This window comes from Staurois parvus, unplaced genomic scaffold (genome assembly GCF_062004578.1).
Source record: "Staurois parvus isolate SC_StPar_1 unplaced genomic scaffold, SC_StPar_1.0 ptg000604l, whole genome shotgun sequence".
Taxonomy (NCBI): Eukaryota; Metazoa; Chordata; class Amphibia; order Anura; family Ranidae; genus Staurois; species Staurois parvus.
In genome coordinates, this window is record NW_028318400.1 from 4,223,771 (window position 1) to 4,356,009 (window position 132,239).

At 42.2% G+C, this 132,239-nt stretch overlaps 2 protein-coding genes across 2 annotated transcripts in view; both read right to left on the minus strand.

The window, feature by feature from the left end:
- The window catches only part of LOC149449801 (lysosomal acid lipase/cholesteryl ester hydrolase-like), a 50,945-nt gene extending 8,705 nt beyond the window's left edge, over positions 1–42,240 (minus strand). Inside the window, exons 1-8 of the mRNA XM_089692786.1 lie at positions 42,206–42,240; positions 38,125–38,251; positions 33,920–34,037; positions 21,722–21,920; positions 20,962–21,071; positions 17,995–18,131; positions 17,078–17,224; positions 1,650–1,721 (exon numbers count right to left, since the gene is read on the minus strand). Of these exons, the coding sequence (XP_089548912.1) occupies positions 1,650–1,721; positions 17,078–17,224; positions 17,995–18,131; positions 20,962–21,071; positions 21,722–21,920; positions 33,920–34,037; positions 38,125–38,244 (903 nt within the window). The 5' untranslated portion in view covers positions 38,245–38,251; positions 42,206–42,240. The remainder of the gene's footprint in view (positions 1–1,649; positions 1,722–17,077; positions 17,225–17,994; positions 18,132–20,961; positions 21,072–21,721; positions 21,921–33,919; positions 34,038–38,124; positions 38,252–42,205) is intronic.
- Positions 42,241–49,050: 6,810 nt separating this feature from the next.
- On the minus strand, positions 49,051–121,482 carry LOC149449802 (lysosomal acid lipase/cholesteryl ester hydrolase-like). The gene is made up of 10 exons (XM_089692787.1): positions 121,342–121,482; positions 115,135–115,267; positions 85,276–85,390; positions 72,039–72,237; positions 68,924–69,033; positions 66,414–66,550; positions 63,909–64,055; positions 60,206–60,277; positions 58,655–58,723; positions 49,051–54,461 (listed from the first exon to the last, which is right to left on the minus strand). Exons 2-10 carry the CDS (start codon positions 115,258–115,260, stop codon positions 54,228–54,230), a joined length of 1,209 nt encoding a protein of 402 aa, XP_089548913.1. The 5' UTR covers positions 115,261–115,267; positions 121,342–121,482; the 3' UTR covers positions 49,051–54,227.
- Positions 121,483–132,239: the final 10,757 nt, after the last annotated feature.

The window sequence follows — 132,239 nt, forward strand, 5'->3', positions numbered from 1 at the left end:
TTTAACATTCTCTCCAGATCTAAGATCAAGTATTACATACACTGATCAGCCATAACAATAGGACCACCACCATAACCAGACCACCCAACTACTACTGAGTAGATCCCTCTTGTGTTGCCAAAGCAGCCATGACCCTTTGAGGTAAGGATGCACCTAAAACGCTGAAGGTATGCTGTGGAATCTGGCACCAAGTCATCAGTAGCAGATCAATGCCTGCACGGCTTGACTTCTCCCCATATTGCATCCTTGTGCCATCTCTTCCCCAGGTAAGCAATCCACATACACCCAGGCATCCACATGATGTAAAATAAAACATGGTACATCAGACCAGGCCAGGGGCGGACTGACCATTTGGAAACTTGGGCACAGCCCGAGGGCCCGGGGTCAGTAGGGGGCCCCATGAGATGCTCCTGGTACCTTTTTCATAGGCTTTTTTGAGTTTGGGCAAGGACACAGGGGCCCCATGATCCCCTATTGCCCGGGGGCCCCATGAGTTGTCAGTCTGCCCCTGGACCAGGCCACCTTCTTCCATTGCCCTGTGCTCCAGTTTTGATGCCTATGTGGCCATTGTAGGCACTTCTGGCTGTGGTCACGGGTCAGCATGGGCACCTTGACCAGTCTGCGGCTACGCAGCCTCATACAGAACAAACTGATGTACTGTGTGTACTGACACCTTTCTATCAGAACCAGCATTAATGTTTTTCAGCAATGTGAGCTTCAGTAGCTCCTCTACTGGATAGGACTACACAAGCCAGCCTTCGCTCCCCACATGCATCGAGTTTTGACCACCCATGACCTTGTCCCCAGTGTGCCAGTTTTCCTTCCTTGGACCACTTTTGGTTGGTCCTGACCAATGCAGACTGGGAACATCCCACAAGAGCTGCAGGTTTGGAGTCAAAATCGCTAAAATCCTTACGCTTACCCATTTTCTTTTTTTTTTTCTGCTTTCAACACATCAACTTCAGGAACAACATGCTCACTTGCTGTCTAATATATCCCATCCACTATCAGGTGCCATTGTAACAAGATAATCAATGCTGTTCACTTTACCTGTCAAAAGTCATAATATTATGGCTGATCGGTGTATATTACTAGATAGCTGCGTGAGTGCCCTGAAAGCCCAGAGGTAACGTACACTTTTTATGCAAGTTCCGACTTGAGAAGATAAGTCAAGCTATGGCCTGCCTCCTCTTGCCTCTTTTACCTCAGTTTTCATCAGTAGGACCCTTGTTTGCTCTGATGTTTTGGCCCCATTTTTGAATCAACTTCATTTTCTAATTCAAATTCATTTTTTAATTCAGATAATTTGTTTTGTTATTTATTTTGGATTCGTTGAAATTTGTTACTATTGTGATTCAGAAATCCAGATACATCCGAATCTCCGAATAACAAAAAGTTTGTCTGAATTTCAATTTGTGACTAATCGAATCACACATGTCTAATTCTGATTGGATATCATGAGATACAGCACAATACTGATTAAACTTGTAACAGGCCAGAAAGGATTGCAGCATCTACTGTAAATGAAATGCATCCAATATACCACACAGTGAAAGAGTTTAGCATATGCATTGTTGGAATTTTACAGTGATATCAGATTTAGCATTGTTTAGATTCTTTCTGATTATATAAAATAGGTCCCATGATACCTGTGACCAGTGGATCATATTTTGCACAGACGTTCCAGCAGGACAGTGAGAAACATACACAGGCACCCGACTCTGTAAATCACAGACAAGTAATACATAAAGAATGCCATTTCAAAAGAAGAAACTCAGTATAATTAAACATTTTCAAAATGAACAATTTTCAAATGAAGAACTAAAATCACTAAATATACACACTTAGCATGTTTCTTGCCGCTGATCTATTAATTTGAAGGCCATCATCTCACACCTTCTCTTGAGTTGCCCAGGACAAAATGCCCTGTAAGAAATTTGGAATAGAGTAAGGGAAGATTATAATCCATCAGGTTTTTTTTTCTCCATCCATGTCCCATAGGGTGATTTCCCTTCACTTTCTCTCCCATAGTCAAAACGTAAGAGGAAATCCCTCCAAAGAGAGGGAATCCTTGGTTGGCACCAGGGTCATCAGATTTAGTGTCTCCATTGCAAGGTTTACCCTCTAATACGGTTATGGTGACAACTAGAGATGAGCGAATTATTCAAAAATTCGATTCGGCTGATTCGCCGAATTTGAGGAAGAAATTTGATTCGATGCGAATTTATTCGCTACGAATTTAACTTATAAAAAGGGTTTCTAGGCTTCAGAGAGCCTTTAAATTAGTGCAGAACACTGTACCTTTAATTTAAATGCCCTTGGAGATGAGGAAGGAGAAGGAGAAGGATGAGAAGAAGGAGAAGGAGAAGGATGAGAAGAAGGAGAAGGAGAAGGATGAGAAGAAGGAGAAGGAGAAGGATGAGAAGAAGGAGAAGGATGAGAAGAAGGAGAAGGATGAGAAGAAGGAGAAGGAGAAGGATGAGAAGAAGGAGAAGGATGAGAAGAAGGAGAAGGAGAAGGATGAGAAGAAGGAGAAGGATGAGAAGAAGGAGAAGGAGAAAGATGAGAAGAAGGAGAAGGATGAGAAGAAGGAGAAGGATGAGAAGAAGGAGAAGGATGAGAAGAAGGATGAGAAGAAGGAGAAGGATGAGAAGAAGGATGAGAAGAAGGAGAAGGATGAGAAGAAGAAGGATGAGAAGAAGAAGAAGGATGAGAAGAAGAAGGATGAGAAGAAGAAGAAGGATGAGAAGAAGGAGAAGGATGAGAAGGAGAAGAAGGATGAGAAGAAGAAGAAGGATGAGAAGAAGAAGAAGGATGAGAAGAAGGAGAAGGATGAGAAGAAGAAGAAGGATGAGAAGAAGGAGAAGGATGAGAAGAAGAAGAAGGATGAGAAGAAGAAGAAGGATGAGAAGAAGGAGAAGGATGAGAAGAAGAAGAAGGATGAGAAGCAGAAGAAGGATGAGAAGAAGGAGAATTCCAAGCCGGCAAAAAGTGTATCTTCAGAGCTCCGCTATTTCTTAGCGGAGCTCTGCAGATACACTTAGTGGAGCTCTGCAGATACACTTTTTGCTGGCTTGGAATTCTTCTTATTTTCATCCTACTTCTTCTTCTTCTTCTTCTTCATCCTCATCCTCTTCTTCTTCTTCTGAGGATGAGGATGAGGATGAAGAAGAAGAAGAAGAAGAAGAAGTAGGATGAAAATAAGAAGAATTCCAAACCGGCAAAAAGTGTATCTGCAGAGCTCCGCTAAGTGTATCTGCAGAGCTCCTCTATTTCTGACAGTTCTCTGACATTCACATTTACAGCGGTTGAAACATTGTATCTATTTGTTTCCATAAATGGAAACAAATAGATACAATGTTTCAACCGCTGAGCTCTGCAGATACACTTAGCGGAGCTCTGCAGATACACTTAGAGGAGCTCTGCAGATACACTTTTTGCCGGCTTGGAATTCTTCTTATTTTCATCCTACTTCTTCTTCTTCTTCATCCTCATCCTCAGAAGAAGAAGAAGAGGATGAGGATGAAGAGGAAGAAGAAGAAGAAGTAGGATGAAAATAAGAAGAATTCCAAGCCGGCAAAAAGTGTATCTGCAGAGCTCCTCTATTCTGCAGATACACTTAGAGGAGCTCTGCAGATACACTTTTTGCCGGCTTGGAATTCTTCTTATTTTCATCCTACTACTTCTTCTTCTTCTTCTTCTTCATCCTCATCCTCATCCTCAGAAGAAGAGGATGAGGATGAGGATGAAGAAGAAGAAGAAGAAGTAGGATGAAAATAAGAAGAATTCCAAGCCGGCAAAAAGTGTATCTGCAGAGCTCCTCTATTCTGCAGATACACTTAGAGGAGCTCTGCAGATACACTTTTTGCCGGCTTGGAATTATTCTTATTTTCATCCTACTTCTTCTTCTTCTTCATCCTCATCCTCATCCTCAGAAGAAGAAGAAGAGGATGAGGATGAGGATGAAGAGGAAGAAGAAGAAGAAGTAGGATGAAAATAAGAAGAATTCCAAGCCGGCAAAAAGTGTATCTGCAGAGCTCCTCTATTCTGCAGATACACTTAGAGGAGCTCTGCAGATACACTTTTTGCCGGCTTGGAATTCTTCTTATTTTCATCCTACTTCTTCTTCTTCTTCTTCTTCATCCTCATCCTCAGAAGAAGAAGAAGAGGATGAGGATGAGGATGAAGAGGAAGAAGAAGAAGAAGTAGGATGAAAATAAGAAGAATTCCAAGCCGGAAAAAAGTGTATCTGCAGAGCTCCTCTATTCTGCAGATACACTTAGAGGAGCTCTGCAGATACTTCTTCTTCTTTTCATTCTTCTTCTTCTTCTTTTCATTCTTCTTTTCATTCTTCTCATTCTTATTTTCATTCTTCTTTTCATTCTTCTTCTCATTCTTCTTTTCATTCTTCTTCTTCTTTTCATTCTTCTTTTCATTCTTCTTCTCATTCTTCTTTTCATGAAGAAGAAAAGAAGAATGAGAAGAATGAAAAGAAGAATGAAAAGAAGAAGAAGAATGAAAAGAAGAATGAGAAGAAGAATGAAATGAAGAATGAAAAGAAGAATGAGAAGAATGAAAAGAAGAAGAAGAAGAATGAAAAGAAGAAGAAGAATGAAAAGAAGAATGAAAAGAAGAAGAAGAATGAAAAGAAGAAGAAGAAGAATGAAAAGAAGAATGAAAAGAAGAAGAAGAATGAAAAGAAGAATGAAAAGAAGAATGAGAAGAATGAATAGATTCTTCTTCTTCTTCTTCTTTTCATTCTTCGTTTCATTCTTCTTCTTCTTTTCATTCTTCTTCTTCTTCTTTTCATTCTTCTTTTCATTCTTCTCATTCTTCTTTTCATTCTTCTCATTCTTCTTCTCATTCTTCTTTTCATTCTTCTTCTCATTCTTCTTTTCATTCTTTTCATTCTTCTTTTCATTCTTCTTCTCATTCTTCTTTTCATTCTTCTTCTTCTTTTCATTCTTCTTTTCATTCTTCTTCTCATTCTTCTTTTCATGAAGAAGAAAAGAAGAATGAGAAGAATGAAAAGAAGAATGAAAAGAAGAAGAATGAAAAGAAGAATGAAAAGAAGAATGAGAAGAAGAATGAAAAGAAGAATGAAAATAAGAATGAGAAGAATGAAAAGAAGAATGAAAAGAAGAATGAGAAGAATGAAAAGAAGAAGAAGAAGAATGAAAAGAAGAAGAATGAAAAGAAGAATGAAAAAAAGAAGAAGAAGAATGAAAAGAAGAAGAAGAAGAATGAAAAGAAGAATGGAAAGAAGAAGAAGAATGAAAAGAAGAAGAAGAAGAATGAAAAGAAGAATGAGAAGAATGAAAAGAAGAAGAAGAAGAATGAAAAGAAGAAGAAGAATGAAAAGAAGAAGAAGAAGAATGAAAAGAAGAAGAAGAATGAAAAGAAGAAGAAGAAGAATGAAAAGAAGAATGAGAAGAATAAAAAGATTCTTCTTCTTCTTCTTTTCATTCTTCTTTTCATTCTTCTTCTTCTTTTCATTCTTCTTCTTCTTCTTTTCATTCTTCTTTTCATTCTTCTCATTCTTCTTTTCATTCTTCTCATTCTTCTTCTCATTCTGCTTTTCATTCTTCTTCTCATTCTTCTTTTCATTCTTCTTCTTCTTTTCATTCTTCTTTTCATTCTTCTCATTCTTCTTTTCATTCTTCTTTTCATTCTTCTTCTCATTCTTCTTTTCATGAAGAAGAAAAGAAGAATGAGAAGAATGAAAAGAAGAATGAAAAGAAGAAGAAGAATGAAAAGAAGAATGAGAAGAAGAATGAAAAGAAGAATGAAAAGAAGAATGAGAAGAATGAAAAGAAGAATGAAAAGAAGTATTCCAGTACAGCAAAAAGTGTATCTGCAGAGAGCTCCGCTATTTCTGACAGTTCTCTTACAGTTCCTTCACATTTACAGCGGTTGAAACATTGTATCTATTTGTTTCCGAATAAAAACATCTGTATCCTAAATGGAAACAAATAGATACAATGTTTCAACCGCTGTACATGTGAAGGAACTGTCAGAACTGTCAGAAATAGCGGAGCTCTCTGCAGGGACACTTTTGCCGGCTGATCGGGAAAAATCCGATTCGCGCACCCGAAGTATGCAAATATTCGGATTCGACGCGGATCAAATTTTTCCTGAAATTCGAAACGAATTCCACTTCGCCTGGTTCGATTCGCTCATCTCTAGTGACAACCCATCATTTTGGATTTCTTTACCCTTCACTCTTGTTGATAACAATCAGAACATATTTCCCTAATGGAAACACAGCAATAAAAATCTGATAGGTGTTCTAATCCATCTCTACTCTATCCAAAACTAAGAAATTTCTTTAATTGTGATGTAATACATGTTTACTGCGCACACTCATTCTGCTAGGTCAAGCTGCCTGACAACCCAGATCATAGTGTACTTTACCAAGCTTGTATTGCCTTAAAGGAGTATTAAACCTAAAAGCAAGCATTTATTAGTTTGCAATAAATAATACCTTTTTATGCTATTAATAAGCATAAATTAAAATAAAAATATAACCAAACAGAAAATTAATATAATGAAAGTCCTCAGTGAGTAAAACATTTAAATAAACAACATAAATGATATACAGTGGAAAAAAAGGATAGTCCCCAGTGAAAAGAGTGTCAGTCCTCTTTAAAGAGGAATACACCACCATTTTCTCCTTTTCTTCTATGACACCCGTTTTATCTAACACCACAGTGAAGACAAGATGGAGTGGAGGCTCCTCTGGGACGTCATCACGTACAAGAAGTAAACTGGACGTTGATGCCATTAAAGCCGATTTGGTGACTATTGATGTGCACATAATATTTTATACATATAAAGTGCAGCGCTGAATATTAAATAATTGAAGGTAAAATATAACATCAGTGCAAATTGGATAATGTAAATTTCTCAATCAAACATATATGCAAAAATAGTCAATATATAACTAAGTGGTGTGATGAACAAATATAAATCATCCAAAAAAATATCAAAGTGACAAAAAAAGTAACTGTGGGTAAACAAGCAATGTGTCCGTGGCACTACAAGACACAGCAGTATTGTGTTCCATTTCAAGCAGGTGCTGTGAAATCCAGTGAAACAGTCCACCACCGCTATGCACTCACCAGAAAGCTACTGGTATAGTAGCAATGATATTGGACTTCTCCTAAGGAAGAAAGCTCACCACAGGAGCCCAGAAATCGATATATATTTAAAATAGATAAAAAACAATCCACGTGGAAAACTGGACAAACGTGTAAACGCACATACCAAGATGGCCGCCTCTCCGCCATATTTTATGTGTACATTTTAAGGGTAAGCTGGAGATTAGAATACAATAACAAACTGAAGCCAATCTGCTAATACATTTAACGCTTCCAATCCCTCCCCTTCAGACTGACAATGCTGTGTCCTGTGCTCATTCCTCATGCTGGTATCTCACTAATACCGGAGGTGTGTTACTGGCCAGATCACCAGGTGAAAGCACAGGGAAAAAGGCCAAAAAAAAAAAAAGAACACAAATGCAGCCACCACATCTAATGATTGGCAAGCTGCAATAGAACGCAATTTTGGTTTGGGATGTAATACTGCTTTTGAGATTCATTTTATGTATGTTAAACCTGTCAAGCGATCGCATTCTGGGGGGAGGAGCAGACAAAAAACAGAAATCCATCAGTTCTGATATGTGGGGAATTTAAAAAATGTCCCTGCAACAGAAAGGATTAGGATTCTTCTAAAATCCTTATGCCAGTATGTTACAGTATGAGCTTAGCAGAGTTCTTCTTTAACCATCGTGCCATAAATATATACACATTACTAGTAGTTGTATCTTTTATATCATTTATTTGCTTCCTAGGAAACTTGTAGTTACATAGTGGATGAAGTTGAATAAAGACAGGTCCATCAAGTTCCCAACCTCTGTGTTAGAATGTCAGTTTTACATGTTCAAAAAAACAACCCCTACAAGCATAAGCCAATTTGATTTAAGCCAGAAAAAAAAAATATTTTTTTCCCTCTCCCCCCCAACTTCATATTGGTGATCAGATTAATCCCTGATCAACCTCCTATCAAATTTAACATCTGAGGTGATCAAAGGGTTAACTGTGTGCTTTACAGTGTGCGCTTTACTGTGTAAGCATGCTGCTTTTTATTGCTCTGCTATGCAGCCATACAAAGCAGTATGCAGGAGCTGACAGGGGAGAGATCTGTATTGTTTACATACAGACCTCTCCCCTGTCAGGGATACTTGGCGATCGCCAGGTAGCGGCAGGTAATCAGCGGTCGGGACCCGGTGATCGACAGCTGAAGCCACCAATGGTGGCGCGGGTAGGGCACATGCGTCCCCTACCCAGACATACAAAATCGCACACACACACACACATATATATATACATATACACGTGATTTTGCGCAGCCCTGCCGCCCCGGTAGCAGTAGTTCTGCTATAGGGCGGTCGGGAAGCAGCTAAGAAATCCCATAGCCTTCTATATTATGCGGACTTTGAATTAATCCACACCAATTCTTGGGCAACAAGTTACACATTTTCACTGCTGTAACAGTAAAAAACCCTTTCACAGTTTAAGGCCTCATGCTCACTGACAATTATTTTAACTCCCCTAGACGCCAGCAGCATTTTGGTTAAAAAAGCACATGCTGTTTGTAAAAGTGTGTACCGTGTTTACATGCATTTACCCGCATCAAGCGTTGGGTGTTATTTCATTGGACAAAATAAATCATTTATTCTGGCCAATGAAATAAATTTACATTTACACACCCTGGCAGTGGGTTTTTTTTTCTGCCACTATACTCTCCTGCCACAACACGGTGCTAAAATCCTATGTATGCATGAACACATACGATAACATGCTGGGGTGTTTAGAGGCAGGAAAAAAATACACCTAACTTCCCTAGGAGTAGGCTGAACCTGCTGCTGGTCAAGCATCTGGGTGGATCCTGACATTATTGTAGGGATACATCCAGAGACTAGAGTGGCTGTGTGACATCAGCCGGGTTTAGCCGGTTGTCAGCTGTATCTGGGTCCTAGGAGTACAGAAATAAGTGCACTCCTGTGACCCACAAGAGAAGTATGGCCAAATCTTTTAATATATTTGTACAACGTAATCTTATCCCCTCTTGCAGTGGAACTGCACTGCATCTGGGTACCACAAACCAAACATGCTACATAATTAGTTTTTAATATTCAAAATAAACTCCTCCATCCATCCATATCTCCATGCTTTATGTTGCTGAGATTAGCTGAGACAGAACAGACCAGTTCAAGCACCTATAAAACATCTATTAAACATTTCAATTTCAATAGGTGTTCTTTAGATATATTGTGTGGTGTCCTAACTGTCCTGTTAAAAATCATTTCCTTTTATAAGCATTTTTTTAATTTAAACCCAACCTAGGCTATCCAATTGGTTGTCTTCTACAGTACATGTTCATAAAACACCCATAAAGCGTTTTCAGGCTCCCTCTCCATAATGAGATTCCTTAAGGCTAGGTTCACACCTATACAGGTTGCATTTGAGTCATTTCTGCATAGTGTTTTTGACGCATTCTTTTTTTTTTTTTTATCTTGTTGCTAGGCAGATTTAAAATGCGAAATGCATAAAAATGTGTCAAAAACGCAATATATGTTTCTGCAGCGTTTCCATTGAAGTCTATAGAACTAAAAATGAAACTTTTGCGTTCAAAAAAGTCCCTGACCCTTTTCAGAAATGCACTGGGTGAAAATGCACAGCTGTGAACATGTCCCATAGGAAATCATGTTAAATGGACTGTACTGCAATTCTGCAAAACGTAAAACGCTGCAGAAAACGCTTGAGTGTGAACCTAGGGTAAGTGGTTGTAAAAGTTGAAGGGTTTTTGACTTCATGCATTCAATTATGTGTGCTGCTCCCCCCACAGCACCCTCCTAATACTACCGGAGCCCGATCTAGCGATGCGCACAAGAGCCTCAGCTGTCCGGGGAATCCTCATTGGGTAAACTTAAAAACAAAGTATCTGATGAACACCTTGAGAATTCATTGAGAATTGCTACTACATCCATCAAACCAGATTTTGATGCATTAGTTTATCAAAACCATGTCAAATATTGCACTCATTTTATGTTGCCCTCTTTTACTTTTATAATAAAAATATTCTAAAAATATGAAGTTTTATTACTCAGATAGGTACATTGTACACTATATTGCCAAAAGTATCTGGACACCCCTCCAAATCATTGGATTCAGGTGTTCCAATCACCTCCATGGCCACAGATGTATAAAATCATCACCTAGGCATGCAGACTGCTTCTACTAACATTTGTGAAAGAATGGGTCGCTCTCAGGAGCTCAATAAATTCAAGTGTGGTACCATGAGTTCATCTGTGAAATTTCTTGCTATTAAATATTCCACGGTCAACTGTTAGTGGTATTATAACAAAGTGGAAGCAACTGGGAACAACAGCAACTCAGCCATAAAGTGGTATGCCACGTAAAATGAGACAGCGGGGTCAGCGCATGCTGAAGTGCACAGTGTGCAGAAGTTGCCAACTGTCTGCAGAGTCAATAGCTAAAGACCTCCACACTTCGTGTGGCCTTCAGATTAGCACAACAACAGTGTATAGAGAGGTTCATGGAATGGGTTTCCATGGCCAAGCAGCTGCATCCAAGCCTTACTTCACCAAGTGCAATGCAAAGCATTGGATGCAGTGGGGTAAAGCACGCCACCACTGAACTCTAGAGCAGTGGAGACATGTTCTCTGGAGTAACCAATCACGCTTCTCTATCTGGCAATCCAATGGACATGTTTGGATTTGATGGTTGCCAGGAGAACAGTGCTTGCCTGACTGCATTGTGCCAAGTGTAAAGTTTGGAGGAGGGGGATTATGGAGTGGGTTCTTTCAGGAGTTGGGCTTGGCCCCTTAGTTCCAGTGAAGGGAACTCTTAAGGCGTCAGTATACCAAGATATTTTGGACAATTTCATCCTCCCAACTTTGTGGGAACAGTTTGGGGATGGCCCCTTCCTGTTCCAACATGACTGCACACCAGTGCACAAAGCAAGGTCCATAAAGATGGATGAGCAGGTTTGGGGTGGAGGAACTTGACTGGCCTGCCCTCAACCTGACAGAACACATTTGGGATGAATTAGAGTGGAGACTGCGAGCCAGGCCTTCTCATCTGGCATCAGTGCCTGACCTCACAAATGCGCTTCTGGAAGAATGATCAAACATTCTCATAGGAACACTACTAAACCTTGTGGACGGCCTTCCCAGAAGAGTGGAAGCTGTTATAGCTGCAAAGGGTGGGCCAACTCAATATTGAACCCTATGGACTAAGACTGGGATGCCATTAAAGTTCATGTGAGTGTAAAGGCAGGCGTCCCAATACTTTTGACAATATAGTGTATATATCGGTGATTGTTAAAGGATAAGTTCACCTTTACCGTGTTACACCCAAGTTTAGGGTGAAACATGTATCATGTAACTAACTGAGCAGCCCCCGCACCTCCCCGAGTTCATTCACAGAGTTCTGGGCACGGGAGAACTACAAATATCAGCCATTGCAGCTGACGGTTTGTAGTTCTCAATAAATTACCAGTGCTCTAGGTCAGTGGTCTGCAAGCCGCGGCTCGCGAGCCACATGCGGCTCTTTACACACTTTAATGCGGCTCTTCTGTGTGCCGGGCGCCCGCTCCCCTCCCTCCTCTCGGGCGGCCGCCCCAAAAGTCAGGACTCTGCAGCTAGCCCAGCAATGGGCAAACTACGGCCCGGCGGACCTTTTAATCCGGCCCGCGGAGCGTGCTCCAAAAAAAAAACAGCCAGGGCAGCGCGCTCAAATGCAATGATTGGCCAGTCTCGCTGCCACTCACATCCTGATAGCCAGTGATTGGCTGTCAGGATGTGTGTAGGCGGGGCAGCGTGACGAACGTGAGAGGAGCTAGGCTCCTCTCACAGTCCGCCCTGAAGACCGGAACGGCGCGGGAACACGGCGAGAAGAACGCGCGGAGCAAAGGTAAGTGAATTGACACAGGGGGGACTTGGCTTACTACTTGCTACTTACTTACTACTACTATATGAGGGATGAATTAATATGGGGGATGAATTACTATATGGGGGATGAATTACTATAGGGGGGATGAATTACTATGGGGGATGAATTACTATATGGGGGATGAATTACTATGGGGGATTAATTACTATATGGGGGATTAATTACTATGGAGGATGAATTACTATGGGGGATGAATTACTATATGGGGGATGAATTACTATGGGGGATGAATTACTATGGGGGATGAATTACTCTATGGGGGATGAATTACTATGGGGGATGAATTACTATATGGGGGATGAATTACTATATGGGGGATTAATTACTATATGGGGGATTAATTACTATGGGGGATGAATTACTATATGGGGGATGAATTACTATGGGGGATGAATTACTATGGGGGATGAATTACTATATGGGGGATGAATTACTATGGGGGATGAATTACTATGGGGGATGAATTACTATAAAAACTTATTGAAACTAAAAACAGTGTACCATCCTATGTATTTTCCGTTTTAAAAATGTGGCTCTCAAAATAAATTTCAATCGTGGTTTTGGTGAGATTTGGATCAGTTGAAAAAAAAGGTTGCCCACCACTGCTCTAGGTATTTCATTGATCCTTCCTGTCACTCAGTGGGGTTCATTTACTAAAGTCAATTAGATTGTTCACTCTGCAAGTGCAGTTGCTCTAGAGCTTAGTAAATGAGCAGAAGCTCTGCTGACTCCCATCATCCAATCATGTGCAAACAAAAATTCAGTTTTTTTTAATTTTCCTTGCATGTGTCCCCCACTAACCATTAAGGATTGGCACCTTTGGGGAGCAGGTACCGAATTTGACAGGTACCCGCTCCCACTTCCGCTACGATTGCCTAGGTGATCGGAAGCAGAAGTTGTCCTCCTCCCCTCCCTCCCCGTAGTCTTCTGGGACACGTGACAGGTCCCAGAAGACTACAGGGCCATTCACAAAGTACAGCGCTTCTCACGCATGCACAGTGGGCACCTGACTGTGAAGCCACAAGCTCTCACAGCTGGGTGCCCACACTAAAGATGCTGGCGCCAGGGAGAGAAGACGGCCGGTGAAACCAGCGTTGGTGAGGACACCGCTGGACCAATGGACAGATAAGTGACTGTATTTTAAAAGTCAGCAGCTACAGTTTTTGTAGCTGCTGACTTTTATTTATTTTCTTTTCAGGTGGAACTCCGCTTTAACACTCCATATTCGTACTCCATATTTGTGTTGCTTTTTTATCCTTGGCAAGTCTTTTGTCGTTATCAATACAATTCTTTTATATCGGTCAACTTTTAAGATATACTGTATTTAGAATCCTTTAAGTAGATTTGCAAAGTGCACAGTTTATATGCCTTTAGTAGATCAACACCAGTAACTACCTGACTGTATGAGGTATGGGCAGACAGCTACACTGACAGTCTGCAGGAACCTTACATGATCTGCTGATCGAGGGTTCAATGCTTTGCAGGCTCCTAATTAAAATAAATGCAAATTTTTTTTAACTGAAAAAAAGATGTGCATTTATTTATTCATTTATTTAAAGGTGAACCTAGCCTTTAACTTGTAGTCTGCCTTACTTTTTCTGCTCATCAGCTGCAGTCATTTATTCAGCCAGCAAGTGGAGCTCTAGGCTTCTTTTTATTGCTCTCTCTCCCTTCCAGGTGTTCAGATTACATACCGGTAGATCAAAATGAGTGAAACTTCACAAAGAACTGAATGAGTCAGAGCAATGACTCTCAAGATACACTATATTGTCATAATATTTAGGGACACCCCTCTAAATCATTGGATTTAGGTGTTCCAATAACCTCCATGGCCACAGGTGTATACAATTAAGCACCTATAAACATTTGTGAAAGAGTAGGTCACTCTCAGGAGCGCAGTGAATTCAAGTGTGGTACCGTGATAGACAGGGGCGGGCTGACAACTCATGGGGCCCCCGGGCAATAGGGGATCATGGGGCCCCTGTGTCCTTGCCCAAACTCAAAAAATCCATAAAAAAAGGTACCAGGGGCATCTCATGGGGCCCCCTACTGACCTCGTGCCCTCGGGCAGTGCCCAAGTTTCCAAATGGTCAGTCCGCCCCTGGTGATAGGTTGCCACCTGTGCAATAAGCCCATCCGTGAAATTTCCTTCCTACTAAATATTCCACGATCAACTGTCAGTGGTATTATAACAAAGTGGAAGCAACTGGGAACAACAGCAACTCAGCCACAAAGTGGTAGGCCACGTAAAATGACAGAGCAGGGACATGCTGAAGCACACAGTGTGCAGAAGTCACCAACTTTCTGTAGAGTCAATAACTAAAGACCTCCAAACTCCATGTGGCCTTCAGATTAGCACAACAACAGAGTTCCAGTGAGGGGAACTCTTAAGGTGTCAGCATACCAAGACATTTTGGACAATTTCATGCTCCCAACTTTGAGGGAACAGTTTGGGGATGGCCCCTTCCTGTTCCAACATGACTGCACACCAGTGCACAAAGCAAGGTTCACAAAAGACATGGATGAGAGAGTTTGGGGTGGAGGAACTTGACTGGCCTGCACAGAGTCCTGACCTCAACCTGATAGAACACCTTGGGGATGAATTAGAGTGAAGACTGGGGGCCAGGCTTTCTCATCCGATCCGACATCAGTGCCTGACCTTACAAATGCGCTTCTGGAAGAATGGTCAAACATTCCTAATCACACTCCTAAACCTTGTGGACAGCCTTCCCAGAAGAGTTGACGCTGTTATAGCTGTAAAGGGTGGGTCAACTCAATATTGAACCCTACGGACGAAGACTGGGATGCCAGTAAATTTCATGTGCGTGTAAAGGCAGGCGTCCCAAAACCTTTGGCAATATAGTGTATATACACGACTATGCAAATGTTTTAGGCAGGTGTCAAAAAATGCTGTAAATTAAAGTGGTACTAAACTCCAGACTTTTATTTTTACCGACAGGTAAGCTTATGATAAAGCTTGCCTGTAGGTAAAATGAATATTTCCTAAATGTGCACTGTTTAGGAGATATTCGCTTCTTTTGACAGCCGGCCTATGTGCTCTGAAGGAATGGCATAGACATGCCATTCCTTCAGAGCACTGTGCCGTGGTCCGGGACGCTGGAGAGCTTAATTTTAAGGTAAGTCCTTCATAATTTGCTAGTATGCTATGACATTTTTTTTTTAAGTGTGGTTTACTACCTTGTTATGAATGCTTTCAGAAGTATTAATAGTTTATCAATTAACAAAATGGAAAGTAAATGAACAGAAGAGAAGTCCAAATCAAATCAATATTTGGTGTGACCACCCTTTGCCTTCAAAGTAGCATCAATTCTTCTATGTACAGTTTTTGAAGGAACTTGGCAGGTAGGTTGTTCCAAACATCTAGGAGATGTTATGTGGAGGTAGGCTGCCTCAGATGCTTCTGCCTGTTCATGTAATCCCAGATAGACTCCATGATGTTGAAATCAGTATTTGCCTGTAATCCTCAGCATTGAGGACACTATTCACCCTGACCAAATCTCCAACTCCATTTGCAGAAATGCAGCCCCAACCTTGCAAGGAACCCCCACCATGCTTCAATGTTGTCTGCAGACACTCATTATGGTACCGCACTCCAGCCCTTTGACGAACAAACTGCCTCCTGATACAGCTAAATATTTCACATTTTGACTCATCAGTCCAAAGCACCTGCTGCCATTTTTCTGCACCCCAGTTATTATGTTTGCACATAGTTGAAACACTTAGCCTTGTTTCCATGCCAGAGGTATGACTTTATGGCCACAATTCTTCCATGAAGACCACTTCTGGTGTGACTTCCCTGGACGGTAGATAGGTGTACCTAGGCCCACTGGTTTTTGCCATTCTGTGCTGATGTCATTGCTGGACATCTTTTGAACTGAAGTAAGCATGATGTGTCTTTCATCTGCTTCATTAGCTATCCTTGGCGACTACTGCATCTACTGTCCTCAACGTTGTCTGTTTCTTTATACTTCTTCAAAAGACTTTGAACAGCACATCTTGAAACCCTAATCTGCTTTGAAATCTTTGCCTGGGAGAGACATTTCTGATGCAGTATAACTACAGTACATTGTGTCTTGCTGCTGTGCACAGTCTTGCCATGTCTTCCACAACCTCACCTTAGCAGCAGAGTTTGGCTGTTCTTCACCTAGTTTTAGGCCTCCTACACAGCTATTTCTGTTTCAGGTAATGACTGTATTTCAACCTACATATGAAATTGAGGATCATTAGCACCTGCTTGGTATAAGTGGTTAATCATACATCCAACTCTAATCCCTGAACTTGTGCAAGTGTACAACGTGGCTTCAAACCAGTATCAGTTCTTACACTTGCACAAAGGGTTGTCACACCAAATATTGATTTGATTTTGTTTGCTCTCTTTGCATTTTGTAAATTGATAAACAATTAAAATATCTATTTTTTAAAGCATTCTTACTTACAGCATTTCTTCACATCTACCTGAATATTTTGCACAGTACAGAATATAGAATGATCTATATACAGTATAAATGTATTTTAAAACACTTGCTGGCAGAAATATAGACAGTGTGGTGATGTCATCTAGGTATTTAAATATACATGGTTAGGGGCTCCAGGGTTTATGGCTGCTGTGGAGAAAACAATTTGCTTTCTCAGTATCTTAATAAATTAGAATGTAGCTCCTGGAGCACAGAGGCTTTGTAGAGCCTTTGGTGGTACAAAACCTCAATTCCTAGGTCTATTATTAATTTTAGCTGTCCATAGGCCTTTTTATATACAAACAGACTGATGATCAGGTGCTACGATACCCTGTAGCCTTATATATAAGTGTTCATTCACTTGTAAACCCATGACAATTCCGTTTAAGAAGACCATACAAGGTAATGGTGCTATTAAAAAAAAAACATTATCAGAACATGGGGAATGTCGTCATGATAGTGAGATCCCAAACATGTATCTTGGTCCTACTCTCCTATGGTTAGCCAGTGCCTAAGTTGATGTCAGTATCCTAACATTTGAATAATTTTAAATACTACGCATACCATATTCAGGTTCCACTGATTAAATCCACACAGGAGGAAGTAAATATTCCCACATAGTTCTTCCAGTACAACATGGCTACAGAATTTATCAGCCAGCAATTTCATAATATTTGTTGATGGCAGAAATTCTTTGTGACCAAAAATGCTCTAAAATAAAAAAAAAATGAAAATTAATTTTCACAACTGATATATATTGCAGAGGAAAATATATTTGTAAAAGGGGGGGGAAAGCAGGAACGCAGTCAACAGTAAGCCTGCATTAAAGAGGTTTCTTGCAATAATTTAGGTTTTAGTTTTGCAACAAAATTGTCTCCAGAATCTCCAGTATGAAGATTGCACACCTTACCTAGGCTGGAGGCTTTAAAGACAGTGGTGGGTGCATTCTGAAAGTAATTCTGTGCTAAGAGTTATGTCAATTTCCACTGTAGACCTGAAATTAATTGTGGTTTGGTTATCTCTAGCTTCAATTCTTTGTCTTTAATAATGAATCATTACCATCAGAAACACATGGAGCAGATAAAGGCATAACTCCAGATTTGAACACTTGTTCTGGCTTAGCAACTCAAGTGTTAAAGCCATCGGAACGGTTTGTAGGGTGTCTCCAATGTGGGCCAACCACCAATTGTCAACAGCATGCTCTTTTCTCTTAATGACCTAGGAGGTATCTATGACCATGTCTTGAACTGTGGCCCCCATGCCCCCAGGCATGCACAGAGAATTACCATAGTGTTGCTTGACAAAATGTCAATTATGGGTCTTCAAGTATAGCAACCAATAGTGATTAAAACATGATTTGGTAGAAAAAAACAAAGAATTAAAGATTTATTCTGACTGGTATCAGGGAAACAACATAGACTGTATTGTTACTTAGGCTCTTCAAAACATAAGTCCTATCATCCCTAAACTATATGTCATACCTCAAAAAGAAAGTCTGGCACAAATTTGGCAGCTTCAATTGGACCAATGGGATGTTGAAGATTAACCACCGGAGCAAGGGCAAAAAATATTTTGATTTTCTTGGCTAGCTGGGGCATAGTAGAGAATGCTATAAATGCTAGACAGAGAAAAATAACAAAAAACAAATGTTAAGCACAAAATATTCAAAATACCACAAGTAATTATTTGACCTACATCCTGTAAAGCGTACTACATTTTTATGCACCAGTCAAGATGGGTTAAAACCTTGCATATTAATCATGTTTTGCCCTCCCACTAATACTATTTGACACCTCTATTGTAAGAGACCTGTATATTTTTATTACATATTTTTTAGTCATTGGAAAAAGAAAACAGGCAGCCTTATCTATTAAATAAAAATGGTTTAACTTCTCAAACTCATGAGCATACAGTAACATATTCAAATACAAGGTTATGCCAATAGCTTACGCTACCCAAATGGGTCAAGATTTTTATGTGCAAACTTAAAAAAACAAAGTGTGAACACTGGTGAAAATAAGCTTTGTAGTCCTATACATGTTCTATAAGGTCAGCTACCTGACAATGTATAAATATAAGGTAACCTCTAGTGGTAGAATCAGTATACCCAGAGATATAGTCAGCTCTCGACTCCCACCCCTCTCTGCTTCTGAGCATCATTATGGGTTAATGAGATCTGCCATCATACAGTATTGTGTAAATTAGTTGGAACAAGCATGCCAGCACTGTTTCATGACTCTATATTGGATCTATGCAAGTTTAAACTTGCTGCTGATTGATTTCTGCATGTCTAAACTTGTTTGAGAAGGTGCTCTCCTATTTTCCACTCTTTTACTTTAGTCTGAATTGATATTTCTCGGTGAGAATGTGACTGAAGTTGGTTAACTATATTCAATATTATTTTGTTATTTTTATACAGATGTACTGTAGATGTAGATGGATATCACTCCCCAACAGTGATCCAAAACAATTGTTTTGAGAGAAAATACTGAATTAATTGTTCAGGAGATAGCAAATACATCAAGTATTTCAAGGATTGTGAACCTCTATCAAGAGACAGGGTTTGCGGACACTTCTCAGAAAGGACATTGTGGAAGAAAAAGAGACTACGCTGAGGCATGATAGTCTGATCAAAATAATTAGCATCATAAACCCAGGGAGCTTGCATCTAATGGAGTTAATGTGGATGCTTCTACTGTGCACCAGCTACTCCTCGAATGTGGTTGCAGAGCCAGATTCCCAGTCATGAAGCGGCTCTTGACACCCACTATGAAGAATAAATGGTTGTTATGGGCAAAGCAGCATAGAGACTGGACTTTTGAGCAGTGGAAGAAAGTAATATTTTCAGATGAAACCCAATTTCATGTTCATGGATACAGGTCAAACGTCATTTGGCGGTCACCTGGAGAACCTCTTCAAACTGACCAGATCCAGCAAGCCCCCAAACACCCACCTAAAGTTATTTTGGGGGGTGCTTTACTGCTTATGAACCAGAAATACTTCGCCCCATTGAAAAAATGATTGAGAGTAATACGTATGTAGGTGTTTTGACAGCAAAACTGACCACAATACTAAAGAGGCAGTTTCCTGATGGAGATGAAATGTTTTAGCAATGTCTAGCTTCCTGACACAATTCCAAGTTAACGAAGGACTTTTTTTCCCAAACAAAAATGTAAAGTATTGGAATGGCCAGGAAATTCACCAGACTTAAACTTGATAGAAAACCTGTGGGCCATTGTGAAGGCTCGCATGGGAAAGATAGATTGTACAACAAAAATAAAATGATAGAACGTGTTCTCCAAATGTGGTTAAGGGACTCAAAAGTAAAAGATTTGTGTGAAAAATTAGTGACATCAATCCCTAAGAGGGTAAGGGAGGCAATTAAAGCTAAGGGGGGCCATATCAATGACTGACAGATAGTAAATACCGATAAATTAGTTTTGTAAATCTGAAATTGTCTCACTGTAATTTCCTGTTTGTCCTAAATAATTTGCACAAAACTGTATTAAAGAAACAACAGGGAGGCTACAGAAGTGGGATGAGGGCCGGCTCAGCTTTAAGAGGAAAGATATGCACCAGCTCCCTATAACTCTAGATTATTATTATTATTATACAGTATTTATAAAGCGCCAATAGTTTGCCCAGCGCTGTACATTACAAAGGGGGACAGAACATGTGACAGAACAATAACAGTACAATGCAAAACATGACGGGATCGAGGGCCCTGCTCTTTCGAGCTTACAATCTAGGAGGGAGGGGATGGTGGCACAGGAGGAGAAAGCTGTGGGGGACGGAGTGGTAGGAAGAGTGGAGGAGGTCGGCAAGTTAGCAGGGAGTGGGGTAGGCTTCCCTGAAGAGGTGGGTTTTCAAGGTGCGCCTAAAGGAGAGGAGAGTAGGTGATAATCTGATGGGTTGGGGCAGGGAGTTCCAGAGGATGGGTGACACCCTGGAGAAGTCCTGGAGGTGGGCATGGGAGGAGGAGACCAGGGAACTAGAGAGAGGGAGGTCTTGAGAGGAGCGAAGTGTGCGTGCTGGGTGGTACTTGGATATTAGGTCGGTGATGTAGTTTGGGGCAGTGTGGTGGACAGCTTTGTACGTCAGTGTTAGGATTTTGAATTTGATCCGTTGCGCAATCGGACGCCAGTGGAGGGATTGGCAGAGGGGGGTGGCAGAAACGGAGCGGCTGGAAAGGGATTAGCATTTTTTCTGACATAATGGTAAAAATTATTTTCCCATATGCTTAATTCTAAAAAACCTACTAAACTGAATTCTGTCTGGTGAAAATGAGGTACTACAGTGTGTGCATTAACACTGGTTTCTACTTATTAAATAAACCTATGATAGGAGGGAGTACTGGAAAGAAAGATGATATCATTATTCATAAATGAAACCTAAACATGAAAAGTCATAGATCTACAAGTAACTTGCACTCTTGAATCAAAACTCACCAATAGTTGTTCCTTGAGAATGGCCAATGTAATATATTTGTTTCTGACCTGTTGTCTCCAAAATGAAATCTATAACAGCAGGAATATCTTTCTTTGCCATTTCATCATAGCTGGGGAAAAAAAGAAAAGTGAATAGATCTTACATAACTCTAATTTATTTTAGATTTGAATTATGGTCATGATAACATACCTAACCCCTCTGTGGACTATATTCTAATTGACTTAATCAATAAAACGGTGCCAGGAGCCAAGTGTAGTATCCAGAGCAACCAATCAGATTTCATCTTGCATTAGCGTAGTTTCAGTGAATTATGATAAATTGCTCTGGTTTATTGTAGTCTGCTCTTAGCACTTTGCTCCATACACTATTTGTAGAATAAGTTTCTATATTTATCGGTCATGGGCTGAAAAACTGACTGTGCATAAGCGAAAGACATTGTGAAAGTAGCCATGGTTTAAGTAGTTATTCTGAAAACATACTAATAAAATGGCAACATCAAGCCTATGCATAAAAAAATGCAAAGAACAAAATCTCTAGGTTCAAAGTGCAGTTGCTCTAGTGGCCAATAAGACTTCATCTTTTACTAGTGTGGATTTAGCAAACTGAATTCCTATTGGTTCCCATGTGAATTCAAGTTAATGTCTGCAGTTTGCACTTTTGCTTTTGCTCCTTACAAATTAATATAAACCTATTATAAATATAAACCTCACAAATAATTATAAATAATAGAGTGAAATAAAGTATAGCATGCTTACACACCTAAAGGCCCAGAATTCTCTATCTTTAGGTGACAGGCTTTTGTGTTTCCGGGACCAGGTGTTGCCCCGGCTATTTCCCATCCAGACATCATAGCCGGCATCAGCCAAGATAAACCCCAGACTATTGTGCTTAAAGTTAGCGACCCAGGTACTGGCATCCGCAAGCAGGCCATGTTGTAAGAAGACTACAGGTTTACCACCTAGAAGATCAAAATATGTTATTGTGGTGAATTGTTAATATGAAAATGTTGGTTGTGACAGCTCAAGTTAAATATAGATTTTAAATTAGCATACTAACAACTTGCTATAAGAAGACTCACAACGCTGACAAAATTACTAATAAACATACTGTACTCATCTCTTTCCCCTTTGCTAAGACGTAATCACCCCACCCACAAGTTATACTTTTAACATTTTCTTATCAAATAATTCAATTCCAATACATAAACATCACATAGGTATGGATTTTGGTGATTTTATTGAAATAATTGTTACACACCTCCATTTGTACTGAACTTTCTTTAATTGGATCATTATTAAATGATGTCTAAAGGCAAAACTTTTTTTAGTTTTGGATAGAGTGGAGAGGGATTAGAACAGCTGCCAAGGTTATATTGCTTTCTGTGCTCCATGTGGTGTGGTATACAGATATCTGTGGAAAGTTTTTTATGTAAAGACCATTAAAAAGATCTGTAAATTCCTTTCTTGACAAAGCAAATCCAGTATTGTTTGGCTCATTTGCCGTGTTCATATTTTGAACGTCTGCTGAGAGCCTCTTAGCTATTAAGAGAACATGCTCCACATCAAATTTATTTAAAGAGTAAACATATTAACAAGAACACATTAGTATGTTACCTAGGTCTGTTGGCAGGGAAACAAAGAAGGAGCAGATAGCATTAAAGCTGAACTCTGGGCTCAATTCATAAAGCAATAAGGTATGTGATATTTGGATCACGTGACTCGTTTTATTCAAATAATGCATGCAATAATAAAAATGTGAATTTCTTATCTTTTATATGGTTGTAGCACCCTCCTAGTTAGCTAGGGGGAGCTCTAGTTCTATTCTTAGTGAGGAGGGCTGAGTAGAAGCCTGGGTGTGATAGCTAGGTGGGTCAAATTGCGGTCAGAGCTGAGGCTCTGCAGACCAGCTCTCTGGGATTTCCCACTGTTATAGAACTTTGGAGAAGTATCTAGAAGCAGTGGGTGGAGGTGAGGAGTGGCTGGTCTGTACTCTTAGAGGATCCTGGTCAATCCCCAACAGGAGACTTGTAAAGGGGCCAGTACAGCCTTTAAAAGTAACTGAGTCTGCTCAGCAGCAGGAGAGTTGGGAGGGGAGTTTGGGTGGAAGATGGAGAGGAAGTGAGGCTGGAGAGCAGGAGCCGGGGAGGGGGCCCAGATGGAGACGTGCTCACCTCCAGTCAGGAAGCTCGGAAGGAAGAAAGCTTGGGACTTCACCAGCCCCCAGAGAGCCCACATGGAAGAAAAATATATTTGAAAAGTATTCTTTACAAAATATATGAAAAATACTTTTAAGAAATAAATTTCAAATATACTGTATGTCTGACTTTTTTATATGTTAAACATTTTTCAATACATTTTAAAAAAATAGATTTTTAAAAATAGATTTTTTAAATATATTCTTCAGATTTTTTTTAACATATATATTATTTTAATATATATTTTAACATATATTTTTACATATATTTGTAAATACATTCCAAAAATGTAGAGTTGTATTTTTAAAGACATGTAGTATATTTGAAATGTATTCTTAAAAATATCTTTCATATATTTTGTAAAAAAAACGCATTTCAACATACAGTATAAGTGTATATATATATACAGTATATATATATATATATATATATATCTAAAAAATATGGCCAAAATTGTAGCATTTCAAATATATGTCAATATATTTGGGAAGAATATTTTTCAAATATGTTTCAAATCTATTTTTCTTTCATATGGGGAGGACAGGGAAGAAGCAGTCCAGCTAGAAGACTTGGTAGCAGCCACCGACCCACCATTATTTGCCTGTCAGCCAGGAATCCCCTGCTGATAGCTGAATGAGTAGGACAAGGTCACTAGTTGTTAGGACACAGGAGGGTGCCATTTGCTTGACAACCAACATCTTTGAGCTGGAAGTATAATATTTAGCAGTAGAAGGGATACCACTGCAAAAAGTTTTATAAAAGGTGAAAAAAATTAATTAAATACCGCAAAATAAAGTTAAAACGCATGCGTTATTTTGAAGCATTTTTTTGTTGCTAACATTAATGAACATATTTAAATGAAAACCTTTGTACCCGGAGTTTAGCTATAATTGATATCATGCTTTTTTGGTATAATTCTGAATGCTGTTTTAAATGTGTCACCATTCTATATTCCGATGAAAAATGGTAAAGCAGCCAACACTGATATTTAAGTTATGGGTGGAGGATGGTGGGTGGAATGTTCCATTGGTTTCTTATACACATCAGAAGCTCCGGTAATATAAATATATTGTTATAAATGGCCTCTCTAATTCCTGTGACTCACTGCTTCTGCTCTTTGAAGGATACCTGTCATAGGTGGTTATTAATTGCAGCCCCTGTACTTCTCTCATGACAGGTTGACGTTAATTAAATACAACCCATACATTCTTTTGTGTAAATAGGGGCAAAATCAAATGTTCTCAGGCAATTTTCTCTGCAGGTCGAACGTTATTCATTGTATTTTATAAGTATGCTCCTCAGCACCATCCGGTGGGCACAATGTTGTATTTTCCTCTTTCACGCAGTTTTGTGTTTCACTGAATACCTTGATCTGCAGAGAATATAGTTTGAAAACATTTGCTTTTCCCTCCTCTCACAGAATGAACTTACATGCAGTGCCAATGGGCAAACAGTTTTGTTTTCTTTTCTTATAAATACACCCTTTAATCTCTTTATTTTCCTTTCCTATTCCTGTCTAGCTATCATTCCCTGCTTAGTATTCCAGCTGCATCTCTTTCTTTCTATCCACCAGAACTGGAGTCTCCAATTTGTTACTTTACTAATACAAACATGGCTCCTTGTCAGTAGATTGTGAAGAGCACAGGAAGCAGCTGCCTCCAAATTGTTCATTTTGTAATAGAAACATCACAGATGTTCAAAATAAAAAAATTCAGCCTGTATGTGGAAATTTACTAAAAAAAACATGAAAATACCTGAAAACTAGGAGCTTCTAAATAAACTCTCAAAAGATAGACAGTTTTCCTTTAATTGATTTCATTTGGACCTGAATTATGTACATCAGTAGATGTTTGAATTTGCATAATAAACCTTCAGGCCAAGTATGTCCCTTTGCAATGACAATACAAAGTGAGCAAATATTATATAATTATCACAATCAATGAAAACTCAAAACATTTATTTAACATTTTTTTGAGCTGATGTTCCTTTGCCTTTTAATAATTAAATTGATAAATGCAAAGTAGGACATCTCTTTACATTTTTATTCTCTATGGCTGTGATAAAGTCAGGAGAAAAAAACAGCAATCATTGTACCTAGCTTATTTGTATAGAAAACATACAAATCTCAGGGTGAAATGCCTACCAACACAAAGGTATATCGCACTACCCCCTTAGGAGTCGCTGCGTTTTGGGTTCCCTTTCCCTCTTGACCCTACTCGGAAAGCCCAACCCCTGCTGATACCACCATACACTCCTGGCCAGAGTACACCCTCTGAATATTACTAGAAAATAGGCACAGTTTAGAATGAATTGCTGTCTTGTTTATATTGGAATTGAATGTGAGCACAGTAAAATAATATGGAGTATTAGGTGTGCAAATAATAACAGTGACCACTCTTAGTATTTTTTTTAAGCAAAAGTCAATACAGACAGAAAAAAATCTCAGTTTTAGATGTCCTGCAATTCAGAGTTTGACCCAAAAGATCTCAGCTCTGAGATGTCTCCTTCCCCAGTGAGCAGAAAAAAAAATAACAAAAAGAGTAAGGCTAGCTTATTTTGGGCCCTCAGAAGCTGGTGACTAAGTTCAATACTGACAGAAAGAATGAGCTCTTTAAAACAGGAAATTAATGTCTCTTTCACTGCAGTGTAGGGTCTTCTGTGCGCTCATTGGGGCCCAAGTTGGTGCACTACTAGAATTCAGGTCGTCTTGCATACAATAGGTGGAAGTTCCTTAAAGGATTAATGCAAGAAAAGGCACTACCCCTTTAACCAATATTCAACTTGGGCAGTACCCCTTTAATATCCCAACTGTGTAGAAGATTTAAATGGGTGGTTTGAGGAGCGGGCAGAAGCACTTGTTGGCAAAAGTTGAGCCCTCTCTAGGCCACCGTAGCAAATGGCAACAATAGATAGTGTCTCTGGATGAATGTGGGCCAAATGCAAGAGAAGCAGTGGTGGGGCTCGGTCCACACTGCAGTGGGTTCGGATGACTGGATTATGCTGAAGATGTGTTTGCTACTAGTCCGCGTGAACTAGGCCTCAACATGTGTAACTTGTCAGTAACTAGATAGAGAATAGCTGATTTAAGAGAATGTCAGTGACAACTTAATTGGCAAGAGCATGAGACTCTTTCACTCGATCTGTGGCATATTTCGGGTCACTGGCGGTCTCTCTGTAGGTGGGGGCCCCTAGTAGTCTTGCGGTTCCTCATGCAGAGTTCATTCATGACAGCAGCACTCTGGGTCACCAGCTGATAAGGTAGTTCTCCAAACTCTTTGGCGATGTCAGTGATCGCTCACTCTGCAGCCTGGATTGGTCCTCTGGCGTTCCACACAGCCTTCTCTCCGCACCTTCCTACCAGCTCTCTCCCAGCTCTCTTCCTTTCCCCAGGTTCCCGGGCATCTACCTATATTTGCCTCCACCCGCACACCAGCTCCCCTGGGAAATGTAGTCTTTTAATTAACTGCCTTCTAGCAAAGTCCTGCGGTTCAGCCTACAAAGTCCATAGAGTTTTTCACCAGAGTGTGTGCCACTAAGTTGCAGGACACTGCCTCCTTGTATCTTTTAACATCCTGCAGTCTGAATATTATCAGGGTGTTACAGGTATAAAAAGACCTTTGGTCATAAAGGAGTCCATAAGGTAAGAATCACAAGTTACAGTTGCAAACAGTTTGGTGTATGGCTGTCACTAGAACAGGAATGAAGGGGAAGAGGGCACTTGCTCCAGGGACAACTGTCTTAAAGCCAATTTCCTTCATGTTGAGGAGAATTCCAAGAAATAATCACTCCCTGCTCCACCAAAAACTAAACAAGTTAAAAAAAAAAAAATACACACGACAAAGGTTTGGTTTTAGACATACTTTAAACACTTGCCCTCCAGATGATTTAACCCCTTCCTGAACAGGCCATTTTTTGCGATACGGCGCTGCGTTAATTTAACTGACAATTGCGCGGTCATGCAATGATATACATGAATGAAATCTATGTCCTTATTTTCACACAAATAGAGCTTTCTTTTGGTGGTATTTGATCACCTCTGCGATTTTTATTTTTTGTGCTATAAACAAAAAAAATTAAATAATATTAACTTTTTGCTAATAAACATGTCCAATTAAAAAAAAAAATCAAACTTAGTCATACATTTTGGCCAAAATGTATTATGCTACATGTCTTCGCTAAAAAAAATCCTGATACGTGTAAATTAATTGGTTTGCATGAAAGTTATAGCAATTACAAATGGTGGTATATATACTGGGATTTTTTTACTAGTAATGGTGGTGATCAGCAACTTATAGTGGGACTGCGGCAGGCATTCTGACACTGGGGTGGGAACTGACTAACTGCTACTGACATCCCAATGACACTAATACAGTGATCAGTGCTAATAAAAAGCACTGACGCGGTTTTACCTTGGAGACATGCTGTTTTGTATTTCTCTGCTGTGCAGAGAAATACAAAACAGCACGTCCTTGCTGGCAGGAAAGAGCCCTTTGTTGTTTACACAAAGGTCTCCCCCCCCGTCAGCTTTGCATGGCAATCGCCGGGTGTCGGCGGTTAATCTCTGGCGGGACCCAGTGATTGACATGCCTAGCTGCCAATGGCAGCACGGGTAGGGCGGTGTGCACATGCGCTCCCTACCTGGAAATGCAAATCATGTATATATATATATACACCTGATTTTGCACGGCCCTGCCACCCTGTAGCAGTAGTTCTACTATAGGGCGGCAGGAAAGCAGTTAAGATTAAAGCAGCTCATACAGGTTACAACTGAAATGGACTTTAGGAATTGTGATCTTGGGGAATTCAGCTCAGTGGTAGAAGCGTTTTTAGTGAGTTCATGCCAGCTCCACTTTTATTAAAAAACGTAAAGTCCACCAAAACAGATGCCCACAAAGGGGATTTTCATCAACAAAACAGATAACAAAAATACCAAGTCTCTTGGTTCTCTCCTCTGCAGCACCACTGCACTTTCACTGGTCCCTCAAAGCATCTCACCCAGCTCTCCTGGCTCACTTAGCTTGTAGTTAATACTCCATGCTGTATGGAGCCATTTCTGGCCTCTCCTGTCAACCCAGGCTTCCTCACTCCTCCAAGACTTCCAGATTCCCTCAGTCCACTGGACTTGCCTAGGCGAATCAGCTTTCCCAGTCTTCCAGACTCGCTTAGCTGTCTCGACTCCCTCAGTCCTGTGTTTAACGAATCTCTCCTCCAACATGGAGTGCATTAGAGCGCCTCTCCTAATGGGAGTACATATGTCTCCTGGATGGAACACACACTTGTCTACTGATGGTATGTCTACTACACTATAGCGAGATTCTTGCTTTTAAAGGAGAGTACATACCTTCACACTCCCACAGCCTACAAGTCTCCAATAAAACCTGGAAACAGGATTGAAGGCTTCATCCCACCTAGGACTCCAAAGCCTTCAGACTCTGGATCCTGATCGAGGATTACCAAACCCAGAGAAAACCGAAAGCCCAGTCTCTCCACTCATTACAGAAACTCTGAAGCCCCTCACTCTGCAATTGTGAGAACTTTGTGTCCATTTTGTCTACTTTCACACAGTAGCAGTGTCTGGCATTGTCACAGAATATATAGGTTAGGATTAAGATTTGGGTCAAGATTAAATTTTAGGCTAAGGTTTAGGTGCTGGGCTCATACAAGTGAGTGGCTGTGTAGAATCACAAATGTTTTTGCCTTATAGACTTGTAGCAGATGTGCCTGAAAAACGTGGATAAACACATATACACTTGAGAGCTCCCATTAAAGATTTTGGTGCAAAAAAGTGTGTTTTTGCTCAAAGGAAACTTAGGTACTTTTTTTAGCTTAAGATGAAGAATGGGATTTTTCATCTTAAGTGTTATCGTGAGACAATAACACTCAGGGGTGATTGGGGGCAGGCTCCTGTACTACAAGTCACATGAAAAGCGTGCATACAATAAAAATCTCTAATTGCCTGGTTATGTTCAAGCGTGAATAGGGGCTAAAGACTTCCCTAACCCACTGACTCCATTTGTGAGCGATCTACCATCGCTCCTTATGCTGGCTCAGAGAAAAGGATACAGTAGAGCAGGGGTGTCAAACTGGAGGCCCGCCAGCTATTGCGAAACTACAAGTCCAATCATGCCTCTGCCTTTGGGAGTCATGCTTGTAACTGTCAATCTTGCAATGCCTCATGGCAACAGCTGGAGGGCCGCCAGTTTGACACCCGTGCAGTAGAGCATAAGACCCCCTCCCATGTGACAGTATTGGGGTCTAGCAACCATTTGCAACAATTTCTGGGCCTGGGTACTGTGACATGAAGGTACTGTGATATCACTGCTCCCCCTAGTGTCTGACACCAGCCAAAGTTGAGGAATATTATTGGCTTAGGGGGAACTTTTACTCACACCATCTGGCAGTGTCCCTTTAAGCTGATATTACAAACTTTTTTTATTTGGATCTTTGTTGTTTATTGTTAGGCTCAGGGTATACTAATTTTATAGTTCTGTGTTTTTAAAAAATGAAAAATAGGATCGGTCTTCCAAAGATTCCATGCATTTTGTCAGGTTGACTTTTAATATATCTATTTTGAGGGTTTTTATTTTTCAGTGGTCTGCCTGGAATAAAGAGAACAATGATTAAGAGCCCTTGAAGTAAAAGGTATGCGTGTAAGTGTCTTTAATATGAGTGGTGTTTCTCCAGAGAGTCTTTCACAACAGATGAAGTGGGTGTTCAGAAGGAGGAAGGATGTAGGGACACTCGAATAATGACTCATGGGACTGCAGCACAATACTCGCGGCCCTTCAGCCTTACAAATTAGTCACAGCTCCAGTTCGCCATTCCACATAGGATAATCTCTCCTAATCATTTTAGATGTTCCGAATACCACCTACGTTATTTCTCAGTACACATCCCGATCTATTAATCTACTTAAAAGATTCTAAATATATCTTAAAAGTTAACCGATGTAAAGATTATACAAAAAACAAAAAGTTGACCGATATAAAAGCATTCTATTGATGACGAAAGACATAGGATAAAATTGCAACACAAATATGGGGTAAATGCAAATAAACTGAACTTTGCAAATCTACTTAAAAGATTCTAAATATATCTTAAAAGTTGACTGATATAAAATAATTCTATTGATAATGACGAAAGACATAGGATAAAATAGCAACACAAACATGGAGTACGAGGCCCAGCAAATCTAACCAAATGTTAAGTATTAGTTTGGGTACAGATAAGTGTACTGTTATATAAATGTGAAAGCTACTAGCATGGTTTGTAACATAAATTGCATTAAAGCATATCTAAACCCAATGGCAAAATACATACGAATGGATTTACTAAAGGCAAATAGACTCTGCACTTTGCAAGTGCAGTTGCTCCAGAGCTTAGTAAATGATGTAAAGCGCCACTTTGCAAAGAATACCCAATCACATGCATGAGGATGGATGAGAAGCCCAGATTTTTAGGCAAAATCTGGGCTTCTCATCCAGACAGACAAAGCGGTGTACAAACCAGGACAAATAGTTCACTTTAGAATTCTGGCCATCAATGAAGATTACCAACCAGAAAACAGAATAATTGCGCTGGTAGAATTACAGGATCCAGGAAAAAACCGAATTCGTCAGTGGCTGAACGTGAATACCAATCAAAGAATTGCTGAGTTTTCTCTTCCTCTCTCCTCTGAGCCTCCACTGGGAGAATATACAATCAGGGCGGGTGATAAAGTCCACTCCTTCACTGTGGAAGAATATGGAACAGAAGAGGTTGGGGATGTGATAAAATCATAAAATATGATTTTTTTTTTTATTTTCACCGTGAAAGCCTTTTTTGCCATTTATATTGAACATCATAGACCATTCATCCAAAGGACTGAAGTTGCATAGCAAAATATTCTTGACTAGTGAAACTCCAAAACTCTCCTGTTGGAGAGTGCAGATATACATCTTCCATTCTTGGGGTGTCTGGAACCAAAAAAAGGGGGATCTTTGTCTTTCTACCTTTGGATCTGGAGATATTGCTACACCCAAGGCGGACGAGAGTGTTGGAGAGGGAGGATCCGTGTGGTCTCTGGAGCTGTATACCTGGCTGGTCTTTTGGAATATATCATACACAGGCGCATTTTAAATGTGCGGTCGGTGAGTGCGCAATCTTGTTATTTTCCAGTCACCTAATGAGGAGAAGACCTGCACATATTCGACTATATTATCATGAGAAAGACTTTTATATATATATTTTATACATTTCAATTTATCACTTTTTCAGCGCTGCACTATATGTTTATATTGTATTTTATTAGGAGTACAAATTGATTTTTGGCCCAAAATTTTGATTTTTTTTGGAGATTCAGATGTATACGAATCTCCAAATGGACATAGTAATGAACGTAAACGAATCCGAAAAAAAGTTAGAACGAAATTAATGAATTCATTTGTTTCATTCGGATGATGCCACATGATGTGATAGTAGTTAGGGGCCATGGGGAATTAATTACATTTTTTAATTTGTTTGACAATTGAGATTGGAGAAAATTTGTGATTTAAATTGAATTTGTAATATCCCAATCTGTCAGTTCAGTTCCACAGTCTAATGCAATTCTTAGGTTTGAAAAATTCAGGGCCGTTGAATTTTATATTTTTTTATTCAGTTGCATCTGAAAATATCTAATCCTTACAAATAGTTCTGATATATAAATATCAAATCCACCTGAAATATATAGCAATCTTCGGAAAAAAATGCTAAATTTTTTAAAACACCTGGACCAACAAATATATGAAATGAATGCCTAAGATATTAGACGAATCCCGAAAACAAAATTGGTTCAACATAAAGAATATGACAAAATGAAATTCTTCAATGAACGAATTCATCCGAAAGTAGACAAAACAAAAATTTACAGCATGCACATGTCTAAGAAAGAGCAACCTTGTCACCCTAGGAAGGGTGTTAGCACTATATAATGCATCCCCCTCTCCAGACTGTAAGTGGAGGTGTTTTGTAGTCAAGGCAGAGAGCCTGGGTACAACACTAACAGTTAACAGAGAAGGAGAGCATAGGAGGCTATTGTCTCACAAGATTTCTTGAGCTCATCAAACAGATATAACAAAATGTTTTAGTGGACCTAGGGTTGCCACCACATCCATTTAAACTGGAACACATATTGAGTCCTCATGTACACTGGACGTTTTTACAGCTGCTGTTTTTGATGTTTTTTTCTACACCTAGTAAACCCCCCAGCGTGTTACCCTATGTGTCCATGCACACATAGACTGGAATCAACTTTTTTTGACAAGGACGTTTTTTGGCTGGAAAAAAAACCCAGGACTACTGCTCTAAAGCTGAAAAACGCAGTAAAACGCCGCAAACTGGCGTTTTTAAATGTTTTTTTTTTTACTAAAAAAAAAATTCTGTAAAAAGCGCTAAAAAAACTCACGTTTTTAACGTGACTTTACACAGCTAACGTTACCAGCGATATCAAAACATCCAGTATGCATGAGGACTAATTACACAGGTTCTGAGTCTAATTTAATGCAGATAAGGCACTAAGTGAGTTTAATTACCACCTTAATCAGCCACAGAACCTGTGTAATTAACATGTGTTTGGTTTTAAAAGGGGTGAGGTGGCAACCCTAAATGGACCATAAGGGAACAAATAGGAGAAATATATTGTTAGAGTTTACAGGCACTTTAAGGCTGATGTCAGACAGGCCACTGAAGCTAGTGATCCTGTTGCTGACAATTTATTGAAATTGCCAGCAGCAGGATTGCTAAAAAGGCTGCCTGTTTGCCCATAAGTAATCACTGCTGTAATTGAGGCAGCGGGATGTTGCTCCCATAGCTAGCAACCAAGATTCAGTAGTTGCTTCTGTCTACAGAGGGAGTGATTCCATTGAGACAGACAGACAGACAGCCTCTTCAGCGATCCTGCCACTGACTCTCCAGGGACAGAATCACCCATCTGACATCAGCCTTATTCCAGTGTGTAGCTGAATGCAAATGTTATTCTCCAACAGTGAATTGATCCAGCATGGCACAGCAACACAATGGATTTCGGTTTACTAAAGGTAAATGGACAATACACTGTGAAAGGGAATTTTCTCCAGACCTTAGTAAAGGTGGTGAAATTTCTATTTGCAAAGAATACCCAATCACAAGGAAAGGGACATAAAAAACAGCACATTGGGTGATGGAAGTCAGCAGAGCTTCACTTTGCTAGGGAAACTGAACAGTCTATTTGGGGGAGATTTACTAAAACTGGTGCAGTCAGAATCTGGTGCAGCTGTGTATGGTAGCCAATCAGCTTCTAAGTTCAGCTTGTTCAATTACGTTTTGACAATAAAACCTGGAACCATGTAGCAAGCATATGGCGCCGCTCAAGGCTGGACAGGACACGATCACCCCACCGGCAAGGAGGAAGGGAGCAGCATCCCAAGTTATCTCAGAAACTAGGCAGTGTGCAGAGAAGGAGGATGGATGCCGCTCATACCCGTTCCAAGGAGTCCTGTGAAGACACTGTGATGCAAAGGGCCTCAGCTGTCACTCCGGCCACGCCTTCAGATGTGTTTCGCCCCACCCATAGGGGCTTGATCACAGAGGAATAAAACCTGGAACCTATGCAGAGCTGCATCAGATTTTGCATGCTCCAGTTTTAGTAAATCAATCCCTTTGTGTTTATTAAACCAACCCCACTGTATCATCATTTCCAGTCGGTAATACTAAACTTCTTCAGAGCTTTTCATTTTTGGTAAAACACACAGAAAATGTGACCTCACCCCTCAGAGAATTGAACTTGATTCCATGTGGAATTCTGTTTACGGTCAGGATATAACCATCATCAGTGACCACGTTGTACTCCTCGCTGGGGTATCCTCGGTATGTGATCAGCTCACTCTATAATGGGATACATGAATCATTACATGTCATTATTATTACCAATATGCAGGTTTTTCTATTAATGGTTTAAGGGTTGCCATGGACCTAATGGACCTATGCCCAAAAAATGCAAGCAGCTTAAAAAAACCCACATGATGGTAATGTGCAAAATAAAAGAGCAATGTGAAATTAGTAGCATATACGACATTCTTGGCAGTTGTGTACCAGACCATAGTTACTTTAGCCCTTTCACACATAGAATAAGGTAGACTTCCACATTTACACCTCAGTTTATGGCATCTAAACATACCATACTTACCTGCTCTGTGCACAGAGCAGCCCTGATCCTCCTCTTCTCAGGTCCCTCGCTAGAGCTCCTGGCTTCTCCTCTTCATCCGGAGCCCCCAAAGGAAACCGCTTCCTATGGGGGTACTCATGTGGGCTTGCTCCTGAGCCCCGCTGCTGAAGTCTGTAGATGCAGACAACAGGGCACGACCTCGCCCCCCCTTGCTCCCTTGTCACAGAGTTTGATTGATAGCAATGAGAGACAATGGCTCTGCCATAGGAGGATGGACAGAGCCAGAAGAGCTGCTGCTGTCATGCACAGCACTGGATTGTGATGGACAAATATAATGGGGAGCTGGGAGGGATCTCAGGTACAGAAGGTTTTTTACCCTAATGCATAAAGGAGAAAAAACCTTAAGGCTTTAGAAGCACTTTAGCCCTGGTTCACACTGATGCGGTGCAGTATTTGCAGCGATTTCTGAGCAAATTCTGCACTGCATTAGAATCGCACCCCGTTCATGCGAACCGCTGCGGGTGTAAATGTTAACACCCGAAAGCGGTCTGCAAAACGTGGTGCGATGTGCAGAATTGGATCACATAGTTGTGAATACCCATGCGATCCGATTCTAGTGCGGACCAAAAAAAGGAGCCTGCAAAATGTATGGCTCCAATCGCACCCCACACAAAATCGCATGTGATTTGCAAAGGAATGCCACACTGCATATATGTGAATCCAGGCTCAATGTTGGGATCCACCCAGATGCCTGACCAGCTGCTGGCTCATTCTCTCAATGAGCTGCTGAAAGCTGAACCAGTCACTCCCTCCCCCTCCACAGCTCAGCGCCTCAGAAGCACTGGAGGGGCAGAGTAGAGAGCAGTGATTGACAGTTACCGGCTCTCTGATCACTGAAGACAGAGAATCGAGCAATCAGCAGTGTTTGATTGTTCAGTTCTTGGTTTTAGAAGAGGCAGGGGGACAAATGCAGCATTGGACAAATGCTGCAACCACAAAGATGAAATAGGATAGATGGGTTTTTTTCTGATTCCCAAACTTCTCTTTTAAAGGATATCTAAACCCCAAAAACAAAAAAATGTAATATATTGCAGGTTGCCAGTCCTTGTATGTCGTAGCTACATAAGTTTTTTTTTCAAGCTAAGAACATTTTCATAAGTAAAGAAAATACCGCTTGATTCTGCCAGAAATGTTGTGCCCTTGTCATGTCCTTGAACTCAAAACACAAAATCACATGTTCCTTCTGTAAACTAATAATCCCCCCACCCTATGTGATCTAATGTAACCTTGGGACCGGAAGTGTGTTATTTGCAGGTCCACCAGTTGAAAAATAAAGGAACAAAAACCATAAAAAAGAGAACTAACTCAACCACTACATCTAAGGCTCAGTTCACACTTGTGCAGGCTGTGGGCTGTATTTTTTGCGTAGGGCAGCTCATTCATTTCAATGGGCTGCCCTACCCACAGTAACACAGGGAAAGAATTCCTGAACCCTTTTGGCAAAACACACCACATGGAATTGCATGGTGGTGTGGCATTGTGGTTTCCCACAAGTGAAATTGCTGGCATTTTGCCAGTGCATGGGGATGCCATTATGAATCAATGGCTCCCCTACATGTCAGTCTGGCTAAGAACTGGTGAGCAGCAATGTGTTACATTTTTGTGTTGGGGTTTAGGTACTCTTTAAAGTTTTGTTACGGGCAGAAATATTCATTCCCTCTTCGGCTGTGCTCATTGTTGGGTATGGTGTGTGCCATATTCATTGTGCAGGATAAAGTGTACAATGTAGGAACAAGCATGCAAATAAAGATACATGTGATAACTTTATCCTCTGCACAAAGCCAAATCCTCCCGCACTAGCTCAGATGGCGGGCGCAGGCAGTATACGGTGTCATCTGCACTCAAAACACACAGGAAGAAAAACAGGCCTCCGCACTCCAATAACCAAACAGATCCCAGTTTATTATAACTAACAACCACAACAACAGTGCCCGCACATGGGATCTCCCTATTTCACCCCACAGGGCTTGCTTATACACTCACCGGCCACTTTATTAGGTACACCTGTTCAATTGCTTGGTAACACAAATTGCTAATCAGCCATGGCAGCAACTCAATACATCAATGCATTTAGGCATCTAGACGTGTTAAAGACAACTTGCTGAAATTCAAACCAAGAATCAGAATAGGGAGGAAAAGGGATTTAAGAGACTTTGAACGTGGCATGGTTGTTGGTGCCAGATGGGCTGGTCTGAGTATTTCAAAAGCTGATGATCTACTGGAATTTTCACGCACAACCATCTCTTGGGTGTTCAGAGAATGGTCTGAAAAAGAGAAAATATCCAGTGTGCGGCAGTTGAGTGGATGAAAATGCCTTGTTGATGTCAGAGGAGAATGGGTAGACTGGTTCAAGATGATAAGGTGCAAATACTAAGTGCAATGAGTTTCCAGGGGATATGTAGATAACCACATTTTGGGCAGCGCCAACAACTCATCTGACCAGCAATGAGACATGAGCATAAAACAATAAATAAAGGAGTTCCCCAAAGCCTGTGGAAGTCAATAGAGTCACAAGCCCAGGAAAAGGTGAAAACGAAATGCACTTTAATGTTGGGTAAAAATCATGACATGTAGAGTTGCCCAGATTGATATATCACCAAGTCAGTAGAGAGGAGAAACATATGATCCTGGACCCAACAGTAGGTTGATCAGCCCAGGAGCCTCAGGACAGTGGGAAGGGTGTATGGATGGTGCATCCGCCGGAAGTCTCGTGTCCCAGATCCAATTGTTATGTCTTACACCTGGCAAAAGACCGCTCAAACAAGGGCTGGTGAGAGCAAATTGGAAGCCTAGGGGATCATGTCTGAGGGAGGGGCAAGTCCCTGAAGCATGTTATCATGATGACTGGCTTCTCTCTTTTAGTTTGACATGGTTTCAGTGCTCCCCTAGGATTCTAGTTTGCCTCACCTGCCCTTGTTCAGGTGGTCTCTTGCTAGGTGTATGACATAACCGGCTCTGGGACACGTGACTTCCGGCGCACGTGCCATCTTAGTGATCCCAGCAGCTGCCATCCATACACCCTTCCCACTATCCTGAGGCTCCCGGTCTGAGCAACCTACTGTTGAGTCCAGGATCATATGCCATCCTCCAGCTAATGGGAATATGTGTTTCTCCTCTCCACTGGCTTGGTTATGTATCAATCTGGGCAACTCTACATGTCATGCTTTTTAACCCAACATTAAAGTGAATTTCAATTTAAACTGTTCCTGGGCTTGTGACATTGACTTCCACAGGGTTGGGAGCGCTCCTTTATTTGTTGTTTGGTTCGAGATGATAGAAAGGCAACAGTAACTCATGTCAATATAGACCAAGAGCTCTGAGAAATGTTTCTAACACCTTGTTGAATCTATGCCATGAAAAATTAAGGCAGTTCTGAAGACAGTTCTTGCTAGTACCAACCAGGTACTAGCATGGTGCCAGTGTATGATGTCATTGGATTATAGAGACCTTTTTTTTTATTTCTTTGCAAATAAAGATGTCTTCCTTCACAGATATGCATACTTGTTCCCAGTCAGTGTCTCAAACCTTGTACCAGACAGCCAACTCGAACCTTCAGAATAGAAATGGCATTAGCTGCCCCCATGTGTCACTCAGGAAAGGTTTTAGTTTAGTTTAGGTTAAGTAATAATAGATGGTGACGACCAATGTAATGACATAGTGAAGAAATCTGTGATCATTTTCTCTGGTTATTAATATTTTATACTTTAGCATTTGCAAATTCTATCCCATTGACTAAAAAGAACATACAATATTCATGTATACTTCAGGGTCCACGTTACGATTCATTCGATTTTCTTCACTTGAAACATTTGCCGTTTCTATAATGGATCCGGAAAGCAAAGTGGTCACCACCATCAATACCCACATCTCGAAACTGGTAAGAGAAAACAGCAACACAACATGGAGATAGCACAACACAATACATTTTGTATTGCTTATTCTAGTTTTAATGTCTCACAATAGCATTAATTTACAAAGTTTAGCATAAGAATCTGTATGTGACTAATTTTCAAATCTCATTAGACTTTGCTCAAAATGACTGTCACTTTTTTTGGAAACAAGATGCCCATTCTGACTTTCTAGCCGAATATAAATTCAATAGCAGTTAAAAAACACTGCCATTGACTATCATCGAGGGGGTTAAACTTCACTACAACTAACAACCAATGGGGGGAAGGGGGCATTAAGATAAACACTACAACTAACCATCGAGTGGGGGGTTAAAAAACAACACTACTAACCATCAATGGGGGGAGGGGGTTAAAAAAAAACACTCCATGCCACTAACCACCAAAGGGTGGGATTAAATCAGCAATGTGGGGTCTATTATTGCAGCCTCGGGGTCTCTGACAGCAGTGCTAGGGGGTTACTATTGCATTCACTGACCCCAATATTGGGGTTATTATTGTGTCCACTGACATCAATTATAGGAGTTATTATTGCATCCACTGACATCAGTGATGGGTGTTATTATTTTGGCTACTACACTAGTGCTTGGAGTTATAGAGAATCCTGACACCAATGATGGCAGTTATTGTTGCAGCCTTTGAAGCCAATGTTGGGGATTATTATTGGATGCACTGACACCAACGTTGGGGATTGTTATTGTGTTCACTGACACCAATACTGGAAGTTATTATTGCATTCACTGACACCTGTGATGGGGGTTATTATTGCATCCACTGACACCGGTACTGGGTATTATTGTGGCTGCTAACACCAATGCTGGGAGATAGGCCCCATGTAAACGGGACACTTCTGAATGATGGAAACTGACTGCTGGTAAATGTAGGTTAAAAAAACGTCTCTTTAGGCGCGTTTGCATACCAAGTTTATGAGCGTTTGCATTTAGAAGCAGTTTTTTAAGATAACCTCAGGAAACCTTCCAAAATCCCCAGAAAGCACTGAAAAAACAGTAAAAAATTAACTATTTCAGACATTTTGAGAGAAGCAGAGAGAGCAGTATTTGTTGAGATTAGGGTTTTTTTTTTGTGGTGTTTGGATGTGTTCCAGCTTATTTTGTGCAAAAATTATTTCAGCAGTGTCTAACATTTTTTTTTCATGCAAAACCTCAAAGTATGGTGTACCAAGTCCATTTGAGTACCAGGAAAACGCTTTGCATGCATTTTTCATGATGAAAAAAGGCTCTGGCCAGCATCTGGAAATGGAAGAGTTAAAAAAAAAATTCAACCGCAAATGCCTATAAACGCGGTTAGCCACGTTTACAAGCGTTTTGCATTTGAAAAGCTGATAAAATCGACTGCTGAACGCAAGTTTTCTGCATTCAAAAAACTGTAAACTCAACTGCCTGTAAATGACATAATGTACATGGACACATAGGAAAACAGGGTGAGTTCAGGGGCTGCTGAGAAAAATGCAGAAAAGCTCCTAAACATGAGTTTATCAGCTGCAGTGTAAATGAGCCCTTATTGTTATGGACATTGACATCAATGATAAGGGTTATTATTGCATCCACGGACAACAAATCTGGGGGCTTTTGCTAGCAGAAGTTGTTAGACTTTAATAAATGTACAAAAGCAAAATGGAAGTGATTTGTATGCACTATGAATATAGATTTATTTGGGTATTGTATGTTCTCCAGGGGCGGACTGACCATTTGGAAACTCGGGCACTGCCCGAGGGCCCGGGGTCAGTAGGGGGCCCCATGAGATGCCCCTGGTACCTTTTTCATAGGCTTTTTTGAGTTTGGGCAAAGACACAGGGGCCCCATGATCCCCTATTGCCCGGGGGCCCCATGAGTTGTCAGTCTGCCCCGATGTTCTCATTTTCTTGTAAGGATGCAAAGCATGTCTAAAAAAGTTTCTGTGTATAGAGCTAACTATTAAGAAACTTCCTGAAATCTGAATATAAACGTCCTACTTTAGTTGTGAAATATACTCATAATATTGCATAAGATTACTTCTATTCTTAATGCTACCAGAAGCAAATTAAATAACACATACAATAATTTGTATTATGCAATATTAGATAGTATTTTGCATTATGATAAATACAATGGATTGTAACAAACATACCATAACTATAGCACTCTTGACAACTGTCTGTGATTATCTGTTCTTTTTCTCATCTGTCCTATAATATCTATTTTATGTATTATACATATATTTTTAGCACCTATTAGCAATTATTTAGACTGTTATATGTTTGGCAAGCAGATCTTTTAATGCATGTTTGCTTGTGTGTGTGCATATATATTTAATAACAAATAAAAATAAAAAATACCAAATCCAGTGAGATTAGTGGCAAACAGTGTTTATTAGTGCTATTTCCAAAACTATATACAAAGTGCTGTACAGTGTTTAACCAAAATAAACAGGGCAGGAAAATATCAAACAAAAACCTAGCCATGTCCCGGCTCTCACTACACAGTACTGCAGGTCCTAACTATCAGACTGATCAAGCCTACCGTTTGTCAGCCACAACATACACAGCTTGCTAGGCTGACCATACATTATACAATTTTCTGTCCAATTTCCTTTAGATTTACCTTCAACTATGTAGTGCAAGGGCCTGCTAATTGGATAAAATTGAAAGTGTTCTTTAGGTATGACCTCATATTATATGGTTTTTGGTAAATCTAAAGCACAATTCTCAAGAAAATTGTATACTGTATGGCCAGCCTTAGTTTCCACCAAGCTTTCAGCTCTCTAGACAGGACCTGTCTGATCCCCAGGCCGAGAGCTCTGGCTACATGTCCCAGGTGGATTTAATTGCCCACAGAGAGAAGTAAGCCCTGCACTGGACCTCATATCAGAGATCCATAAACGTATAGGAAAGGAACCTGGGAGATCTATAAACCCAGAACAGGACTTTCCTAGGGTTCATTTGGGATGCTCTGCCACAATATATATATTATATATATATATATATATATACACACACACACATACACACAGGTGTACCTCAGTTTATGAATTTAATACATTCTCCGGGACATGTCGTATTGCAAAAAATGTGTAAGGAATGCATAGGAATACATTGAAAACCAATTAATCCATTCCGGAGGTCAGAAAAAAGTAAAAAAACAGTTGCTGTCACTATAGGTCAGTGCTGTTTTTTAAATTTAATTACCGGCTTTTTTTTTTCACTATAACTCAATCAGCTGTCGCTTTCCCCCCAGCTAAAAGAAAGAAAGTTTCCTTTTAGTTTGTTTCCCGAGATAAAAGAAACACAGTATCCTTTAGCTCAGGAGAAAGTGACAGCTAATTCTGTGAGCTATAGTGAAGAAAAAAAAAAACGGAAATTGCATTTAAAAATTGGCACCAACATACACTTCGTATTGTGAAATTTTTTTAAAAAAAATTTGTAACCTGAGGCATTATTTTTCAATGGATTTTCATTCGTAAACCGAAAATTACATTAACCGAGGCGTTCGTAAACCAAGGTACAATGTATGTATATATATATATATATATATATAATTTTTTTTGTGTGTGTGTGTGTGTGTGTGATGAAACCCCCATAAACAGAGGAAAAGTGTCCCTGAAAAGTGTAAGCATTCAGCAATTTTGCTTTAAAGGTATTTAATGTAACACAAAACACAGAAAGCATGTCACTGAATTGTATTACCACTAAAGTGTGTCGAGAAAAAATATTTGTATTTTTCAGTGTGTGTAAGTCATTGCCCCTCCTTGTAACTCTGTGCAAATATGTATATTTCAGAACCATTTTCCAAAATCTTTAAAGCCTGATGAAGGTATCTGAGTTGTCCCAAAGTTTGCATCTTTATCAACTCAAGTTAGCCAATAAAGGCCAATATCACTTAAACTCTAAATTCTCTTGTATAGAAAGAAATCTGCTTACTCACCCGAGGTACCAGAAATAACGTACTTTCAGTATTACTAAGAACTAGACAGTTTTTATCACAAGACACCCCACCCCACTCCACTGACACGCCTTGCCTTATCTGAAAAAAATATTTAAAAAATATATTTTTTTTTTTAGGGAAGCATGTAAAAAATCTCAGCTTGATGTGAATCGTCTGGATGTGTATAATTCTTTGAACACTTTTTTTCTATGTAAAGTTTGTAATTGTAGATGGGGGCAGTAATACATGCTTATTACCCACTCAAGGTGTGCATTATTCTCCTTCTAAGGAGACAGCAGTAATAGTTATCTAACATGTCGTCTTTCACTGAAACAAAGGGTACAAAGGGTGGGAGAGTCCTGCTCTGACATATTCACTTGCCTGTGTAAATGTCAGCTTCAGCTAATGAGCACTGTAAACAACACGCTTTTTTACAGTAATGTAAACACTAGAAAACGTTTTAAAGTGGAAGAGCTACTATATGTACAAGAGAAAGAGTGTCTCCAAACCCAGATCCACAAAGCTGTTTGGAGGCAAGGGTTAAATATCCTCTGAACTCATGGTAGGAATGCATACATACTAGGGGGGCGTACAACTAGGGGAATCAATGGTGGAGAAAGATCTGAGGGTTCTGGTAGATCACAAGCTTAATAATGGCATGCAATGCCGAGCTGCGGTTTCTAAGGCGAGCAAAATCCTCTCTTTTATTAAAAGAGGTATAGACTCCAGAGAGAGAGATATCATTTCCCCCGGTACAAATCATTAGTAACACCTCATCTGGGATATGCAGTTCAGTTTTGGGCATCAATTCACTAAAAGAACATTGGGGAACTGGAGAAAGTACAGAGAAGGGCAACCAAACTGATAAGAGGCATCAGTGGTTCATATAGTGAACTCGGTGTAGAGTTATTCACCCTGAGGTCATCACAGAGGACAAGGGGGCACTCTTTACGTTTGGAGGAAAAGAGTTGGTTCTGGCCAGCTCAGTGGATTGCTTTAAAAAAGGTCTGGATTCTTTCTTGGATGCATGGAATATAACTGGATATAACATTTATAGGTAAAGGGAATATCCGATTGCCTCTCGGGGATCAGGAAGGGATCTTTTTCCTGCAGGAGCAAACTGGATCATGCTTTACTGTTTTTTTTGCCTTCCTCTGGATCAACTGTGGGTATAGGATTATAACTTTTTTTTTTTTTTATGATTGAACTGGATGAACTTTTGTCTTTTTTCAGCCAGACTAACTATGTAACTAAATTAGGTAAATGTATTGAATCCAAATAATGTGGTCCAAAGTTGGCCATAGATGTAGCAATTTATTTATCTGCAAACATAGGTTGGAGGAAAGAAAGAAAATTGCTTGATTCCCTTCTGCAGAGTCATTGTATTCTCTCAGCATGGGGGCAGAGGAATCCGCCCCCGCCGGGAGAACTCAGTGATTACTGCTAGCGGCTATAATAGCTGCAAGCAATAATCACTTGTAAAATCCGACAAGCTGGTTGTACCCCAGTTGATCAATCTAGCCTGTCTGATGTGGGGGGTGCAGTAAAAAATGTCAGGGGGGCAGAGGATGGGAGGTGAGCGGGGTGGTGTACAGGGGGTAGGCAGGGCAGAGGACAGGGTTAGACGTTTGTAGGGCAGTATACAGGGGTCAGCAGGGTGGAGGACAGGAGACAGTAGTAAGCGAGGCCCAGTTAAGGGGTCAATAGTAATTAACGCAGAGTGGGAGGGGCTTAAAGGGGGATGATTAAACAGAATCTCTGCCTACTCCCTCAGCCCTTATACCCACAAAATACTTTTTACGTCAGTGACAATCTCACAGATACACATAAACCAAAAAAAGAACAAATTTAAACATTTTTAAATATTTAAAATTTTCTGTCACATATGCTTTTCTGCACATAGAAAATGATCACTTTGTCTGTCTGAGCCTACCTTAACCACTTTCTGTCCGGCCCATGTGCATAAATGGCCGGAAGGGAGCAGTGCAGGAGCGGGTGGCCATTTATAAATGGCCTCCGCATTCACTACCTGTGTGCACTCCCTGATAACATGCGGCACCGCGATCCAGAGGACACAGCGGAACACCGATCGCTGTACGGGACCTCTGCTTGAGGTTCCGATTCATGTGATCACTGATTGGCCAATCAGTGATCACAGGAACAATAGTAAACAAGATGTCACTTCCTGACATCATTGCTTACTACTAGTGAAATCTGTGAATGATCACAGAAATCACATGGTACAAGGCTATTCACAACAGCCTTGTACCATGTGACAAGCTGTGACCAATCACAGCGTTCACAGTATTTCTCAATGGCTGCAAGCATGCAGCCAGAGAGAAGGAGAAATTATTGCTTTTACAGCCTTTATGGGTGTAAAAGCAATCAGTGTAAAAAAAGAAAAAAACTCTTCATCACCCCCCACAAGTAGTACAGTGTCACTATGGTGACACTGTACTGCTAGGGTGACGGTATGTTAAAAAAAAAACCAAAAACATAAATAATATAAAAAAATAAAGTAAAAATGCAAAAAGTTTTGGTTATAAACTAATTTGGGTTATTTTTTTTTTTCTAAAAAGTTAGATGAATACATTTTGGCCAAGATTTATGAAGAAAGATTATTTATTTGCAAAATTTTATAAGAAAAACACTTTTTTTCAAAATGTTTAGACTTTTTCATTTATATAACAAAAAAATAAAAATTCCAGTGGTGAATAAATATCACCAAAATAAAGTTTTATTTGTCTCAAAAAAAGCTAAAAAAATCATATGGGTACAGTGTTGCATGACCGCACAATTGTCATTCAAAGTGTGATAGTGCTGAAAACTGAAACTTGGCCTGGACAGGAAGGGGGTAAAAGTGTCCGGACTGGAAGTGGTAAAGAAGAACTTCATTAAAACCAGCAACTGCTGGGACAATGAACATTTTGGTCAGGACTATGTAATGTACAAAACAATGTATAGAGTGCAGGGGTCAAGAGTAACATACAAAACAGGATATAGAGTACAGCAATCAGGATGGGTCCACCTGTTCATATCAGATTTCCACTTAAATCCCCATCAGAGTTCCCCCTCAGAAAGAGTCCTTTAACTTAAGACTTCACTTCTATGCATTTGTTCGCTTGGCTACTCTTACAAGAAAGAGAAGAAAACTGTTTGAGCTTCAAGTATGTCTGTTTGTACATGGAGAGGCTGCACCTAGGGCATATGTACAGTAAATTTTGTCTCCTCTTTGTCCCTAACCCCCTTTCTGACCAGGCCATTTTTTTTTCGATACGGCACTGCGTTTCCTTAACTGACAATTGCATGGTCATGCAACGCTGCACCCAAATGAAATTTACGCTCTTTTTTACCTACAAATTGAGCTTTCTTTTGGTGGTATTTGATCGACCTGTGTGGTTTTTATTTTTTGTAGTAAAAAAATTAAAAAAAATGAAATTTCCTCATAAATTCAGACCAAAATGTGTTCTGCTGAATGTCTTTGCTAAAAAAAAAATCCCAATTTGTGTAAATTAATTGGTTTATGTGAAAGTTATGGTGGTATAGATACTGTAATTTTTTTTTTGTAATTTTTACTTGTAATGGCGACGATCAGCGACAGAACTGTGGGACTGCGGCGGACATTCTGACACTGGGGGGAACTGACTTGGTGTCACTGACACCAATACAGTGATCAGTGCTAATAAAAAGCACTGACACTGTACTAATGGCACTGAGAGGAAGGGGTTAACATCTGGGGCAATCAAAGGGTTAACCGTGTGCTGTTTTACATAGTGCTGTGTCTGTGTGCTTCACTGTAAGCACATTGCTTTGAATGGCTGTGCTGTACATGAGCTGACAGGGAGGAGAACTGTTTTGTTTATGAACAGTTCTCCCCCCCCCCCCCCATTGGAGATCCTCAGAAATCACTTGATAGCCGCCACTGCAGCGAATGGCAGCATGGGTAGGGTTCGCGCACCCTACCCAGAAATGCAAAATCACATATATATATGATTTTGTGCACCGTGCTGCCCTGTAGCAGTATATCCGCTATAGGGCGGACAGGAAGTAAATGGCACACACAGTCTGCAGCTGGGATCGGTGAGGCACATTGAGGTATGAAGACTCACTACTAGAGTCATTCTGTTACAGAGAACAGCAAGTGGTAACCAAAGGAACAGCAAGCAGCCTGCTGTGGAGCGTGTACCTGTGACAGGTGGGACATCCTCTTGCAGAATGGAGTTGTTGTTGTCTCCCTTGACAGTCCGTCTCCCATAGCTATAGGAGCAGATCAGCACTACAGAGCTCCTCAGTCTGGGCACGAGGTATGGAGGAGGAAGAGTTAATGTAGAGAACACATGGAGTCAGCATTAGGTGCTTGGCGGGGCCCTATTCTGTTACTGGGAGGGAGATCATTAGGTGCTCGGAGTGACCCTATTCTGTTATGGGAAGGAGATCAGTAGGTGTTCGGTGGGACCCTATTCTGTTACTGGGAGGGAGATCATTAGGTGATCGGCGGGACCCTATTCTGTTATGGGAAGGAGATCATTAGGTGTTCGGTGGGACCCTATTCTGTTACTGGGAGGGACATCATTAGGTGCTCGGCGGGACCCTATTCTGTTACTGGGAGGGAGATCATTAGGTGCTTGGCGGGACCCTATTCTGTTACTGGGAGGGAGATCATTAGGTGCTCGGCGGGACCCTATTCTGTTACTGGGAGGGACATCATTAGGTTTTCGGCGGGACCCTATTCGGTTACTGGGAGGGACATCATTAGGTTTTCGGTGGGACCCTATTCTGTTACTGGGAGGGACATCATTAGATGCTCGGTGGGACCCTATTCTGTTACTGGGAGGGAGATCATTACGTGCTCGGCGGGACCCTATTCTGTTACTGGGAGAGAGATCATTAGGTGTTCGGCGGAATCCTATTCTGTTACTGGGAGGGAGATAGCAGAGGTATGCTGGATAAATGGATCCGGCTAGGGCTCAAAGTGTCCCTCCTAAATGCAGCAAGTATCAGTGAAGGTGTACATTGCCATGGGGACAGGAGAGTTCAGGTTGCTGTTCAAGTGTATGGCCATCTCTAAGTTGGAGGTCCGCCTTAAAGTTGAGTTATCCCTAAAGGTAACCTCCCAGGTATTGATGGATACAGCGTAGCCGAGAAGACCCCCAGGGGGCAGCCCTGCCTGTGTCAACCCAACAACATGGCACCCTTATTCCAGCTGTGGAAGGGCCCCCTCCACCCCAGCTCACATGCAGCAGCAAATTTAACATGGCATGCTGAGTTGACAGGCGGCATAACCTGTCACACTCAGCCATTTAAGTCCATAGGGCTGCACTGCAACTAAACAAAAACTCTTGGCTTTCATTTGCAGCACATTATCCCATTATAAACTGTTGTTTGGCAAAAAAAAAAAAAAAAACACACACACAGGCATTCAGGATATGGCAGGATTGTCTCCTGAATACTTGACCTTGGCTGCTTAGCTGCATCCTAAAAAGCAATCTACAACAGATTACTTTTCAGTGTGTTGCTAGTGTGAACCCAGACTAGCAGTCATTGTAATGCCACACATATTGTCTTTTTAATGTGGTGACAGCAAGCTGACACTTATGCTGCACAGGTGTAGTTACTTTCACTCTGTTAAAAGGACAATATTGGTGCCATTACAATGACATCCTAAAAGCAGGGTGGGGGTTGGTTTGTAGGCACAGGCTATGCACTGCACAGGTAATTCTAGCAGCTTCCTAATAATTGCTGGGGTAAAACACTCTTCCACCCGCTCCTCTCTCACCTCAATGACGGCAGGAGTCGCACCATCACAGCAAGCCCGCACGATGAACACTTTACTGCGGTGATGGACAGCGCACCCTGTGTACCTATTGGCTGAGGAGGCAGTGGGAGGCCCGCCTCCTGCTGCCTCTTCAGCCAATGGGCAGCTGAAGTTTTCTCAAGTCCCACCCTCCTGACATTGCTTGGGATCTCCCTAGTCCCATCTGGCTTGTTTGGTGTGTGGCAGGATAGCAGCAACATTATGGACAGTCTCCTTGCTGCCTCCCCCTTTCGTAGACCTTATTGGAGTCAGGACTAGGGCTTAGGTACAAGGGAGGGCTGATGTCCACCCCAGCACCCCCCTAGATCTGGCCATGCCTAGGAGTCTTCTAAGAGGAGGGTTTTCTCTGCCAGGCACACCCTCCTGCCTTCATGCCTGAGTTAAGGGTAGATTGATTCCAACAAGTATTTGTTACATGAATCATCTGTCCTAACTCAAGATGGCCATGGCCAGACATGCTAGAGGGTGTTTTTGTAAGTGATTTCTCAGCAAAATAAAGAATTGAGACCTGGATGGATGGGTGTTTGCTTTGAATATTAAAACTAAATTAAATATTGTATTCAGTTTCTGGTGCTCAGATACAGTTTAATTCCGCTTTAAATATCAGACCGGGTAAGGGGGCAATTCCTCACGGACAACATCAGTTGTCTTTTAATATACTGTTTTTGGGTACAAGCCTCAATTATCATTATGACAACCTCAAAAAGGTCACAGTGATGTCTAAAGTCCTACATTAGCTAATCTGCATGGCTCTTTTATTATTATTATTATTACTACGAGTTTATATAGCGCCAAAGGGTTTGCTCAGCGCTGTACAATAGGGGGGACAATACATGGCACAGTACAACAACAACAAACAACGTACGAGGGGTAAGAGGGCCCTACTCTTACGAGCTTACAATCTAGGATTCTTTTATGTGCCATACATCTTGTTTTATAGACACAGAATTTGTTAAAAACAAAAACCTCATACATTTAAAAAATGGAAAATAAACACACAACTACAGCAAGTAAGTTATCAAAACACCAATAAATATCAAATGTAAAAGTTTATTCTGTAGAAACATTTGAAATACATTATTTGGCACTCTTGATAAAAACTGAGATTAGTTAACATACACACATAAAAAGGGCATTTTATTTTGTAAAAGTAAAGGATAACCTGAGAATGTGTGATTCAACCTGAGCGGAAGAAAAACACTAACAGTCAATCATAGTCACCTTCTAAGTGGAACATCCCCTCTAAATCCTGAACAGTCTCCTTGTGTACACTATTGAAAACATTGACCATTTTTATAAAATGACAAACAACTAGTGCGCACAGGGAGGAATATGGCTGCATTTAGATTATACAGAGGACATGGACTGCATATCACCTTTGAGGTTGCGCTCATTTTATCAATTCAGTATTGAAATGAATTTTACTAGCTGAGGGTTTCCTTTCCAACAGCAAATCTCTCTCAAACCTTCCCAATCTGTTGGGAAAATCTTTGCATCTCTGAGCACCGTAAGGGGAAATACATTTCAAAGGGAAACATTAAAATGTTTTTTTTTGTTTTTTTTAATAGATTTTTTTTAATGTAATACTTGTTAGTAATTCTTATGACTGATGCAGCAGTATTGTGACTTTCTTTCTACAACCTATATGCACAAGTAAAACAATATGCTCCAAGATCAAAAAAATAGTGAATTTGACAGCACGGATATAATCTTTTAAAAAAAAAAAACACACATTTTAATGACTGCCTTTGCATCTCTGAGCACCATAAGGGGCAATACATTTCAAAGGCAATCATTAAAATGTTTTTTTTTTATATTTTAATAGATTTTATTTTTTTTTCAAATGTAATTCTTGTTAGTAATTCTTATGACTGATGTAGCAGTATTGTGACTTTCTTTCTACAACCTATATGCACAAGTAAAACAATATGCTCCAAGATAAAAAAAAATTGTGAATTTGATAGCACAGATATAATCTACTAAAATAACAAAAAAAACCCCCCACCCTTTAACAATTGCCTTTGCATTTCTGAACACCGTAAGGGGCAATACATTTCAAAGATTTTTCTAACAGATTGGGAAGGTTTGAGAGAAATTTGCTGTTGGAAAAGAAACCCTCTTTCCCCTAGCATCATGTTACAAGTTTGGAATAGATTGATGGATGTGCCTTAGGTCTCATTCACACTAGGAATGGCACACAAACGTACTGTGCGTTCCTGTGTGATTCACATGCAGTTTTGCACGGTGCGATTTCAGTCCATTCATTTTGAATGGGCTGAAATCAATCTGCCCTCCCCCCGATTCACATATATGCGGCCGTGCGGGCCGCGCTTTGCACGGGCACGAGAGCCCATTCATTTGAATAGACTCTTGTGCCTTTGACATGCAGGTAAGAAGTTCCTGCACTTCTTTGGAAAACGCAGCCCGCACGGGAACCTCAGTTCCCAGTACAGTTGCATTTTCCAGTGCGGGCGGCATGCCATTAGAACTAATGGCACCCACCAGTGGGTCCGCATTTCTCTGTGCGGGTGTTGCAACTGCATGGATTTTTGGGGGGATCCGCACAGATGTGAACCGGGGGTAAGCGTTGTGCATGCACTACCTTTGGAAACACACTGCGACCAGATCGCATGGTACCTTTCTAAGATGCCATCCTTTGCAGGCAAACGCACTGCGCTTGGGGGTGTTGTTAACATTGCACAGACACCCACTGCAGATCACACAGGCAGTGTTATCTGAATGCATTTCGGGAAACCCGTACTTAGTGTGGGATTCCTGCACCGCGTTCTAATGTGAATGGGCCCTTAATAATGAATTATAATCCTACAGAAGTCAATATGATTCGTATCTGGTCCATTGAAGGCACAGAGGCACAGATAGGTGCCGAAGAGGATCTAGCTCCTACAGGCTTGACATCCAATGGTTGACTCCGGGGAGCAATATTAATGCTGTAACTTACAGTCATCAAGCCTTGCAGTCATCCATCCTGCAACTGGTAAGCACAGATACTGAATGTAAAACTTCTGTTTACAAATCTAGGGTCACAGGAGAGCTACTTAAAAAATGAATTTACAGTAATGTGGTCAACACTGTTATATGGCCGAGCTTCCGCTCAGTGTTAAATCTATGGTATTAAAAGTGTAACCTTTGGAAATTAATATTGCAGTTTGTATCCTGAGAGTGCAGCTGGTTTAGAGGGTGAGAGCACACCAACTTATTATATACATCATTACATATAGGTTCTACATATTTCTTGCATAAACCAGTGCCACCCATCCTGATCTCTAGGCCATGACCTTGCAAATTTTTAGGATTTCTCTCACAATCTTGAATAGCTCTATGATCAAGAATGTCTTGCTTTAACACCATGACCTAAATGTAGCTGTAGTTGGCAGCACTGGCCTCGTACAGATCACCAACCTATACATTGCATATATAAAAATGACAAGTATTTGGGAAGTAGATGGCTGACTTCTGCGGCACATATTGTTTTTAATTATTTGCTACTCTGCATTTAACCTTTTTTTTAAATTTGTTATTAATGGTTTATGGTGATGAGCGAACATGTTGTGAGACAGGTTATCTTATGTTAGAGGATTATTTGGTAAGAAGCATTCTAACGCTGAACGATAAGCCATGGGATTGCATCACATCCTATGAAATTTTTTTTTTTCAACTTCTGCTGCAAAATGCAACATTCAACCAGTGTACAGACTGCCAAAGAAATGGTAAAACTTTAGGGGCCCATATCACGTTAGTGTGTTGCAGAAACATATGCGCATTTTACCAAATTTAATTGCTAAAGAAATTTAAGGTGCAATCTGCGACACAGTGACATTTATTTTGAATGTCAACCCCAATGCACATTTCTAGCTCACATCAATGTGTAAGTTTCAGTGCAACACTGCACTGTGGTGTGTTGAAAAAAAAAAAAAGGGTCAAGTGTGTTAAGATGCTTTGCCAGCCTATTGAAAATGAACTAGCAGCACCGTGGCTAAATGGTTAGCACTTCCGCCTGGCAGTACCAGGGCCATTGATTCGATTCTCAGCCACAGCACCACCTGCCTGGAGTTTGCATGCTCTCCCTGTGCCTGCTTAGGTTTCCTACCACACTTCAAAGACATGCTGGCAGGTTAATTGGATCCTGTCTAAAATTGCCCTAGTATGTGTATGTATGAATGTCAGTTAGGGACCTTAGATTGTACACCCCTTGAGGGTTAGGGATGTGCTATAGAAGTACCTGAAATAAAAATAAATTTAAAAAAATAGAAAATACATTGCATGCCATAGGAAATGAGGTAACCATTTTTTTTGTAATTCACTTCGTAAGGAAATGTTATATATTCTCTATTTATTGTGCATAAAAATCATTTAAATACATTAAAAATTATACTCTGGAACTAGAGAATAATAAACTTTAGACCCTGGAACTACAGAAATAAAATACACTTGGGAACCTCACAGAATTTTTTTTTAGGCAAACTAAAATAGCTAGACTGCAAAGGCAATTTCCAGTGTTAATCAGAATCACCCCATTGTGCATTTGATTCTTCTATCTAGCACAGGCCACCTCCGGCAGCTTCTGCAGTCTATTTCAGCTGCAAATAAAATGAACTTCTATCAGTAAAGTGTTTGGGAGACATTTAATACTAATAAAACATGGTAAAATGTTGATATGCCAGTCTAAAGCAGGGACAGCAGCATGCTGAAAGTTTAAAAGTTACATTTCTGGATTATGAATAAAATGGGACACAATTAGCTGCTTCTCCTGTTGAGAATAAAGTCTCTTGACTGAAACCAAGAAACCCCCTTTAAGTTGGGGCTCATAGAGGCTGACATATTTCAGTGCAGTCAGATTCACAATGGTTCTGTTCTTCACAAAGACTGTCAAAAAGGCATAAACAATGTTATGTCTTGATTCAAATACTTGCAAAACATTCATCAATTTGATAACATAACAAAAGTCTTCCTTTATCCCTAGGAAATTCTCAGATAAAGTTTCTTTATAACTTTGAGGGATCATATACTAACAAAGTGAATGATACAAATGAATTGGGCCCGTTTGCTCAGTGACCATTAAGGTATACGTAAACACTAAGCTATTCTTCAGTATGTTTGTCGTCATACCTCACATACAAAGTAACACAGCAAAGGAAAGTATTATTATCGACAAGATCTCAGAATAATAAACTTTGCGACAGATTCACATCAAAAATTAGTTACTTAAAGGATGTGTTCACCTTTTCGTAAAAAAATAATAAATGCACATATTTTTGCAAGAAAAAAAAAATGTGAATTCATTATTTTTTCCCGAAGGAGCCCAGAAAGCATTGCACCAGTGATCAGTGGATCAGGTGTGCAATGCCAGACTCCTGCAGACAAGCCCTGCAGCTTTCAGCCCATACCTTGATATGGGCTGACTGTTTACAAGTTGAAGGGCTTGTGAATGAACTACAAGGCCACTCATCAACGACCTCTCAGTCCATTCAGGACTTCAAGCCATCAGCCACAACGGCTGACGGTACTTGTAGTTCACGTCATTCACAGAAAACTGTGAATGAATGACACGGCTGTGTAGGCGGAGCCCCAAAAGGCCAACTTATTTTCAAATAGTGACAGCAGGTGCGGGCAGAAGATCCCCCACTCCCTGTCACTGGGAGAGGCTGCAGCTGCTGGAACATGTTACATGTCCCACCCTAAATACAGGTGGAACATGTAACATGTTCCGAAAGGTGAACTTATCCTTCAAGAAAACTGTATTGAAGACACAGAACATAGGCTCCCACTACAGAGACACACACTTATAAATTAGTGGCATGTTTTGCATTCAGGAAAAAAAAAGGCTAGGACAATGCAATAGCCCGACCGACACACATATACCATTTAATGAGTGTCAAGGCCGGGCCAAGCAGTGAGCAGTAGAGGCAATCATCTTGGGATCGGGTGGGGGTGCAACCTATGCTGTTGGCTCAGTTCACAGATCATAGTGGGGGTGGGGCGGGGTGGGGGGGCAGACTTTGATTTTTTGGTCTTGGTGGTAAAAGGCATTGTCCTGGCACTGGTAGTTGGTGTTGGTGTTGTTTAGGTGCCCATTCATAGAGAACGGTTTGACAAATTCAAAGTATTTTGATGATGAAAATTCTCTAAAACATTTCTTGCCTAATCTATTATTATTTGTTACATAATTTATCTGTAAAATGTTAATGTTCAGGAGGCTTTCTTCAGTAGCTGAACTATTTCATTGTACATTTTATATGGAGCGTCCAGACCCCAGATGAAATCTAGATGTTCCCACTCCGGAATCTCCTTGTGGTAGACCAGATCGCTGACTTGAGTGAGCAGCAAAGCCAAATCCTTACGGTCAGCTAGCCAGTCATTGCCTCCACTCCACAGAGCAGTTGGGATCTTCATGTCCTTCACATTGTAGAAAGGTGGAGTAGTCTGAAAGACAGCATTACACAGATGAACACTATTCATAAGACTTTAGGGTTTGACTATTTAAATAAGCAAACTTAGGCTAGGACTACACTGGCATCTTAACAAGAAATGGTTAAAGCTACAGTTTAATCTGCTCACATTTGCCTTCCCTGCTTCCTCCTTTTGCCTCCCATCAACTAATCACATTTTAAATAAATCCTTTCATTTTTTATTACATATTTTATTTTGGAACCAGTGTCATCACTGGGTCTTTATGCTTCACTATGCAATGCAATGGCTTGTTGGAGGGGTCATCGGGTTGTCCTATATAGCTTCCTGAAACATCTCTGCTCACTGCCTCAACACTGCTCTCAAGAGCCCTCAGCCACGAAGCAAGCAGTGAGCTGGCACTTGGGAGAATTTAAACAAACATTAAGCAGCCTTCAAAAGGTGGGTGCCAATCTGGAGGAGTGGGCATTCCGAGCCACATTTATTTGCATGCAGACCACCCTAAATGATGTTGAGCTTCCATGATTGAAATGATTGAAATCCAATGAATGAAAGGGGCAGGCCAGGGAGAGTAACCCTGGGGAAAAAAAGATCTAGATGATGCTGGATGCTCTCCAGCCAGGAAACAAGGTGGATGCTATCTGACCTGCTGCATATGAGAAGCTCACAGTAATTTCAGTACAGAAGAGGAAACTGTATAGCTGTGCAAGAAGTAAGGATGGTGTTCAGCAAAAGACATTTAACCACCTCCTGTCCGACCGTTTATATAGTGCAGGGGTGGGTGGCCGTTTATAAACGTTCTCCCCGCTTCCCTGCTTGTGCGCGCTCCCTGGCAGTGCGCAGCACCGCAATCCGGTGCCCACTGTGTTCTCCGGACGCAGCAGAACACCGACCGCTGTACGGGACCTCTGTGTGAGGTCCCGATCATGTGATCACTGATTGGCCAATCAGTGATCACATGAACAGTAGTAAGCAAGATGTCACTTCCTGACATCATTGCTTACTTTGTGTGAAATCTGTGTATGAGATCACATGGTACAAAGCTATTCACAACAGCCTTGTACCATGTGACAATCTGTGACCAATCACAACTCGCACAGTATTTCTCAATGGCTGCAAGAATGCAGCCAGAGAGAAGGAGAAATTATTGCTTTTACAACCTTTATGGGTGTAAAAGCTATCAGTGTAAAAAAAAAAAAAATTCTTCATCACCCCCCACAAGTAGTACAGTGTCACTATGATGACACTGTACTGCTAGGGTGACAGTATGTTAAGAAAAAAAAAAAAAAAAAAATATAAAAAAATAAAAATGTAAAAAAAGTTTTAAAAATTATAATTTTTGGTTATAAACTAATTTGGGTTATTTTTTTTTACTAAACAGATAACAATATATTTTGGCCAAGATTTATGAAGAAAGATTATTTATTTGCAAAATTTTATAAGAAAAACACTTTTTTTTCAAACTTTTTGAACATTTTCATTTATATAGCAAAAATAATAAAAATCCCAGTGGTGAATAAATACCACCAAAATAAAGTTTTATGTGTCTCAAAAAAATTCATATGGGTACAGTGTTGCATGACCGCGCAATTGTCATTCAAAGTGTGATAGCGCTGAAAGCTGAAAGTTGGCCTGGACAGGAAGGGTGTGAAAGTGTGCGGACTTGAAGTGGTTAAAGTATATCTAAAGCTAAATGTTTTCTTTTATTCTGGATACAGCAGGGTAGAGACAGAACTGTCATTTTTTTGCCATCTGTGTTCAATTTGTGAGATTTTTCTTCACATGCTTCCTTATAGACACAATAGGAAGTGGTGACCACTCACATTTTGGATTCTCCCTATCTAAAGACAGGGCAAAAGAATAAAACATATTTTTCTTTTACTGGCCTGAGTAAGTACCAAGAAATAACCTGTCACTGTTTGGGGGGCCCAAGGGCATACATGTTGGGAACTGGGGGTTTAAAGGGGATGTATAATCTTTTCAATGATTTTTATCTATCATAGCAGCACAAACAACCTAGAACAAAATGTTCTGGAAATGTTCACAAGCTAAAATCATTTTTCCAAAGTTCCCTGTTTTAATCTTTAGTGTTCAACACATGTAGACGATGCACAGTTGTGGAAAACTCCCAAAAGCTCTCCTTGAATAGGCTTCATGCTGCTCCTAAACTGATGTTTTTGCCTTACGCCCCTCAACGCACCTCAATAAAAGCCTAGCTGTCCTATGTGCACACATTGGCTTTATCCACCTGCCTACTGGACACTTATACCCCCTTCCTGCCCAGGCCAATTTTCAGCTTTCAGCACACTCACACTTTGAATGACAAATGCTCGGTCATACAACACTGTACCCATATGACATTTTTATAATTTTTTTACACACAAATAAATCTTTCTTTTGGTGGTATTTAATTGCCACTGGGTGTTTTATTTTTTGCGCTATAAACAAAAAAAAGAGCAAGACTTTTTTTTTTAAAAAAGTTTCCTTTGTTTCTGTTATAAAATTTAGCAAAAAGGTAATTTTTCTCCTTCACTGATGTGCGTTGATAAAGCTACACTGATAGGCAGCACTGATGAGGCGGCACAGATAGGCAGCACTGATGGGCACTAATATGCAGCAATGATGGGCACTGATGAGGTGGCACAGATAGGCAGCACTGATGGGCACTAATATGCAGCAATGATGGGCACTGATGAGGTGGCACAGATAGGCAGCACTGATGGGCACTAATATGCAGCAATGATGAGCACTGATGAGGTGGCACAGATAGGCAGCACTGATGGGCACTAATATGCAGCAATGATGGGCACTGATGAGGTGGCACAGATAGGCAGCACTGATGGGCACTAATAATGCTGCACTGATATGCAGCGATGGGCACTGAAAGGCGGCACTGCTGGGCACTGATCATTAGTGCCATGATGATCAGTGTCAATCTGCTCTGTGACAGTTGCCAGTTATCGGCAGTACTTTCCTCATGCTGTGACAGCGTGAGGAAAGCGCAACTGATAACCGGCAACTGTATTTATTCGGTGATCTGCTGTGTCATTGGACAAGGCTGATCACATGGTAAAAGTCTGCTGTGATTGGCCTTTTACCTCATCATGTGATCAGCTGTGTCTGATCATGGCGATTGCCCTCCCAGAACTGGACAACCACACTGTAGCCGTCATTCAGCTATAGTGCGGTTGGCAAGTGGTAAAAGGATAAGCTGTCCTTTGGGAACATGATACATGTTACATCCGTTTTTAGAGTGGAACATGTAACATGTTCCCATAGCAGCAGCTACGGGGGGCTCTGCCCACATGGCAACGTCATTCATTCACGGACTTCCGTTAATGAATGAACTGCAAGTCCCAACAGCCTTAGCAGCTGTGCGCTTGTAGTTTTCAAGGAACTACCAAGGTGCTGTGAAGCGCCGTAGTAGTTAAATGAAGCTTCCTGTCAGAATATCTGCTTGGCTGTACATCCCCTACAGCTAGCAGATATTCTGACAGGTCTGCAGGAGACTTGCATGGCATCAGCAATCTGCTGATCCCTGGTGCAATGCCTTCCAAGCTCCTTTGGAGAAAAATGATAATTGCACATTTTTTTACCTGCAAAGAAATGTGCATTTAATTATCCTTGTCCAAAAGGTGAAGTTATCCTTTAAGAGGGGTTTAGTAGCAGCAGCATTTGGAGGCAGTCAACACTTTTCCTTTGGAGCTTTTGGACATTAAAAACGGCAAATACAATTAAACACATGTAAATGTACCTAGGCATTTTTGTCAATGCTTAATTGAACATGCTGCAGTTAGAAGTTGATTGGCTAATATGCACAGCTGCACCAGATTTTGCACTCTCCAGTTTTACGCTCGGTTCACACTAGTTTGGGTGGAAGCTGTTGTGGGACCCGCATTTCATCCCGCAGCTGCAACCACCTGCATACAAAACACAGGACCGATGGGTGGGTCCCATTACTCTTAATAGCACACTGCCCACACTGGAAATAGCACCTGCGATTTCTGGAAAGGTGTAGGGACCTTTTCCCTGCATTTTACAAGGCAGCAGCCCGTAAAATTGCACTAGTATGAATTGAGGATAGGTAAATCAACCCCATTGTGTCTACAGTGTGCATGTGGTCTTAGTGTACAGTCAGCATGCATCTCCATTAGGCATCAGCATACAACTGATAAACGCTAATCATAAAGAGAACATAATAATCTTACCTGATTGTAATGAACAAGGTTACCCTTAGTACCATAGTCAAATGCCTTCAGCTCACCGCACTTCACACTCTGCAAAAAAAAAAAAAAAAAAAAATCTGAATCCACACTGTAAATGTAGAGACAAGTAATAGGCTACCTATCCATTAATTTGGCCATATGTAGCTCAAACTTTTCCTGATTCCTGCTGAATCAACTGGAATTTGAGCCGTGGGTGGCCCTGCAAACACAACCCGGCTCCACAAAAGTGTGTTTAAAAATCGACTGAGCTAGGTGGAATATAATTGAACTAACTACAACCAATCAGATGCAGCGACTGCCTGAATACAACAGCTGGCAGTGGACAATTCTCCATCCATGCTGTCAGCACAGATGAGGGAATCAACTGATTTTCTCATTCAGCCCTCAGGATTACAGAAACAAAACCTGAGCTGTGTATGGCTACAGTACCTTCAGGATACAGCCTATCGGTGCAAGACATTAGTGGCTGAGGCATGGTTTTACCGCCTCCCGACCGCTCCCCTAACTCAATACAATGGCCAGACAGGGCTATACTTTGTCTTATGGCTGTAGAAAAAAATTATACCCCATGCCCCGCAAGCATGTGCAATGTACACAGTTGCAATAGTGCAGGCTTTCAGGGTTAAAACAGGTGCGGAAGAGGCAACAAATCACCTCACAGCGATCTGTCAAGCACCCTCTAAAAAGAGATCCATACCATATTGCTTTTTTAGGGGGTGGCAAAAGCGCGTGATAGTGTATTTCAGCCCTTAAAGACTATCTTTAGTGAAATCTATTGGGTCTTGTTGATCTATTGTGGACTTTGTTATATTTTAGATAAACTATTGGCAATTATAGTTCAATAAGAATTGTTGATGCCTGTTACCATACAAACATTTATCTTATTCTGTGACTAGTGAATATCAGACCCAGGTGATTGCTCTTTTGACCCTATTAATGCATGCAGAAGGGTGGCATCCCACCAAGTTTTCTAACCCTCATAGCCTTTCACTGACAGTTAAAGTAGATCTGAGGGTAAAATATTTTTTCCTTTTGGATAAAGTAAGGGAGAATTACAAACCTTGGTCAGTTTTTTTGTCATTCATTAGGATGATATCCCTTCACTTCCTGTCCCATAGACAAAAAACAGGAAGTTACAGGAAATCCCTAGTTGACACTGGGGTCCCAATTGGATGGTTTCCCCTCCATTCTCCTCTGTTTCCTCTTGTACCAAATTGTATTGTAACTGTAATGTCTACCTTCATTTTGTAAAGCGCTGCGCAGACTGTTGGCGTTATATAAATCCTGAATAATAATAATATTCCTATTCTGGTGACTTTAGAATTTGGGAATTTCTATTACTTTCACTTGAATGGTCACCTGGACAGATAGGGAGGGCTAATCTCCTAATGGGGGGGCACAAACAGCAATAAAAGCTGACAGATGTTCCACTCCACTCTAAAATGAAAAAAAAAAAAGTTGTGCCTTTAGTTATAGTGTGAGGGTTGCAAGCCTCACTGATCAATACAATAAAAATAAATGTGTAATCAGTACCTGCGCCCAATGGATCATATTCTTTACAGACGTTCCTGATGGGCAATGTGCGCTGTACACATTTACTCTGCTCTGTTGAAAAAAAAAATGGGAATTATTTAAATTTGCTTAAAAAAATGGCTCAAAAGTACACTTGCATTTGCTTTCACGAGGATGTTTAGGGAAATAATTGCAAACAAAAAAAGTAAACAGAAAATGTATTTATTTATTTTTTTAACAAAACAACTGTATTTAAAGGAACATATTTTTTCCCAAATGTATGCTTTTTATTAAATAAAAAAATAAATCTATTCTTCTTATGTATAATTATTCCCAACCCCCACCAATGCAATATCAGTTAGTGCAGGTACAACTCAATCCCAGGAGGCCGCGGGTCCATTCATGACGCACGCACGTGTGGTGGAAAGTCGGCTGTGAAGCCACAGCCGGCTTCTTAATCCAAGATGCCAGTGCTGGGTACCCGAAGACCAGCGAAGAACCAGCTAGGTTGAAGACAGCGCTGGATCCCTGGACAGGTAAGTGTACTTTTATTAAAAGTCAGCAGCTACAGTATTTTTTGTAGCTGCTGATTTTATTTTTTATTTTTTTTACTGGCTGACGAACCTCTTTAAAAGGAGAAGTATACCCATAGCTATTTTGGTTATACTTTTCCTGGCGATCACAGGAGTACAGTTTGCTCTGCATTCCTGTGACCCATTTTCAGCCAACAGTAGGCTTTAACCCACTCTCGGCTGATGTCACAGAGCTGGTCCAGTCTCTAAAAAGATCCTGACCAAATGGTCGGGATCCACCCAGATGCCTGAAACGCCAGCTGGCTCATCCTCTCGGCACGCCACTGAGAGCCTGAGCCAGCTGCTCCCGCCCCCTTCACAGCCCAGCACTCCATTGAGCGCTGGAGGGTTGCTCAGAATGGAGGGAAGATCTGAGTGATCATGGTGTTTGACTGCTCAGTTCTCAGTGCAGAGCTGGCAGGGGACAGATGCAGCATTGGATCGATGCTGCATCCACCTAGGTGAGTATAAATGTTTATTTTATTTTTAAACCCATACTTCTCTTTCAAAGAGGGGAGCTGTGTTTATCATAATTAACCCAGGCTGTACTGTGCTAGTAGGGCTCATAATCAGTTGTAAACTACTGTTGAAGTGCACACTGTTCTAACAAGAGGTGAAGGCTTGGGTGGTACATTGTATGTAATGCTAGGTTCACACTATACAGGGTGGTTGCCGGTGCAGATTTTCAGCTGTTCCTGTACCCACAAGCGCCCACAGCCGAAACGCACTTATCTTTGGAGATGCGTAATGCTGCCACTAATTCTTAATGACACTCCCATGCATCTCAAACCAGAGCACAATTGCGGATGCAGATACTGCAGGGAAATTGCATGGTGCAAAGGCACCATTCGATTTTGCAGCTGCCGCGTTTCTAAAATGGTGAATTAACCTTTTTTCTGCAGAAAACGCAGGCAAGACAGCCCATTCAAATGTATGGGCTGCCATGTTCATGCAAATGTGGCCCGCAAAGTGCACAGATATGAACATAGGGTTAACGCATATTCCAGTATTTGTAGGAAATGAATTAATGCACCACAGATTCATGTGGATGGATATGTGACTGAATGATGAGGCTGTGCAGGTGGAGCCTCCCACAGCCATGCCGAGTTAAAGAAACGTTGCAGAATGCTGTGGGGAGGAGAACTCCATGATTCAAGGCATGAAATTGCAAGTTATTCTAAACAACTGCTCCAAATAAATACCTAGAAAGGTAAGCAATCTTTTTTTTTATTATTTTAGGTATGCTGGGACAATAGAAACACATAAATAACATATAATGAGTTTCTGAAATCTGACTGCAAAATTGGAAAAACACTTAACAGTATGAAAAGCATTGAGAAGTTTCCTCACCTACTGACCCTTCCAACTTAAAGCGGAGCTCCACCCAAAAGGCAAAGTTCCGCTTTAATGATTTGTTCCCCACTCCCCATTAAGGATTAGCACCTTTGAGGGGCGAATTTGACAGGTACCTGCTCCCACTTCTGCTGTGATTGCCTATGCAATTGGAAATTGTCCACCCTCCCCTAGTCTTCTGGAACACGTGACAGGTCCCAGACGACTATGGGACCATTCACAAAGCGCAGTGCTTCACGCACATGCACAGTGGGCACCCGGCTGTGAAGCCGCAAGCTGTCACAGCCAGGTGCCCACATTGAAGATGCCGGCATGGGGAGAGAAGACGGCTGGTGAAACCAGCCGTGGTGAGAACACCGCTGGACCGAGGGACAGGTAAGTGGCTGTATTTTAAAAGTCAGCAGCTACAGTTTTTGTAGCTGCTGACTTTTTTTTTTTTCTTCAGGTGGAACTCCGCTTTAACCTCCCTAGCGGTCTGATTATGTCCATATTTCTGTGCTCAAAGCGGTACATTGTTTTGCATAAAAATATGTATTTTTTTTTATTGTAGGCCTGTAATTTTTAGGAATAACTCACTGAAATCTGTCCGAACAAGAGTCTATTAAACATCCCGGGTATGTTAAAATTTGAAACACGAAATCATAAATTATAATTTAATAAATAATCATAAAAAATAATAATAGAATAAAAATAACTTTAATTCAATAATATAATCAAACCAAAAACACTGATAATGAAATATAGCGCCAAGTTCGCACATCACTGAGCAAAGTCGCAAAATCGTTTTCAGTGTCTGATGCTGAATCTCCCCACGAATCATTATCACTCAATTCTGCAAGTGGTTCTGATTTACTATCGCTGTTCCCTAGCTGGTCTAAAACCGATTTTGACCTAAAGGGACGCTTTTTGGACACCATGGACGTTTCTCAGTTTCCAGGCAGAAAGAACAGCAGGCAGGGCACAGGACAAAGCACTCGGGACAAAATGTATGTGAAATGCTTTGATACAGTAATGTTTTACTATATGATTTTAGTGAATGTCACTTTTTGTCATTTTCAAACTTCCCGCCGTTCCGTCCCGACGTCGCAAGGAACGGAACCCAGAAGACAGATGCTGGCATCCGCCGGAGGACATTACAGGGGACACTGCAGGAGGGACATCCCGGGAGCGAAGGACAAGGTAAGAGAAGAACAGATCCTGGAGCAGCATCGCATGGTAAGCCCGAGTGTAGCTCGGGGACCGCTTGTGGTACTGAAACTTTACCCCAAGCTACACTCGAGAATACCTCCAGGGAGGCTACAGTGATATTAAAGCTTCTTTTTTTGTCTCATTAAAATAACAAACATGTTATACTTACCTGCTCTGTGCAGTGGTTTTGGAAAGAGCAGCCCAATCCTCCTCTTCATAGGTCCCCCGCCAGTGCTCCTGTCTTCTCCTCTGCGCTGACTGCCCACCATAGGAAGCTAGTTTCTATGGTGGTCACTCTTGTGGGCTGACTCCCAATCTGGGCTGTTTGAGTCTATTCAGACACAAAGCTAGGCTTGGCCCCACCCCCTGTTCTATGCTCACTGGTTTGACTGACAGCAGCAGGAGCGAATGGCTCCCGCTGTTCTCAGCCAAGCCTGTGAGAGCCGGGAGAGGAGCTGCTGCAGCTGTGCACAGTGCAGAATCGAGATCGGGTTCAGGTGAGAATTTAGGAAGGGGGTTGCATGTAAAACGTTTTGCCTTTACAACCACTTTAAAATACTAAGGATAACGTTTATTACTTACAAATGATAATTATCTAAAGCCTTGCTTACCATGTTAAGGTTCTTCTCATTAAATCCACACAGAATAAAGAAAATATTGCCACATATCTCTTCCACCATTTCGTGGGTACAAAAGTGGATAGCAAGCCACTTAATAAATTCCGACTGTGGTAAAAATTCTTTTTTCCCAAACAGGTCCTAAAACAATGAAAGAAAACATCATCTTTTTCTTTATACGCATTTAAAAAAAAGTAAACATGTCCTGATTAAGGAATACAATTTAAAAGTATAAAGAACTTGTTTGGAAATATTGGAAAACTTGGTATTTGAAGGATGGAGTCACAGATACCCCTGGATCCAGCCTTAACGGATGAAACATAATGTTATTATACTGCTGGATAATTTATTGTATTTCCATCTATTGATGTGTGGTCATGTGTAAGCTTTACGGGGCTACTTTTCTTCTCTTACTTCTCTTTCTTTCATTTTCTATATATTTACTTTATTTTCTATTTTCCCCTCTGTTGTTACAGGGGATTGTATTTTTGTACACTTGAAAACATCAATGAAAAATAATTGAAAATAAAAATATAAAGAATTATACAATTTATTGCACTACTGTCTGGTACAATCACAAATATATAAATGGTGAATTCATATTTTTTTTTCCACTTATCGATGCAATTTTTCAATAATCAGCATTGATACTAAAATTTTTTTGCCCAGTGGTGACTTTACAATCACCCATATTCTGCTGGTTGATTGAAGGCACTTAGAGTATGGCGACTGCTTGCTATTTTATGTGTGATGGAAAGTAGTTAGAATTAACTGAAAATTAAAACATGTATGGCCATCTTAAAGTTGTCCACACTCCTGTGACTGAACAATCTTCTCTCCATTTACCAACAGCTAGAAAGTGCAAAGACCTACCACATAAGATATTTAATAAATAGATTTTTTTTAGCATGGCCTTTAAACTACTTAATTGGCAATACATGTTACAATCTAAATGCACAATGTGCCCAATCTCCTATATATTTACCAAACATTATGTAATGAGATGCCCCACTAAACAATTAATTCAATGATATCCAATCAGATTGTTCCCCAATCTACACAGGTGTTGGTACATTTATACAGAGATTGTACAATCAGAATGTAATGTTTAAGCTGAGCTTTAAAGAGATTATTCAGTCAGATCCCAAGGCAGCCCAATAGAGCTGGTGTTAATAAGCCCTTACTGATCATTAGAAATGGTGGCTGCATTAGTTTTCTCTTTTTCCCAGGCCAAATACATTTTCAGCAAATACAGATCCCGTAAGAAATGCAGCATCCTTCCTGCACTGCACTGGAATCTCAGTGTTATCAGCTTTCCAAGTTATCTTCTGTAAACTACAGAATACCCATTCCTCTATGTTGTGGATATGAGGGGTGGGGAATGTTCTGTAGTCCTGACATACTTCTTGTCCTAAAGTGAGGATGCTGCTCTTCCATCCAAAAAGTTAAATGACTGTTGTCACCTTAGAAAAAAAGAAAACCACTGCAGCCAGCACACCTAAGGATTGGTAATGTGAATATACATTTTTTTTTATTTTATCATTTCTATTTTTAGTAATACAGGCGTACTTCGGTTTATGAATTGAATGCGTTCTGCGGGACATTTTGTATTGCGAAAAATTCGTAAACCAATACACATAGGAATGCACTGAAAACCAATGAATCCATTCCGGAGGTCAGAAAAAAAGTAAAAAAAAGTATTTTATCTGTTCAAAACTCTTTAGAAAGTGCACTTTAAAGGCATAAATACTGTACGGGACATGATTAAAAAAAAATTTGTAAATTAATTGAAAACCAATTAATCCATTCCAGAGGTCAGAAAAAAGTAAAAAAAAAAAGTCTTATCTGTACAAAACTCTTTATAAAGTGCACTTTAAAGGCACGGGGCCGGCACTATAAACCTCCCAGGTGCAATGCAACCTGGGGAAATGAGGCATTATTTTCAATGGATTTTCAGTCGTAAACCGAAAATTACGTTAACTGAAGCGTGCGTAAACTGAGGTGCGCCTTTATATATGAAAACATGGAGCACAAGATAGAGCAAACATAAAATACATTTTGTTCTTAAATTGGAAATTTATCCATGACAATTTGATAAATAAATAATACTCTTCAGCAAGGAACATACATTCCAGGAAAAAACTTATGCTACCAAAATTAGCATTTGCTGTAAATTGCCTCCAGCATTGTTCCGGTTTCTTCTTGCTGGAGGCTGCCATTTTGCTGAAGCCCAGAGCTTCTGAGCAGCAGTAAATCTTTAGGCTGTCGACAGATTGGCCTCTACATTTTGGGCACAGTGCTGAAAACTAGAGAGCAACTCAGCATGTGCAGAGCAGGGTGAGACAATGTATGACTCTATTTTAAACAGTATAGGCACTTATTTTTAATGTTTTAAATAGCTATACCTACAAATGGGGCCAGCCTGTAGTGTAGGATTTTCTGACTAAAGTTCCATTTTTAAATTTTAATACACATGAACTATAAAACAAACAATCATACCTTGATAACAAATTCTGGGAAAATTCCAAGTTTTGCAAGTGGACTGCTGGAGAATTTGATGGTAGCAACAGGGGCAAGAGCAAAGAACATTTTGATTTTCTTGGCGAGCTCAGGCATGCTTGAAAATGCAATAAAGGCTAAGATGATTAAAAAAAAAAAAAAAAGTGAAGCCATGCGATATGATGATTGTGAAATGTATTATTACAGAAGAATAATAAGCTGACAGGAGTTATAACCCTCCCTTACTCTATCCAAAATGAAAAAAAAAAAGCTTTGCCTACAGTTTACTTTAATTTATTGGGGGGATATACTGAAATTGGAGAGTATAAAACATGGTGCAGCTCTGCATAGAAAGGCTGCTCATACATGGGGCGAATTCCGAACAAATTTTCTTTAGAAAATTGGAAATTTTGTGCGTACTGTAACCCAATGGTGCCACCACTGATGTCAAAATTCGACCAACCAAGTCTTCAATTTCACATGCTGCTACAGAAAACAATTTTCGTGGCCAAGAATTTTCTTTTCTTTCCAGGTCAGCTCATGCTCATTTCTTTTTCAATTATATTTCTTGCACAATTCTCCCATCATTGATTAGAAATTTGTTCATTTTTCAAAAAATTTCCAACATGCCTGATCACTCAAATTCAATGGTTGCATGAAAATCGTCCGTTTCTGTTGCCTACTAATGGTGCGAAATTCGAATGAAAATTCTTAGAAAAGATTTTCAGAAGAAAATTATTTTGGGATTCGACCAATTTATGGCTGGCTTAACCGATTAGCTTTCAGGTTATATTGTCAAAGCTTAATTGAACAAGCTGAAGTTAGAAGATGATTGACTGCCATGCACAGCTGCACCAGATTTTGGACTCTCCAGTTTTAGTAAATCCACCCTAATTTGTCCATTGGAATGAATGAACGCTCAAGCACTAGAAGTGCCTAACATTTAGGTGTTAAGCATTTGTCTGCTCAAACGCTCCTTTCCTGAACATACAAGCAATGTTTTTTTTGCATAGACACACAGGCTAACAGTGGAGCATTTTTAAAGGCAGAAAAAAAACAGCTAAACGCCTGTAACAACGGTGTTTTTGACTCCCAGTGTGCATAACGCCATATAGTCAAATATGATGTGACAGAGCATTTTTGTTTATAATGGTTCAATAAAATGTTGTTGTATAAAATAAGATAATTCTATATAATAAACATTTCCTATTTTATATTTAAACATTTCAAGAATTAAGAGAATCCATTATAAAAATCCACCAAAATACCACAGAAAGAAAACATTTTCTCCTACCTACTCATAATTGAAATATATTTTAAAAATATTCTTCCGAAATATATTGACATATATTTGAAATACTACAATTTTGGCCATATTCAATATATTTCAAAATATATATATAAAAAAAATATATAAAAAATAAATTGATATAAAAAAGTCATTTTAACATATATTTGTAAATGCATTCCAAAAATGTAGATTTGTATTTTTAAAGACATACAGTGTATATGAAATGTATATATTGAATATGGCCAAAATTGTAGTATTTCAAATATATGTCAATATATTTGGGAAGAACATTTTTAAAATATATTTCAAATATATTTTTTTCCATATGGGTATGAATGATCTATTCATTTGTACGTAGGTGTTTTTACAACATATTTTGAGTGGGGTTGAGCACCCTGGACTGTAAAGTCCCAATGGGAGATCCCCTCTTACCCTAGAATGTCATGTTTGGCTAGCATATCCTGCATTTTCTAAAGCTAGCCATACAAGACTAGGATTTCCTGCTGAATCGTTTAAAATTCGAGCCATGGGTGATCCTGTTGGCACCACCCAGTTTAACAAACTGACTGCATTGTCTTCGATGCAGTAACAGTCTCGGTATTCTGGCAGACACAGGTGTTGCAGCTGTCTGAATACATTAGCCAGCAGTGGAGATCCCTCTACTGTTTAGTGTGGATGGGGGGGATCTACTGATTTCTCTCTTTCAGCTGACCAAGGGAAGCCTGCATGTATGGCTAGCCTAAGGCCCCTTTCAGATGGGCAGACCAAATCGGGTCCACCTGTTGTTTTAGGTGGACCTGATCAGATCCTCCATTATCTCTATGGAACGTCTGTTTACACCCGCCTACATCCGATCCGCTACAAAAAGACGGATGGGGATTAATTCCCTATCCGTCTAGCAGATTGGATCAGATGGCAGTTGGGTGTAAATGGACAGGCAGTCTGTTTACATCCAACCACCCATAGAGGACAGCAGGCTGTGTTCACCCTGTAAAAGTGGAGTGGACATGGCCCAGCCATCGCTTGCTCAGCAGGGATCAGTAGACAGATTCCCTGCTGAGCAAGGGGACTCCTGGAAGCGTCCGCACTGTGTGGAAGGACCCATACATGGAAAACTCTGAAAAGAATAACAAATAACCCAGGCTCCCTGAAAGAAGAATCTCATTGTAAATGTGTATAAATATGCCCTTAAAATTGTGGAAAAAATATTTTGACATACCTATTGTGGTACCCTGAGAATGACCAATATAGTAGATCTGTTCCTGGCCTGTTTTCTGCAAGATAAAGTTGATAACAGCGGGGAGATCTAACCTGGCCATTTCATCAAAGCTGTAAGAAAAATAGAAAGAAACTTCACTATAAAACAAGAAAACACATATGGTAAAACTATAATATATTCCATCAACTGGAATATCATTTAGAAATACATCTTATATTATCTGTTAAAGCCCAACTCCAACCAAAGCTTTTTATTTAGATTTGGATAGATCGGGGATGGGTTATAACATCTTTGTCTCGGTTGGGGAGTTTTTCTGTAAATATAGGAAGCGACAGAAAAAAATGTGAAAGGCACTGTTCAAGATTAGCACTGGCAATTGAAACTATCAGACATACCTATTGCCAATGGTACACTGCACATCATCGATGGGATGCGGCATCTGAGCAGTCACACATTAAAATACAGAAACACTTTCAATATTTGAGGAACCTTTCAAAGATTTTTCAAGTGTTCAAATGGTTCTACCACTGCAGACCCTTATATTGTTATCTCTGTCTTCCTGTTCTGGTGATAACTACGTCCCGTGTTTCTTGTACAGACATCACAGGGACAGAAGGTGTGGAAAAATCTCTTCAACTGAGTCACAAGTAAAAAAAAATGAATGGAGATAGGGTTTAGGGTCCATGCACACCAGCCACTGCTTTAAAACACAGTGGTTGGTGTTTGGTGTGGTCTGACGGGTATCGCTACTCTTTACTGCACCTTTCCTTTTTCTTTTTTTTTAAACAAACTCTATTGAAATGTCACACAGACATTTTATTAAGTTCAATTGGCTGTCGTGCAGTAGGAGACGATGCAGTGGTGTGAATCGGGCACACAGGAGACAAGGCATTTTGCCTTGTCATGTGGTGGGACTGCACTGGAATAACCGTTCAGCGCAGTGCCACGGCATCTGGTGTGAATGGACCCTAAATGGGAATGTAAACTCAAAACTAAATTTCTCTCCCTTTTGGTCTGTAAAATCTTTTATTGAAAGCGTTGACTTGTATCTGTTTGCTTAGCGCAGAAAAAAAAATAGCTATTGATTCAGCCTGAAATCTTGTGAGCTGATACCTTCCTTTACTCTCTGCCTTTGAACTATTATCCGTTCCCTGGATATTGTTATTGCTCCCAGCTATCTCTGTGGATTATGTAGTCCCAACACAGTGTAATGTAGTCCTACCACACTTTCTCACCCATGGTGACAATGCTGCTCAGTACAGTTGTCACCGTAGAACAGGGAGTGATTGGATGGCAGGATTACCAGGATAACAATTGCATTGTAGCCAATCAGCTTCTAACTTCAGCTTGTTCAATTAAACATTAGCAATAAAACTTAGAAGCTGATTGGTTTCTATCCAGAGTTGCACCAGATTTTGCACTCTCCAGTTTCAGTAAATGCAGTGCTTTATTGGTTTTTCCCAGGTTACTGTACATCACTGCTGTTCTTCTAAACACTTGTAACAAAGAGCAAAGGAAAATTGCCAGCCCTATGTACCATCAATAAAACTGTGCTCACCAGATGTTGTGGGAGCAAGTCAGGCTTACATCCTCTACACCTGTAAAGTGTTTGGAAGAAGAAAACAGTCCCTACACTTTCCAGGAATCACTATCAACACACAAGACTTCATTCACAGAATGACGGTAATGATAGATCTTCTATAATGACACCCTTGCGGCAGTGGCTGACTGTTTCACCTGTTTTAGTGATTCCAGGAAAAACATTTCTTCATAACACTTCACAGGTGACCTGAGTTTGAAAACTGAACTTATAACATTTGCTGAATACAGTTTATCCATTATTTTGTATAGCATTCAATAGAGATTGGTGCTTCTCATTCTTTTCCCTTTTTTTCTACTATAGGAAAGCTCCTCAAACAGTGGTGCTTATAGGGATACTTATAAGTGGTTGACTATATAGGTTGCTTGATTTTACGTACCAGAAAGTTGATTTTACTTACCAGAAAATCAGAATATCTAGACCATCATTTCTCAACCACATTTCTTCACAGGAAGTTCTTCACCCACTAACAACCAGTTTAATGGGATCCTTCTCCCAACAACCACCAATGTACAGGGGGCCCTTCTCCTACCGACCACCAATTTAAGGAAGCCTCTCTCCACAGGCTACCAATGTAAAAGAACGCTCGGCTCTGAATCCATAGGGCTCCTTCAGAGGCTGTTGGGGGTTCCTTGAGCAATAAGCAACCACTGACAATAACAATCTCTTTAGCTTTATCTCGAAGGGTGGGGGGCATTCTTCCCGCTGACCACCATTGTGAGTTTGGTGCTCTTCACCCACTAACAACTAGCCTAATGGGGTCCTTCTCCCAATGATCACTGATGAAAAGGGGACCTTCTCCTACCAACCACCAATTTAAGGGAGCCTCTCTCCAGTGGCCACCAATGTAAAAAAAAATGCTTGGCTGGACAAGATTATAAGAGAACAAGTCTCAACTCACCATCAATATGAGCAAGCATTACTCTATGGGCCACCTGTCAGGAGCGATAAACGCTCATGTTCCATAACAGTTCCGTGAGCGTTTCCTGCATTCAAAACGCACTGCAGTTGCGATCTGAAGTAGGCATCAATATTAGGTTGACAATCCAAACACAGGTCACAAATGCAACGCGTTTGCCTATACTGGATCACATGGTACAAAAGTAGGATGCGATGCGGTTGCAGTGAGTTTGCAAAAGGAAAGTAGTTGCATGCACTACTTTTGGAGCAATGCAGTAGGATGTCAGCCTATTCAAAATGAATGGGCTAAAATCGCACTGCACAGAACTGCATGTGAATGTAGCGTGTTTCTGTGCAAATTCCAGTGTGAACCAACCCTAAAGTTACCTATTGTAGGCTACTGCAGATAAACTGGTACATGTCAGGTTACATAATTGTGACTAAACACAAAGCTGGGATATGCCATCATATGCTCCCCAGCTGTACCTTCTGCAGTACCCAAATCTCTCTTTCAGCTTAGTTGGAACCCTAAACAAATGATTAGAAATTTTATAGGAACACCACTGTCATGGAATTGTAACATGCTCCAAGCTCACAATATACAGCCTGTCTTACCTAAAAGCCCAAAACTCATCCTGAGCAGGTGACAGGGTCTTGTGTTTCCTGGACCAAGTGTTTCCTCGGCTATTCCCCATCCACACGTCATAACCCGCATCAGCCAGGATGAATCCCAAACTATTGTTTTCCAGATTGGTGACCCAGTTACTGCCATCTGCGAGCAATCCATGCTGCAAGAACACCACTGGTCTTCCATCTAGAATGAGAGATGTGGCTTGAAAAGTAAAATTATAGTGAGATAACACAATAAACATGCAGTGCTATACTTTTAAAAATATATTTTCAGGTGTAGCTCTACATTGTTGCATCAGATTAGGGGGGCTATAAGATGGGGTAAAAAAAACCCTTGGATTTCTTGTTTAGCACAGATGCCTTTTTGTTGTGTGAAAATTGAAAACTGTAGGATGCTAACGTACATGAAATCCTAGAGGGACAGAGTAACTTTGATAAAAGGCAATATATATTAGGTGACCACCCACCTAATATTGAGTAGGCACCCGGTTTGATGCCAAAACAGCCCTGACTTATTGAGGCATGGACTCCACGAGACCTCTGACAGTATGCTGTGGTATCTGGCGCCAAGCCGTCTGTAACAGATCCTTTAACCACAAGTCCGGACACTTCCTAATCTGTGTTCACTCCACACATTCTGTATCATTCCTGTTGTTTTCTTCCCCTTTTAGCAATAGTAAATCTTAAAGCTGTCAGCTGACCAGCTGCTAGTGGCTCAGATGGCACAGTGCTGAGATTAGAGAGCAACTGAGCATGTGCAGAGCAGTGGAAGATATGCATTACTGGATTTTAACCACTTCAAGTCCGGACACTTTCACTCCCTTCCAGTCCAGGCCAATTTGCAGCTTTCAGCACTATCACACTTACTCAGTCATGCAACACTGTACCCATATGAAATTGTTATTCTTATATTTTTGAGACGCATAGATTTGATTACCACTGGATTTTTTTTATTCTTACTATTTAAATGAATAAATACAGAACATTTTGAAAAAAAATGTTTTTGTTATAAAATTAGCCCAAAATGTATTCTGCTATACTTCTGGGGTAAAAATAATCCAAAACTGTGTATATTATTTAGTCTGTGTGAATGTTTTGAGTCCACAAACTATGGAATACACAGTGCTCAGCATAAATGAGTACACCCCTTTTGAAAAGTAAGATTTTAATCAATCTCTCAAAGAACACAAGAACATTTGTTTAGCTCATTAAATGAAAGTAAGGTTAATAATATAACTTACTCAAGTTAGTTGATGCAAAAATGAATTACCCCCCACAACAAAAACTCCTCCATCTAGTATTTTGTATGACCTCCATGATTTGTAAGGACAGCACCAAGTCTTCTAGGCATGGAATGAACAAGTTGGCAACATGTTGCAACATCTATCTTTTTCCATTCTTCAAGAACGACTTCTTTTAGAGCCTGGATGCCGGTTGGAGAGTCATGCTCAGCTTGTCTCTTCAGAATTCCCCATAGGTGTCCGATTATTATTATTATTATACAGTATTTATAAAGCGCCAATAGTTCGCTCAGCGCTGTACATTACAAAGGGGGACAGAACATGTGACAGAACAATACCAATACAATGCAAAACATGAGGGGATTGAGGGCCCTGCTCTTTCGAGCTTACAATCTAGGAGGGAGGGGATGGTGGCACAGGAGGAGATAGCTGTGGGGGATGGAGTGGTAGGAAGAGTGGAGGAGGGAGGCAAGTTAGCAGGGGGCGGGGTAGGCTTCCCTGAAGAGATGGGTTTTCAGGGTGCGCCTAAAGGAGAGGAAATTAGGTGATAATCTGATGGGTTGGGGCAGGGAGTTCCAGAGGATGGGTGACACCCTGGAGAAGTCCTGGAGGCGGGCATGGGAGGAGGAGACCAGGGAACTAGAGAGAAGGAGGTCTTGTGAGGAGCGGAGTGTGCGTGCTGGGCGGTACTTGGATATTAGGTCAGTGATGTAGTTCGCGGCAGTATGGTGGACAGCTTTGTACGTCAGTGTTAGGATTTTGAATTTGATCCGTTGCACAATCGGAAGCCAGTGGAGGGATTGGCAGAGGGGGGTGGCGGAAACGGAGCGATTAGGTTCAGATCAGGAGACATACTTGACCACTGAATCATTTTCACCCTGTTCTTCTTCACAAATGCAGCAGTGGCCTTAGATGTGTGTTTTGGATCATTATATTATAAAAGGGTACGACGAACAAGGACACGGAGTGATGGTAGCATCTTCTCTTTCAATATAGAGCAGTACATCTGTGAATTCATGATACCATCAATGAAATGCAGCTCCCCGACAGCAGCAGCACTCCTGCAGCTGCCCTGGGTGGAGCCTGCATTGCTGACGTCACGCCGCTGCTGCCGAGGAACGGAGTGGTGGCCATCTTGGTACTTGGTTTTTACCTTACTCCACGTGGAACGTTTTTAATACTTGTAAACCGATATATGAATAATAAATACTATACTATATTAGCATCTCTGGCTCCTGTGGTTGAGCTATCTTTCCCAGGACAAGGGATACTCGCCCCACCTGTACACAGATGATGCTGGAGGATTAACCTCTAAGCTGCCTCTCTGTTCCTGCACCCCCAGATGTGACAGACTGTAACAAATGCCTGCTAATATATAACTTCTGGTGAGTGTACACCCGTTTGAGGTGGATTCCCTCCGTGGATATATGCACATCTGCACTTTGTCACTTGGATGTATTGCAAATCAACCTGAGGACTATTATTGCTCATTATTTGCTGATTTTATTTTAGATATATCATGGACATTGATTGATTCACTTATATGCACAACTGCACTTAATAGCACTTTATACTTTTGCATATATATATTTTATAAGAATCACTGTATACATATTTTCATATTATTTGTGCGTTTATAGCGCTGCACTTTATTCATTCACATATTTGTATTGGGACCGTTACCTATGCCCTGAAGTGCCAGCAGCTGCCTGTATACTCATATATATATACTCGTTCTCAATTTTGCGCTCGCTTATATACTCTTTTGATATTGTATTGTAATGTATTATTTTGTTTCTGAGCATGCATGGTCTTGGTCACTTAATTTTTTAGGGATGAATACTGTACTGATTAAACAGAAAACATCTCTTCTGTTTTTACACTCTGGATACCACAGATTAGGATACGGGTGCACTAGGGGGCGCTCCTGCTATGTCTGGAGTGCTTAGAATAGTCAGTTACTGTACTAGGAACAAACAGTTGACAGACTCAAAATCTGACTAGGCTCCTGATTACTATGAAATATTTTATTATATCTTAAACTGACCAATAAGATCTAAAAGACAGAAAGTGAGGGAAAGACTGATGTACACCATGTGAAAGAAGGTAGAGAAGGCACCACTGAGTGCAGACCATTATACACTGTATTAAAAAGCAATGCTCTGAATATACACTCATATTATAGAAAGTAAATACAGGCAAATCTCAAGTCCACTGTAGTCCTCTGGGACTGGTTGGCATAGGCTGCGGGTCAAGGAGTCCATTTCTAAGGTCCAGGGGCCGGGTGTGTGGTGGAATGCGACCAGAACAACCACTGTGGTGTGCGATGGAACGCATTGTTCGGCGTAACCGCGTCACTGAAAGTGATGCAACGACGTTTCGGAGCATGCGCACCAACTCTGGGGGGGCATGCTCCTTTGTCAAAAGTCCTTTGTCAGAGCTTGACAAAAAATCTGATGGTTTTATAACCCTCCCTTCCTCTATCCAAAATAAATCAAAAATATATGAAAGAAAATTCTGAATAGTTCTACTTTAACTTGCAGATTTCGTGTCTGATTTTTTCAGAAAATGGAAGATAAAATTCTGATAAGGTGCTACGTGTAATAATTCCACATTTGCTTTGGTTCTCACTTTTTCAGCTTTAATCAACCCCACTGCATTAAAAGGTCTACTCCACACAGTTGATAAGGATTGATGGACTTGATGGAAAGAAAGAGTCTAAAAGAATCCACAGATATCAACTAGTAATTTTGTGTTACAAAAAAGAAAATCAAATTTTAAATTCAATATCTGAAGATTTCATGCCTGGCTCATTACGGCACTGATGGGGGAAGAACACTGGGATATGTATAGAAATGTACAATCAACATGATGACCATTTCTTGAAAGGTGCTTGAAATTATCTACTGAGGTGACTAACGCTTCATATACAACCCAAACATTACACAAGTCTGAAAAAATTCAAGTACTCTGCAAAGTCTGCCTGATGTTTATCATCTGGACGTTCAAAGGGCAATCCCAGCACTCGGCTTTAGTGCCCTTTGTCAGGGCTCACCAACAAATTACCCAAAAAATACAGCCATGCAAGCTGTACAAGATACAGTCTTCACAACACTAGAGAATGGGTATTTTCAACTGTCTATTTCTACCTGTTAATGAGGTTTGAAAATGATGCCACAACTCAGCAGATACACCTCAACCATAGTCACAGACACTAGAGGGTTTAGTCACACTGATTTCCTTTATCTCTCAGATCAGAACTCAGTAGTTTCTCCCCAGAGTCCAGCTCTGCCTCACCCACCATGAACTCTACTTCTATGGCTGCTGGTAGAGACGTCTGAGGGTTGTTGCCATTCCAGACTATTATTATAAAAACAAGCAGAAATCCACCAGAAAGAGTGGGAGCATGGGTGTGTAAATAAGGCAAAGTGGAGAACTCTTTCAGAGCCCTCAAAAGATGCATAAACCCAGTGGGCAATTTATTCTGCCGATATCCACACAAATCTGAAATATGGTTCCTTAGTGGCTTACCCCTTTAAAGGCTCTGTACTATGAAAAAAACTGGAACAAGTGTGTTCCCATTTGTATAATCCTCATATAAGCCAAAATCTAAATCACAGAATTTACTGTGACTACAGAATCCCAGCAAAAAAAAAAACTGAACTTGTGTTCTGGATGCCCTTAGACTGCTTCATACTTGGAAAGCTCAATACATCCAAAAAAATTGGGAGATTAACTGGTCTACAAATTTCCATGAAGTAGATCTTGGCATCTTCTTTGAGGCCTTCAAATAATATCATGTTCTGTCATTTCTGTCCGAGGTGTTTATTCAATTTTAGTCTCATGCATTGCCAAATGAAACTACGCACTTCCATACTCTGTAATATTTCCAAGAGTACAGATAGCCATGGACACATTGTCCTGGCCACCTAGAAGCCTCATTAGATGTTTTGAAGCACCACAAACACTGAGTCAATAGTGCTGAAGAGTACAGATGAATGTGTGTTGTCATTGAAGCTTGCCTGGTCATTTGTGTGAGGCCAGTGTCACCTCACCAGATCAATGCAGAACATTTCACACTTAATTAACTTAGAGAGCAGGACATACGCAATGAAAAAATTGTGTCATTTCAAATGGAAAGGATCGTTTCTGCACACAGAAAAATACATTTCATAGGCACTTATTTGAACAAGCTACTGTGTTTAGGAAAATGAGCCAGAACATCACTATAAAGAGACAGATGTTTCCTAACTGCCTAAAAAGCATGAAAGGGAAAAGAATTTTCCTCACATGAGAAGAAGTGCAGACGTGTTCACAGTTCTGTCTGGAAATCCAACATATGCGCTCATTCTGGTCTCAAACAGTGGAACATAAACAAGCCTGCAAGGTTTATGTCTGATAAATAGCAAATATGGACCTGCATCTCTCATCAAACATAAAATATTCAGGGAATATAAAGACCAAGAGACTTAGCCAGTGAAAAAGAGAATGCTAAGCAGTAAGATGCATGTAATTTGTAGTGCCGCCATAAGCAGAAGAAGTATGTGTTGTCCCGCTGGTGCTCAGGAATAGGGGTGCCGGCATGAAGTGTCACCATCCAGTAGTGTTTATCATAGAAACAAAAACCACCACTCCCCTGACCCGATCTGTATAAATGTATACAGGGGTTGGATAAAATTATGGAAACACCAAGTAAAAGAATTAAATTGTTACCTAATATGGTGTTGGACTGCCTTTGGCATCCAAAACAGACAGAATTCCCTTGAGAATTGTCAAATATAGGTCTTGGATCGTGGGTAATGGAATCTGATTCCCCTCTTCATGCAAAAATCGTTCCATGTCTGGCAGAGATGCCTGAGGCGGAAAACTAGCCTGAACCTTGTTCTCCAAAATTGACCATAGTGGCTCTATGACACTGAGGTCCAGTAACTGCACCCAGGGAAGGTGCAAGACTTTGTCTGCATGCTCGTCAAATTACGATTTGACACCACGAACTGTGCGAATTGGAGCATTATCATCTTGGTAAATTGCTTTGTCTTCAGGATACAATGTCTGCACCATGGGGTGCACATGGCTGGCCAAAATTTGTACATAGTCGTTGGCAGTGACTCTACCTTTCAGGGTGATGATGTCCAAGAATACCAAGGTCTGGCTGCCCAAATCATGATTCCACCGCCACCATGCTTTACCATTGGCACAAGACAGTCCTGGCCGTAAGCTTGGAACAGTGTTCACCACACGCAAACATGTCCGGTGGTTATGAACAGCGTGAAGCTCAATTCAACAGACCATATTACAGTCTTCCATTGATCAATATTCCACAATTTATGGGTGTTGCACCACTCTCTTCACTTTTGAGCAGTAATACTGTTTACTAGTTGTTTGTCAATTGCAGCTTGCCCTTGAATGTTTTGCCAGCAAGCTGAGGCCACCACACACTTACACTGATACAGATCAGGCCGGGGAAGCAGCAGTTTTTGCTGCTAAGCAGTAAGAAGATCTTAAACTGCCATGTACTATCTAGGAACTCACAAGGTATTTTCTGTCATTTGAACCTACTGTTTTTGGCTTTTTTTTTTTCGACCAGAATTCTCTACATTTTGCTCCAGATTAAATTAAAACTGTATAGAACAATATTATTATATATTTTAATAAAAAAAAAAACGATACAGCCTTCAATTTGTGATTTACTTAATTGCTAAAGTGATTGGAAAAGCATATTTTTAAATGCTAAATAACAAACAGGTTTATACGTATGCCAGCCACTAGCAATAATCACTGTGTTCTCCTAGCAGGGACAGCTCCCTGTACCCCCTTCCCGCCAGGAGATCACAATGGCTCCACAGGAGGGATTCCCCCATCAAGTCAAAAATCAGGGAAAAGGGAATTGGGAAATGCTGGGGAATCCACGTACAATGTATAAAAGTGGAGGTGCCACCAGAGTGTCTGGAAGGGTGCTACCTAATCAATATGCAAAAAAACAAAAGAAGAAAAAAGGCAGCACACCTAAAAAGCTAACCTCAAAAAAAATTTATTATACACCATAAACAGTAATAGGCTATCGGAGACATGATAATCCTGCATGACAGAGGACTCTACCCCCCGAGATATCAAGAGGGAACCCTCATGGATGGACCAAGGATGGAGTCGGTCCACTGGGATTAAACCTGACCCAACCGTCCAACACCCAACCCCTGTCCCAAACCACCACACCAACCCTAACCAACCCCCCAATACCCCCACAAGGATCCCCTCCCCTAGATGGAGGACCCTCACGTCCCGCCACACCCCTCACAAAGGAGAGAGAGGAGCTGAGGAAGATAATACCAGCCACTGGCACCCCCAACACCCAATATATGGAAAGTAAGCCTACTGCACACACTGGGGACTCCTGGAAGTGCCAACCATACAGATATATTACACAGCTAAACAACAAACATCAATCTATAAACATATAGCAGTAGTATAAATCCTTGGTCCATCCCTGAGGGATGGACCTGGTGTATAATACATTTCTTTTGAGGTTAGCCTTTTAGGTGTGCAGCTTTTTTTCATTCTCCTTTTGTTTTTTGGATTCCCCCATCACCACTGACTTTGTTGATGGGGGGAATCAAGCGATTTTCTTTCCTGCAACCTCTATGGCCTGCCTTAGAATTGGAGTGGGACTGTTGGAGTAGGTTTAGCCTTAGTTAGATTATAACTGAAGCTTCCAATTTAGGTTAAAAAAAACCTTTACCTTTACAACCACTTTACAGTAAAGATTTTATTAAGACCAAATGTCCGCATATTATTTTCCTTCTGCTCTATCAACTGTATTATTTTACACTTAATAGACAAAAACTCATCGACTTTACTCCCAAAGCTGATGTGTGATTTGTTTTAAAGCTTACTAAAGTGTGCCTGTTTCTAATTTGGAACAAGATGATTTATATAAGTGTATATTACCATTAGTTCTTGGATTGCGCAGAATTTTATAATAATCCAGTGTAATAAATAGTAGGGCTTTGGAAACTTGGGGAGTGTCATTATAAACACTATGGCTGCGTCTAAGTTACAAAGCTGTGTGCTTTGGTGCCAAATGAACTGCATAACCATGGAGGATGCAGCTGCATGCCCAAATAAAAATTTGACATTATTATTATTATACAGGATTTATATAGCGCCAACAGTATGCGCAGCGCTTTACAAAATTAAGGTACATTACAGTTCTCTGACTGGATGTCGCTCCATTTCCTCAAGCTCAACCTCTCCAAAACCGAGCTTCTCGTCTTTCCCCCTTCCCGCGCCCCCCCCATCCTTTCCATCACTACCAACAACACCACCATCAATCCCACCCCGCATGCCAAGGTCCTTGGCGTCATTCTGGACTCAAACCTTTCCTTTCAACCTCATGTCAAATCACTTACAAACACATGCAGGCTCCACCTCCGGAACATCGCCAAGATACGCTCCTTCCTTACCCCAGACACCACTAAACTACTCGTACACTCCCTGATTATCTCACGCCTTGACTACTGCAACTCCCTCCTCACCGGCCTACCCCAGTGCAAACTCTCCCCGCTTCAGACCATCCTGAACTCAGCGGTCAGACTCATCCACCTCACCAGCCGCTCCACCTCTGCCACCCCCCTCTGCCTCTCCCTCCACTGGCTCCCCATTGCCCAACGCATTAAATTCAAACTGCTCACTCTGACCTATAAGGCCATTCACAACACTGCCCCTAACTACCTCACCGACCTGATTCCCAGGTACCACCCTACCCGTACCCTTCGCTCTTCACAGGACCTCCTTCTATCTTGCTCCCTGGTCTCCTCCTCCCACGCACGACTGCAAGACTTCTCCAGCTCCTCCCCCATCCTCTGGAACTCACTACCCCAATCCATCAGACTGTCACCTTCCCTCCTCACCTTCAGGCGCTCCCTGAAAACCCACCTCTTCAGGGAAGCCTACCCCACCCTCACCTAACAGCCGCTGCCCTTGCCTCCTCCTGCCACTCCATCCCCCACAGCCATTTCCTCCTGTACCTCTACCCCCTCCCTCCTAGATTGTAAGCTCGAAAGAGTAGGGCCCTCTTACCCCTTGTGTACTGTATGTTGTTACTGTACTGTTTCATGTATTGTCCCCCCCTCTATTGTACAGCGCTGAGCAAACCCTTTGGCGCTATATAAACTCGATAAAATAATAATAATAAATAAAATAGTTACAATACAATTTGGTACAAGAGGAAACAGGGGGCCCTGCTCATTAGAGCTTACAATCTGCCATCAGGACAGTAATATGCTGTATAAGCTCCAGTAATACGGTGATGTTGTCATATGTCTCATTAGAGATTACTGCAAGAGTAAACTGCCACAGTGTGGAAACTATTATCTCCATATCTCCCCGCAGGTATAGTATAACTCCATGTACCTGTGTCTGTGACTCATCAGCATTTTCCTGTAGCGTGTCCTTAAAGCAGCATCAAACCCCAAACCAAAAATGTAATATATTGCAGCTTACCAATCATTAGATATGGTGACTACATTAGTTTTTTTTGTTTTTTTTTTAAAAGCTTTATCCCTCCCTGTTTTCACCTGGTTATCTGGCCAATAGCACACATCCTGTATTAGAGTGCCTCCACTCTGGATGAAGGAGCACAGGAGGTACAGCAGACAGCAGCATTGTCAGTCTCAGGGAAAGGTAGTGTTAGATGTACTAGCAGATTTAGATACTAGCAGATTTAGATACATTAAAAAATGTAAACCATGCTCTAACTCAGACTGCAGTTATACAAGCAGTAAAAGCAACAGCCTTTTTTTTTTTCTTCTTTTGGGATAAAGGTTTTACATGAATGAATAAAAGCTGATCATTGTAAGCACCCGTCAGTAGTAAATGGTTTGTCTCATCCCTCTTAAAGTGATACCAAAAGGTTCACATAATTTTTTTTAATGACAAACATGTCATACTTACCTGCTCTGTGCATTGGTTTTGCACAGAGCAGCCCGATCCTCCTCTTCTCGTGTCCCCCACCGGCGCTTCTGGCTCCTTCCCCCTGCTGAGTGCCTGAGTGCTCCATGAGTGCTTGCTTCTGATCCACCTCTGTGTGTGTCTAGAAGACCCACAGAGCGCCACACAGCCCCGCTCCCTCCTCACAGACTGTGATTGACAGCAGTGGCAAGAGACCTAGAAATGGTGCTGCTCTCATGCTTATCGCTGAATTGAGATGGGGGTCAAGAAAGTATCAGGGTGGGCTGAGGGTAGAGCTGCACACTGAAGGTTTTTACCTTCATGCATAGAATGCATGAAGGTAAAAACATACAGCCTTTGTAACCATCTAAACTGATACATTTGCAGGAGAGATTGTTCTGTTTAAAAGCAACGGACTTATTGGGCAGATCACCAGGTGACATTAAAAGAAAGGCTAAAAAAGAAAACATAACATCTAAGAATTGGTAAGGTGCAATATAATACATTTGCTTTTGGGTTGAATATTGCTTTAATGCACTTATGACTTGTACTAATAACCTCCACAAGGACTAAACTTGGCCAAGGACCTAATGTTACAGGATAAGAGCACTTACTGCACTTATCCTAATTACTCCTTCTGTTCTCAGGTGCCATAGTTCATGTTTAGTGGATATGTATAAGTATATAAAAGACACTGCAGACAAATGCATTACTCTACCTGTGTGTAGCGGACTTGCAAAACAAACATGGTGAACAGAACTTGACAAGTATGGGGATGTATTGTTCCAATGCATTAGGAGGAACATGCCAAGAGTGATCAGTGCTTGATTGGTTTTAAAGATTCATGCTCTGGGAGCCTGTCCTGACACCTAATATGCACCTGCTTGCTTGGAGTCAGTAAATCTTTTTGTGGTGAAGTAACAATAACAAGACGTAAAAACTGATTGCCTGCCATGAGATCTGCTTCTTTTAGTCAGCAGTTTCCATATTTCTCTACTGATAGATTGCCCTAAAAGAGATTTTTTTGTGCATACTTCTCAGATGGGTCACAGAACTTACCTCTGCATGCCTGTGACCCAGGTTCAGTTGACAGCAGGCTAAAGGCATCACACAGCCGGTCAAGACTCTGCAGGGATCCTGCCAATAATGTTGGGATCCACCCAGATGGGGGGTAAGCTGCAGGATCGGACCTATGCTGCAGCGATATAGGTGAGTATGTATGTTTGGTTTCTTTTTTAAAACCTGTAATTCTCCTTTAAATTGGTTGTAAAGGCTCAAGGTTTTTTACCTTCATGAATTCTATGTATGAAGGTGAAAAACCTTCTCTGTGCAGCATCCCCCCCAGTACTCACCTAAGCCCCCTCTCGATCCAGCCATGTGCACTGTACTCTCAGCTATCCTGGAACTCTTTCTCCTCATTGGCTAAGACAGCAGCTGAAGCCATTGGCTCCCACTACTGTCAAACACAGCCAGTGAGCCAATGGGAGGGGTGGGGGGGCAAGCTGCGGCTCCTTGTGTGAATGGACACAGGGAGCAGCTGGTGCCCCCATAGAAAGCTACTTGGTGTGGGGGCACCCGACAGGAGGGAGGGGCCAGGAGCGCAGGTGGGAGACCTGAGAAGAGGAGGATCCGGGCTGCTCTGTGCAAAACCACTGCACACAGCAGGTAAGTATAGACATGTTTGTAATTTTAAAAAAAATGTAAGCCTTTAGAACCACTTTAACTCCTGGGAAAATCCATGATCAAATCTTAAAGCTATATTACAAGAAACCATTCCTGAGAGAAACATGGAGTTTACTGACTTTTTATTCTGCAACTGCTAGTTGTTTGACTGTTATTATGACCTCCTGTCTTCAATACCTCGCATCACTGAACCACAGCAAGTATACGGATCAGGAGATCTGACTTTCCTGATATGTATAGTTGTTCTGGGTTAGTTACTCATGTACTGAGGATTGGCATTAGAGTTAGGCAGCTAGCATTTTCAGAAGGATGTCAGAAATGACAGCCCTTATATTTCTCATAGGCTAGATTCAAATTATGTGCAGCTGTGCGAGCTGCAGTTTGCGCAGGTACGGCAGAACATTTGAATGGGCTGCCATGCCTTGTGAAATGCAGGGCAAAGTTGCTATACTATTTTTGGAATCGCACAACAGTGCGCACAGAGCTTCGTGGAATGGGTTTCCATGGCAAAGCAGCTGTATCCAAGCCTTACATCACCAAGTGCAATGCAAAGCGTCAGATGTAGTGGTGTAAAGCATGCCGCCACTGGACTCTAGAGTCTGGAGTGACGATTCACACTTCTCTGTCTGGCAATCTGATGGACGTGTCTGGGTTTGGCGGTTGCCAGGAGAACGATATTTGTGCCAAGTGTAAAGTTTGGTGGAGGGGGGATTATGGTGTGGGGTTGTTTTTCAGGGGTTGGGGTTGGGCTTGGCCTCTTAGTTCCAGTGAAGGGAACTCTTAAGGAGTCAGCATACTAAGACATTTTGGACAACTTTATGCTCCCAACTTTGTGGGAACAGTTTGGGGATGGCCCCTTCCTGTTCCAAAATGACCGCACACCAGTGCACAAAGCAAGGTCCATAAAGACATGGATGAGTGATTTTGGGGTGGAGGAACTTGACTGGCCTGACAGAATCCTGACCTCAAACTGATAGAACAATTTTGGGATGAATTAAAGCAGAGACTGCGAGCCAGGCCTTCCCATCCAACATCATTGCCTGACCTCACAAATGTACTTCTGGAAGAATGGTCAAACATTCCCATAGACACACTCCTAAACCTTGTGGACAGCCTTCCCAGAAGAGTTGAAGCTGGTATAGCTGCAAAGGGTGGGCCAACTCAATATTAAACCCTACGGACTAAGACTGGGATGCCATTAAAGCTCATGTGCATGGAAAGGCAGGCATCCCAATACTTTGGGCAATATAGTGTATATATATTTATATAGATGTGTATATATATTTATATATATATATATTTTTTTTTTCCCCCCCACATACTACATACACTACTATATAATATGTACATACCTGTAGGTGGATACTTGATCCCATGCGGTATTCGGTTGATGCTCAGAATATAACCATCCTCAGTGACCACCTCATACTCCTCACTGGGGTATCCCCTGTATCGGATCAGTTCACTCTGAAAAATATTATAAAAATAATCTTTAAGAACAGTGCACAACTCTTGTCTAATTTATATCCTCTTCATTCTGTCTGCCCAGAGTCCATGTGTTTCAGCTTTGTTAAAATATATAATTAATCTTCCTTTACCTTGCACTCTTAGAATATACACTTCTTCCGAAATCTGAACTATGTTCGAGTCTCCTCTCCCCCTGTCGATGGCAATGCAATTCCACCACTTTTTAACCCACCATTGGAGAAAAGTAACCTTCTTACCCAACTCCACGCCTCTGAAGAGGCGATACCACACGGCCTATCTCAGTCCTATCGTATATTGTCACACCCATCACACCTATTGCCCCTGGAGTACCTTGCAAGATGGGAGCGTGACCTAGGCACTATCTTCACAGAACAGCACAGAGACAAGATCATACAAATGGCCCATAAGGCCTCCATCTCTTCTAAGACCCAACAGACAGGCTACAAAATTTTAACTAGATGGTATAAAAACCCTACATAAATTGTTCCCACAGAGCTCCCCATTGTGCTGGAGACATCAGAAGAAGGAAGACTAGATGAATCACGTCTTCTGGTACTGCAAAGGCCTCAAAGACTTCTGGTCCCAGAGGGGTGGAGCCTGAACATGGCGGCACAGGAGAGAGTGTAGCTTAGCACTCTCCGTGAGCCTTCCCCCCGCTTACCTCCCTATGAAGCCTCGTCGGATGGACCAGCTGCTTTGAAGGCAGTAACTCACCTGCAGGAGAGAGTCGGAGAGAGCCGGCGGAGTCCCGGGGACGGTCGGAGCCGGCGGAGTATCGGGAGGGTGCTGCATGAGAGACACCTCGGGGTTTTCCCTCCTACCCTTCTACAGCGGTGGCTGGAGAGGAGTGGGGTTGCCTAGGAGACGACCGGTCGGCCTGGAACTGGGGGAGAGCCGGGAGAGAGACGCCTCGTGGTCTCAGCTGGTGTCTGGCGTCTTGCAGAGGCGGCTTCGGAGGAGGAACAGGGTTGCCAGGGAGACGTCAGTGGGTCAGCTGGGACATTGGAGAGTCGCTGACACTGACTCCGACACTGACTCCGACACGTGAGGAGCTCTGGGAGCCCCGAGAAAGAGAGGGAATGTCCGGCATCTCAGTAAATGGGTAAACCAGCTGAGGGTAACAGACATACTGACCCTCAATAGATATAATATCCATATGAACATACTATCTCCTTACCTCCTATATCCAAACTATCTCCACCCTAATTCTACACCAATTCCATCATCTCCATATCAGTTATAATTTTACAGCTCCACAAGCATATAATATCATGCTCATTCTTATAAAACAGTTAAACATCTTAACCCCCACTCTACTCCTTTCTCTATTTTACTACTAACTTGCATACTAACTCTAATCGAAGGGGGCCTGTAATGTAAAGGGAGGATAAGCTGCATGAACTACGAGAGACCCCTAGGAATCCCTTCAAGAGGAGACAAGCGGATTTAAACACAGAGGAGGACTGTTTCTGAAGTGAAGCTCCAACGTGGTGGGTGAGTGAGGACCGTGGGTTTATCCTGCAGGTCCTCTTTTACACTGCATATACATCGGTTTTGTATATTAGATTTTTATATATTCTGAATTCCTGCACTAGATTGTGAGGTGCCTGGAAAAAGAACTGTGACTAAATACTCAAACAGAAAATAAAAGAAATAGGGGATTCCTGGGACAGGTCTGAAGATTGGAGGAGTAAAAGATCAGGAGTTCCAGGAAATAAGAGTTAAAAATTCCCAAACTACAGCATGAAAGGTAAAAATATCAAAGGGAGTGGGTCTAAGAACACCCAAACGGGTACGATTAAGAAGTATGTGTCACAAGGAAATGTTACCCCAGAAAGAACCCAGGGAATAAGTGAAAAAAGTGAATCAGAAATAAGTCTGGATAACAGCCCAAGACTTTCCCTGGGCCCAGTTTACAATAGTCATATGGAAGGTATGGAACCAAGAGAGCTGGAAAGAGATATGCAACTACCTAATAAAAAAGAAATGGCGGAGATGTTTAAAGGTTTGGAAAATTCAATAAAGCAAGAGATGGGGATGATTCGGGAAGATCTGGGACAATTACTAACTAGGGTGGAGGAAATGGAGGAGAAGGTACAAGCCCAAGCTAAGACCATCCCAAAATTAGAGAAATGGATAATTGAAGATAGAAAAGAACATAAGAGAATGCTTTATAGGATGGAAGAACAAGAAAATAGAGAAAGGAGAAATAATATCAGAGTTAGAGGAGTACCGGAATTGACACAGGGGGAAGATCTAAAAGAGCTATCTGGTAAAATCTTGAACTTTATAATGGATAAGGAGATGTTTAAACTGGATGAATTATACAGGATTGGGAAGTACCAACAAGGAAATGGGGTAGAAAAACCAAGAGACATAATTGTTAAATTTCACAACTATGGAGATAGAGAAAAGATATGGAAAAAGATCAAAGGAAGATCAAATATTACATATGGTGGGAAAAATATCCAAATTTTTGCAGATTTGACAGTAGAAACTCTGAGAAGGAAGAGAGCACTGAAACCCCTATTGGAAACGATGAAAAAACAAGGAGTGAAATACAGATGGGGCCGTGATTTAAGCTTAATTGGGTGGAGGGATGGAATAACAGCTATTTTAAGATTCCCGGAGGATATGGAAGAATTTTGTGACATATTTGGACTGCAGAGACAAGTGATATCTGGCTGGGAAGGGGAGGAGGGAGAGTTGGATATTTGTGGGACAGGAAAGTGGCAGCTGGTTAAAAGAGGAAATAGAGAAACAATAGATAAGGGGATATCGGGGAGGAGGGGGGGACGGTAAGCGGTCATGGGTAGAGTCGAACCCCTATAGAGGGATCAAAAGTGGAATATGATCCAAAGGCATAGGAGGCCAGGGGGGGTGGAGAGGCGGAGGGGAGGGGGGGGAGGGGATGGCGGGGGGGAGGGAGAGGGGGGGTTGGGGGGGGTAGGGGTGGGAGGGGGGAATGGGAGGGAGGGAGGAAGGGATGGGAGTGGGGTGGGAGGGAGGGAGGGGAGGAGGTATTGGGTTAATACTCTGCATGACAGATGGGATAAAGAGGAAGAGGCAATCTGGAAGAGAGATGGAGTTAATTGGGAATGATGGAAGAAATACAGTTTATAACCTATAACGTAAACGGACTGAGTTGTCCAGGGAAGAGATTTAGGTTATTTAATGAGTTACATCATAGGGCTACGTCAGTGGTATTTTTACAGGAGACGCATTTTGAGATAGAGGCAAACGTGAGGTTGAAATCTAAATACTACCCAACATGGTATTATGCAGATTCCCCAATTAAAAGAGCAAAAGGGGTTGCAATAGGTTTGGCAAAGAATATGAGATTCGAGTTGGAAGATAGAAGAACCAACCCGGAGGGGAGGTTTTTATTTTTAAAAGGTAAACTTCAGGGGATTGAGTGTACTTTAGCCAACATATACTGCCCTAATAAAAAACCGGAGATGTATATGAAAAGTTTGTTGAAAAAATTAATGGAATTTAAAAAAGGGCGCCTGATAGTAGCTGGAGACCTAAATTTCTGTATGGACCCACAAAAGGATAATACCTCTTCCGTGCAAAGAGAGGGGAGTAGGTCTCTGAGATCTTTGAAAAAAGTGATGCATGAATATCAACTAGTGGACACCTGGAGAATAAAGCATATGAAGGACAGAGACTATACCTTCTTCCCTAATGCACATGAGATATACTCGAGATTAGATTACATCTTAATAGATCATCAACTTATAGACCATCTGGTTAAAATTGACATAGAGACAAGGACGTTCTCGGATCATGCTCCGGTCGTAATGAAAATGGGATGGGGAAGAAGGTGGACTGGAGGATTAGGGTGGAGGTTAAATGAGGTTCTTCTTTTGGATGAGGATTTAGTTCAGAAAATCGAGAAAGAGATAAAGGTATACTTTAAGGAGAACGAAACAGAGGAGGTATCGATAGCTACAGTCTGGGAAAGCCACAAGGTATTTATAAGAGGAATCTTGATAGCGGCAGGGGCAAGGAAGAAAAAGGAAAGAAGAGAGAGGGTTAGTAGGCTTTTAAAAGAAATATTGGACTTGGAGCAGATCCATAAGAAGAAAATAACAAAAGATACGAGACAGAAGTTATTGGATAAAAAAGATGAACTAGAGAGGTTGATGGATGAGGAGAAGAGAAGAGTATACAACAGGGTTTTGAACGAGAGATATAGATGGGGAGATAGACCAGGAAGATATCTAATGAGAGCCCTGAATAAAAAGAAAAATAGGAACTATATAGAAAAGATAAAAAGTTCAAAGGGGGAGTTGGTCCATTCAAATAAAGAGATTATTAAAGTGTTCACGGAGTATTACAAACAGTTATATAATATTAGTCCCCAAGGCCCTCTAAAAGTAGTTCAAGAGGGAATCAATGAAAAAAAGATGACATACTTAAAAAATGCGGGATTACCAAAATTAAGTGAAGCACAGTTGAACACCCTAGATGCAGAAATTTCCCGGGAAGAAATTAAAATAGCATTAAAAGGCACAGTGGGGGGGAAAAGCCCAGGCCCGGATGGCTATACAGTTAAAAACTATAAGAAATTTAGTGAAGTACTGTTACCCAAGTTGGAGAAATATATGAATGCCCTGGGAGGTGGGATGGAAGTGAGGAGAGAATCCCTACAGGCCCATGTAGTACTTATCCACAAGGAGGGAAAAGATCCGTCTCAGTGCTCCAGCTATAGACCTATCTCATTATTGAACACAGACACTAAACTGTATGCAAAGGTGTTAGCAAACAGGTTGAGAGATCTTATGCCTGAATGGATCCATGGAGACCAGGTGGGCTTTGTACCGGGGAGAGAAGGTAGAGATAACGGCCTGAGAACCCTGATGCTTATTCAGAAAAGTAGAAAAGGGAAGGCCCCGGTGGTGCTCTTGTCAATTGATGCAGAGAAGGCATTTGATAGAGTGGACTGGGGTTTTATGATGGACAACTTAAAAGTGCTGAAAATAGGTGATAGAATGCGAGAGTGGATAAGTAAATTATATAGGGAGCCCACTGCAATCATCACGGTAAATGGGGAGAGATCAGAACCCATTGGAATGTCTAATGGTCTCAGTGCTCCAGCTATAGACCTATCTCATTATTGAACACAGACACTAAACTGTATGCAAAGGTGTTAGCAAACAGGTTGAGAGATCTTATGCCTGAATGGATCCATGGAGACCAGGTGGGCTTTGTACCGGGGAGAGAAGGTAGAGATAACGGCCTGAGAACCCTGATGCTTATTCAGAAAAGTAGAAAAGGGAAGGCCCCGGTGGTGCTCTTGTCAATTGATGCAGAGAAGGCATTTGATAGAGTGGACTGGGGTTTTATGATGGACAACTTAAAAGTGCTGAAAATAGGTGATAGAATGCAAGAGTGGATAAGTAAATTATATAGGGAGCCCACTGCAATCATCACGGTAAATGGGGAGAGATCAGAACCCATTGGAATGTCTAATGGTACAAGACAGGGCTGTCCATTGTCCCCTCTGCTATATGTATTGTCACTCGAACCTCTGCTGTCAATAATAAGAAATAGTGGATCGGTAAAGGGAATTCAGATATAATCCATAGACATAGAGTTGCGGCCTTTGCGGACGACTTATTGTTCTATGTGGGGAATCCCCGAATAACTCTCCCAAATATAATGAAGATTCTGAAGGAGTACGGTGAACTATCAAATTTAAAAATTAATCCAACAAAAATAGAGATCTTGAATATAAATATATCGAAGAATGAAAAATAAAAACTACAAAAAGAATTCCCCTTTATATGGAGAGAAAAAGAGATAAAATACCTAGGAATAAAACTCACTGCCTCATCTAAGCATTTGTATAGATTAAACTATATCTCTTTGATAAATGAGATCAGAGAAGATTTAAAAAGATTAGAAAGAGGAAACCCATCCGGGATAGGACGTATAAACCTAGTTAAAATGGTAATCCTGCCTAAAATACTGTATAGATTTCAAATGGTACCAATTAAAATCCCAGAAGCCTTCGTCAAGACAATAAAAAAAATACTAACAAGATACATATGGAAGAATAAAAAACCTAGAATAGCATATGAAACATTGAGTAGGACTAAAGAGAAAGGGGGATTGGGTCTACCAGATGTCAAGAGATATTATAAAGCAGTGGTTTTAGCAAGAATATATGACTGGACATTTAACCATAAGGGGAAAAGCTGGGTAACAATTGAAAATGATCTTAGTGGCATTAGATTGAGTCAGATGATATGGGTTCCACCACAGTTCAGGGGAATTAAAGAAAGCACAAGTATCTACACTTTAAATGTCTTTAGGGTATGGGATAATTTACACAAAAGCATGAAATGGGATTTTAATTCTTTATTAATGCCTCTCACAAACACTGAGTACTTTCCCCCGGGAAAGATTAAGATATCAGGGAGATGGTTTAGAAAGGAAGATACTCAACTGAGAGATGTTTTGGTGGAGGGGGAATTGAGATCACTAAAAGATTTAATAGAGAAGAAGGGAGATATTTTTATTAGAATAGATAAGTGGAAACATCATCAATTGAAATGTTTTATTGGGAATCTACCGAAACCCCTGAGATCAAAAGAGGAGTGGAATATGTTTGAAAGGTTGTTAGAGACACGAAGGGATGGGAAGCACGGTGTTTCAAAAGTGTATAGAATACTCACAGAATTAGACACAAACACAAAGTTAATCTTTATAACAAAATGGGAAAGAGATATGGGAATGGAGATTGATGAAGATAGACAGAGAAAGATGTTTAGATTGATACACGATAATGTTAGTATGAGAGAGGTTGAGGTTAATTATAAGTGTGTGACACGTTGGCAAATTACACCGAGTGTAGAGCACAAGATGAGTGGTGAAAATTCAAATTTGTGTTGGAGAGGATGTGGAGAGATAGGCATGGTGTTCCACATATGGTGGGAATGTCCGAAAATCCAGGCTTTTTGGAAGATAATAGTCAAATTGATTGAAGATATAACTGAAATTGACATAGGGTTAGACCCAATGATGTGCCTCCTACACAATGTGGAGACATCTGTAAATAAATATAAAGATTCAGGTATATGGTACTTATTGAATGCGGCGAAGGGGTTGATACCCAAGTTTTGGCGGAAATCTGAGGTACCGAGGGAGGATGACTGGATTAACAGAGTGAACCAGATAGGTAGAATGGAAAGAGCATACCATATGCAGGAAGATAGGATGAGAGTTTATTTTAGGAGATGGGAAAAATGGGAAAGAGCAGGATTGAAAGAAAAATATAGGAAAATATGAACTAGGATGTTAGTAAAAAATTAATAAGCCTCAAGAGAGCAAAATGGGCTAGAGTCTGCAGAGGAGGAGGAGGGGGGAGGAGGGGTGGAAAGGGGGGGGGGGGGTAGTGGGATGGGAAAGAAAAGAGTTTTTATTAAGGGAAAAGTAGAAATGTTATAAATATCTATGTGTATGAGAATCTTTTCCCCTTTATGGGTTTTTGTATTAACATGAAAAATGTAATAAATATTTAAATTAAAAAAAAAAAAAAAAAAAGACTTCTGGTCCCAGGTTAAACTGTGGATTTTGAAATTTACTGATATTCAAATACTAGATGCTGCCGCCTTTTTTACTACATGTTACAAATGCTCCCTATTGTTACATCTGCAATGCCGCCAAGTAATGCATTCCTTTTTTCTGGAAGCAACCAGTATTCCCTCCGATCAAGACTTGGTTCACCAAGATAAACAAACTTAAGCTGATGGAGGAAATTATGGGGGCAGCACACCTCAGGGAGGAACGAGTTGGAAAAACTTGGTTTTAGTGGACAGAATTTACATGTACATCCGAATATCAGGATATCTTAAGCTCACAATCGTGACACTGCCTAATTCAACCACTCCAATGCTGTCAGAGATCATTGTGGAAACCCATGGTTGGCTCTATGCGAACTAGCTTCCTTCTTCCTTCCCCTGCGTGGGCAGGACCTTTCCACCTCATCTCATTCATCCCCCTCAGTCTTTTTCTATAATTGAAAAGTTTTACAGTACAAGCCTTTGGTAGCAGGCCATGGTCATGGGACATAATGGGTTGTATTATTTCTGACATGCTGATTCTATCATTTACAAACAAGTTCTACTAATATTGACTAATGTAACACTTTCATGTGTAGGATCTAAAGACATTTTTAAATATGCATGTGCGCGCACGCACACACACACACACACACACACACACACACACACACACACACACACACACACACACACACACACACACACACACACACACACACACACTTCTTTACAGAAAGTAATGTTTGCCAAGTACTTCTTAGTATGCCACTCTATCTCTAGAGCCCTATAACATGTAGATACATGATCAGACCCCCAAAACTGCAAAAACTAGTCCCTACATTTTTAAAAACAAAAAGAATATCTCAAATCAGTGACATATGTGAATGACTACTTGTTACTATTTTTTTACACTGTTCTGATTGATGATCCTCGAGGATACTAATACTTGTTACGCTATCATGTAGCATTGGCTGAGAACCAGTGACCTGAAGCACTGTATGGCATTGGTTTCACAAAGCAGAAGGCATTTACATGTTATCACATTCAACACAATTCCAAAACAAGGGGTCATGCCTCATTTTAGGACAAGGGGCCATGCAAATCAATCCATTATGCCCCATGGCCAATCCTGCCTTGAGAATAGCCGGTTTATAACACATAAAGCCAAACTTTAGAGTCTCATATGCAGCTGTTTTTAGCCTTCATCCCACCGTCAGTGCAAGCATAGAAAACCTGTTTTGTATGGCATTTTGGAGTTTGTTTTTCTGGTGTTTGCATTGGTTCCTATTACAACTCAAAAGTAAGAGCAAGTAGCATCAAATTGGCCCTAGTGTGTGTGCGCATGTGTGTAGGGCCTTCATATTAGAATCTGTTAGGATTGAGAGACACAATCTTACACCGATTCTCCCCATAGCCCACTGCTCTCTCCTCCCGGGCCTGAGCATCAGTTGCAGGGCACTGCTCTGTTGCTGGATGGTGGTGGGCAACATCCTCATTGCTAGGCAGCTGTTTGGCTATGCCTGTTCTGCTTTCCCTGACCTGATTGGCCAGTTGTGCTGTTGGAACTCTTTTTGAATATCACAAACTCAGGGCTCTGGGTTTGAAATAGCATTCAGCTTCCTGACTCCTGTAACCAATAATTGCTTTAGCCTGCTTGGTCCCGTGCCTGGATACAGATTTCCTCTCTGACTGTAGCCTGCCCTGAACCATTTTGGATCGCACAGCTTGCAGCTTGCCCAGACCCATGCCTGGATTTTGGATCGTGCAGCTTGCCCAGACCCATGCCTGGATTTTGGATCGTGCAGCTTGCCCAGACCCATGTCTGGATTTTGGATCGTGCAGCTTGCCCAGACCCATGCCTGGATTTTGGATCGTGCAGCTTGCCCAGACCCATGCCTGGATTTTGGATCGTGCAGCTTGCCCAGACCCATGCCTGGATTTTGGATCGTGCAGCTTGCCCAGACCCATGCCTGGATTTTGGATCGTGCAGCTTGCCCAGACCCATGCCTGGATTTTGGATCACGCAGCTTACAGGTTACCCAGACCCGTGCCTGGATTTTGGATTGCGCAGCTTGCCCAGACCCGTGCCTGGATTTTGGATTGCGCAGCTTGCTGCTTGCCCAGACCCATACCTGGTTTTTGGATTGTACAGATTACCTCTTGCCTTTACCTTTGGCCTGGACTACAGATTATGCTACTGCCAGCCACCAGCCCTGACCACCACTAAGCCTAAGTCACAAAACCAGATCACTCCAGCATACTGTAGCCGATTTACACCACACCAGTTATTCCAACCATTTTACACAATATGTGAACTCCCAGTCTTGCGAATATTGTGTGCTGGGGCCATCCAAGTACCATTAGGTATACTAGCCTTAAGGAAAAGGCAGCTGCTATTGGTGAAACCATGCAAAAGCCTCATTATTTTTGCAGAACGTGATGTGAATGGTTGAACCTTACAGAATCTCCTTCATTGGACAGGATTAATGTGAATGATTCTATGTGCTGTAACACACGGGGTAAAATAGCACTATACAAACACCCTGGCAGCAGTCATTTATATTCTTTGTGAGGGAAGGTCTAGGAGGCTCTAAAGGCTGGTTCTAGGTTTTTTACCGACATGCGTTCCATGCATGAAGGTAAAAAATCTTCAGTGTGCAACTCCCCTTGCAGCCTCCCTCCCTCACCCAATACTTACCTGAGCCCCCACTCGATCCAGCGATGTGTATGAGAGCAGGGGTTCCCCCGGATCTCCCCCCCCTCATTGGCTCGGACACAGCAGTGGGAGCCACTGTGTCAATCACAGCCAGTAAGAAGAGAGCAGGGGGCAGGTCCAACTCAAGAGGAAGCACGCACGAGTGACCCCAGAGTAAGCTGCTTGCTCTGGGGGCAATTAGCAGGGAGGAGCAGCCAGGAGCCCCAGTGGGTGACCGAAGAAGAGGATGATTGGGGCTGCTCTGTGAAAAACCATTGCACAAAGCAGGTAATTATAACATGTTTGTTATTTTTAAAACAAAAAAATCTGAACCTTTAGTATCACTTTAAGGTTAGAAGCAACAAACTCAATGGGTTCTACACATCTTGGAGTCCTCAAAACAAGCAGCAAAACAAAGACAAAAGGGTGGCTTTGCTGCCAGAAAACAGTTCACTTGTATTCATTGCCACTGAAAAAAGGCTGAGCAACTCTACAACAAAAGGACTTACTCAGAGAAACCATGGAAAACACATTTACTAGGCATCATCTGACTGCTAGAGCAATCATCATCACGCTGAAAGTCCAAAGTACAGAACCCAGTCTCATCCAGAGCTCAGACCTTCAGAGTGACTATATTTACACAAGGCAGACATGAAAGACTTTGACTTCAAAATTGCAATTAACAAGTAATGACATCATTCATATATAAATAGTGTATTTGTACAGCTTAGCTACAATCTGTGAAAATAACTTGAAAGCAATCATTCACAATGTTTTAAATGAACACTGGGAATTTCCCTAACACATATGTACATTTCAGGTCATGGGTACTAATACCACTCTTCATTAAAGCAGTATTAAACCCAAAACCAAAATTGTAATATAATGCAGTTTATTAATCATTAGATGTGGTGGCTGCATTAGTTTTCATTTTAGGCTTTTTTCCCTGTTTTCACCTGGTGATCTGGCCACTAACACACCTCCTGTATTAGAGCGCCCCTACTCTGGATGAATGAGCACAGGAAGTACAGAAGACAGCAGCATTGTCAGTCTAGGGGAGGGTAGTGTTAGATGTACTAGCAGATTTAGGTTCGGTTCACACTACTGCGACCTGAAAATCGTGCAACTTACAGTGCAACTTTGCCAGGCGACTTGAGTACTACTTTGAAGCGACTCTGAAGCAACTTTCAGGGAATGCCTGGGTAATCTTCCTGTAATGTCGGATCCAAATCACATCAATATAGATGAGGATCTGACTTGGAAGCGACTTCCATTAAAGTCTATGGGCACAAGTCGGATAGAAGTCGCCTTGAAGCAGTACAGGAACCTTTTCTAAAGTCGGAGTGACTTCAGTAGTGTTAAATTAGACAGATCTCATTGACTAACATGGGATTTCACATGTCATGTGACTTGGGGTCTCACAAGTCGGATCCCAAGTCACGGCAGTGTGAACCGAGCCTTAGATACACTAACCAACTGAAGCTAATCTCCAGCTAATACTTTAGAAGAAGTTACAGAAAACATTTTTTTTTTCTTTTGGAACAAAGGTATTACATGAATAAATAAACGTTGACTATTGTAAGCAATCCCAGGAGTGTTCTTTTGGTTTGTCTCATCCCTGTAACCGCAAGAGAGCTTGTTCTTTTGAAAAACAATAGACTTACTGAATAAAGGAAAGAAAGTTTAAAAAAGAAAATTAATGCAGACATCATATTTAAACATTGATAAGTTGCAATACAATAAAGGTTTGCTTTTGGGTTTAATAATGCTTTAACAAACACATACTCAGTTTAGCAAGAGTCAACATGTCTACAGTTTGGATTCTGCATAGTTTTATTGCTATGGTTTATCTAAATTGATTAATATTATGAGTATTTTTTTTTACTGCAAATAAATATTAAAAAGGTTCTGTCCAGAGAGATCATAACTGAACAACTCCCCAAGTAGAGGCCACTGTCAGAATCCTGGACTCTATGGGGTTGATTTACTAAAACTGGAGAGTGCAAAATTTGGTGCAGCTGTGTGGTAGCCAATCAGCTTCTAACTTCAGCTTGTTCAATGAAGCTTTGGCAACAAAACCTGGAAGCTGGTTGGTTTCTATGCAGAGCTGCACCAGATTTAGCACTCTCCAGTTTTAGTAAATCTACCCCAAAGTGTGTTCTATAGCACTGCACTAAACACTGTTCAGCTTTATTGTTGACATAATTGCCCTAGAACTAGCATGCACTCCGGACCCCAGAATGGCTGCTGCCGCAGAAGAACTGGAGGTATGTGTAATAACAGAACTAGGGTCTGTAAGAATGCATAAGTATTGAGCGGTGTAATTATATATATAACACACACTATATTGCCAAAAGTAATGGGGCGTCTGCCTTTACACGCACATGAACTTTAATGGCATCCCAGTCTTAGTCTGTAGGGTTCAATATTGAGTTGTCCCACCCTTTGCAGCTATAACATTGTCAACTCTTCTGGGAAGGATGTCCACAAGGTTTAGGAGTGTGTCTATGGGAATGTTTGACCATTCTTCCAGAAGCGCATTTGTGAGGTCAGGCACTGATGTCAGACAAGAAGGCCTGACTCGCAGTCTTTGCTCTAATTCATCCCAAAGGTGTTCTATCGGGTTGAGGTCAGGACTGTGCAGGCCAGTCAAGTTCCTCCACCTCAAACTTGCTCATCCATGTCTTTTTGGACCTTGCTTTATGCACTGCTGCGCAGTCATGTTGGAACAGGAAGGGGTCATCTCCAAACTCTTCCCACAAAGTTGGGAGCATGAAATTGTCCAAAATGCCATGGTATGCTGATGCCTTAAGAGTTTCCTTCTCTGGAACTAAGGGGCCAAGAACAACCCCTGAAAAACAACCCCACACCAAGTTTGGAAGTCTTTAGCTATTGACTCTGCAGACAGTTGGCGACTTCTGCACACTGTATGCTTCAGCATGCGCTGACCCCGCTCTGTCATTTTACATGGCCTACCACTTCATGGCTGAGTTGCTGTTGTTCCCAGTTGCTTCCACTTTGTTATAATACCACTAACAGTTGACTGTGGAATATTTAGTAGCAAGGAAATTTCATGGATGGACTTATTGCACAGGTGACAACCTATCACGGTACCACGCTTGAATTCACTGAGCTCCTGAGAGCGACCCATTCTTTCCCAAATGTTTGTAGAAGCAGCCTGCATGCCTAGGTGCTTTATGTTATACACTTGTGGCCATGGAGGTGATTGTAACACCTGAATCCAATGATTTGGAGGGCTGGCCCAATACTTTTGGCAATATAGTGTGTGTATACATTATATATATGTGTGTGTGTGTATATATATATATATATACACACATACATATTTATATACCATGTACAATTGTGACACAAGTCATATTGTAATTGAATGTTATTAAAAATTACATTTCCTTTTCAATCTGCAGTGCTGTAATTTTCTTTAAAATTCAATGCAATGCAATATGGCAACCTGGAGAAATTCTGTGCACAGATGGTGTACGGAGTGCCCCCCAGAAATATCATTTCCTGCTTGTTTGATTGGCTTATTGATTTTCCCAAAAGTCTGCACTAAGATACAAGTCAGATTTTTGGCATCCACTGCAACAAAAATGTCATATTTGTTGAGACACTCCCAAAGGGAAATAATGTCTAAAGAGATGCAAACCCTGACACTTTCCTCATTAGAGCTCTGCAGTTGCAGCAGCTGATCGATAATGAAGGAGTCACTCCCATTCACATTTACTAGGCACATGGACACAGACAAATGGCTATTTCTTCAGAACAAAAGGTAGGAATCTGCAACAAAGTTTGTTAAAATCCTTGCAATGTACATAGATCACACAGAGGGGAATGTTTTTTTTCTTAACAAAAGTGGAATTACTCTCTAACCACAGTCACTAGATCAGTCATGCTGAAGTAGAGCTATTTGAAAAAAGAAAATAGCAATCTGCAGTGTAGTTTGGATTTGGAAAGAATCTAACCCCTGGCTTGGTCTTCATAGGACAAACATTGCCAGAAGCAAATGCTACTTTGATTTTCCCTTTAACCTCCTCAGAGCAGATGAATCCTTGCTCTGTCTGGTCACACGATACTCACATGTGTCAAGGCTCTGTGCAATATTCAATTAAATATTATTTAAATATGCATTTTCTTCTCTGACTCTGTAGATTGTATGTCTGCTGATCCGTGTATTTTCTCATTTCTTTCCCTCCCTATCCACATCTGAGAATCCATTAAAAATGACATCTGCCAAGCACTACCTGCACCTTATCCTATATTGTAGTAGTATTCTTAGGCAGTTTACCACTTATCAGTCCCTAGGTCTGTAACATGACATCTAAATCTAAATTAAAAGCAGATCTATAGCCAACACTTTTTTTTCTCCTATTCTTGGATGAGGTGGAGAAAGGTTAGAAGCCCTGCCAGGCTTTGTTGCTATCTGGGGTTCATTTTCTCTTTTGGTGACCCAGGGCTGATGTTAGAAACCATGGGGCCCCATACAGCCAACCTGACAGGCCCCCTTCCCCCAAAAAACAAAGTTTACTAAGCTTTAGTTATGAATGAACACAGTGAGTAATCAGTACTGATCAATCATCGTGTTCATTCAGGAAAGGATGGGGCTGGTTAATGTGACATATTCACCAGACCCTTCCCCCACTCTCCATCCTGAATTGTGTGTTTTCAGATTCCGATAGGAAGGAAAGGTGGGAAGCTGACAGCACTCTGGGAGTGGGGGCACACAGGGGGACCTAGGCAGCAGGGGGAAATGTATGGTGCACAAGGAGGGTGATGAGTGTGGCAGGGGGGCAATTACTGGAACCGATCCCCTGTATGAGACTCTCTGCAGCAGCTGAATGCCAAGGAGAGGAGAAGAAACCAGCTTTAAGCTGCTGCAGAGAGCCATACAGGGGATCGGTTCCAGTAATTGCCCCCTGCCTTGTCGATCACCCTCCCTGCCCATATCGATTCATCCAGCTGCCTGGGCCCCCCTACTGGCCTGGGCCCCATACAGGAGGACTGGTGGCACCCCCTTATCCATGGCCCTGGTATTACCAGACAGGAATTGAGGGAAAATCTGCAAAAATGAAACAGACAACAATAAAAAGAAGACAGGGGTTCTTTCATTACTCTAATTGACTTTAAAAAAGTTACCTCTGTCTGTGTTGCTGTTGAAGAGATTTCCCCTCACTTCCTGCCTGGTAAAAAGTGTGCAATCAAAACAGTAAGTAAGAGAAATCTCTCTAACAGAGCCCTTAACCCTGGTTCACACTGATGCGGTGCGGAATTCTCAGCGTTTTCAGTGCGAATTCTGCACCACATCATAATCGCACCCCGTTCATACGAACCGATGCGGGTCTATATGTTAAGCTAACAACACCCCGACATCGGTCCGCAAAACGTGGTGCGCTGTGCAGAATCAGATCGCATGGGTGTGAATATCTATGTGATCCGATTCTAGTACGGACCAAAAAAGGGTCCTGCGCGTTTTTGGTGCGGGTGCGGTGCAAATAGAGCCATACAAAATGTACGGCTCTAATCTCACTGCATACAAATCACATGTGATTTGAACAGGAATTTGGTGCGGTTCCTGTGCGAATCACATGGGATTTACAGCACCGCTGTAGTGTGAACATAGGCTCACAGTGGTAGAATATGACCGGAGTTCTAATTCTTTCCTATGCCATCCAAAGCTAGAAAAAAATTGTTTTTTAAAAATTATAGAAAAAACACTCCTCTTTTTCAGCATGTTGTAGCTGGACATAAAAAAACATATTGGAACATATAAGAGCTCTCCTCCTTGTGCTTCTGCTATCAGAGTGATAATGTCATGGCAAGGATGGGCACACACACAGCATGGCACAAGTGATTTCCAATGATTATGAAAAAAGTATTCTGCTTTCCCAGGCCTCTCCTGCTGCTAGCTGGTAGGATGTCCCACCTGCAAGACCTTCCAGGTTCTGACAAGCAGCTCATAGGGTACCAATATCCACTATCAATGCTCATCTTTCTTCAAATATCAAAGCATACCATCGGAAGCCAACTGATTTATAATTTCTATAGTTGGATGTGGTGATTGTAGATTTAGTGCACTTGCAACAGAAACAATTGAGTACTATCTGTGATTCTTTTTTATTTACACGAACATACAATTTTTCAGGACAAGCTTTCAGGGTGCACGCCCTTCTTCAAGGTCCAAACTCTACATCAGTAGTACTGCTTGGATCTTGAAGAAGGGGTCACACCCCGAAAGCTCGTCCTGAAAAAATTTATATTAATGTAAGTAAAAAAAGTATCACGGATAGTACTCAACTGTTATAGCTGGATATGTCGCACTGAAAAAGTCAAAGATTTCCAAGGACAGTCAAGGGGCTACAGTGCAGATTGCTGCCCAGGTCAAAAGCCAGAAACAATGTTGAGCAGGCCAACCCAATCGATAAATCAGCAATGGGGGGAAAAGTAGAGATTTTCACTTGTTTTTGAAAGTTTAGGATTATTTTTATTAAAAAAATCAAGCAAGCTAAAAGACTCTGCTTGTTTTTTGCAATCCAGGAGCTGCAAAAATAAAGAAATAAATCAGCTAGACTTAGTTGTGGTCTTTGCTTTCTCACAATGTTATGAAAATGAAAGAGGAAGTTAAAAAATGAGATGAGAACAAGACAAAGTCCTTTGGAAGCAATGTCACAGCAAACTGTGAGACCAAAGTAAAATCCAATTCTCACAGTGACTAAGGTGGGTGAGTAAAGCCTGCCATAGATACAGAGGGGATCGAAAGTTTGGGCACCCCAGCTAAAAATTTGTATTAATGTGTATAAAGAAGCCAAGGAAAGATGGAAAAATCTCCAAAAGGTATCAAATTACAGATTAGACATTCTTATAATATGTCAACAAAAGTTAGATTTTATTTCCATCATTTACACTTTCAAAATAACAGAAAACAAAAAAATGGCGTCTGCAAAAGTTTGGGCACCCTGCAGAATTTATAGCATGCACTGCCCCCTCTGAGACCTGCCAGTGTCATGGATTGTTCTCAATCATCGTCTGGGAAGACCAGGTGATGTCAATCTCAAAGGTTTTAAATGCCCAGACTCATCTGACCTTGCCTCAACAATCAGCACCATGGGTTCTTCTAAGCAGTTGTCTAGAAAACTGAAACTGAAAATAGTTGACGCTCACAAAGCTGGAGAAGGCTATAAGAAGATAGCAAAGCGTTTTCAGATGTCAATATCCTCTGTTCGGAATGTAATTAAGAAATGGCAGTCATCAGGAACAGTGGAAGTTAAAGCTAGATCTGGAAGACCAAGAAAAATATCAGACAGAACAGCTCGCAGGATTGTGAGAAAAACAATTCAAAACCCACGTTTGACTGCACGATCCCTCCAGAAAGATCTGGCAGACACTGGAGTTGTGGTACACTATTCCACTATAAAAAGATACTTGTACAAATATGGTCTTCATGGAAGAGTCATCAGAAGAAAACCTCTTCTATGTCCTCACCACAAAAATCATCGTTTGAAACAAGTTCTGTGGACCGATGAGGTTAAAATTGAACTTTTTGGCCGGAATGAGCAAAGGTACGTTTGGAGAAGAAGGGGCACAGAATTTAATGAAAAGAACCTCTGTTCAACTGTTAAGCATGGGGTTGGATCAATCATGCTTTGGGGTTGTGTTGCAGCCAGTGGCACAGGGAACATCTCACGAGTAGAAGGAAAAATGGATTCAATAAAATTTCAGCAAATTTTGGATGGTAACTTGATGCCATCTGTGAAAAAGCTGAAGTTAAAGAGAGGATGGCTTCTACAATTGGATAATGATCCTAAACACACCTCGAAATCCACGGGGGATTACATCAAGAGGCGTAAACTGAAGGTTTTGCCATGGCTTTCACAATCTCCTGACCTCAACATAATTGAAAATCTATGGATAGTGTAAGGGACCGCCCGGCGGTACTACTAGCACTCCACTGAATAGGCGCCCCCAGCGCACGGAGTCTAAGTCCCAGGGTGCTTGTTCACCAGGGCCCCTGATGGTGGGGATGGACTTGGAGCTCCCTGAGACCAGGTCGCGACTACCGGGTGCGTCCGTCAGTGGTAGTAGTATGCGCAAGGGGCTCCCACGGGGAAGAGTCTGATGTGAGGAGGTCAGAAGACCCCACTGCACGGGATGGATGGATGGATGAGCAGGGTCAGACGGGCCGGGTCGGTAACAGAGAGGGCGGCAAGGTACAAGGCAGCGGGCATAGAATGGTCGGGTCACACGCCAGGTCAGCAACAGCAGGTCAAATCCAATAGGGGGCATTCAGGAGAGAGGTCAGGCAAAGCAAGGGTCAGAACAGGCGAAAACAGCAAGGTCAGGTACAATCCGGGTCAATAACTTACAGGGTACAGGTTCACAGGCTTCAGAATGCAGGAAAGACCAGAAGGCACTGAATGACAGCTCAGGGCCGTTTAAATATCCCGCCCTGCGCTGCCATTGGTGCCCAGCGGGCGGCCGCGGCTTCTACTGCGCATGCGCGAACTCGAACGCCGCGGCCGGCCCGGAACCAGTGCTCGAGTCCCTGCGCTGGGCGGCATACTGCGCCTGCGCCGGGACCAACGCGGCGGGGATCGAGGGGATCCCTGACATTGCCCCCCCCCTACGGGCAACCTCCGGATGCCCACCCGATCTCTCCACCACGGGTGATCGCGAAAGAACCTCCGGACAAGTCTGGGTGCATGGACATTATGGGCTGGTTCCCAAGAATTGTCCTCAGGACCATAGCCCTTCCATTTGATAAGGAATTGGGTCTGGCCTCCCCTCCTTCGACACTTCAGGATTGTTTCAACCTCAAATTCTTCTTCTCCTTCGACCGTTACCGCTTCCGGGGGTCTAGATTCCCGGTCAGGGAAGGCATCTGGGACCACAGGCTTCAGAAGGGACACATGAAAGACCGGGTGGATCTTGAGCGTGTCAGGGAGGGCGAGTTCATAGGCTACTTCGTTAACCATCCGTTTAATGCAGAAGGGGCCTATAAATTTTGGTCCCAATTTCTTTGACGGGCAAAGCATCTTCAGATTGGACGTCGCCAGCCAAACCTTCTCCCCAGGCCGCAATACCAGATCTCCTCTCCGTTTCCTGTTGAATGCTTTCCTGTAGTCTTCCTGGGCCCGACTGATGGCCACTTGAAGCTTCTTATTGTTCGCAGCGAAGAACGTTACCACATCTTGTGTTGCTGGTACTGGGCATTCCGACACCAAATCCGGGAGGAAGACTGGGTGAAAGCCATAGTTGGCGAAGAACGGGGACTGCCCTGTTGCTGAGTGGCGGGCGTTGTTATACGCAAATTCCGCTAAAGGAAGAAGTGGCAGCCAGTCATCTTGAGTAAACGAGGTATAGCATCTTAAATATTGCTCTAAGGTCTGATTGGTCCTTTCGGTTTGACCGTTAGTTTGAGGGTGGAACGCAGAAGAGAGAGATAATTTGATGTCCAGGGCTTTGCACAGTGCTCTCCAGAATCTGGACGTGAACTGGACCCCTCGGTCCGAGACAATGTCTTCGGGGACCCCATGCAACCTGACTACCTCACGAATGAAGACTCGCGCGGTCTCGGCCGCCGAGGGGGTCTTCTTCAACGGGATGAAGTGGGCCATCTTGGACAAGCGGTCCACGACTACCAGGATTGCCGTGTGGTCTCGGGATGGCGGAAGCTCGACTATAAAGTCCAGTGAGATCTTTTGCCAAGGCCGTTCAGGAATAGGTAAGGGTTGCAGCAGACCCCAAACCTTGTTTCTTGAGGGCTTGTTCTTCTGGCAGGTGACACAGGACCTGACATAGCCCTTACAATCTTTAGCCATGTCTGGCCACCAGAATGAGCGTCGGAGAAGTTCCAGGGTCTTTTCTGGGCCAAAGTGCCCCGCCATTGGGTGGTCGTGGCAATGCCCCAAGACCAGGGTTCGAGCTTCTTCCGGCACCACAATTCGATCTTCCCTCCATAGGAGTCCCCCCTTGTTCTGGAGCGGCCCTCCGCCTGGGGTAGAGAAGTTTGTGGATGCCTCCATTAGCCTGGAACGAAGGTCCGACTGAAGGACCAAGAAGTTACCCGAGGACAGGATGGTGTCAGGTACTGGGGTCTCCTTGGCGTCTTCGTACATCCGTGATAACGCATCCGGCTTAGTGTTCTTTGATCCCGGCCGGTACGTAATATGGAAGTTGAATCTTGAAAAGAATAGTGCCCATCTCGCCTGTCGCGGGCGTAGACGCTTGGCAGTTCTCAGATACTCTAAGTTCTTATGGTCAGTAAATATTAAGATGGGGTGCACCGCACCTTCCAGCAGGTACCTCCATTCCTCTAACGCCGTTTTGATCGCTAGTAGCTCACGGTCACCGATATCATAGTTCCTCTCCGCTGGGGTCAGCTTCCGTGAGAAGAACGCTACCGGGTGGAGCAGTTCCTTGGTGCCTTTTCGTTGGGAGAGGATGGAGCCTACCGCATTCTCCGATGCATCTACCTCCAAGATGTAGGGCAGAGCGGCGTCTGGGTGACCCAAAATGGGTGCCGAAGTGAACAGCTTCTTTAAGGCTTCGAAAGCTCCCTGCGCTTCTGGTGTCCATCTGAATCGGGTTCCCAGCTTGGTTAGCTGAGTAATGGGGGAGACCAGACCCGAGAAGTTCTTGATGAACTTCCGGTAAAAATTTGCAAAGCCGATGAATCGCTGGACGCCTTTCCTGTCTGTGGGTTCAGGCCAATCCAGTATTGCAGCGACCTTCTGGGGATCCATCGCGACCCCCGCGGTGGAGATAATCAGGCCCAAGAAGGCAATGCTGGATTGTTCAAAACAACATTTTTCTGCCTTGGCGTACAACCCATGCTGCCGCAACCGCCCCAATACTTTTGCTACATGTATTCTGTGTTCCCCCAGAGACGGGGAAAAAATCAGAATGTCGTCTAAATAAACGATCACAAAGACATCCAGAAAGTCCCTAAAAATATCATTTACAAAATGTTGAAACGTGGCCGGAGCATTACACAACCCGAACGGCATGACCAGATATTCAAAATGACCGAAGCGGGTGCGGAAGGCCGTCTTCCACTCGTCCCCCTCCCTTATGCGAATCAAGTTGTACGCCCCCCTCAGATCCAGCTTGGTAAAAACTACTGCTGACTTTAAACTTTGGAACAGCTCAGGTACTAACGGTAGTGGGTAACGGTTTTTTATCGTGACCCTGTTCAATTCCCTGTAATCGATACATGGCCTTAAGGTTTTGTCCTTCTTTTCAACAAAGAAGATTCCCGCCCCCGCCGGTGAAGTGGAGTGGCGGATGAACCCCTTCTGGAGGCTGTCCTCGATATATTCCTTTAGGGCCCCCAATTCGGGCTCTGAAAGGGGGAAGATTCGCCCAAAAGGAATTTCTGAGCCGGGTAACAGGTCAATGGGGCAGTCATAAGGGCGGTGGGGGGGTAGAGTATCAGCTCCCCGTTTGCTGAACACATCTAGAAACCCATGGTAGGCTGCAGGGATTACTTGTTTTAATTCAGCTTCCCCCTCAGAGCACAGGAGGATTTGGGGGGTCCCCGGGCCCGAAGTGCGGCAGTATATCCGACAGTATGGGGAAGGGAACGTGATTACTCCGGTCTCCCAGTCAATCTGGGGGTTATGGGCCCGTAACCATGGGAGCCCCAGAATGACTGGGAAGAGGGGTGAAGCTATAGCATCCAGGCGGAGGAGTTCCTGGTGCTGGCCGGCAATGACAGTGGTGATGGAGGGGGTTTCCTGGTTCACTACCCCCGATTTTATTCGGGAACCGTCGGCCAAATAAATATTGAACCCCTTCTGTTTCAATTGAAGGGGAATACCCTGCTGGTGAGCAAAATTAATATCCACGAAGCAGCTGCATGCCCCAGAGTCAATTATGGCCGATACTTCCACGGTCCTTTCTGGAAGCTGAAAGGAAAGGGGCACCACTAAGTATTGGGATGGACCAACATTGCCAAGGGATAAGGAAGAAGAGGTGCACTTACTCAGTTTCTGCGGGCAGGAACGCGCCATATGACCAGCTTCTCCACAATAGAGGCACAGGTTCTGGGATCGTCTGCGCAGATGTTCCTCTGGGGATAGTTTAGGCCGTGCCAGGCCGAGCTGCATGGGTTCGGGGTTGTCTCCAGGTGGCCGGTTTTGGATGACTGGCCTAGGTGTTTGACTGGGACCCTGAAATGATCCCCAGGGATTTCCGTGACCCTGGCCGGACCTCTCAAACCTGCGTTCCCGCAGTCTACGGTCAATTTTAATGGTCAGTGCTATTAGGTCCTCTAAAGTCTCAGGTACCTCCACCCGGGCGAGCTCGTCTTTCAGGCCGTCTGATAGGCCAACACGGAACTGATGCAGGAGTGCGAACTCGTTCCAGCGAGTATCCCCCATCCACCGCCTAAATTCAGATGCGTACTCCTCCGCCGCTCGGCGGCCTTGCCGGAGTGTGTACAGAGTAGCTTCAGCAGAAGCTGCTCGCTGCAGGTCATCATAAAGGATGGCCATAGCATCAAAAAAAATGTCAACCGAACCAAGGTGAGGGTCATTTTTTCCCCGTAATCGATGGGCCCAGTCTTGGGGTTCACCCTGCAGGAGGGATATGACGAACCCCACCTTCACGGATTCAGTCACGAAGGTTCGGGGTTGTAGCTCAAAATAGAGGAGGCAGGACTCGCGGAATGATCTGAACCGAGTGCGGTCCCCGTGGAAACGTTCTGGTAAGGGTACTCGGGGGTCGGCCGCCGGGAGTGGTGCGGATGCCCCAGACACCAGCACAGGGGCTGCTACAGCTGGAGGTGTGGGGACCGCGGCCTGTGGGGCAGGAACGGATATAGTGCAGGCCTGGAATTGAGTTTCAATCTGCTGACATCTATCCTGCAGGGCCGATACGGCCTGTGTCAAATTGGATAGGTGCCTGCAGATCTCCTCCAGCGGCGAGGGACCTCCTCTAGACTCAGTCATGGCCTTCTGGTACTGTAAGGGACCGCCCGGCGGTACTACTAGCACTCCACTGAATAGGCGCCCCCAGCGCACGGAGTCTAAGTCCCAGGGTGCTTGTTCACCAGGGCCCCTGATGGTGGGGATGGACTTGGAGCTCCCTGAGACCAGGTCGCGACTACCGGGTGCGTCCGTCAGTGGTAGTAGTATGCGCAAGGGGCTCCCACGGGGAAGAGTCTGATGTGAGGAGGTCAGAAGACCCCACTGCACGGGATGGATGGATGGATGAGCAGGGTCAGACGGGCCGGGTCGGTAACAGAGAGGGCGGCAAGGTACAAGGCAGCGGGCATAGAATGGTCGGCTCACACGCCAGGTCAGCAACAGCAGGTCAAATCCAATAGGGGGCATTCAGGAGAGAGGTCAGGCAAAGCAAGGGTCAGAACAGGCGAAAACAGCAAGGTCAGGTACAATCCGGGTCAATAACTTACAGGGTACAGGTTCACAGGCTTCAGAATGCAGGAAAGACCAGAAGGCACTGAATGACAGCTCAGGGCCGTTTAAATATCCCGCCCTGCGCTGCCATTGGTGCCCAGCGGGCGGCCGCGGCTTCTACTGCGCATGCGCGAACTCGAACGCCGCGGCCGGCCCGGAACCAGTGCTCGAGTCCCTGCGCCGGGCGGCATACTGCGCCTGCGCCGGGACCAACGCGGCGGGGATCGAGGGGATCCCTGACAGATAGACCTTAAAAGAGCAGTGCGTGACAGACAGCCCAGAAATCTCAAAGAACTGGAAGACTTTTGTAAGGCAGAATGGGCAAAGATACCTCAAACAAGAATTGAAAGACTCTTGGCTGGCTACAAAAAGCGTTTACAAGCTGTGATACTTGCCAAAGGAGGCAGTACAAGATATTAACTCTGCAGGGTGCCCAAACTTTTGCAGACGCCATTTTTTTGTTTTCTGTTATTTTGAAAGTGTAAATGATGGAAATAAAATCTAACTTTTGTTGACATATTATAAGAATGTCTAATCTGTAATTTGATGCCTTTTGGAGATTTTTCCATCTTTCCTTGGCTTCTTTATGCACATTAATACAAATTTTTAGCTGGGGTGCCCAAACTTTCGATCCCCACTGTAGATCGAATCTTTGAACCATCTATGGCAGGGGTGTCAAACTCCCATTTCATTGCAGGCCATATAAGCATTAAGGTTGCCCTCAAAGGACCAGTAGTATCTGCAAGACTAGATGTCCAGAGCACCCCACCCCCCATTACATCAGATGTCAAGAAGCCCACACCCTCCCTAACATCACCGTGCACCCCCTTTGGGGGCAGAGCTGGAAAGCAGAAAGTGCAGGGTCTGGAGGAGGACCAGAGAAGGAGTGGAGTCAGTTATCAGAGTCTGCTGAATGCTGAGACCAGGGGAGGCAGAGATGAGGGAGTGCTGCAGCTGCACTGAGAGGTGCAGCATTTGGCAGAGGAGTTCTACTCTCCCTCCTGCTTCCGACTGCTGAGACAAGATGGGGGCAAAGACAAAGGAGTACCTGCAGGACAGGTGCAAGGGCCACATGAAATGGCCTGGAGGGCCAGATTCGGCCCATGGGCTTTGTGTTTGACACCTGTGATCTATGGGCAGGCTGGTTGCAATGAAGTCGATTCATTGATTGACTTCAGTAAAACCACTCTGATGGACTTTTTCATGCTTTTTGTTTGTAAATTAAAGGGTCTCTTTTCACAAATTCGTGCAAATGTTATCACTAAAACGGTGCACTGTTTTTAATCCAACCTAAATACACTGATGAAAACCTTTGACCTTGACAGTGACCCTGGACCCTGATACTAACTTAACCCCAATCCAGCTAAGTGTATCTTTATTTTCTTATTTATTTGTTTTCATTCATTTATTTTTACACACAGAATGATATTTTTTTGTTGTTTACACTTTTCTCTTCTTACTATGAGAAAATGATACATTGTATCTTTTTCTCCATTCATGGTAGAAAAACAGTATAATGGCAGGTTTTATTGAGCGATCACTTTGATAGCCAATCATGATTGAGGGTTGGTCCACCCGATTCCTGTACATTAGTAAAGCCATAGATGGTTTGAATCTCAGCAGGGACCAGCTGAGATTCGAACCATGTATGGGCAGGGTTACTGTACCCAAGTTGATCGATCAATCGATCAACTTGGGTACAACCAGCCTGTCAAAATTTACATGTGATTATTGCTGGCAATTATACCCACTGCCAGTAATCACCGTGTTCCCCCAGCGGGGACGGCTCCCCAAAATAGTCTATAGGAGATCCTTTAACCACCTCCCGCCTGCCATATAAGGAAATGACGGGAGGGCGGTGGTTCTCTCGTTCTGGGAGGACATCATATGACGTCCTCCCAATCTAACTCTAACTGCGGGACACAGAGGATCACCGATCAGTGGAAAGAGCCGATAATGTCGGCTCTGTCATGTGATCAGCTGTGTCCAATAACATCTGACCGCACGTAAATAAGAAAATGCTGGTTATCGGCAGTCCTCTCCTTCCGCTGAAGCATGAGGAGAGGAGAGCCGGTAAGCGGCATTCTTCAGAGGGGACATGTACACTGATCATCAGGGCACTGAGGCTCAGTGCTCTGATGATCAGTGTAGCCCCATCAGCGCCACCTGTCAGTGTCCATCAATGCCACCTGTCAGTGCCCTTTAGTGCCACATATCAGTGCCTACCAGTGCACATCAATGCTACACATCAGTGCCGCCCATCTGAGCTGCCTTTCAGTGCTACCTATCAGTGCCAGTCAGTGCCACCTAATGCTGCCCATCAGTGCCAGTGAGTGCTGCCTATCAGTGCCATATATGAGTGCTGCCTTTCAGTGCTCATCAGTGATGCCTGACAATGCCCATCAGTGCCACCTACCAGTGCCTCCTCATCAGTGCCTATCAGTGCAGCCTATCAGTGCCCATCACTGCAGCCTCATTAGCACACATCAGTGAAGGAGAAAAATTACTTACTTACAAAATTTTATAACAGTTTCCTCAGTTTTTTCAAAACTTCTAGTTGTGTTTGGTTTGTTTAGCAAAAAATAAAGAACCAGGAGGCGATTAAATACCACCAAAAGAAAGCTCTGTCTCAAAAAAAATCATAAAATTCTCATATGGGTACAGTGTTGCATGACCGCGCAATTGTCATTCAAAGTGCGACAGCGCTGAAAGCTGGAAATTAGCCTGGGCAGGAAGGGGGTAAAAGTGCCCGGTAGGCTAGTGGTTAAAAACGTTACAACTCATCAGTCAAGAGCTCACCATAAATGTTGGCCCTAAAATTATTCTTCTCATGCTGTCAAGCACAACCATACCCAATATGTGTAAAGCAACTGACATTAAAGTGTTACTAAACCCACAACAGTAAAATCAATCTGTATATGCAGTAAAGCATGCTTGTTCTATCCACTGTGGAACCTAAGGGCTTAATCCTCTGCATTGTGTAAAAACGCAGTTTGATCCTATCTTCTCTGGTCCTTTCCTTCTTCCAGTGTCCCCCTCTTACCTCCTGATAAGATTTATTGTGTGGAGTCACTCTGCACATGCTCAGTTTGCTGTGTATTGCTGGAGAGGTTTTTCTTCTTGGTAGAGTGCATTTGACCAGCACAGGGCCAATCAGCCCTGTCCAGACAGAGGTCAGGGTTCCTGCATCTTCCTAGAGCAGAATAAAAACTCCTCCTACAAGCTTTAACCAGTGCTCAGCTGGACACTGATAGAAGTCACAAGACTGCTCTAACTGCTGATGAGAAAAGGTATTTAGCAGTTAATATTTACTAAAATAATTGCACTAATGTGGGAAACCAGATATAGTAAATGCAGGGTCTGGGGTTTAGTAACACTTTAAGGCTAGGTTCACAACAGAATGCAGTGCAGGAAACCCACGGTCTGTGTATTTCCTGCACCGCATTCAAAATGCCCTGTAGTTGTGCTCTGCAGGGGGTGTCAATGTTCAGTTACTGACACCTCAAACGCAGGTTGCAGATTTAGTGCGTTTGCCTGCACCAGATCGCATTTACCGAATTTTTCGCTCCATAAGATGCACTCCCCCCCCCCCCCCCCAAAAAAAAAATGGGGGAAAATGTCTGTGCATCTTATGGAACAAATATGGAGCAGCCGGCCCAGTATTCCCGCCGCCGCCGTGTTAGAATATCGGGTCGCAGCAGAACCTGCTCCTCGGTCCAGCATTGTCTTCACCGTCTTCTCTCTCTGGCACAGGCATCTTTAGTGTGGGCACTCGGCTGTGACAGCTTGCGTCTTCACAGCTGGGTGCCCACTGCACATGCTCGAGAAGCGCTGCACTTTGTGAATGGCCCGCAGTCTTCTGGGACCTGTTATGTGTCCCAGAAGACAGGGAGGCAGGACAACTGCACGGAAGTGGGAGTGGGTACCTGTCAAAGTTGGGTACCCACTCCGCCCCCCAGTTCCACTCCCTAAATGTCCACAGTCTCTGGTCATCTCCCGTACTACATCCACAGTCTCTGGACATCTCCCGTACCGTGTCCGCAGTCTCTGGTCATCTCCCGTACCGTGTCCGCAGTCTCTGGTCATCTCTCGTACCGTGTCCGCAGTCTCTGGTCATCTCCCGTACCGTGTCCGCAGTCTCTGGTCATCTCCCGTACAGTGTCCGCAGTCTCTGGTCATCTCCCGTACCGTGTCCGCAGTCTCTGGTCATCTCCCGTACCGTGTCCGCAGTCTCTGGTCATCTCCCGTACCGTGTCCGCAGTCTCTGATCATCTCCCGTACCGTGTCCGCAGTCTCTGGTCATCTCCCGTACCGTGTCCGCAGTCTCTGGTCATCTCCCGTACCGTGTCCACAGTCTCTGGTCATCTCCCGTACCGTATCTGCAGTCTCTGGTCATCTCCCGTACCGCGTCCGCAGTCTCTGGTCATCTCCCGTACCGCGTCCGCAGTCTCTGGTCATCTCCCGTACTGTGTCCGCAGTCTCTGGTCATTCCCTGTACTGTGTCCGCAGTCTCTGGTCATCTCCTGTACTGTGTCCGCAGTCTCTGGTCATCTCCTGTACCGTGTCCGCAGTCTCTGGTCATCTCCTGTACCGTGTCCGCAGTCTCTGGTCATCTCCTGTACCGTGTCCGCAGTCTCTGGTCATCTCCTGTACCGTGTCTGCAGTCTCTGGTCATCTCCTGTAACATGTCTGCAGTCTCTGGTCATCTCCTGTAACATGTCTGCAGTCTCTGGTCATCTCCTGTACTGTGTCCGCAGTCTATGGTCATCTACCATACTAAGTCCGCAGTCTCTGGTCACCTCCTATACTATGTCCGCAGTCTCTGGTCATTTCCTGTACTATGTCTGCAGTCCTCTAAAACCTTGGTACATCTTATAGTCAGGTGCGTCTTATGGAGCGAAAAATACGGTAATTTTATTGCTACCACATGGGGCTGATGAGCCTCAATATGATATTAATAACATTGTGACAGGTACCCTTTTATGGAGACAAAAATTAATTAAACTGAATGGGCCTCCTCACCTCAACACATGAAAATGTAGTGCAGGCTGGATCTTTTGCAGCACACTGCAATGCACAGAGTGAGTTGTGGTGTGCTGTATTGCACTGCAGGCGCATTGTATAGGCGCATTGTATAGGCGCATTGTAGAGGGGCATTGTATAGGCGCATTGTATAGATACATTGTATAGATACATTGTACAGGCGCATTGTACAGATACATTGTATAGGCGCATTGTACAGGTGCATTGTATAGATACATTGTATAGGCGCATTGTATAGATACATTGTACAGGCGCATTGTACAGATACATTGTATAGGCGCATTGTACAGGTGCATTGTATAGATACATTGTATAGGTGCATTGTATAGATACATTGTACAGGCGCATTGTACAGATACATTGTATAGGTGCATTGTACAGGTGCATTGTACAGATACATTGTATAGATACATTGTATAGATGCATTGTACAGGTGCATTGTATAGATACATTGTATAGGTGCATTGTATAGGTGCATTGTATAGATACATTGTATAGGTGCATTGTATAGGTGCATTGTATAGATACATTGTACAGGTGCATTGTATAGATACATTGTATAGGTGCATTGTATAGATACATTGTATAGGTGCATTGTATAGGTGCATTGTATAGATACATTGTACAGGTGCATTGTATAGATACATTGTATAGGTGCATTGTATAGGTGCATTGTATAGATACATTGTACAGGTGCATTGTATAGATACATTGTATAGATACATTGTACAGGTGCATTGTATAGATACATTGTATAGGTGCATTGTATAGATACATTGTATAGGTGCACTGGGTTGTCTCTGAAGATGAATGGAATTGGAGTGCAGCAACACATGTATAGTATGATACTGCATGCCGTGGTAATGCACACATTTTAGCACAGTGGTGTGGATGGACCCCAACAATGGTATAGAGTTTTTCCTTTGGGACTTTTATTCCCCCAGTTTGATTAAATGAAACATTAAGTATAAGACTTACAATATTCATTGATGCTTCCGGGTCTGCTGTATAGAAGAATCCGCCATCTATACTTCTGATATTCCGGTCCAGGGAGTGTACGTTAATCGTGAGTATAAATAATATCGCTGTTACCAACTTCCACATCTTCTGACTAGAAAAGAAAAAAATAATTTTGTGTTCTATTATATAATTATTCTAAACTCTGACAGGCTTTGAAAGAACGTTCAGGATGACGGTAGGAACAGGTCACATATTTGGAAGTCATTTTTTGTTCCATGTAAAACCTAACTGTGAGTAGCAGCCCCACTGACTTACACCCCGGTCACATAGGATACAACTTGGCATGTGAACTGCATGCCATGCGACTTGCAAATCGTATGCCACGTCGTACCCTATTGTCTGCAATTCCAGCGGTCATATCAGTGCGGTTCCCACTTGGTCGGAGCCGCACTGATTTCTAAAGTAGTGCATGCACTTCTTTTGGTGCGATTTGCATAGAAATCTGTGTCAGACGTCTTACAAATCACGCCTGAAATCGCCATGTCCCCCGACTTTGAAATTGTGCGACTTCACTGCAAGTCGCACAATTTCAAAGTCAGGCTTGATGTGACCGGGGGGTTAAAGTGGTTGTAAAGCTCAGACATGAAATATGACCAAAGCAAATCCCTCTATAGTGTGTACTTGTCTCAATTAGGAGCACTAAGTGTAATTTCCGTCTTCTGCTTTGTCCTTCTATCTGCATTAATCATGTCTAACAGGTTTTCCTGACACCAAGAGGACAAACACGTTGACGGGGAGGGAGCTCCAGCACACAGCCTATGACTGACAGCTTCAGCTCTGTTCCTGTGTGAAAGGGGGGGAGCATGCCTCCCCTTCAATCAGCTCCCAGAACTCTCCTCACTGAGCTCTTCAGTGTGTAATTTCAGCCCCCTTACCCACCCCCATTTTCTGAAAGCTCAGGCAAGCTTTATAGTTTCTGATCTTTGAACAGATGTAGAGAAGATACTGTAGATAAACAGGTACACCTTATGTAGGATGCTTTGTTTCATCTCTGTGTATCACTTCACTGGGTATATGTAAGGGTTTACAACCACTTTAAAGCAGAATTCCAACCAAAGGTTTTTTGGTACAGAGAAAACTTAGAGGTTCTGTCAGATTCTAAAGGTTTTAAACAAAATTAAAATATGCTCCCACGTAATGAAATAAAAAATATGCATTTCTAAGCATTGCAATCATGATCAGCACATTGGTGCAAAGCCTTGTTTCCTGCAGACGATTCCTCCAGCCCCAGGTCTGCATGGCGTTATGGATAATTCATGTTGCACTAATATTGAGGACTAGTGGAAATAATCAATGGACTACATGTGTGGTGATGTCACCGCATGCCCCTGCATGACTTGTGATTTGAAATGATCAAATCGCATGACAAGTTGCTCCGGAATCTAAAAGGTACACAAAATGACCCTACTTATTTTATCCCAACATTCCGGCAGCTTCCTTCAAAACGCACAACTGGTTTCCTCCAAGCTGCTGCTCTTCAGTCACACTCTGATGTCATCACATCTGATGTCATCACATACAATGCAGGGACAGCAGTCCTGCTTTCTACGGCCTTGTTTACACCGGTGTACTTCCAGCGGAACTCCACCCTATGTCCTCCCCCAAACTCTTCTACGTTTTTTTTGGGGGGGGGGCTGAATGGGTACCTGCATTTGACGGGTTTGACGGATACCTGTTCCCAGTTCGGATCGCTGTGGCAATTCCACCGGAGACACAGCTGGATCCAACAGTAAACATGGCGGCGGCGGTGACCTGAAGACCGACAAAGAACCGGCCCAGGTGAGAACGGCGCTGGTTTCCTGGACAGGTAAGTGTCCTTTTATTAAAAGTCAACAGATACAGTGTTTGTAGCTGGTGACTTTTAATTTTTCTCACACAGACTGAGGTGCCTCTTTAAGGGCCAGTTCACACTACATGCATTGCAGTTGCTTTTTCTTCATCCAAAACGCACAGAAAGTAGGATATATGGTTGTCAATGTCATAGTTCACATCAGTGCTTGCAGTTCCAGTGCGGTTTTTGATGCTTTCCAGTACATTTTTTCCCTCTCTTTTTCTTCAAGTTAAAATAGGGACATGTGTGTTTTTGATGCGTTTTACTGCGTTCCAGTACAGTTCTGCAGCCTGTTCTTTTTTTTTTGCCTGCAAGCGGAATGCACTGGAACTGCAAGCGCTGATGTGAACTATGACATTGACAACCATATAACCTACTTTCTGTGCGTTTTGGATGCAGAAAAAAAAGCGTAGAAACGTAGCATGAAGCGTTTCGGATGAGTTTCTGCATGCGTGTTTTTGGCACGCTCTGGTGCGTTTTTGATGCTTTGCAGTTCATTTTTTCCCCTCTTTTTCTTGAACTTAAATAGGGACATGTGGGTTCCAGTGCGTTTTTGATGTGTTTTATCGCGTCCCAGCGCATTTCTGTGCAGGAAAAATGTAGCCTGTTCTACTTTTTTTTTCTGCAACTGAAACACACTGGAACTGCAAGCACTGATGTGAACTATGACATTGACAACCATATAACCTACTTTCTGTGTGTTTTGGAAAAAAAGCACAGTGAAACGCATGTAATGTGAACTGGCCTTTAGCGTGCACCCGTGTAGGGCCATGTTTTGCATGCATGGGATGTGCAGGTGTTCCATGCATCCAAGTGCAGGCAGCTCCATTCACGTCATCTGTGACGCAGCAGTGGCATGGACACAGCTGCTGCTCCCAGTTTGACAACAACATAGGTGTGGGTCCCCAAACTGACACTGTCCGCCTTCTGGGACCCCCGGTCCCTGGAATGAGGGAGAAGGGAAGTATAACTGCTTTCATGCCCCCACCCTGCAGTTTAACCCTTCCAGTGCTTGAGAAGTCCTACTGCAAGGTTCTTTTTTTATTCTCCCCGGAGTTCACCTTTAAGTCAGAAACGAAACAATCTACTGCCTGTGGGTTTGATTCGCTGCCAGAATCCTGCTGATTGTGAAATCGCACCTGGGCAATAAAATAACAGCTTCACTACAGCCTAAGCCTTGGTTCACACCTAGGCATTTTTAGTGTGTTTTGCAGAAATGCACTCCAGTCCATTTAACATGGTTTCCTATGGATGTAGGTCACATTTTTGTGTTTTGAGCCGATGCGTTTTTTTGGAAAGAGTCAGGGGCTTTTTTTCCCGCTGCAGATTATGTGTAATAGACTTCAATGGACTCGTTTTTGATGCGTTTTTTTTCCTAGTGGGAAAGTATGACAGTTCTGTTCATGTGTAAGGTAAGGGGGGAGAGAAAGTCACTCAGAACCAGCCCCGGGAGTCCAGCGTGTCGAGTGACCTCAGCACCGCACTAGCCACGCCCTCTGTTGTGTTTCGCCCTGCCCATTGGGGCTTGGTCACAGAGTGCCTCTATTGATTGTATGGAGTGGCCTCAGTACCACACCAGCCACGCCCTCTGCTGTGTTTCGCCCTGCCCATCGAGGGTTGGTCACAGAGCGTTTCTGTATATTGTATGGAGTGGCCTCAGTACCGCACTAGCCACACCCTCTGCTGTGTTTCGCCCTGCCCATCGGGGCTTGGTCACAGAGTGCCTCTGTTGAGTGTATGGAGTGGCCTCAGAACCACACCAGCTACGCCCTCTGCTGTGTTTCGCCCTGCCCATCGGGGCTTGGTCACAGAGTGCCTCTGTTGAGTGTATGGAGTGGCCTCAGAACCACACCAGCTACGCCCTCTGCTGTGTTTCGCCCTGCCCATCGGGGCTTGGTCACAGAGTGCCTCTGTTGAGTGTATGGAGTGGCCTCAACATTGCACTAGCCATACTCACTGATGCGTTTCGCCCTGCCTATCAGGGGCTTGGTCACAGAGCACCTCTGTTGAGTGTATGGAGTGGCCACAGTACCGCACTAGCCACACCCTCTGATGCGTTTTGCCCTGCCCATCGGGACTTGGTCACAGAGCGCCTCTGTTGAGTGTATGGAGTGGCCTCAATGCTGCACTAGCCATGCTCTTTGATGTGTTTCGTCCTGCCCATTGGGGCTTGGTCACAGAGTGCCTCTGTTGACTGTATGGCGTGGCTTAGCACCGCACTAGCCATGGTCACTGATGCGTTTCGCCCAGCCCATCGGGGCTTGGTCAGAGTGCCTCAGTTGAATGTATGGAGTGGCCTCAGAACTGCACTAGCCATGCTTTCTAATGCATTTCACCCTTCCCATTGGGGCTTGGTCACAGAGTGCCTCTATGACCAAGCCCTGATGGGCAGGGTGAAACGCATCACAGAGAGTGGCTAGCGCAATGCTGAAGCCACTCCATGCACTGGTTCTGAGCGGCATCCGTTCCCCCTTATGTTACTCTAGATACTGGAATGAACCAAGGCCGCTGCTCCCTTTATTCCTATGCTGGTGGGGTGATCATTTTCTGTGAATCCAGCTTTGGAACGGCGCCTTTAAGCTTCACACAGTTCTGTTGATGTTGTGCAACTTTGATGCAATTTTACACTCTCTGGCACTCAAGTCGCATCAAAGTAGTGCAGAAACCTTTGTGTCCAAAGTCACATGTTAGGGTTACGGGTAAGGGCCAAGGTTAGGGTTAAATGATAGAATTAGCGGTAATTGTTAAAATGCTAACCTTAATTATTACCGCTCACCCTGACAAGTACCGCTCACCCTGACAAGTACCGCCCACCCTGACAAGTACCGCCCACCCTGACAAGTACCGCCCACCCTGACAAGTACCGCCCACCCTGACAAGTACCGCCCACCCTGACGAGTACCGCCCACCCTGACGAGTACCGCTCACCCTGACGAGTACCGCTCACCCTGACGAGTACCACTCACCCTGACGAGTACCACTCACCCTAACATTTAACCCTAATGGCTCCGTTCATATATAGGTTTTTTTGAATCATGGGAGCAATCACTGCGTTCCTGCCTGTGATTTAAAAACGCACTGTTAAAATGTAAAAATCGCACATCAGCGTGTTCAGGTGCCATTCTTTTCAATGGCACCTAAAAATTGTGTGGCGATTCTGCCGCGATCACGTGACAAAAATGCATAAACCAAATCACGCAGTGTGTGTCGCCCAAAAGAAGTTCTGGTATTTCTTTTGGGTGACACGTGGCGCGATTGCAGCGCGATTTGTCACGCGACAATCGCGACAGAATCACCCTGCGTTTTTTTAGGTGTTGTCAAAAAGAATGGCACCTAAACACGCTGAAGTGAGAATTGCCATTTTAAAAGTACGATTTGAAATTGCGGGAAGAATCACGCTGATTCCACCCACGATTCAAAACACCTATGTGTGAACAGAGCCTAACCCTAACATGCGACTTTGTACACATAAAGGTTCCTGCACTACTTTGATGCTACTTGAGTGCCGGAGAGTGTAAAGTCACATCAAAGTCACACTACGGCAACTAAACTGTCATACTTTCCTATTAACCAGGAAAAAACCTCCATAAAAAACGCATGTTCAAAAATGCAAAACATGCCTGAAAAACGCAACGTCTGTGAGCACAAACTGAAGTGGAATGTAACAGAACTACAACAAATCATTCTTCTTGCAGTTGATCCAAACCAACATTTTCTGCTTTGTGATTTGATCAGGAAAGTCAGTCTGCGACATTTCCTCATGGACGCCCAGCTTTGTGCCTACAGTGATACAAAAATGATACAAGTAGGATTTTTGTTTTTTCTTTTCATATGGTATGTTTTTATATGATACGAAAACACTAAATAAAAATGATCAAAGTAAAAATGGCAGCACAGTGGCTAAACGGTTAGCACTTCTGCCTGGCAGTACTAGGGTCGTTGGTTCAAATCCCAGCCACGGCACCACCTGCCTGGAGTTTGCATGTTCTCCCTGTGCCTGAGTGGGTTTCCTCCCACACTCCAAAGACATGCTGGTAGGTGAATTGGATCCTGTCTAAATTGGCCCTAATATGTGTATGTATGAATGTTAGGGACCTTAGATTGTACTACCCTTGAGGGTTAGGGACTGATGTGAATGTACAATATATATGTAAAGTGCTGAGCAAATTGACAGCACTATATAAGTACCTGAAATAAATGTCATCAACACAGAAGACCCAACTGACATTCCATGGAGGGGTCACCCCACCCAGAGGGCACTGGGACAGGCTGTGTTCTAGGAATATAAACACTCCATCCAGATGTAAAGAATGGAGGGCTCAGGATGATCTTACCTCCTGGTCTGTCCTCTCCTCCTATGTGCTGATCACCGACACCGACACCGAGCCTCTCCTGTGGATGACAGCAGGAAGCTTCCCTTCTCATCTGTCCACACTGACAGCACACAGCTCTGCACAGCTCCTCCTACTGTCCGTCCAGGAAATGGCTCCGGGGGAAACTGCACACCCAGGGCGGGGGAAACACAAGAGTGACAGCAACACAGCCAAGGAGAAGTCGTAAGAAGCCACATACAAGTCACTGATCCCTGCAATACAAAGAAATAACCAATGTATGTGACCATAACATAGGAAGAGGGAGGAGATGAGCTCCATGTGCTGAGCACATTCACCACCTGCCTGCCTACCAAACCAATTCTGACACTTCATACAAATAAAAATAGACCCCCCCCCCATTAGTACTATAACAACAACTATAAATAAATCAGGAAAGCAGCTGCCACCCACCTGTGCAATCCAGAGGCGGACTGACAACTCATGGGGCCCCTGGGCATTAGGGGATCTAGGGGCCCCTGTGTCCTTGCCCAAACTCAAAAAAGCCTATGAAAAAGGTACCAGGGGCATCTCATGGGGCCCCTTACTGACCCCAGGCCCTCGGGCAGTGCCCGTGTTTCCAAATGGTCAGTCCGCCCCTGGTTCAATCACTCCACTGCATAGTTCTCAACTGTCACTGATTTCCAGGGACTGTCCCTGATCCCTGATTTGGAACAAAGTCCCTCTTTCCTCCTCATTTTGGTCTGATCTATATATAATTGTATACTGTACAAAATGCACTTTTTATCTTTCAAAAAGTGTTTCCCAGTGCTAATCCTTTCATCCAATTTCTAAATTGCTGCATTTGCACTTTTCAAAAGCCAGTATAAAGGAATAGTAGTGGTAAAAAAAAGCGCTTGTGGGTTTAACCGCTTACCCGCCGCCGTATAGCAGATATATATATATATATATATATATATATATATTCCTAGATTGTAAGCTCGAAAGAGCAGGGCCCTCGATCCCCTCATGTTTTGCATTGTATTGGTATTGTTCTGTCACATGTTCTGTCCCCCTTTGTAATGTACAGCGCTGAGCGAACTATTGGCGCTTTATAAATACTGTATAATAATACTAATATATATATATATATATATATATACACACATGATTTTGCATTTCCAGGTAGGGGGCGCACGCGAGCCGTACGCACCATTCGCAGCCACCATTCGCAGCTGCGGACAACAATCACCAATGGGGAGGAAGACTGTTTTGTTTACAAACAGCCTTCCTCCCTGTCAGCTCCAGCACACTGCTCGGGATGGCTGTGTACCGTACAGCCATCCCAATCAGTGTGCTTACAGTAAAGCACACACCCCCCACCCCCCTAGTAAAACACACCTTGTTTTTTAGCAGTTTTACTGTTTTTTAGCACTGATCACTGTATTGGTGTCACTGGGGATGTCAGCGACACCAAGTTAATTCCCCCCCCAGTGTCAGAATGCCCGCCACAGTCCCTCTAAAAGTCACTGATCGCCGCCATTACTAGTAGGGAAAAAAAATTCCAGTATCTATACCGCCATTTGTAAACGCTATAAGTTTCATGTAAACCAATTAATTTACACGTATTGGGATTTTTTTTTAGCAAAGACATGTCGCAGAATACATTTTGGCCTAAATTTATGATGAAATTTGATTTATTTTTTTTTTTTTTACTGGACATGTTTAATAGCAAAAAGTCCAAAATATAGTTTTTTTCTCAAAATTGTCTGTATTTTTTTTTCTTATAGTGCAAAAAATAAAAAACGCACAGGCAATCAAATACCACCGAAAGAAAATTTCATCTAGGTGCGGCATTGCATGACCGCGCAATTGTCAGTTAAAGTAACACAGCGCGTATTGCAAAAAATTGCCTGGTCAGGAAGGGGGGTAAATCCTCAGGAGGGCAAAGGGTTAACTAATCATTATATTTTTTAATAATTCTCCTTTAAGGTGGCACGGCAGTGGATGCTTTTGCTAATAGGTGTCCCTCGTTCTCATCTCAATGTGGGAGGTATGCTTGTGGGCTCCCTATATAAACACATTGGACCTTGTATAACCACTTGCCCTCTTGAGGATTTACCCCCCTTCCTGACCAGGCCATTTCTTGCGTTACGGCACTGCGTTATTATAACTGACAATTGCGTGGTCATGCAAATGAAATTACATCCTTTTTTCCCACAAATTGAACTTTCTTTCGGTGGTATTTGATCACCTGTGCTTTTTCTATTTTTTGCGCTATAATAAAAAAAAAGACCAACAATTTTGAGAAAAAAACGATATATTTGTCTTTTTGCTATTAAACATGTCCAGTAAAAAATTTTCAAAAATCAAATTTCATCATAAATTTAGGCCAAAATGTATTCTGCTAAAGGTCTTTGCTAAGAAAAATCCCAATACATGTAAATTAATTGGTTTACGTGAAAGTTATAGCATTTACAAATGGTGGTATATATACTGGGATTTTTTTTTTTAATTTAATTTTAGTAGTAATTGCGGCAATCAGCGACTTATAGCTGGACTGCAGCAAGCATTCTGACACTGGGGGGAACTGACTTTGTGTCACTGACATCCCCACTGACACCAATACATTGATCAGTGCTAATAAAAAGCACTGACACTGTACTAAGGGCACTGAGCAGGAAGGGGTTAACATGTGAGGCGATTAAAGGGTTAACTGTGTGCTCTTTTACACTGTGTGGCTGTGTTTGTGCTTCATTGTAAGTACACTGTACAGTGTGCAGGAGCTGACAGGGAGAGAACTGTTTTGTTTACAAACAGTTCTCCCCCAAGTCTCGCCAATCAATCACTGGGCGCCAGCAGGGACAAGGTGATTGACAGTCGCGGCCGCGAATGGCGGTGCGGGTAGGGCACACGCTCCCCCCCCCACCTGGAGATGCAAAATCATGTACTGTATATATACGTGATTTTAGGCACCCGTGCCACTCTGTAGCAGTACTTCTGCTATAGGTTGGATGGGAAGCAGATAATTATCTACTAATGTTGCTTTGTAAGTCATTTTTTGGAAATGGAAGAGGTATTTCAAGGTCAGCAGCTACAAATACTATAGTTACTGACTTTTAATAAAAGAACACTTACTCACCCAGGCGACATCAGAATGTCATTAGAAAAGTGGCACTGGCCTATTTTTCATTTCACTGGGTTGTACAGGGTCTGTGTGCATGGTGTTGGCCAGGGAAGGGTGTGCAACTCCGATGATATACTGAGACGTATCTAGTAGTCTCTTAATGATATTAATTTGGATATATTGGAGTTTATATTGCAGAGCGCCCTACATTTAGCTATGATGAGCTAATTGCTAATTTTTAGAAAGGCTGAGCAGCAGCCTGGAAATAGTCAGCAGGGTCAAATTTTGTCAGGGCTGAAAGGCTCTGCAGATCAGTTCCTTGAAGAAGATTCTAAAAGCAGTGGGCAGGGGGCAGGAGGGGTTGATCTGCATACTTGAGGGATCCTGACCAATCCCCAGGCAGGAGGCATGGCATGGGGTCAGGACAGCCCTTAAATAACACTTCAGCAGGAGAGTTCGGGTGAAAGATGTGAGAGAGGAAGAGATGCAGGAGCCTGGGAGGGGACCCAGTGGGAAGGAGCCTACCTACAGGCTGGGACCTGGACAGGAGGATTGCTCAGCCTCACCAGTCCATGAAGGGAGGACTATCTGTGGAGCCAGGAAAGGAGCCAGCCCAGTAGAAGGCTTGAAGGCAGCCACCTACCTACACCAGCACACAGGAAAGAGACTGAGTAATGCTACACTACCTGGGCCAGCTAAGGGGAAAAGAGCACTCTGGTGGGAACCCTGAGTAGCTCTGTACCCGGGACTGTTCATCTTGAAGCGGCAGGCACTGGATCCCCTTGCCCAGGGATTCCTTCAGACAGCTGGGTAAAGAAGAGGATTTATCTGGGGTTTGTGGTAGTGCGCCAGAAGAGGCTGGAGAGCTCTCCAAGAAGAGTTTTGGTGTGTAAAGATTTGTACATAGTTGCCAGGAAGTTGTCCTCAGTTTGCAGTTCCATTGGGCATCCCATACACCCCTTACCCCATCCAAGTTCAATTCCCCTTAATAAAACTAAAAAAAAAACAAAGCTCAAGGACTGTTTACTGTCTCTGGAATGCAAGTCTGCAAAAATGTGTGTTGCCTGCCTGTGCAGGGCTATAGGGGGACCCAAATCGTCAGCAACTCTTAAGGGAGTAGTGCTACATATATATCTCCTGAGGAAGCAAGACAGTTGACCTGAGAAACACTTTGAGATGATAAAGGAAACAATTTCTGCCATACTCATGTATGAATGGGCTATAATGAGGGACTGTATTGTAGAGATTCTGTGTTAAAATTATTATTATACACCTATGTACAATGTGAATAGTACTTAAAAATATTTTAAATATTGATTTTAGTGGTGAAAAATCAATAAAAAATCTTTAATATTTTAAGAACAATTTGTGTCTATGCAATTTACATATACAGTATGGTACCTTAAGAAACCTGTCATTAGCCCAATAGGGGTGTTTTTGGTTTTGTTGACATGATTAATATCTACAGACACTCCTCGCTTAACGACCTACCTGTTTAGCGACCACTCGCACTTACGACCATCTCTTCACCGTTACGACCGTACTTTGCTAACTTTATGTTCTGTAATACAACATTCCAGTATTGTGTGTAAATTACACAACCTATGCAAATTAAGACAAGTGGAAGTTTTCAGTTTGATCTTTCTTGTTATTTTACTTATTCAGAATACTGTATTGTCAAATACTATGCATATATTGTACTACTGTATACAGTACATGCAGTTCCTCACTTAACGACCAATTCGCTTAACGACCAAGTCGTTAAAACGGAACTCGGTCGTTAAGCGAGGAGTACCTGTATTTATTTGCGGCAACCCCTTATTTTTTATTCTACCAAAAAATGTGCATTAAATTGTGTTTTTGTGTACCAAAAATAATTTGAGTGTATTATTTCTGAAAATATGAGTTTGATAAACAGTTGTGCAAATATGTTGCAACATAATAAATTGCAGCCACCATTTTATTCTACAGGGCTTCTTCTTAATATTTGGGAATTTCAAGTCATTTTCTTTCAAAAATGCAAATTTTAACATGTGCAGAAAAATTTAAAAGTTGCCCCAAAGAAAAAAATCATTGCAGAAAAAGGATAACCATTATGTGAAGTTCAAACGTAAAGGAACTGAGTTACAGTGGGATGTTAGAGGGAAATGGTACAGTTACATTGTTTTAAACATTGTCAGCATTTTCATATCCAATGTCAAACATATACACCATGATTAATAATTTCACATAACGGATCCAAAATGTTACAATTAGATGGATCACATCACAGTCATCAGTGTCTATTGACCAACAATTCTGGTTGGTTTCTGTGGGCAACTGTGGGCAAGAAGGTTGCTGCATATCTTCCTGTTTTCCCAGTTTTAAGAGACGATGTTACAAATCTGAAACAAGTGAAAATTAGTTGCTGGATTAAAACCATCAGTAGGTCAATCAGATTGCAATAAGGCAAGTGGCCCTGGTAAGGCTGCTCTCAATAGAAGCAGGGTGTCCTAATCAGAGGGAGTCCAGATTTGAAGAGTTACTTGTACTAAATCCAATGAGATTGCTAACAAAAGGTCTGAGAGTCCAACGCTTTAATATTGTAATTAGCTCACAAAGAGACAACACAGAGTGGCAACGTGTTTTGGAGGATCAAAGATCTCCCCCTTCTTCAGTTTGATTGAAGGACTCCAAAGTGTGAGAATCATCTGGGTTTCATTTTAAAGAAATCCTGGGGCAGGGGCGTATTTACTGTGAGGCAAACAAGGTGTTTGCCTTGGGCGGCAGGGAGTGGCACCTCCCCCCGGAAGAAGGGACTCACCTGGCAGTTGACAGAAGATGGGGATCAGAGGAGGCACTGTCTGAGCTCTGCCATGGGTTCCAAGAGAGTCTGTGGGATTCTGGAGGGTGTAGGTAGAGGCCGACTCTTCTTCCCACACAAAAGCAACACTGGTGATTGCTGGCTGCTGTCATTCCAGAGAGGTGCAGGTGAGTGCTCGAAGAACGCATCTCTTTGTCTGTGGCTCCAGGGATGGCCGTCTGCTTTCTCTGTATCTCTCTACACTCTTTTTTTTTTTTATATTTGGGGGGGCACCCGATTTTTGTGTTGCCTAGGTAGGGTCGCCACCTCATCTCTTTAAAACAAAACACATAATTACCTAGGTTCTATGGCTGATTAAGGTGGTAATTAAACTCAGTGCCTTATCTTAAATAAATTAGCCCCAGAACCTGTGTAATTAATATGTGTTCTGTTTTAGAGGGATGAGGTGGCAACCCTATGCCTAGGGCAGCACAAAAAAAAAATACCCCACTAACTTGGGTACTAGTTAGCAACGAGCAACTGCCACCTTTGGACTCTCAGACCTTTCATTTGGCACTTTCACTGGATTTTGTAAAAGTGCTACAAATTTGTCATGGACAAATTTCCCTGCTTTTCAAATTAAACCAAGAGCATTCAGTAGTTGCCGCCTTTTAAAACCATTTCCACTGTAAGTGAACTGGAGAATTGTTGCTTATGTAGCACCCTCTTGTGTGCTACTAGAATAGTGTAGTGTATTACAGGCAAAATCATTGTGTGTGACTCATGGTAGTTGTGTGGGTCATGTGATTAAGGTTGCGTTATTGCAGGTCAGCAGGATGACTCAACAGGTTGTGGCTCTATCGCCTCCTCCCCACTGTGGAGGACCATAGAACCTTCCAGAGGTCGGTAAGAAGGACGGGGTATAGGCTTAAACTGCATATTCATGGGGGGTCCAGCCAATCCCAGGTTTGGAGGCTCTGGTAGAGCGGTGGACTGGCCTACCCATATGGAAGAAAAATATATTTGAAATATATTTTAAAAATATTCTTCTCAAATATATTGACATATACTTGAAATACTACAATTTTGGCCATATTCAATATATTCCAATATATATATATATATATATATATATATATATATAGATATAGATACTAAAGAATATATTTTTAAATATATTCTTCAGATTTCATAAAAAAGTCATTTTAACATATATTTTTACAATATATTTGTAAATGCATTCCAAAGATGTAGATTTGTATTTTTAAAAACATACAGTATATTTGAAAATGTATTTTTAAAAATATTTTTCATATATTTTGTAATAAAAACGCATTTCATCATGTTATTTATTGAAATATATTTTGAAATATATTGAATATGGCCAAAATTGTAGTATTTCAAATATATGCAAATATATTTGGGAAGAATATTTTTAAAATAAATTTCAAATATATTTTTCTTCCATGTGGGAAATATAGGAGAGTAAGGCTGACAGGGGAGTCAGGTGAAAGATGGAGTGCTGAGGAGACTGTCAGTGTCTAGGAGGGGTTCCTTAGGTTTGGGGGGGTTGGCCTCTAGGCTGGGCTCAGGACGATACATGCTGCGGAGAGGCGTGGATGGGATCAAACCCTGAAGGGGAAAGACTGTCAAATGTAGCAAGCATTCTAAGGACAGCACTGGGCTCAATGCTCAATCCTTGTTCTGGGAGATCTACCAAGGAGAGCTGGTAGTGCTTGCAGGCTGTGGAGCTAGGAGCAGCTCTGTAGGGGGCAGGGGCAGACTGACCATTTGGAAACTCGGGCACTGCCGAGGGCCCGGGGTCAGTAGGGGGCCCCATGAGATGCCCCTGGTACCTTTTTCATAGGCTTTTTTGAGTTTGGGCAAGGACACAGGGGCCCCATGATCCCCTATTGCCCAGGGGCCCCATGATTTGTCAGTCCGCTCCTGGTAGGGGGAGAGAAAAGGTAAAGTGATTTTAGAGGAGCTGCTAGTTCCTCAGCCGTAAAGGGCAGCTGCTACTGATCCGCAACGACTAAGGGCTTTCAGGAAAAGAACAGTCCAGGATTTGCTTTTTGTACATAGGAAGGAAGTGTCCCCCTTCCATTTTTTTAAGCCACATTCGGCATCCCTATAATCCCTATTTGCCTATCCAAATTGAATTCCCGTAATAAAACAACAAAACCAAGCTCATGGACTGGTCACTGTCTTTGGAAAAACTACCTGTTGCCTGGCTGTGCGGAGGGAAGCTTAGGGATACTCACAACAGAGCGGCCCTTATGAGGGTAGCGCCAAAATTGTCATGGAAGGATAGCATCTGCAGCAATGAGGGAGGGGTTATGAAGCAAACTTGTGGCTTAGCCTGTTGGGCAAAGTGCAGATTTTGGTCAATCAGTAGTCAAAACCTGCAGAACTAAAAAATGTACAGATCTTCAAATGTTGGGATTGAGTCTGGAAATTAGGAATTGGCAATAGTCCTTTTCTACCTGCTTGAATACATTTTTAACGAATTATAATTTCCTCCATTATTTAAAATATATACATACATACATACATACATACATACACACACACATAAAAAAGGATATATAAACACATATACATTTAGTATGCAGTATCTAAATAAACTGACTGCAGATATGCATTGCATATTGTGGGAACTCGCTTCAAATGGTAGAGCTCTTCTTGTTAAAGCACACAGCAACTCGCTTCTTTAAGGGCTTTTTTGCCCACTTTTATTTAAAAGAACACAGTTCAACAAAAATGCTTCCCACGCAGGGGTATCCACCATCAAGCAATACCAACAGTATTCAGCCTCCTGGCTTGTACGCAGTTTTAAGTCTGCCTCCTGCAGACTCTTCCCAAAATATGGCACTAGCACACAGCTAGTCTGGCTTCCACCTGACTCCAAGGTAGAGACCTCCCGTCTGCCAGGGTGGAGCCCTCCTGACTCCTGTCTGCCGGGGTGGAGCCCAGAACCATGGTTAGGCCTCTATAAAAAGGCCTGCACCCACCTGTACAATCAGTGTGCTGGGGGTTCTCAAAACACGGACCCCGGATTGGAGATTTCATCCCTCCCAGATCTCTTTGAAATCTCCAGGCTCCAGATCCCAAAACAAACTTAATGAATAAATGAGGAAACCGAAAAGTCAGTTTCCTCTGCAATACATAAACTCTCTGGAGCCCCTCAACCTGCCTGGTTGAGAATCCAGGGTTTTCAGCTTTATTTTGACCGTGGCAGGACACCGCACTGCCACAATATGTAAAACCTAATCTAATACTGTAACTGGAGTAAAATCATATGACATACATTTTCATTATGAATCACGGACGTGCACAGGATATATAATCAAATTTTTCTTTATTAGATGTGTGAGGTATTTAATATAATGCCCATATAGCTTGTAGACATTTAGCAGTAATGAATTTATTATAATAAAAGGCCTTTTTAAAGCCGGACATTTAATTCCCCTATTGGCCTAGCCATTGGACATAACAAGCTTTACACACAGAAACATTGTCTTATGTTACTAACTTCAGTCATGCTCCCACCTGGTAATAAGGCATAGCAGACTAGAATGATTTGATTTACCCTGGGTCTCAGATTTTCCCATTCTTTAATATCATTATGTTCATTAAAATCATGTTGTCCCATTTTAAAGTGGTTGTAAGCCTCAGACATGAAATATGAACAAAGCATATTCCTCTATAGTGTGTACCTGTCTTAATTGGGAACGCTAATTGTCATTTCTGTCTGCTGCTTCATTCACCTACTATCGGCATGAATCACTTGAGCTGACAGCATGAGAAACAAATTTGACATTATACAGAGCTCTTAGGCATAGTGAGCAATACTGTGCTTGATTGGCCAGCAAACTCGCCTGACCTGAACCCCATAGAGAATCTATGGGGCATTGCCAAGAGAAAGATGAGAGACATGAGACCAAACAATGCAGAAGGCCGCTATTGAAGCATCCTGGTCTTCCATAACACCTCAGCAGTGCCACAGGCTGATAGCTTCCATGCCACGCCGCATTGAGGCAGCAATTGCTGCAAAAGGGGCCCAACAAATGCATGCTTTTACTTTTCAGAGGTCTGATATTGTTCTATGTACAATCCTTGTTTTATTGATTGCATGTAATATTCTAATTTTCTTAGATTGTGGATTTGGGGTTTTCATGAGCTGTAAGCCATAATCATCACAATTATGATAAATCACGGCTTGAACTATCTTGCTTTGCATGTAATGAGTCTATCTCATATATTAGTTTCACCTTTTAAGTTGTGTTACTGAAATAAATGAAGTTTTGCACAATATTCAGATTTTTCGAGTTTCACTTGTATGTGCGTTAATGCATTCTGTTGACCAGAATATTAATTTACTATGCCATTAGAATGCATTAATACCCAAATGCGCCTAAACATGCCCAATGTTTATGCACGGTCTGTGTTTTTTCTGCCCAAAAGCTCCTATCCTAAATGCGTCAGTGATGGGGTTTTTTTGCCTGTAAATATTCCTCTTTTACTACACTTGTAAATGCCTATGTGTGTATGGACACACAGGCTAACACAGATGTGCATTTACAGGCAAACAAAAAAACAAATAGCTGTAAAAGCAGCATTTTTTGAGCCCAGTGTGCATGAGTCGGAACAACTGCATTCACACTACAGTAGTGCCTGAATGCATGCAAAATCATAAAAAAACGTGTGTTTCACTTGCAGTGGCATTCATTGTTACTGGCACCTCAAATGTGGCAAGTAAGATGCAGAAAATCACAGCATGCTTGAAAGAATGCATGGTTAAAAAATGTGCAAGTTTCTATGAGCTTTTTTGTTGCGTTTGTCTCTTGTATGGCTGCCCTATCCATAAAGTGTGACTACGTCCAAAAAAATATGTATATGTGCAATGCCTGACATAATGTGCATGGGGGCCTACTTGTAAGCAGGATGCTTATGGTAGCCTAGATAGGTGCTGCCCCAAATGGGGGGGGGGGGGGTCAGGGTTAATGTTAT

Coding starts and splice junctions, on each gene's coding strand:
- LOC149449802 (XM_089692787.1), bottom strand. CDS start 115,260: ATGTGGAAGTTGGTAACAGCGATATTATTTATACTCACGATTAACGTA. Junction 72,238..85,275: donor GATCAAGTATCCACCTACAG/GTATGTACATAT, acceptor CTCTCATTCTAG/ATGGAAGACCAGTGGTGTTC. Junction 54,462..58,654: donor ACCTTGTTCATTACAATCAG/GTAAGATTATTA, acceptor GCTGTCTTTCAG/ACTACTCCACCTTTCTACAA.